The 144,179-nt window shown below is 47.6% G+C and overlaps 1 protein-coding gene across 3 annotated transcripts; it reads right to left on the bottom strand.

The window, feature by feature from the left end:
• Positions 1 to 58,414: 58,414 nt before the first annotated feature.
• On the bottom strand, positions 58,415 to 109,904 carry cops8 (COP9 signalosome subunit 8). 3 transcript variants are annotated; one of them, XM_038788340.1, is made up of 7 exons: positions 109,735 to 109,903; positions 103,920 to 103,990; positions 92,575 to 92,623; positions 90,060 to 90,192; positions 83,610 to 83,732; positions 59,367 to 59,429; positions 58,415 to 58,698 (listed from the first exon to the last, which is right to left on the bottom strand). In XM_038788340.1, exons 1-7 carry the CDS (start codon positions 109,810 to 109,812, stop codon positions 58,619 to 58,621), a joined length of 597 nt encoding a protein of 198 aa, XP_038644268.1. In that variant the 5' UTR covers positions 109,813 to 109,903; the 3' UTR covers positions 58,415 to 58,618. The 3 variants fall into 3 exon arrangements, with proteins under 3 accessions (XP_038644268.1, XP_038644271.1, XP_038644276.1); XM_038788343.1 differs by having other exon boundaries at positions 83,625 to 83,732; positions 109,735 to 109,902; XM_038788348.1 differs by lacking the exon at positions 83,610 to 83,732 and having other exon boundaries at positions 109,735 to 109,904.
• Between the last annotated feature and the right edge of the window lie 34,275 nt (positions 109,905 to 144,179).

Genomic DNA, 144,179 nt, shown 5'->3' with positions numbered 1-144,179 from the left:
GGTCCATTGTACCCTGAAGGTGGCAACGCAGGTCGATAGAGTGGTCAAGAAGGCATACAGCATGCTTGCCTTCATCGGGCGGGGTATTGAATATAAGAGTCGGCAGGTCATGTTACAGTTGTATAGGACTTTGGTTAGGCCACATTTGGAATACTGCGTGCAGTTCTGGTCGCCACATTACCAGAAGGATGTGGATGCTTTAGAGAGGGTGCAGAGGAGGTTCACCAGGATGTTGCCTGGTATGGAGGGTGCTAGCTATGAAGAAAGGTTGAGTAGATTTGGTTTGTTTTTGTTGGAAAGACGGAGGTTGAGGGGGACCTGATTGAGGTCTACAAAATTATGAGAGGTATGGACAGGGTGGATAGCAACAAGCTTTTTCCAAGAGTGGGGGTGTCAATACAAGTGGTCACAATTTCAAGGTGAGAGGGGGAAAGTTTAAGGGAGATGTGCGTGGAAAGTTTTTTACGCAGAGAGTGGTGGGTGCCTGGAACGCTTTGACAGCAGAGCTGGTAGAGGCGGGCATGATAGCATCATTTAATATGCCTCTATACAGATATATGAACGGGCGGGGAACAGAGGGAAGTAGATCCTTGGAAAATAGACGACAGGTTTAGATAAAGGATCTGGATCGGCGCAGGCTGAGAGGGCCAAAGGGCCTGTTCCTGTGCTGCAATTTTCTTTGTTCTTTGTTCTATCAAAGCCACACTGAGATTCAAAATCGTCACGACTGACAAGGCTTCCCTGCTTGGTGCCCATGCATGCAAGCTACTCAATCTCATCCAGCGCGTCCATGCCATGTCCTCTGCTAATATGAATCTTCAAGCTGACATTGACAAAATCCTGTCACAATACCTGGATGTGTTCAGTGGGATGGGCACGCTGCCATACCGTTACAAAATTTTACTCAGGCCTGATGCCACGCCTGTGATCCATGCACCATGCCAGGTACTGGCTCCTCTGAAGGACCGTTTAAAGGCGCAGCTGCAGGAGCTCCAAGATCAGGATATAATCTCTAAAGTGATGGACCTGACTGACTGGGTCAGCTCGATGGTCTGTGTGAAGAAGCCCTCTGGAGAACTACGCATATGTATAGATCCCAAGGATCTTAACCGAAACATAATGCGGGAGCACTACCTGATCCCGAAGCGGCAGGAGCTGACCAGTGAAATGGCACATGCCAAATTCTTCATGAAGCTAGATGCATCATGTGGTTTCTGGCAGATACAACTGGACGAATCCAGCAGGAAGCTCTGCACGTTTAATACACCTTTCGGAATGTACTGTTACAACCACATGTCGTTTGGTATTGTTTCAGCCACTGAAATCTTTTACAGGACCATGGAACAGATGCTGTAGGGCATTGAGGGTGTGCGGGTTTATGTTGGTGACATCATTATATGGTCCACGACCCCAGAGGAACATGTATCTCGTCTCCAACAAGTCTTTAGATGCATACATGCCAACGGCCTCAAGGTGAACAAGGCCAAATGCTCCTTTGGCATGTCATCAATCAAGTTTTTGGGTGATCAAATAGCCCAGCAGGGCGTGCAACCGGACTCGGACAAAGTCAAAGCCATCAACACCATGAAGACCCCGGAAGCCAAAAAGCCGGTACTACACTTCCTCGGTATGGTTAACTTCTCGGGAAAGTTCATTCCCAACCTTGCATCACACACCAAGGCTCTCAGGCATCTGGTGAAGAAATCCACTGCCTTTCAGTGGCTACCCACACATCAAGCAGAGCGGCTCGAGTTAAAGGCAAGGCTCACCACTGTTCCGGTACTGGTGTTTTTTGACCGGGAGAGGGCGAAGAAAATCTCCACGGATGCTAGCCAGGTCGGCATTGGTGCGGTGCTCCTCCAGAAGGATGACTCCTCATCTTGGGCTCCAGTGGCCTATGCATCAAGGGCCATGGCTCCCATTGAGCAGAGGTATGCTCAGATAGAGAAAGAGTGCCTGGGCCTCCTCACCGGTATTGAAAGTTCCATGATTATGTCTATGATCTACCAACGTTCACATTAGAGACTGACTGTGGTGAATGTAACGTAGTAATTCACACTGTATTTACCAATACCATTGTAAGCGCAGTAGCGTTATCCGACCACTGGGGGGAGTAGCTCTGGGAATGCTCAGGAGTTTGTACAGGGCTCCACCCTTGGCTCCGCCCACAACTCCTCCCCCTTGACTGCTGTATAAATAACCGTGTCCAGAGCCAGCCTGCAGTTCATCGAGAGTTCAACGGGTAACAGGCTGGCTCTGTAGTAAGTAGATTAAAACCACTGTTCATATCTTAAAGCACGTGTCTCGTGAATTGATGGTTCCATCACTGACCACAGACCCCTACTCCATATCATTCACAAGGACTTGAATGACATGACGCCCAGGCTTCAGCGCATTCTCCTTCGGCGCCGCAGGTATGATTTCAAATTGGTTTACACACCAGGCAAGGAGTTAATCATTGCGGATGCCCTGCCACGCGCCATCACCTCGCCCTGTGAACAGGTCAACTTCATCCGCCAAATTGAGGCACAGGTGCAACTATGTGCCAGCAACCTCCCTAACCCTAACCCTCTTCTGCAGTGGGTCATACATCACCTTGCAAATGGTTGGCAGAAAGGGCATTGCCTCCATCGGGTGCGTAGCGTCGGAGGAGGGCCTCAGGTGACGTCTTGAGGCCGTCCATACGGCATGCTCCCCGAGTATGCCGTTTTTGAAGGGGAGGAGCATCGCAAAAGGGGCGCCGCACCCAATTTCAGCACAAACGGGGATTCTCTGGCCAATCAGCGAACACGATTTCGGCGTCGGCGACCGGAGACTCCCATCCGTTATCTTTGGAGAAAAGGAGATTGAGGCAATATTAGGTAGAGGTGAATAAGATTATAACAGATCTGAATAAAATAAAACAACTGTTTCTATTGTTTATGGTACAAGGACGAGGGGACACAGATTTAGTGTTTTGGGAAAGAGGGTGATGCAGGGAAGAACACATTTGCACTGAGTAGTAATGCCTGGAACCTCACTGCCCATGAGGGTGGTGGAAGCAGAGATAATCAATTATGTGTCAAAAGAAAATCCGATGGGCATTTGAAAGAAATAAATGTGCAGGCCACGGTGATAGAGCTGAGAATGGGAGTGACTGAATTCCCTCACAGAGAGCTGGCCTGCACTCAATGAGCCAAATGGCCTCCTTGTTTGCCATAATGTATCTAAAACCTCCTGACTCTTAAAACATGTACATTAATTTTATTATTTTGCAGTCGTCCTTATTATCATGTCTTGCAACTGCTACTTGCTTCTGAATTTCCAGATGGAGCCCATCTAGCATTGGAAATGGCCCCACCCCAGGAATAGGGTTTGAGGTTGTGATAGTTTACAGTGTTTCTGAAAACCGCAAGACACCAACTTAAGTCCAAGTTTAAGAAGAAAGAAACCACAAACCAAAATCACTAAACCAGCGGCCATTACCTCATTGCTGTTTTGTGGGACATTACTTGGTGAACATCGACAGAGCATTTCCTGCATTAAAACAGTGGCTGCATTTCGAAAGCACTAAGATGGCTCCAAAAGCACTTCAGAACATTTTATTCTGGGGCTGTGAAGAAGAAAGGCACTTAATTAGAGGGCCCCCAACATTTACATTCTGAATGTTAAAGAGAATGCGGACGACCGGAAAATTCCAGCCCATGTATTCAAACCACCAGGAATATGGCAGATGGTAGAGGGGACAAGCGGTGATGAGGGGTAGGGTGACAGTGTCCAGAAACAAGAACACTCTGCAAGTAAAACATACAAAGGACTTTAAAAGGAGGTGGAGCTCTGGGGAATTGCTCAGGATTTAACACTGAGAATTTCACCAAATCAAGCAGGAAATTCATTTCAACTGGTCTGTGCTGGTGTTCTTTTATTCTTTTATTCCTTTCTTCCTTCTGTACTTCTCTAGCTTTTCCTTCTGTCCATCCATGCTGTTAACCTCAGCACTCTGTATGCCTGAAAGTTCCCCAGGGATGCCCTGCATGTGTGAGGTGAGGTGTCAGGGGGCCAGAGGAACTCCTTATAGGTGAGTTAGTGCTCTGAGGGGATTCGGGGGTTGTGTTGGGGGTCAAAAGATCGGGACGCGATTTAAAAATAGTGTCTCAATCGTTTCCTACTCTGAGGGGAGTTCTCCGCGGGGGCCCTGAATTGCAACAGAATCCCGATAGATAACATGGTGTTTCACGGCACTGTGGAATTCGCCCGCCGTTGGATTCTCTGTTCCTGCTAGCAGCTCACTCCTACCCATGGGTTTCCTGACGGTGTGGGGTGGCTTAAATGGGAAATCCCAATGACAATTGACGGGAGCAGAGAATCCCATCACCAACGAACAGTGTGCTGCCAGGAAACACAGGGCTGGGAGAGGCAGCACGGTAGCATTGTGGATAGCACAATCGCTTCACAGCTCCAGGGTCCCAGGTTCGATTCCTACTTGGGTCACTGTCTATGCGGAGTCTGCACATCCTCCCCGTGTGTGCGTGGGTTTCCTCCGGGTGCTCCAATTTCCTCCCACAGTCCAAAGATGTGCAGGTTAGGTGGATTGGCCATGATAAATTGCCATAAGTGTACAAAATTGCCCTTAGTGTTGGGTGGGGTTACTGGGTTATGGGATAGGGTGGAGATGTTGACCTTGGGTAGGGTGCTCTTTCCAAGAGCCGGTGCAGACTCGATGGGCCGAATGGCCTCCTTCTGCACTGTAAATTCTATGATAAAGAGCGGAGAGTCCAGTTCCTTGTTTTTACACTATTTCACCCTAATCTTAGATTTTCCCGCAAGAGGAGACATTCTCTCCACATCCACCCTATCAACACCCCTCAGGATTTTAAAGGATTAGGTCGCCTCTTACTCTTCTACAGTGGGTACAAACCTAACCTCTCCAACCTTTCCTCATAAAACAATCTGCCCATTCCAGGTATCAGTCTGGTAAACCTACTCTGAGCTGCTTCCAATGCATTTACATCTTTCCTCCGGGGCACCTCAAAGAGGCCAGAAACTTTTGAGTGTGCCAGGATAAAATTGTTGTGCACACAGCCCAGGTATCAGGCACAGACGTGCATGATGCCCATCTCATTGTCACACACCAGCTGCATATTCATCGAGTGGAACCTCTTTCAGTTTGTGAAGACCGGTCTGTCATCTGCAGGTGCTTGTAGGGTGACATCCATTCCGGCGATCACCCCCCTGGACCCAGGGCATCTCGGCGAACCCCACTGATTGGGCATCCTGGTGGGCTTGGTCCACATTGAAATTAATGTACTGTGGTGACCGGGCATATATTAGAAAGCAAAGTTGACATATCTCTATTGAAATGACTTTGATGATTGAATTGCAATTAACTGCTTTTAGAATTTTGTTACTTAGAATTCAATGGGATTTTTTCTCTATTTTTTCATGAGATGTAGGCATCGCATTAATTTGTTGTCCATCCCTACTGACCTTAAACTGAGTGACTTGCCAGGCCATCGCAGAGGGTAATTAAGAGTCTATCACATTGCTGTAGTTCTGGAGTCACATGTCGGCCCGACCAGGTGAGGCTGGCAGATTTCCTTCATTAAAGGACATTCTGTGAAGTGATATTTGAAACTAGGAATGTTAGCAAGGTATCATGGGCAGAATTTTCCAATTATGAGACTAAATGCAGTGGCAGGTGTTTTGGGCAGCAGCTAGCCCTTTGGCCGGAATGGTGGGAATGCACACCCAATTCCGTGCTTGGACGTTCATTCATTATACACTAGCAAGTGAGGGGCCAAATATTCTGGTGGGTCAAGAGCTGGTTCATCTGCATGCCATTAGCTGGTGGGGTCAAAAGTCTAGGTGCTATATTTAAATACCAGTCCAACACATAAATCTCACTCTCTCAAGCCCACCTGATTTCAGGACACTTGCAGAGATGTCTTCCATGAAACTGAATGCTTCAAGAAGAATGCGGCACCCTGCTCTTGAGGCCTTGACCAGAGGAGTGCAGGCTGGCAGGCATGCACTTTATCCCAGGGATGGCTGCAGGAAATACGTGTAACCCTCATCTCTGCCCTGGGAGGCCATTGCAGAGCAGGTCAGCGTGACTGGCAACTGGGCCCGAAGCTTTATCCAGTGGAGGAAGAAGATAAATTATGTAATCTGCTCCACCAAGGTAAATTGCCTCCAATCTATTTTCAAGCTGTCAGAATGGCATCATGTATTCTAACAGCTACTCTCTTCATGGATCTCTCACATCCATTAGCGGGGGGAACATACCAATACTTAACATCTCATGGAGAATTCCACATCACCATCATCCCATCTGTCGTGTTGCTCAAACTCCATCCATTGGCCTTTCCCGGGAGGGCTCATCACACACAGGGGACATACTTTTAACCCACCCTCTGCTCCATCCCTCTGATCACATGCCTGTCTTTCGTCTTCATACATGCCCAGCTGGCACACAACAAACGTGAAAGATCACTTACCGGGGAAGAGAGGCCAACATTGGCCCTCACTGTGTTTGAGTTGGTTGCAACTGAGATGGGGAGGATAAGGATCTCGCCTATGAGGGAGGGGAGGTTGGCCTCACCGAGCAACATTGTATGGATCACAGTGAGTCATCTGCAGTCTTATATCCCTCATGCTCATCACCTGAATCTCTATTCTCTATTTCCTAGGCACCAGCATATTGAAGCCAAGCACCGGTGCGAGTCCCCAGACCATGTCCAAAGAAGAAGCTCTGGGTGAAAACAGATACAGCACTTACCCACATCTTCATCAATGCAAAGACACACACTTTGTTAGGGCGTAGCTCTGGATTAGGCTCGTGCTGACTTTCTGACACGTCCTCGCAGCAGTCGGCGGCAGGGACAACCCAGGTCTCTGGCACTCGCAGTGCTGCTGGAGTCCAGTGACCTGTTTAGTTCCAGTCAGATGCTGAGCCTCTGGAAACGGCTGCCAGCTCACTGATAGATATGGAAACACAGGCGGTGGAACATCAGGCAGACATTTGGCATGTCATTCAGCAGACTAGAGCGCACGATGCAGCAGTCCGCCCGCATTCTGCCTGATGTCACTGGTCCGACAAGTGAGCGCCTCGAGGTCATCATGCGAAGGTTGACGACCACCTAGGAGTCTTAGCCAAAAGGCCTGGCTGGATTTGCACTCTGCCCTGCACACCATGGCCACACATTCTGGCAAGCAACGTGGGGATGAGGCACCTTGATCTCCCTTCAGGTGCCACATATAATGCAGGAGTCAGAACCTGAGGACTCGATCACCCACAGGGAGGATGAGTGTCAGTCGGACATCCCCGGGGACCTCCACACAGGACACTTGAAGGATGTTTTTGTGAGCGCCACGAAGAATCCAGCATAAATTGAAGGATAGAAAGAAATAATATTTATTTACAATAACATATATGTACACAACAGCAGCAGCAACTTCCCTTGCTACTCACTCTCCTCTAGCCGGTTCCAAACTGGCCAGCTTTATTTATGCAGGGAATCTGCGAATGATTTCTCCACCCCCCCGCGCTCCTTGGGGAAGCTCATACTCCCAAAGGATTGTGGGATTGCCATTAGTCCCCAGCCAGTGGTAAGCAGGCAGGTTATAATATCCCTCCCCCACAAAGTCCAAGGAATCCACCGAAGACCCTGGCGAAGGAGGGCGTTGGATTCGTTTTGCCACAGGCCGGTCACCATTTGCACAAGGCACTGGATGGGGCGGCGTGTTATGAGACGGAGAACAGCGCTTCCGTGATGAACGGCGCATGGGCCCGTGGGCCCGAGGATTCCCCCTCTGAGGCGTCCTGTGTCTCCATCTTGGAGTCAGAGTCTGCTGCCTCTGTCATCTCGGCCTCTCTATCTCCACACGGTTCTGCAGCGACCTGCGCAGGCTTTGATTACGGCACCAGAGGAAGATTGTGAGGAATACTTTCCACTGTGTCTCATCTCTGTGGCTGTAGAAATGAGCTCCGGGGACGGGGAATCTTTGGAAGGGATGGTCTTCTGGACCGAACGTGGTCTTCATGCTTGCGCTGGAGACGACCCTGGGCTTGCACCTGGTAAGAGATAGGGCCCGTTTGGCGAAAGATTACGCCAGGGAACCACTGGGCACCACCAACAAAATTCCGAATGAACACTGGGTCACTGGGCGCAAACTGCCGAATCGGACGATGCCGAGAAAAACCATGTCCCTGCCGTTCTTGTGTGCAATGTACTTTTGCGGCAATGTCCAGGAAAACCATGCTAAGGCGGGTGTGAAGTCTCCGGCCCATTAGGAGTTCTGCGGGAGCTACCCCAGTCACCGCATGTGGGGTGGTCCTATACGAAAACAAAAAAATGAGCCAGTCTCATGTCCATCGACCCAGAAGCCTGCTTCTTTAGGCCTCATTTGAATGTCTGCACTGTGGGCACTCTGCAGACTGCATGTCTGCACTCTGCCAACCCATTTGAAGCCGGGTGGTATGGGGCAGTGCGGATATGGCGTATGCCGTTCATCTTCATGAACCTCGCAAACTCCTCACTTATGAACGGAGTGCCGTTGTCAGTGACCAGCACCTCGGGGACGCCATGCGTACTGAAAGACAAACGCATCTTCTCGATTTTTGCGCAGGACGTTGTGCCTACCATCTTATGCACCTCTAGCCATTTAGAGTGGGCATCGATTAATAGAAGGAACATGGAACCTTGAAAAGGCAGGCGAAATCCACATGCAAGCGTGGCCATTCCCAGTGATGTAGGGGCGCGGCCGGCGGAAGCTCCTGATGCTCCTGGAAAATGGAGCAGTTTTGGGCCTCCTTCTCAATGTCGGTGTCGAGGCCTGGCTACCAGACATAACTCCGGGCCAACATGGATGCCCATTGTGCAAGTCTCTTAGTATCAGCCCCTGTCCTTTTTCCGGGACAATCACACGCGTCCCCCACAAGAGGATGCCGTCTTCTGTGCTAAATTCTGACAGCTTGGAGGAAAATGCCCGCAACTCCCCTGGGAGCTGTCTATGCTGCCCACCATACAGGACTATGTGCCGAACCTTTGACAGGACTGGCTCCGTCTGGGTCCACTCACGGATCTGTGATGCCATGACAGGCAAGGGGTCCATAAGATTTAGGGTTGCAACCACCTCACCAGTCATGGGGGCCGACATGGGGCCGGTCGTAAAGGCAATCGGCTCAGTGCCTCGGCATTTGCTATATGGGTTCCTGGCTTGTAGAACACTCGTAGGCTGTGAGTAACAAAGCCCAGCATTGGATCCGTGCAGAAGCAATGGGCGGTATTGGTTTATCCTCTTAGAAAAGTCCCAGCAGAGGCTTATGATCAGTCACGATAGTGAAGTGCAGGCCATACACGTACTGGTGGAAGTATTTCACCGCAAAGACCACCGCCAGGCCCTCCTTCTCGATCTGTGCGTACTATTTTTCCGCTGCAGTCAACGTGCGGGAGGTGAACGCTATCGGCCGCTCAGCCCGTTCTCCATCTTGTGGGACAGGACAGCCCCAATACCATACGCGGATGCATCACATGTGATGAGCAAAGGCTTTCCAGGATCATAGTGGGTTGGTAACCCAGACAACGATAATTGTTGTTTTACCCGCCGGAAAGCGGTTTCTTGTAGCTGACCCCAAATCCAGGTGTGATTCTTCTTTCGCAGAAGGTGCAACAGGGCCAGCGTTGTTGCCAATTTGGGGAGGAACTTCCCGTAATAGTTTACGAGGCCGAGAAAAGAACGAAGATGCGAAGTGTCAGTTGGGGCGGGGGCCTGTTGAATTGCGCACACCTTCTCTGCGACGGGGTGCAAACCTTCGCGGTCCAACCCATAACCCAGGTAGACTACCTCCTTCACCTGAAAGATGCATTTTGTGCGACGTAAACGGACTCCAGCCTCCGAAAAGCATTTTAGAACAGCCTCCAAATTTTCCAAATGTTCCTGCTCCGATGTCCCTGTAATCAAAACGTCATCTAAGTAGACAGCGAAACACGGTAAACCTCTCAAAATGCCCTCCATGACACGTTGAAAAATAGCGCAGGCAGATGATTCTCCAAAGGGCAACCGTGTATATTCATAGAGGCCCAGGTGTGTATTAATCGTTACATATGGTCGGGAGGCAGGGTCCAGCTCCAACTGTAGGTCGGTGTGACTCATATCTAATTTTGTGAACAAGAGTCCGTCTGCACGCTTCGCGTAGAGATCCTCTATGTGAGGCATTTGATATTGGTCGAGTTGTGAAGCCGTATTCACTGTAAGTTTATAGTCGCCGCACAAGCGAACTGTGGCATCTGGCTTCATTACAGGTACAATTGGTGCTGCTCAGTCAGGGAAACGGACGGGCCTGATAATACCCAAAGTCTCCAAATGAGTGAGCTCCCTTTCTACCTTCTCGAGCAAGGCGTAAGGCACTGGGCGTGCCCGGAAATAGCACGGCGTGGCTCCTGGTTCGACTTGGATACGGGTCATGGCCCCTTTTATTTTCCCCAAACCAGGCTGGAATACATCTGGGTATTGTCCTAGCACCTCAGTCAACCCTCCAGAAACTGTTTGAAGGATGTGCTGCCACTGCAGCCGCAAATGGCGCAACCAATCCCGACCCAACTGGCTGGGCCCATGGCCGCGTACCACGATAAGTTGAAAACGCCCCTCCTGGCATCCATAAACAACAGGGGTCATCGTAGTTTCTGCAATGTCCAATAGTTCCCACGTGTAGGTGGCCAACCTGGCCTGTGTGTCGGTTAATGTAAGGGTCTGTATACCCTGCTTGATGCGGTGGTATGTCCCCTGGGCGATCACAGAGACCGCTGCGCCAGTGTCCAACTGCTATTGACCCGTGCAGTCACGTTAATGGGGGCCACATGGGGAGCTGCCACACAATGCAGCTGCAGGCAGTCGTCCTCCGTCTCCACGACCTTGGGAGTAGTCGCCGCAGGTTCATCCAAATGAAACGTACAGCCCCTGGGCTGGCCCCAGTTTCTGTTGGAACGACGATGCCTCTGGCGGCCCCAGGACCAGCATCCATGACGGGGTTGGCGCCCACAAGTCTGACACGGACATGGCTCCTCATCCATTGGTTCTGGAGAATGCTCGCTTTGGGGAGGAATGTCCGATGGCCATTGGCGTCAATCTGGACTTCGCTCGTCCAAGGTACCGCAGGGGTGCTGGGGGGACGCTTTCGGACGGAAGGAGTTGTGCCCCAAGGCATGCACCTCCATTCCCTGTAGCTCCTGCACTCTCCGTTCTGCTCTCTCTCAGGACAATACTATTTGAATGGCCTGTTGAAAAGTCAATGTTGGCTCAGCTAACAACTTTCTCTGGTTGGCCGCATTGTTAATACCGCAAACCAAACGGTCGCGTATCATTTCTGACAAGGTCTCACCATAGTCACAGTACTCCGCAATTCTGTGTAGCCTGGATAGAAAGTCGGCAAGGGATTCTCCTGAGGTTCTCTCAGCGGTATTAAAGCGGTAACGTTGGACTATCATGGACAGGGTTGGATTAAAATGTTGCCCCACTAAGTTCACAAGTTCATCAAACGTTTTGGTGTGCAGCGCAGCTGGGTACGTAAGGCTCCTAATCACCCCAAACGTATGCGGGCCGCAGGCGGTGAGCAATATGACCACTGCCGCTCGTTTTCGGTGATGTTGTTTGCCCGGAAATAGTAACGCATCCGTTGTGCGTACTGGTTCCAGCTTTCCAGCGCAGCATCAAAAACATCCAAACGTCCATACAGAGGCATGGTGTGTAATAGAAAACAACTTCCAACCCGTATCCAACAAAAATCCAGGGAGGTGGCTTCAGCAGTGTAGACAGCTATTCACTTTGACCCTCGTCACCAGTTTTGTGAGGGCCACAAAGAATCCAGCACGAGTTGAAGGATAGAAAGAAATAATATTTATTTACAATAACATATATATACACAACAGTAGCAGCAACTTCCCTTGCTACTCACTCTCCTCTAGCTGGTTCCAAACTGGCCAGCTTTATTTATGCAGGGAATCTGCTAATGATTTCTCCAAAACCCCCCCCCCCCCCCCCTTCTTACTCCCCGGCCAGTGGTAAGCAGGCAGGTTACAACAGATGTGCACTAGCTCACAGATTCCTCTGCCTGTGATTGCATCTATTCCAGCAGCTCAACCATTGAGGACTCCAATTGCCTCAGAGCTGCCCACTTACCCGCATACATTGAAAAAGACTCCAGGGTTAAGAAGAACTTCATCATCCTAGGAATCCTCACAGATAGCTGCAAAGAAGACTGGTGCAATAGCCCAGTCTCCTGTTTATGGCACAAGCTGGTAAGTGCTTAAAGATTCCAAGTTTCTCAGTGTGTTAGTAAGTGGGTATTGAGCGAACGAGTATGTAAGTGAATGCATGGTTGAGTGGGTGAGTGTGTATGGATAGGTGGGTAAGGCAAGTGGAACGTAGCAGCTTGGTTGGGTAGTAGGTGGGTAAGGGAGTGCTTGGGAGGGTGGCAGCCGAGTAGGGTGGTAAATTAGGTCAAGGAGGAAGTCAGGTGTTAGAGGTCAGTTGCACATTCAGGAGTTAGGATAAGATTTTTCTCGCTAACATTTTCTGGGTAACTATCCAGTTAGTATAATAATAATCTTTATTATTGTCACAAGTAGGCTTACATTAACACTGCAATTAAGTTAATGTGCAAATCCACTAGTCACCACAATCTGGCACCTGCTCGAGTACACTGTGGGAGAATTCAGAATGTCCAATTCACCTAACAGCACGTCTTTCGGGATTTGTGGGATGAAACCGGAGCACCCGGAGGAAACTCAGTCAGAAATGTCTGACGTCACTGCATCTAACTCAGTCTTTCCTGGAGGGTCCGAGAGAAATTGCCCATCGGAGTTTTAAGCTTCCTGGGAAATTCCCATGAAGTTAGTGGTCGGAACTTCTGTGGGATTCTGAAGCCCAACTTTGAGTGTGCGCCCAGTCTCTGACGATCCGGAGACTGGACAATCTGGGCCAGTTACTAAATTCTTAAGGGGCTTGGCAGGGTAGATGTGAGAAAATGTTCCCCCTGCCTGTGCTGTCTAGAATGTGGGGGGTCACACTTTCAGAATCAGGGGTCAGCTATTTAGGACTGAGATGAAGAAAATTTTCTTCATTCAAATGATTGAGAACTTTTGGAATTCTCCTGTCGCTGGTTGAAAACCATCCATGATAGAATGAGGCCCTGAAGAGGTAGCTGGGAGATCGGCAGGATCCCCATCCCACATCCTCCTATCCGATCACACAGCATTCAATTCCATCAATTCAGTCAGTTCAGTCACACAAGTGGTGCAATTGTGTTCTCTCCTCCACCACAGGTAAGGGTGCCTCGTGAAGTGCTGCTCATATCAGGAAGGCCTTTGTAACGAGTGACACTACATGACTGAAATTCACACCTATTGCAGGGTATAAATATGTGTGCTCCCCGTACAGCAGCCATTTCGCCAACTGCTGGAGGAGGCCACAAATCTCAGTGTAATAAAGCCTCGATTACATCCTACTCTCGTCTTCTCGTAACTGATAGTGCATCAATTTATTACACTGAGATTTTTCAGAGATGGATCTCCGCATCAAGCCGGATCGCCTGCAGCTGCATCCTCAAGCAGACAATGCCAAAAAGGACTTTGAACATTGGCTAGCTTGTTTTGAAGTGTACATCGGGTCTGCACTAGATGCAATCCCAGAAACACAGAAGCTCCAGATTCTGTACACGCGGCTGAGCTCCAACGTCTTCCCACTGGTCCCGGATGCACCGACCTTTGCAGAGGCCATGGCGCTACTGAAGGAAAACTACGCTCAGTGGATTAACAAAATCTACGCCAGGCATTTCCTCTCCATACGGCGCCAACTTCCCGGTGAGACGGTGGATGATTTCTGGCTTGCCCTGCTTGCCCTAGTTACAGACTGTGTTACCAGGCCGTTTCGGCCACGGAACACTCGAATTTGCTGATGAAAGACAGATTCGTTATGGGCACAGGGTCTGACTACATCCGCCAGCGCCTTTTAGAAAGGGCCATGCTCGACCTCGCGGCGACCAAACAACTGGGGCTCTCACTTACGGTTGCTCACACAACGTTCAGATCTATGCCCCCAACTGCGCGGCCCACCCCCCCTGTGCATTGTGGTCCCCGCCGACGGTCACCCCAGCATGGACCCCATCAGCGACCGCCCCCAGCCAACCCCACCCTGTGCCGCGCGGCAGCCAACCAACCCCGGGGGACCCAAATACTACTTCGGTGGGCAGTCAAAACACCCCCGACAGCGCTGCCCAGCGCGGAGTGCCCTCTGCAAGGCCTGTGGCAGGAAGGGACATTTTGCTGCAAGGTGCCAGGCCCGCTCAATCGTCGTTATTGTCCCAGCACCCCCCACGTGCGGCCAGTGGACGCCGCCATCTTCCCCTCCTCGGACCACGTGTGGCCCGTGGGCGCCGCCATCTTGTCTCTCTCAGAACCAATGGGCGGCGCCATCTTACCTGCCTCAGGACCCCTGCCCGTTGGGCTCCACATCAGGCCGCTCATCGCCTGCAACCGCCGACGACCAGCCACGTCTCGCCTTGGTCACGATTGACCAGTCTTGACCACACAACCTCGCGACCGCTTCAACAAAGGTGAAGGTCAATAGGCATGAGATCTCCTGCCTGCTGGACTCCGGGAGCACTGGGAGCTTCATTCACCCCGGTACGGTAAGGTGCTGCTCCCTCGCGGTACACCCCGCTAACCAGAGAATCTCCCTGGCCTCCGGATCCCACTCGGTGGTGATCCGGGGGTACTGCATCGCCACCCTCACCGTCCAGGGCATGGAGTTCAGGGGCTTCCGCCTCTACGTCCTCCCCAACCTCTGCACTGCCTTGCTACTCGGCCTGGACTTCCAGTGCAACATCCAGAGCCTGACCCTGAAATTTGGCTGACCGCTACCACCTCTTACCGTTTGCAGCCTCGCGACTCCTAACATTGACCCACCTTCCCTTTTTCCAAACCTAACCCGGATTGCAAACCCGTCGCCACCAGGAGCAGACAGCACAGCGCCCAGGATAGGTCCTTCATCAGGTCTGAAGACCAGTGGCTGCTTCGGGAAGGTATCATCGAGGCCAGCAACAGCCCCTGGAGAGCCCAAGTGGTAGTGGTCAAAACTGGGGAGCAAAACAGGATGATCGTTGACTACAGTCATACTATCAATCAGTACACGCAGCTCGCCACGTACCCTATCCCACGCATATCTGATATGGTCAATCAGATTGCACTGTACCGGGTCTTCTCGACAGTGGACCTGAAATCTGCCTACCACCAACTCCCTCTCCTCCACCGACCAAAACAAGTACTTCCTCAATGTGGTCGATGAATATCCCCGATTCCCCTTTGCCGTCCCACGCCCCGACATGACGTCTGCCACCGTCATCAAAGCCCTCAACGCCATCTTCGCTCTGTTAGGCTTCCCCGCCTATGCCCACAGTAATGAGCTGCGCCAGTTCCTGCTCGACAGGGGCATTGCCTCGAGCAGGATGACCAGCTACAACCCCAGGGGAAACGGGCAGGTGGAGCGGGAGATTGGGTCAGTCTGGAGCGCCGTCCAGCTGGTCCTACAGTCCAGAAATCTCCGGCCTCCCGCTGGCAGGAGGTCCTCCCCGATGCACTCCACTCCATTCGGTTGCTCCTGTGCACCACGACTAATGAAACCCCCCCCCCCATGAACGTCTCTTTGCCTTCCCTGGAAAGTCCACCTCCGGGGTTTCGCTCCCAACATGGCTGGCAGCTCCAGGACCCGTTCTCCTCTGTAGACACGTGTGACTCCACAAGTCGGACCCGTTGGTTTAGAGGGTACAGCTACTCCACGCCAACCCGCAGTACACTTACGTAGCGTACCCCGACGGCCGCCAAGACACAGTCTCACTCAATGACCTGGCATCAGCTGGTTCTACACACGCACACCCCCACTCTGCCCCGGCGCCAACCTCCCTTCCCCCGGTGCACCCCACCGCAGCCCCCGCTCCAGGACAATCCGTCCTCCCCTTGCCCCCACCCGGGGATGAAGAGGATGTCGACACACTCCCGGAGTCACCGAAGACCAAGCCGGTGCCTGAGTCGCCACCAGCACTGCGCCGCTCTCGACAGCAGATCAAGGCACTGGGCCGCCTGAATTTGTAACATTATTTGTGATTTTAAACACAACTTTCTGTATATAGTTCTCCACCACCCCCGCTGGACTCATTTTTTAACAGGAGGTGAATGTGGTAGTCACCACTGATGTATATATTGTATATATATGTGTTTTACGGTAAGGCCCCTGTACTACAGGTACGGGGGTAGATCCCTTCCTGCTGGCTCCGCCCAGTAGATGGAGTATAAATATGTGTGCTCCCCGTACAGCAGCCATTTCATCAGCTGCTGTAGGAGGCCACACATCTCAGTGTAATAAAGCCTCGATTAAATTCTACTCTCGTCTTCTCGTAATTGATAGTGCATCAGGGGCTAGATCGGCACCAGAGTGGTCACTGCAGCTGTGGCCAGGATTTTCCAATCCCACGGCCAAGTTCTGATGCCGGCGTGAAAAGCGGCACCAACCACTCCGGTGTCAACAGTCCCCGATATTGAGGGATGCACCCCTTTCTTGGGGGCGGGGGTTGAGCCGGAGTGGTCCCCGCAGCTCCAGCCGGTGCGGAACGGCCGGCGTGATTCCGCGCATGCGCGTGGGTTCCCGTCTCTGCCTGCCCCTGGGCAATATGGTGGAACGCTACAGGGGCCCAGCATGGAGGACCATGGAACCAGCCTGCCCAGCGATCGGTGGGCCCCGATTGCAGGCCAGGCCACCGCGGAGGCCTCCCCCGTGGGTCGGATTCCCCCACCCACCCCCTCTACAACAACCCCCGCAGATACACCTTCCAGTTCCCGCTGTAGGGGACCTGAGTAATCCACGCCGGCGGTAACTGGCCAAACTCGGCGGCCACTCGGCCTATCAGGGCCCGGAGAATCACCAGGGGCGCTTTCAACGCCCCCGACCGGTGCAGCGGTGATCCCACGGGCGCACAAGAATTCTCCGGGGATTCTCCGACCCGGCGCAGGGTCGGACAATCCCAGCCCGTATGTCTTACTATCTGCAAATCCTACCCCAACTCATTTGCTTTTCTGGATCTTCATGCCACATACTGGGTTTAAACCATAGAATTTTATTTTTAAATCTCAGAATTGGTTATAATCAGATTGAACTGCAGCCAGAGATATTTGTAAGTAGGACATACAATTTATTTTGGGTTCTCAAAGATTTCTGTGTGAGGCTGTCTTTGAGCTATGAAACACAGATTAATTGTAACGTTGCCAGAAACTGGCTAACAGCTGGTCTTCTGGAATTCAGATGAAAACAACACAGGTATGAAAACAGTTTGCAATTCCCAGAAAGAGCAGGTGCTCATATCACAAAACTACCAATCTTACTCGACTCAGAGAGACCACAGGTTGGAAAGAGAGGGAAACTAACCTACTGATCTTGGGATGCATGCCCATAGGTCCTTGAAAACAGCAGGACAGGTAGATAATGTGATTAAGAAGGTAGATGGGATACTTGTCTTTATTAGCCGAGGCATTGAATATCAAAGCAGGGAGGTAATGATGGAGCTGCATAAAATGCTGGTTAGGCCATAGCTGGAGTAAGGTGTGCAGTTCTGGTCACAAAACTATAGGAAGGATGTGATTGCACTGGAGAGGATACAGAGGAGATTCACCAGGATGTTGCCTGGGCTGGAGTGTTTCAGCTATGAAGAGAGGCTGATTAGGCTGGGGTTGTTTTCCCTGGAGCACAGAAGGGTGAGGGGAGATGATTGAAAGGTACAAAATCATGAGGGAGAGAGATAGGGTAGTGTTCTGACCTGCCTGAATACTATTGGCTGGCGACTATTGGCATATTATAGGGCCAATCAACGAACTAGAAGAACTGAAACTAATTAAGAGATAAATTAAAGGGACAAAGAACAAATGGAGCACAGACCAAAAAGAACAAAGAAGAACGGAAACTTAAAAACATCAAATCAAAATGTGAAAATCATGGTCGATAAAGCAGCCCAACCCCTGTGGTGCCCACCGAGAATGGAAGGCCTCGAGTGTGCCCGTCGACACTGCATGTTCCCTCTCCAGGGACACCCAGCCGTGAATAAAGCCACAGAAGAGGGGCAGACAGGCTTGTCGGATGACCTCCACAGCCGCCCATTGCCTAGACCTGTTTATGGCATGTTTGCTGGGGACTATTGGGTACCCTGAGTATAAGCTCCCCATATGAGGAAGGCAGAGAAATCACCTGCATAAATAGAGCTGGCCAGTGTGGTACCAGCGAGAAGAGTGAAGCAGTGGTGAAGGACTACTACTACTATTACTACTGAATATATGCCATAATGTGGAGATGCCGGCGTTGGACTGGGGTGAGCACAGTAAGAAGTCTTACAACACCAGGTTAAAGTCCAACAGGTTTGTTTCAAACACGAGCTTTCGGAGCACGGCTCCTTCTTCAGGTGAATGAGGTCACCTGAAGAAGGAGCCGTGCTCCGAAAGCTCGTGTTTGAAACAAACCTGTTGGACTTTAACCTGGTGTTGTAAGACTTCTTACTGTACTGAATATATGTCATTGTAAATAAAGTTATTTCTTTTGACTCTACAAACTCGGGCTGGATTCTTCACGGCCCTAACAAACGGTAGCTAGTAAGAGACTTTTCCCTTAGTACAAGGTTCAGTAAACAGGGGGCATAGATTAAGGTAAGGGGCAGAAGGTTTAGGGAGGATTTGAGGAAAAACTTTTTCTATCACTTTCCATTCATACGGACTCGAAACATTAACTGTTTCTCTATCCACAGATACCGCCAGACCTGTTGAGTTTTCCCAGCATTTTCTGTTTTTATTTCAGATTAGTGTTTAGAAATTTAAAATCAGCACCAATTTGTTAAAGACAAATGATCCTTGACTTACGTGATTGAGGTTTTTTTAATACAGCACTTGAGTGTTGATGAGCGTAGTGTGGTTAAATACACGTTCAAAGGGGGTTTGACAAAATGCCACAAAATATCCTTGTTAGCAAATTTATACCCAAGGGATTAAAGGGACAGTGCCTGTGTGAATATAAAAAGAATGAGAAGAGGTAATATAAATTTGCATGGTCCAATTATAAAGGGGTTGTTGGAACAAAGTGGGCTGGGGTGATGCACACACCTCTTTGAAAGTGTCAGGACAAGTCAATAAGGCTATTTTTAAAAATGGGTCCTGTAACTTTCTAAATAGCCATGATGTGGAGATGTCGGCGTTGGACTGGGGTGAGCACAGTAAGAAGTCTGACAACACCTGGTTAAAATCCAACAGGTTTGTTTCAAACACTAGCTTTTGGAGCACTGCTCCTTCCTCAGGTGAATCAGCAGCAGAGAGTACAACAGCAAGAAAAGTATGCTCAACATTCATAACTGGTTTGGCTTCAGCTGGAGTGTTGTGTTTAATTCGAGGCACTGTACTTTAGGAAGAGAAAAATTATGAGAGACATCAATAGGGTACACTAAGACCCTTTTCCCCATGGCAGAGGTGCATAAAGCCAGAGGGCACAGATTTAAAGTGAATAGTATTTGGTTTAATAGGGGCCTGAGGAAACTGGTTTTCACCTAGAGGGTGGTAGAAATATAGAATGCAATGCCTGAGATGATGGAGGAGGCAGGTACCCTCATAACATTTAAGAAACATCTGGAGGGGCACTTAATTCACCAAGGGGTTGTAGGCAATGACCGAGTGCTGGTAAATGGGATTAGTATAGATTGGTGTTGATGGTCGGCATAGCGATTGTGGGCCGAAGGGCCTGTTTCGGTGCTGTATAACTCTCTGATATCAAGGATTTAGATGGGGTGCAGAATGAATTTATAAAAGAATACCAGGGTGGAGAGACTGGAGGAACTGTTTCTTACCTTAGAGCAGAGAAGGTCAAGAAGAGATTTGATAAGTATGTGCTAAGAATCATGAATGGTTTTGATAAGTGTTAATAATGAAAATTGTTTCCAAAGGCAGAAGAGTTAGTTGATGACATAAATTCAGCTATTTGGCAAACAAATTGGAGACAACATGAAGAAATATACTTTTGCCTCATGAGCTATGGTCTGGGGTGCTCTGCTTGAAAGAGTCGTTGGAGCGGATTGAGCAGTGAATTTCTAAAATTGAGTCAGGCCATTTAGAAGTTAAATGGGGAAACGTTTATTCACACTGCGGATATAATAAATCTGGAGGCCTCTCCCACAAAAGGCTATAAATGCTGGATAAATTGAGTTTGAGAAATGGATATTAAGTAAGGTTATCAAAGGATGTGAAACAAAGGTGATAAATGCTTATTTGAGTGGATAAATTAAGCTGAGGAGCAGATTAACCATGGTCCAAGTGAATAGCGGACAGGTCCAGGGTTAAATGGTGTTTTGTTTCTTTGTGTCGCTTCTCTTACCCTATTCGGATTGAATGTGGCCAACCAATCCCACAAACCTAATGCTTGCAGTCAAGATAATTGGATTTGTACCATTTGTGAGAATTAGTATCAAGTTCTTGCCCAATGTTTTATTTTCCACTGTCTCCCCCAGCCAACAATAATCACCTGAGGGGGGAAATATGGATGCTATTAAGATTTGTTGCCAAAAGCTATTCCAGCTATATTGTGTCCAGACTTCTGAATTCCTTGGATTGGTATTTTCCTCAGCCCTCTATCTAGTGGGCCTCCCAATAAAGAAAATTAACCTGGGAAGCACTTGAAACAAATCCAGGCACCACATCCACCATACCAACAGATTGCAGTATAGCTATTAAAATACCATTTGTAATTTACTTCACCAGAGGTAGATTGAAAAAGAAAACTCTCAAAGATTCTCACAAATGTTTCAAGGTTCAATTATACTTCACAAAGCATTTTTGCACAACACGACTTGAATTTAAGAGTTTCTGTGTGGTTATATCCAGCACTCCGAGAGTGCAAAAACACCATTTATGGAACCAATGCATAAATGATAGGCAACTGTAAGTAGTGTTCTGAATTACACCAATTTGCTAAAATTACAGTTTCACTTTAACCATTTCTATCCCACAGGCTGTGATGTATAGATTTTTCCTCATGGAACAGGGGCTGTTTAGTACACTGGGCTAAATCGCTGGCTTTGAAATCAGACCAAGGCAGGCCAGCAGCATGGTTCGATTCCCGTAACAGCCTCCCCGAACAGGTGCTGGAATGTGGCGACTAGGGGCTTTTCACAGTAACTTAATTGAAGCCTACTCGTGACAAAAGTGATTTTCATTTCATTTAGGAATATGAGGCAACACATTGGTTAGCACTGTTGCTTCACACGCCAGGGTCCCAGATTCGATTCCCAGCTTGGGTCACTGTCTGTGCGGAGTCTGCACATTCTCCCCTTGTCTGCATGGGTTTTCTCCGGTTGCTCCGGTTTCCTCCCACAAGTCCCAAAAGACGTGCTGTTCGGTAATTTGGACATTCTGGAATCTCCCTCCGTGTACCCAAACAGGCGTGGAATGTGGTGACTAGGGGCTTTCACAGTAACTTCATTGCATCAATTTTCACAAATAATGCTGATGACACCCAGCTCTACCTCACTACCCCCTGTATCTACCAACCCCATGCCTGTGACTGACTGCAGTCTCTTTACATTGGTGTCAGATTTGATCGCGAGATGAGCTTCTGATCGTATTTTCGTGTCATTGTGCTTATTTTCACCTTCATAACATCATCTGACTTCACCCGTCTCAGCTCACCTGCTGCTGAAGCCCTCATTTGTTTGTCATCTCTAGACTTAACGATTCCAACACACTCCCAGCTGGTATCCCATATTCTACCCTCCATAATTTTGAGGTCATAAAAACTGTGCTGTCTGCCTTAACCCACAGCAAGTACCATCTCACAATCATCCTTGTGCACAGTGACCTGCATGCTTCTGGTCACGCAACACGTTGATTTTGAAATATGACAACTAAATTGGCGCCTGTCCAAGGGCAATTCAGTATCCGTTAATGAGCTGGAACCGATGCCACATGGAACTTGAGCGAATCCGGTGTCCAATTCGCTGGGGTTGGAATTGCCACTTGAGATGCTGACAAGCTGCAGCCACATATTATCACCCTGGTGGACAGTGGAAAGTCCTACGATGGGCAGGAGGCAGACATCAAATTACACGGAGAACCGGAGCTCATCACAGAATGGTTCGTCATCATCCTCCATGGACCAGACCCGTTGTTACAGCCATCCTAGGGCTCACACCCTGTTGTGAGCAGGTAGGAATCACAGAGAGGTGTGTGTGTGTGTGCTTTGGGTGGTCGTTTCCTTTCATCAATTTAACTATTTCAATGAATGACTTGAAGCTGGGCACTCTTGGGGATGTGAAGATGCATATTAAATTGTAACTTTGGGTTCCACACGTACTCAGAAGGATTGCCTTTCTCTTCTCTTCCTCCTCTATTTCGTTAGCCAAAAAAGTAACCCAAACGTTCAATGTATTATGTCCAATCCTGCACAGAGGCAACAACAGGATCTATCTGTCCGAATAAGGGCATATCTGCAAACACTCTTCTATTTCTCATCTCAAACTGAACTTCAAAATTAATGATGTGGAGAAGCCGGCGTTGGACTGGGCTGAGCACAGTAAGAAGTCACTCCTTCACCTGAGGAAGGAGCAGTGCTCTGAAAGCTAGTGTTTGAAACAAACCTGTTGGACATTGACCTGGTGTTGTAAGACTTCTTACTGTTCAAAATTAATACACACGATCTTGGGACCCTTTTTTCGTCTTTTATCCTTGTTGATTAATTAAAGCAAGCAGGGATATGTTCATGTCGAAATATGTTTATTTAACTTGCTTGAGCTTTTTTGAGGAGGTGACAGAGATTGTTGATTAAATTAATGCTGTTAATGCGGTATTCATGGATTTTCATAATATATTTGATGAAGTGCCACATAATAGGTTTGTCAGCAACATTCGAGCATTATGGAATAAAAAAGGAAAGTGACAGAATGAACACGAAATTGACCGCATGACAAGAAACAGATTGTGGTGAATGTATTACTGCGACCATTCACCATTGTATTACATTACATTACATCGTATTATGTTGGTGCCCATGTGGGCTCCACCTATGACTCCGCCCCCTCGGGGGAGGTATATAGAGCTGCTGCCCTGTAGGTGGCTTTCAGTACAGAGCAGTCGCAGGCAGGCTCAGTTCTAGCTGATTAAAACCACTGTTCACTTCAACTCTCCGTCTCGGGTGAATTGATAGTTGCATCACAGATATTAGTGGTGAATAGAATTTTCAGACTGGAGGAAGCTTTATTGCCGGGTTTACATCAATTATTATAAGATTATTTATATTTTAGCACTGTAGCTTTAAAGTTAGGGGAAATGATGGGGTCATGTGACCTGATCAACAGTCTGCCTGAGGATAAACCTGGGTAGTTTGATTGTTAGAGATCAAAGGATGGCTCAGATTGTTTCACTGAGAAGAATGTGCTAGGTATTTAAGATTTGAAACACTGGCAGCAATCTCTGACTGAGATTTTCCACTCCCAATCGCATCAGATGGGTTTAACGATGAGATTTATCGCGAGAAGGCTTAAATCGTGTTTAGTCGCGACATAAAAGCAGGAAGTGTTTTTCCTCTCTCCAGTCAGTGGTGTGCCCCGTTTCCCGCCATTCATAAAAGGATACATTTCAGGAAGAGTGGAGAAGCACAGGGACCTGGGTTTAGATGTGCATAAATCATTGAATGTGTCGGATATGTTGAGAGCACAGTTAATGAAGAATACCAGATCCCGTGCTTTATAAATAGAGTACAAGAGCAAAGAGGTATGATAAACCTGCATAAAACACTGGTCCAGCTTCAACTGCAATACTGAGCTTAAATCTGTACATTGCACTTCAGGAACAAATGGCTGGATTCTCTGTCCTGCCGCGTCAGATTTCTGGTTCAGCACGCCGACGGGATGTTCCGTTTCGGTAGCTAGTCAATGGGGTTTCCTAGTGTGGGGCAGCCCCATGCCATCAGGAGTCCCTCAGGCTGGCAGCAAAAGGGCGCATCCCACCGGCGGAGAATCCAGCCAAATGTATTAGAGAGGGCACACAAACAATTCAGGAGAATGGTTCCAGGATGAGGAACTTACGTTATGTGGATAGATTGGAGAAGTTGTGGCTGTTCTCCCTGGAGAAGAGAGCATTCGGAGGAGATTTGATTGAAGGGTAAGGATATAAAATTAAATGTAGAAACAGTACCCATTAGCAGAAGAATCAAGAACCAGAAGACACCAGTTTAAGGTGAATGGTAAAAAAGAGCAACAGTGAGATGAGGAGAAATTTTCTTATGCAATAGGTGGTTAGGATTTGGAATACAGTACGTGAGAGTGTGGTGAGGCAGAGTCAATTTAAAAATTCAAAAGAAAATTTTAAAAGGACACGAGAATCCACACTAAGTGAAAATGAGAACAAAATTTTATTCACAACCGATATATATACACTTCCCAGTAGACCCCTACCGAGTTCTTTCCAGGTCGGTGCTTTAATGACAGATAACTCAGCTTGGCTAGTACAGGTTCGGTTGACGTCCAGTCACGAACCCACAAGACAGTGACGCGCAAGGAGTCCGTTAAATTCAGGACAGCAATCACTTCCTCCGCTATATGAGGGTTCGCGGATTCGAACAGAGCCCAGCACTGAATCTTTGCAGATGTTATTGGCGGGACCCCTTTGTCTTCACGAAGAGGCCTAGCAATGCTTTTTATTCGGTGATGATAAAACAATGGCGGCCATTGGCGTATTAGTGAAATCGCTTTGCACCGAATACGACCACCAGACTCTCTTTCTCGATCTGGGCATATTTTCTTTCATCCGCAGCCAGCGCCTGAGAGGTAAAAGTGATTGAATGGTCACGGCTGTCGTCCATTTGATGGGACAAAACTGCCCAATGCCAGATAGTGAAACATCGCACATTCTGCACAATTGTATTGAGGAGTCAAAATGTGTCAACATCACTGAAGAAAACAACTGCTGCTTCACATTGTTAAACGCCGTAGTCTGGTTATTTTTCAAAAAACAGTGGAGGGATGTGGAGGGGTGGGGGGGGGGGGGCAGTGCTGATGGTAGCCAAATTTGGAACAAAGCAGCCATAATAATTTACCAAGAAAAGAGCGAAGTTCCGTAGCATCTTGCGGAGTGGGGACCATTTTGATTGCCCGTACTCTCTTAGTGACAGAGTGCAGATCATCTCGGTCCACCTGATATCCCAAATATCAATTCTTTCGCGTGAAACATGCACTTCGTAAGGCGCAGACAGACCCGATATTCGGAAAACCGTTTCAATACCGCCTCAAGGTTCTGCAAATGTTTCTGTTCCGTGGTCCCTGTGACTAACACGTCATCTAAGTGAACCACAATGTGTGGCAATACACATAGCATGTTATCCGTGACACACTGAAAGATTGCACACTTCAAGGAAACTCCAAATGCAAGCTAGATGCACTCATAGAGTCCCTTGTGGGTATTAATTGTGACTTACTTCCATGAGAATTTATTGAGCTCCAACTGTAGATAAGCGTTGCTCATGTCCAATTTCATGAACGTACAGCCACTAGCCAATGCTGCATACAAATCCTCGATGCGCGTTAAAGAGTAGCAGTCTAACCTTGAAGCCATGTTCACTGTCAATTTATAATGTCTGCAGAGGCAACTTCATGATGGGAAACACCGGCACCGCCTAATCAGCGAAGCGCACAGGCTAAATAATGCCCAAACTTTCCAAACAGCTCAACCTTCTCCACTAGAGCGCAGGGAACCGGGCGGGCACGCAAATCTTGGGGCTGGGCTTGCGGCTCCACCTGGATTTTGGTCACGGCCCCTTTAATGGTACGCAAACCAGCTAGAAAACCTCCGGAAATTTGCTCAGTACCGTACACAAACCGCCAGATGCCACTTGGAGGATATGCTGCCAATTCAACTGCAGCTGGTGCAGCCAATCGCAGCCCAACAGGCGAGGGCCAAGTCGTTGCACAATAATGAGGGGAAGATGCACAGAAACCTTCGGAGGGTGGGTGGGTGGGTGGGCCCCATGATGTAGTTGTTCCCCTGTATAAGTGGCCAAACGAGCCGTCATGTCAGCCAAAGTCAAAGTATGCACTCCTTGTTTGATAGGATCAAAAGTGGCCTGTGTCGTCACAGAAACGACCGCCCCCATTTCCAGCTCCATTTGGAGCACATGCCCATTCACTTTGTTTTTCTAAATTCACCTATATGTTTTAGAATTCCCTTTATACCAAAGACCTTAAGGGCCAATATTCTAAAACGGCGAACAGGGAACTCCCTCCCTGACTCCAGTACAGGCCTCTGTGAGTGCTATTCGGGTCAAACTCTCCTTTCAAGTTATCCCCCGGTATAACTCATACCTTCACTGAAGAATTTTACTTACTTACCCCTTAATGGCATCGATGTCACGGGTCCTGCGTTCTTAAGGAAGTGAAGTAAGCTAATAACCACTTTTTCAGGTTAAATTATTTTATTATTAACATACTCTTTTCTATTTCATTAAATTAAAAACATTATTTACTTTTTGATGTTGTCTGGTTGGTTGTTGAGGCCTTCAGACTCTCTCTCTCTCTCTTTCTCTTTCAAATCTCCTGGTCATCTCTCCTGGTGCAGTTTTCTCTTTTTCTCCTCTTCTGTCTTCATTGGCGTTGGGCCGCTTCTCTCCTGGGCCTTCCCGCTCCTGGGCCGCTCCGCTCCTGCTGCTGCTCCTGCTGTCCTTCTTCCTTCTTCTGGTGCCGCTGGTGTTCTGCTGCTGGTGTTCTGCGCTGGTCCCTTTGTTCCTGCTTCTTGCCTCGTGGGGAGAAAGAGGAGGAGTCTGAAGCCCGCGCTGGTTTCTTTGTTCCTGTGTCCTGGAAGCCCGCGCTGGCTGATCTCTGGCGCGAGATCGGGACCTCCGATAAGGATCGGACTTCGGTCTTAAAGGGGCAGTCCATCGCAATTTTCCAACAACACAAAGAAATTTTTTAAAACTTTTTTCTTTTCCCTTTCTCTTGCTGCAGGTTGTAATAAGCATTCTGATAGACTGAAATTGCTGCCCACAGTTTCTGTGCCCTTCAGCTGCCACCAACCTCTTGTGGGATCTTTCCCTGCACTCTCCCCGATCAGATATTGGCAGACCTCTATGTTTCAAATGACACATTCTGTATTTTCCAGAACACCCCGTCTTGACATTTGAAACATTACTATAATTTGGTTTATTGTCCCCCCATCCAATTGTACTAACCTACATCCCTGATCATTGTCATTTGTATGCATATCACAGACCAGTGTCAATACGAGTCTTGTTTTCCGTTCCAGTCCAACTTGTTTTCCATTTCTGATTGGAATGTGGTAATTGTGATATCTTTTACCCCCCACTGATCCCCTAGTCTTATTAATTTAAAATGTTCAATTGATCCTGCTTGTATTCCTAACTTCCCCATTAATGTCTAACATTGTCGTGAATCATGTAAGTCTGCCAACCCCTGGTTTACATGAGAGAACATCTTTCTGACAACGTGTATATTTTTCATTTCAGCATTTACAAAACCGCATTGAACCGTCTCTTTTTTTTTCTTCCCAAACAAATTCTCCCTATTGTTCTATACATAGTAAAATTTTTATCTTATCTTAACACCTTATTCATTACCTAACCAATAGACTGTGTGTTACACTTTACATATTTTCAACTGTTAACAATTTAATATCAATATCGAAACATCGCTTCTTGGCTTTTGGAACAATAATTATTACATACTAAACTAACCCTCTATTAAAACATTCACAGTTTAGAAATGCGGATCAAGTTATTTAACGACACACATACCCCCCTTATCATATATATACAACAGTCCCTATCAATTTACATAAAAATAAAAAAATTTTCTTATCAACGATTATAGCTCTTCAATGCAATATTGTTTTGTTGCATTGGTAACAATTTTCCCGCCGTAGTATCAAGCTACTAAAATTCTTAACCTATTATCATTTATCATATTGGGGTTCCTCGTCAGACGCTGCTATCTGCTGCCGAGACCTTAATGATTCCACTGCGTAGTACATACCCCATGGAGACCACAGATCATCCATCAACTAATGTCCAGTTAGAGATGTCTGACCGGGGGTTTCACTGTCCAGTTATAATTTGATATTCTAATTTGTTTCTAACCCGTAAAGTTTTCCTCCGGGTTCTGTCATTTAATTCCCTCAAATTTGTAGCCAATTATATCATTAGTTTCCCCCCAATCCTGTCGAACAGATTCTTCTCTGGAGTGTAGTTCTCTTCCTTCTTGCGAACTGGTTTGTTATTGGAGTGTAGTTCTCTTCCTTCTCGCGAACTGGTTTGTTATTGGAGTGTAGTTCTCTTCCTTCTTGCGAACTGGTTTGTTATTAATTTTTTCCACCTGAAAAAGCAAATGAACAGATCAAGGGTGGAGAGGGCCCTATTCTTTAATTTGGATTATCCCAGAAGTGCCCTCTCCAGGACTTCCGGATTCCTTTTGCCATCATTTCTTTTTGAACTGGTTTATATTCCATATCCTTGATGTAGTCAAGCCTCCTTCTGTCATTGCACCCCTGAGTGAGATTCGAAGAATCTCAAACTCCTCTGATGCTCACTGGGTCGTGTGTTTCAAGCGTGACACAATTTCTTTTGCTCCAGACACCATGCTTCTCTAATTCAATTGTATGTGTACCCAGAATCTGAACAATCTTGTCTTTACATTTTACAGTCTCACGAATGATTTTCCCCGCAGTCTTAGTTGGTAACTTCACCCAAACTTCGTCTCCTACTTGATAATTCCCAGATTCACTTGGGTCTCCTTGTCCCTGGGGGACAGAGGTTCCAAGATTGCTATTAAGATCAAATACTATTCTTTCAATGTCTTTATCCCAGCCTTTATTATTCTGATTCTTTATGATCCAATCCTTTACTTTTCTTACAGACCTCTCAGCCATTCCATTACTCTCAGGTGCATATTTCACGGCCCAATTGATTGTTATTCCTCTGTCAGCACAAAAGTTAATAACAGTATTGTTTCTAAAGTGTGGCGCGTTGTCCATTCGGATCGATTCTGGTCTACCTCTGGAGGTCATCATTTCTGCCAATACCCTTTTGGTTGTGGCTCCATTTGCTTTGCTGGTTGCTCTAAGGTCAATTTCTCCCGTGCAGCTATCAGCTTTGACTAAAAAATACAAATTACCTTTGCTGCTTCTGGGAAAAAGTGGTCCTGCATAATCTAATGACCATTCCTGCATTGGTTTCTCAGTTTTTATGCTCCCATATGTTTTATTTCCTCTCTGTCCTCCACAGGCCATACATCTCTCACATTTTCTCCTTACTGCAGTTAAATGTTGTCTCCAATAGGCTATTTTAAGTCCCAACTTCTTCAACTCCCTTGCGACTACAACATGACCCCCATGTCCTGTGGCTTCATGTACTTGCTTAATTATCATTTGATGGTCGGCTGCTGAGTTCCCAAGAGTCCCCAAGATTATTGTCCTAAGTCTGGCTAATTCATCCACTTCCTGATTCCCCTTACACAGTTCCCCAATTCCTTTTGTGTGTGCTTTTTGATGAATTGTCTGGATCTCCATATCGGCTAAAATTTTATCTATCTCTTCCCACTGTTCTTTCTGTTCCAGTAGTTTATTTCTACCGTTCGTCCAACCGTTTAGTTTCCAAAACTCCAAATCTTTCTCCAATCCTTGCTGCACGAAAAAGCTATCGGTTACAACGGTAACTTCCTGCAGCTTTCGCTGGTGACACTCCTTTAACCCTTGCAATACTCCCTCTACCTCAGCTGTCTGAGCTGATCCAATGATTATTCCCTGTTCCTCCACTACTATGTTTCCTGAATTTTTTAAAATGAATGCCCATCTGGCTTGTTCTTCGTCCTTCTTGACTTTACTACCATCAGTATATAATACCCAAGCATTCACCAACTCCGTTTTACTAACTGGCTCATCAAGTTTCTGTCCCTTTTGAATGTTATGAACAAACATTAAGTCAGGGTTTAGAAGAATGGTTTCCCATCTTTCCCATCGAGCTGTATTCGCGCCTTGCTGGCAAATCTGTCTCTTGGTTAGCTCCTTTAACTCCAAAAACTCAGTTGTGACATAAATTTTCTTACCACCCGACAAGTTTTCTATCTCTGCTATTCTCTTTGTTATAGTTGCTAGACATTTCTCGATGTTTGAAAACTTTTGTTCAGCTCTCGACCAGTTTCCTGTCAGATGTTTGATAGGTGTCTGATTGCTAAGATTAGCAAGTACCATACCATATCCATTTTTATATATGTCTAATTTAATGCTTAAATCATCCTCTTCTTGTCTCCCAACTAATGACCCCGATATCGCAATTGCTGTCTTTAACTGATCTAACCCTCTCTGGGCCTCGCTGGTCCAAATAAAATCCCCTTTCAAGGTTTGATAAATGGCTTTAGCATAGAGACTGAAGTCCTTCACTACTGGCCTTAGATATCCCAACATTCCCATTATTTTTTGAACCCCTTTTTTCGAAACAGGCGCAGTAATTTCAGCTATCTTCTTCCTCATTTCAATACTGGCCTCTCTACCTTCCTTCGATACTGAATAACCCAAATAGTTGACTTCGCTTCTCCCAATTTGACATTTCTTTAGCCCTATTTTAAAGCCTGCTTCACTAAGTGTCTTAATGATCCTGGCCACTCTTTCCACATGTTTGTCCTGATCGTCATCTCCAATTAATATATCATCGATATATACTAAGGCCAAATCATCTTGAATCAGCTCCCTGATTATTGCCTGAAAGTGATTTGGAGAATTAACATATCCCTGTGGAAGTCTACAATATACATAATGCTTAGTTCCAAAGGTGAATGCTGTTTTCTCCCTGCTGTCTGGGTCTAATGGAACACTCCAGAATCCATTCGCCAAATCTATACTAGTTAAGTAAGTTTTTCCCGCGACTTGCTCTAAGGTAGCTTGTGGATTTATTAAATATCTCTTGTCCTTCTTTGTGACTTTATTTAAAGCTTTGTAATTTGTTACCATTCTAAATGTACCATCTGGTTTTCTTACTACCTGAAGTGGACTATTTGTTGAGGCATATGTGACCCCTTGAATAATCCCCTGCTGCTCCAATTCCTTGATTATTATCTCCAGCTCGCTCTTAGCTCCTCTAGGCAAAGGATACTGTTTTTGAGGTCTGTGTTGTCCCCCGTGAATTGTGTGTTGAAATTGCTGGCTAAGCAAACCTGTGTCATTCTTACCTATCGCTAGGTTTGCTCCCATCAGTACTTCTTCCATCTTCTTCCAAGCTTCGTCATTTAAAATACTTTTCTCTTTCTGTTTCCTTATTTCCTCCATGTTATCAATTGGTTTTAATATCCTTATTTTTCCAGTATCTATTTTTATTAAATCTTTCCCTGCCATCAGATTATCAGTTCCTGATATTGCCAGTAATTCTCCCAATCTAACTTCTGGTCTAATATCCTTATTCCCTAATGCTCCTTCTACTATGTATTTCTTTCCTGTCGGATTTCCAGCTTCTTCCCTTATCATTGATATCTCAGCCCCTGTGTCCACTATAAATCTTTCCCCCTTGTATACTACTACTAATTCTCCTTTGTCTGTTTCTGTTGTTAGATTTTGTATAGCCTGTTTAAGGGGAGAAGCCGAATCCTGTCAATATATACCGGGGCCTCCTCTGCCTCTTCCTCGGAATCCCCCTCGCGAGCGTCCCGGATACCCTTCTGGTGGTTGATATCTACCTTGCTCAATCCTCCCCTGACCAGCTGCTCTTCTTCTCCTATCCTCAATTAATCTGTCTCTTTCCTCCTGGCTGAGGGCTAGGAATTGTTCCCTTGGTAAATAATCTAGATTTTGTGGTGGAGGTGGCCCTTGTGACCGCAAATTATACCCATGTTGTGGCATTGCTGGTTGTGCTGGATTTTGTTCCGATTTGTCAGGTATCTGTCGGTTTGGTGGTCTAATCTGAGCATTTTGTGTTGAAACATTATTTTGGGCAGCTGCTCTTTTTTGTTCCCCTTTTGTGTGTTTATCCTTAAATGCTTTGCCTGCCAAATCAAATTTAACCAGTTCTCTTCCTATTTCTCTTCTAGAGGTCGTTAACAGTATTGTTGAGAGGCTTTTTCCTCCTGGAATCTTGGGTCCTAATTCCCTCAGGAATCTGACTACATCGACCCCCTCTTCCTTATTAACCTCATATATTCGGTCGATATATGGTGTGAGGTGTTCCCCTGCATATGCTGCCTCTGTCATCTCTTTCATTAAATTAGCTCTCTCATTTCCCAAATCTAACTCATTTATTAAATCTGAGACTTCGCCTGTAACTATTTCTCCCACTGTATGTAAATCAATCAATTTGGTGGATTCTCCTGATGCCCCCATTTTCTTCGCTAACTGTTTTAACCTCTGTGAATACTCAATTCTACTCTCCCCATGTTTCTTTGGGCCTGCTGTCTTCATTACGGCTGCTACTATTTTATACGGTACCATGCCTCCCTGTCCTTCCTCTGGACCTGGTGTAAATGACTGAACTATTTTCTCACTTCTGGGGCATGGTGTTCTCAAAGGGGCACCTCTATCTGGGTCCCTATATTCGGAGAAATGTATCCGTCGTCGTACCGGTTCTTCCTCAAAATAGGGGGTACTATGTTGTGCAAACTCTTCCACCGATTCTATATATTCTTCAAACCTTGCACTTCGTACCTGGCTATCTCGTGGAGCATAACTTGCCCTATCGATTGGAGTAGGAGCAGTTTTTTGGGGTCTTGGACGATTCTGTATCCTTTCCTGTGGTCTTAGTGCTGCTATTATCTGGCCTTGTGTTTCTGTGCTGTTCCTTACCCTACTCATGGCTCTTCCGAAACTGTCATACCCTTTGCTCATTTGCCAAATTTTAGCTTTGGGGGTAACGTTTGGTAATTCTAGTAATTTCGTAGAATCAATTTGTTGACTTCCGCCTAATATTTCTCCTATTTTAAGTCCCCTAGCTGTAACCTCTCTTTCCCATCCTTCCTGATCTCTATGGTGTACCCTTTCTGCTTCTGGATTATAAATATAATACGGTACATCCTTATTTACTGGTTGATAAGTGGAAGGTTGTTGGTGTTTCCAGTGATCGCTATAATCCCCTATTTCTAATGGTTTAGAATTTTTTCTATTCTCTATTCCTCTCTTTGGTTTGACTATTTCCTCATTCTCGGATGAGGATGATAATTCTTCCTGTCCCATCACAGGAGGCGCCATAATCCCAACTATGCCTTGTTCCTCTTCACTTTCTTGTGGTTCAACGAAATGATCGATAAACGCTTCTTTCTTATGTGTGGCAGATTGCTGAGGCCAATTTTCTTCCTGAAACAGACTTGGCTCTGGGTATGAAAAATTGTATCCCGTTGGGAAATTTTCACAGGGGTCCGAATTCTCTCGGCTATCTGATTCTAGGCCTGATTCCTCGTCACTTTCCATTTCCAATGGTTCATTTTTCTGCAGTTGTTTTATATATTTGCCTACCACTTCAGAGTTACTTTTGGGTTTACTAGGGATCTGTATTATTTCTGTCCTGTTTACTCCGTCAATGATTTTAATCAGTTTGGAACACACTTTGCCCACTTGAGCAGCTGCATGCTTCTGTCTGTGTCCAAATACGATTAGTGATTCAGCTCGCTTTTCAAATGCAAACTGACAAAGTGCTTTAAGGACCCTGACTGAATCTGTATATTGCAGGGCTTTTGGCACTCTAACAAAGAGGGAGATATCTCCGTCTGGATACATATCTCTTGTCCAGGATTTCTTTTGCTCTTTTAATTTCTTCCATTCCCTTTTCATTTCTACATTTCTCTTGACCGTATCCCAGGGCATGAGAATTACCCTAATTGCCATTTTCGGATTTTTAGTTCTGTTCCTGGTTGTCCCTTTCAGGTGCACTCTGAAATTAAGGATAAGTACCCTTTCTGGGCCCTATCCAAGGCTGACCAAGGCACTATCTTCCTGCTTTAGTTAAGGGTCGATTGATTATTGGTTTCTGAAGATAAGCGTCCCTATTTTCCAGAAAATGTCCGCACAATCTGCCTTACCCTGAGGATGATTTATTCTTTAGACCCTTTTACCAGTAATGGATGCAAGATTTTAGTGCTATCACCAAAATGTCTTGCAGACTTTTTCTCAGGGTCAGTATCTTCTAGTCTACTGATTTTCACACCCAACCTGAGCTTCTGTCCCCTCGATCCACAGAATATCCTTACAAAAGCCAATCACACCTGACTTTCCAAACTAAACTCGGCAGGTAAAGTTTGACTCACACATAGACTAGAAACTTCTAATATTCTAGCCTTTTCTTGGGAACTAGAAACTTCTAATATTCTAGCCCCTACTCTGCTTGACTAGAAACTTCTAATATTCTAGCCTCGCTTTACCTAGAAACTTCTAATATTCTAGGCCTCCACGCTGGGCGCCATGTTTTTCTAAATTCACCTATATGTTTTAGAATTCCCTTTATACCAAAGACCTTAAGGGCCAATATTCTAAAACGGCAAACAGGGAACTCCCTCCCTGACTCCAGTACATGCCTCTGTGAGTGCTATTCGGGTCAAACTCTCCTTTCAAGTTATCCCCCGGTATAACTCATACCTTCACTGAAGAATTTTACTTACTTACCCCTTAATGGCATCGATGTCACGGGTCCTGCGTTCTTAAGGAAGTGAAGTAAGCTAATAACCACTTTTTCAGGTTAAATTATTTTATTATTAACATACTCTTTTCTATTTCATTAAATTAAAAACATTATTTACTTTTTGATGTTGTCTGGTTGGTTGTTGAGGCCTTCAGACTCTCTCTCTCTCTCTTTCTCTTTCAAGTCTCCTGGTCATCTCTCCTGGTGCAGTTTTCTCTTTTTCTCCTCTTCTGTCTTCATTGGCGCTGGGCCGCTTCTCTCCTGGGCCTTCCCGCTCCTGGGCCGCTCCGCTCCTGCTGCTGCTCCTGCTGTCCTTCTTCCTTCTTCTGGTGCCACTGGTGTTCTGCTGCTGGTGTTCTGCGCTGGTCCCTTTGTTCCTGCTTCTTGCCTCGTGGGGAGAAAGAGGAGGAGTCTGAAGCCCGCGCTGGTTTCTTTGTTCCTGTGTCCTGGAAGCCCGCGCTGGCTGATCTCTGGCGCGAGATCGGGACCTCCGATAAGGATCGGACTTCGGGTCTTAAAGGGGCAGTCCATCGCAATTTTCCAACAACACAAAGAAATTTTTAAAAACTTTTTTCTTTTCCCTTTCTCTTGCTGCAGGTTGTAATAACCATTCTGATAGACTGAAATTGCTGCCCACAGTTTCTGTGCCCTTCAGCTGCCACCAACCTCTTGTGGGATCTTTCCCTGCACTCTCCCCGATCAGATATTGGCAGACCTCTATGTTTCAAATGACACATTCTGTATTTTCCAGAACAACTTGAAAGCGAATAGGTGCCGCACAGGGCACTGCGAAACAGTTCAGCTGCATCATAGACTCATCACCTGCCTCTTCAGGGTCATCCAGATGCATGCCCGGCACCAGGCCTGACGCCTACCTCGGCGGGATACCTGGTGTGCTGGCCCTCCTGCTGCCAGCGGGTACAGCTAGACTGGCGGCCACATGTCAGAATCTCCTTTATCCAAGTGCAGGGAGGTTGCACATCTTGGCGGCCGGCTCTTCGCCTAGAAGCCAGAGTCACAGCAGAGTTTGGCCTGGGTCGCAGGGATACCACATGAAAGGTGATGATCCAAGGCATTCACCTCCATCCCTTGCATCTCTTGGAAACCGTATTCAGTGCTCTCTTGGGATAGAGAGATCTGCAGCATCTGCTGAAAAGTTAGAGCGACTTCACCCAAAAGCTTTTTTTGTGTTTCCATTTGTCGATACCACAGACTAAGCGATCGCAGAGCAAAACCGGACAAAACAGTTCCATTCTCACAAAACCCGGCTATTTTCTGTAGCTAAGACACAACCTCAGTGATGGACTCTCTGGTGGACTTCTCCACTGTATCAAACCGATATCTTTAAATGCTTATCAATGGGGTTGGGTTAAAGTGTTGCGCCACAAATTCCACGAGCTGGTCGAATGTTTGCGTATCCGGCATTGCCTGGTACATGAGACTCCAGATCACTCCAAATGTGTGCAATCTACAGGCCACCAACAGTATGAGTGCCTGGTGCTCATTCTCCATGATATTGATGGCCCAGAAGAAATAATGCATTCATTCAGCGTATTGGTTCCAGTCTTCAACATAGGTACCAAATGCACCCAAACAGAGGCATGGCGAATCAAAGAATCATAGAAATCTCTACAGTGCAGAAGGAGGCCATTCATCCATGTCGCATCCTATGCCTGCAACCCCATAAGCTAACCTTCACATCCCTAGACACTAAGGGGAAATTTAGCAAGGCCAGTCCACCTTTGGCTGTGAAAGAGAACTGGAGCACCCGGAATAACCCACGCAGACACAGGGGGAATGCACAAACTCCACACTGACAGTGACCCAAGCATGGAATTGAACCTGGGCCCCTGGTCCTGCCAGGCTGCAGTGCTAACCACTGTGCTACTGTGCCACCCTCCAAATAAAATCCAAAGAAATCCAAACCTGGGTCCAGAAAATCAGAAGGGGCTCACCTGAGTAGGTCGCAGCATCGACGGCAAGGTTATTCCTCATCACAAGTTTAATAAGAACATGGTAGTCCAAAACGAGTAAAAATAATGTCATGGCAATGTCCCTTTAAGAACTGTTTGTCTTCTCAAATGGCTGCAGTGATGTCATTGTGTGGGTGGAGCTGGAATGTGTCTCTAGTTTTTATTCCATTTTGAGCTGGAAGCTGTTTATGGCTCTGAGTTTTGCTTTCTTTTTAGACAATTGGAAGCTGCATTCAGATGAAAGAAGGCTTCTCTGGTCTCTCTGCATGTTAAAAAGGTGTCTCCATGTCACTTGATAACTTCAAAGTTACAACTGTGTTCTGTAAGAAATTCAAACCTACTGTTTTGTTAAAAAAATGTATTTTGGTTTATGGATGGTGTTACTTGGGTAAAAACAGTAAAGGAAAGTTATTAAGGGTTAGATATAGAGTACTGTAGCTGTCTGGGGTATTTATGTTGTAGTTGATAAAATGCTTACTGTGTGCGTTTAGAAATTGTTAACTGCATTCGTAGAATAAACTTTGCTTTTGATTTAAAGTGCTTAAGGCCTTCTGTTGAATAACACCTTGAAAGTAGGCTCCTCTTAACCAAAATCTATAAATAGTTGTGGGTCAGGTGAACTCCATGATATACTTTGGTGTTTTCCTGGTGCATAACAATAAGAACAAAGTTTAATTCACAAACAACATATATATACTTCCTGGTAGAGCCCAACTGGCTACTGCCTTACTGGCTGACTTTATATACACTTGTTAATTGAGATGCCTGCCCCTCGCAGAGGAGCTAGTACTACGCAAGGAGCACGGGGATCCCGTAGATCCTGTGCGGGATATTACAGAGAATTTTATAATTATCTGAGGAGAAAAACAAGTTGCAGGGTTATGAGGAAAAGGCAGACGAATGGGACTAGATGAATTAATATTCCAGAGAGTCAGCAGAGACAAACTGCGCTTAAATGGCCCCCTTCTGTGGCTGTAACCATTTTGTAATTCTATGACCTGTGCAACATTCAGGCATGGGCAGCATTTGCATCACACAAGAGTCACATAATGACCATCTCCAACAAGAGTTAATCTAACCACCCAACCTTGACATTCAATGTAACAATATTTGCTGAATTCCTCACACCAATGTCCTGGACATTATCATTGTCCAGAAACCTAGCTGAACCAATTAGATAAATACTGGATAAAAGCAAATTACTGCAGATACTGGAATCTGAAACCAAAAGAGAAAATGCTGGAAAATCTCAGCAGGTCTGGCAGCATCTTTAGGGAGTGAAAAGAGCTAACGTTCCGAGTCCAGATGACCCTTTGTCAAAGATAGATACTGGAGCTGCAAGTGTAGGTCAGTGACGAGGAATTTTGGTGAATACCTCATTTTACAATGATGGAGAGAAATCCCAAATTACATGTTGACATTTTGGACGTTTAAAAAAGATATGTTCTTAAAAATAGACAAACAAGCCAAAGATGTTTGAGGATGCAAATTATGAGAATGTAAATTCAGTCACTATATTATCTGCTCCGGGGTTGATATAAAGAAAGAGAACATTGAAGTCAGACCCTGTTTCTAGACAATGACATCAAAGGTGTAAAAGGCATATAGAAACTAACTGCTATCTCCTGCGGGCGGTAATGGAAACTGATTATCCTCTCAGCAGGAATGATATCTTGTAAGTAATGTCCCACGCTGGTTTGTGGATTTTTGCCTTCCAGGAATATACAAGAGACTGGGATAAATAGCCAGCTGGAAAACCTAGTGTGTGGACTAGTGCTGGGTGTGCCAGAGTGTGTGACACAGAAGTAGGGAGAGACAACCACAGACACCGCTTCTCTACCAAGTAAAATAGAAGCCTCATTTTCTCAGATTACTGTAGTAAGCCAAGTCAATAAAGCTACAGCTGAGAGGGATGCAGGCCAACTTCTCAACTTAATTGCAGGACCCCGGAATCTTGAAACCAATTATTCAACTTTGGAAGTCAGCACTACTGGAATTGACACGAACGATCCACCATCTATCTTCATGGACAAGTGAAAGACTGACTAGTTTCTTTTATTAAAATTTATTTTGGACTCAACTCTCATTTCTTATCTGTGTGAATGTATGTGCATGAGTTTATTATTTTTCTCATGTTTAGTAGCTCATAATCTCACTCTTTCTTTAACTCAAGATTTTCACAGTAACTTCATTGCAGTGTCAATGTAAGCCTACTTGTGACAATAATGAAGATAATTATTATGAAAGCCTGGTTAAAATGGCTTCTTTTAAAACATAAATATGTTTGGACTTGAAAAACGTATCCGCAAGGAAAGGGATCCTTTTGAATTAATTTTGTTCCGACAAACCAAGGAGATTGAATAAAGAAAGAGAGACGGTTTTCCCTCCTCCTTCCCTGTTCAATTTGGGGTTATCCCATCTAGAATGTAGCAGCTTGAGGCTCGTGCCGAGATGGGTCTGATGCGCGATCAATAACCACAGAAACAAAGGAGTAGTTCGAATCGACAAGAAGTGTGCCCAGCAGCTTGAGTACAGAAAGAATGATGGCGGCTGGGAAACACGGGTTCTTATACTCTGCCTCGTGGGTGGAGCTACCTTCGTCTTGACCAATGAGAAAGCAACACTTGGGCAAATGGGCAGCGAGCCTTCTCCATCAATAGTAGCTCACACTCCCAGGTACCGTAGTACCTCTAGTCATACTACCACAGGTTCCCACAAAGGGAATGGAAGATAACAAATTTGGGTATCTCGCCCTGGGTCCGGTTGTAACAGATTGGGCAGCTCATGTCTGGAATTGTTCCCACACACGTAACAAATGGATTAGAATGAGGAAAGTAACTTGTTCGTTTGGAACCAATTTTAGGAAACTGCATAAAAGGCTTCCTTGAACCTGTAAAGTGTAAAAATGTCCATTTCTGATGTCAGTACTTTTCTGGATGGACCAGAGAAGGTAACTTTTGATGGTTTAAAAGTTCAGTTCTTTGAGTAGTTAAAAGATTTCTTGAGGCAATTTAGGATTACAATTTCACACCAGAGGGTGGCACAATGGCACAGTGGTTAGCATTGCTGCCTGGGTGGATGAGGACCCAGGTTTGATCCCAGTCCCGGGTCACTGTCTGTGTGGAGTTTGCACACTCTCGCCGTGCCTGCGTAGGTTTCACCCACATAACCCAAAGATATGCAGGGTAATGGATGTTAAATTATCCATTAATTGGAAAAACAATTGGGTGCTCTAAATTTAAAAAAAAATGACACAAGCTAGCAAACGAAGGTTGGCTAGTGAACAGAGAGTGTGGTGGGAGGAGGGGCCCTGGTCATTGGAGCTGGTTGAACAGGTTTTGTTGGACCTGGGAGGCGTGAATGGTGGAGGGAGGGGTTTGATACTGGGTGAGCGGTTTGCAAGAGGAACTGGATGGAGGGGCTCTGGGAGGGGGGAGAGGGGGTTGACGGTAACAAAAGATGGGGACAGGTCTGGCCGGATGGGCGGGGCAAGGGGTAATGGTGATGGCAGATAAGAGGGGTGGGGGGGGGGAGGGTGAGAGACACCCCTCAGTCAGAATGGTGACATGGAACGTGAGGAGATTAGGGGGAACAGTGAAGAGAGCAGGAGGTTGTGCATATTTGAAGAATTTAAAAGCCAATGTGGTGATGCTGCAAAAACCCACCAAGTGAGGCTTAGGAAGGTTGGGTGAGCCAGTTGTTGATTCGGGTTTGATATTAGATCTTGGGAGGGTGCCCGATTTGGTAGGTCAGTGGGTGAGGTTCCAGATAGAGAAGGTGGTGGCAGATCAGGTGGACAATTATGTAGTCATAACGGGTGCACTGGAGGGGAAGTTGGTGGCGTTGGCTAGAGTTGGAGCAGCACGGTAGCACTGTGGGTAGCACTGTTGCATCACAGCTCCAGGTCCCAGGTTCGATTCCTGCCATGGGTCACTGTGCGGAGATTGCACGTTCTCCCCGTGTCTGGATGGGTTTCATCCGGGTGCTCCGGTTTCCTCCCACAAGTCCAGAAAGACGTGCTGTTAGGTAATTTGGACATTCTGAATTCTCTCTGTGTACCTGATCAGGCGCCCGAATGTGGCGACTAGGGGTTTTTCACAGTAACTTCAATGCAGTGTTAATGTAAGCCTACTTGTGACAATAAAGATAAAGATTATTATCTAGTGTATGCCCCAATTAGGATGACGCGGGGTTTGTGAAGAGAAAATTGGCTGCCATTCCAAATCAGGATACCCATGAGTTGATATTGAGAGGGGGGAGATCGGAACACTGTGCTAGAGCAAGGGTGTATAGGTTCATACGTACTCACTGATCCCGTCGGGGAGTGGAGGGGAGGGTGGGGGGAGCGTGGAGGTGAAGGCATTGGCCGGGCTTATGAGGGAGATGGGACATTATGGTGGAGGACATCTGTGCGCGATGTGGGAGGGGACCTACGAACAATGTACATATGTTTTGGTCCTGCCTGAAGTTGGAAAGGTTTTGCGGGATAGTGTTCAGCACCATTTAAGGATTCTGCATGTTGATGTGGAGCCGGGTCCTCTAGAAGTCATATTTGGGGTGTCGGACCAGCTGGAGCTGCAGGCGGGTGAGGGGCAGGTGTTTTAGCTCGCAGGCAGATCTTTCTGGGTGGAGGTCAGCTTCTCCACCCTGTGCCTTGGCGTGGCAGCGGGCTCCGCTGGAGCTTTTGGCCCTGGAGAAAGGGAAATTGGCTCTAAGGAGGGGTGAGTGACAGGTTCTAGAATAGTTTGGGTTTGTTCATTTTGCATTTTGTAGTGTTGAAATCATCGCTGACTGCTGAGGGAGGGGTGGGGGAAGGGAGTGGGAAGGTATGGGTGGGTGGGGGGTTTAATGTGTTGGGTGGATTTTGTGGTCGTAAATTGTAAAAATGTTGAAAATTTGAAATAAAAATACTTTTGTAAAAAGGATTAGAGCTTCACGTGAATGCCAGAACCCCCCAAATTTTAAAAGGGGTGGCTAAAGGTTTACAATGGAAACTGAGGATAGCGTAACAGTAGAGATTAGGATTGAAGCAGTGGGAATTATAAATACAGGAAAGGGCATGAAGGGAAGAGAAAGAATGTCAGGATTGAGAGACGGAAAGGGAGTTTCAAGTAAAACAGCTCGAGCTGAGGGGCAGGAATCCTGTTGTGTCCCTCGAAGACAACATTTGCAGACTTAAGGATTGAAGCGACCCGGTTCTCTCATTAATTCCCTGAATTTGATGAAGCAGAAATGGATTTCTTCTTTGTCTCTTGCGAGCAGTTAGCACAGCAGTTAAAGTGGCCCATCCAACAGTGAACAGTAAACTTTCAGGGAACGCTCACAAGGTTCATTCGCTCTTGTTTGACGAGAATGCAGCTGATTATGAGGCAGTGAAAGGGGCTATTTTAAGTGCATAACAGTCCGTGCCGGCAGCATACCATGAGAAATTCCGTCCCCTCAGGAAACAGACTGGCCAGATGTACCTGCAATTTGAAACGCTTAACCAACTTGCTTTTGACCAGTGTGTGCCGGCACTTAAAACAGAAGCTACTTCTGAAATAATTCTCTCTGAAGAGTTTAGAAACTCCATACCCTTTCCAATATGAACACACCTTGAGGAACAGAAGGTCGCAGGGGCCCGGCAGGCAGCCACACTGGCTGACAATTATGCGCTGAGCCACACCTTCCCCCTAACCTCCCCCCTTCCCTCTCCCTTCATGTCCCCTTCCCCCCACCCCCCATTCCTCTCCCCCACCCCCACTCTGTTACACCCGCCCAGATTCTGTGTAACATCACTGCAGGGTGATGGGATAGTGTCGGTAATGTCAGCGGGTAACTGGCGAAGGTAGGGGATGTGATAACAACCCGCTAAAAGCTGTGCGGTGCTGCTCCTGAATCTATGCCATAGCCTGAGTCCTGCCTGTCTGCTGAGTGTTCACTCACACCCATCACCTGCACGTGATATGCCTGGGGAGTGGGCGGGGATGTGGAAGAGGTGTCTCGGGGAGCTGGGACAGGGAATTTGTGCTCAACCCCATTGAGGAAAAAAGTGCCAGAGGCATCATATTTCATTGCGTGCAACGTACTTTAATGCTATACAGGCTGTTTCCTGAGGGGACGGGATTTCTCATGGAATGCTGCCAGCCTCAACAGCCCTTACCGCCAATGGTGCAGCCCCACCTTTCCCACCCCTCCCTCCACTCCTTACCCACCACCTCCTTACCCCTCTTACACCCAACCTCTCCCTTCTCCCTACCCCCAGTTCCCTCTCAATGATCCTTGACCTGCTTAGCATTCCGTGCTCTAGCGCTGTGCCTAGATGTGTCCCCGGGACGCACATCAGAAGTAGAGGCAGCCTGCTGCCGATCGCGTCCCATGGCATTTGATGCCCCTGGCGGGCAACCTCTAGGAACCCTGGGATGGAGGGCCCTGGCCCACTTGCCAGCGTCACATCCCCACCATGCCATCCTGTTCTGAATGCTGACTCCGAGACGCGCCATTTTCAGTTTGGTGGGTCATGAGGGAACTGGTGGCCACTGTTGCCACTCCGTAGGTTGACTCTGGGTTGGCACCCAGCGTCCCCCTCCACCTGGCCAGTGCCCATCGGGCCTTGGGGTTAACCTCAGGACGGAAGGGCAGCTGTATCGCACCCCTGCTCTGCCTGGGTCATCTTGCTCTGCCAGTCCTTGTGGTTCCCCAGTGTCTGCAGCAAAGTGTCAACACTCTCAGCGATGCTCCACAGTGACTGGGACATGCTCTGGAGCACCCTGGCAATGCCCACCTGAGACTCGGGCGTGTTCTGCACCACCGCCGCAATGCCTATCTGAGACTGGACACCTCCCCCAGGGACTGGGATGTGCTCTAGAGAGCCTTGGAAATGCCCACCCAGACTGGGACACACTCCACAACGCAACATCAAGGTCCACCTGGGACTGGGACACGCTCCCCCCAGCGGCTGGACATGCTGTTGAGGTGCTCATCCATGGCCGTCATTGACTGAGCCACACCTTGGACACATCCACTCATGCTGCCGACATCATACACAAGGCTCTCCATTGCGGTCGCCACCTTAGCAGAGTTGGCCTCAGTGCCACGCATTGCCGGCGCCTTCTCCTGCGCCCGTAGTATTTGGGACTCCTCTAATCAGCTATGGATCTGCTGGAGTGTCACTGACATCCCTCTCTGAATATCACGGCAACAACCTATCGACTGCATCAGCTCCGGGTAAACCTGATTCCAGTACCAGGGCTCCGGTGCCAACCCACTCGTGCAGTCTGGCGCAGGTTAGTGACCTTCTGACTGGACTGGTTTCAGTCCTCCTGGTGACGATCCCCGAGCTGATGGCCACTGCCATTTCCTCCCAGGCGGCATTGGTTGCCCTGTGGCTGACCCTCCGAGACCCTTGGGGGAACAGGGCATCACGTCTGATTTTGACCGGCTTGGCCAGCACCCCCGAATCGTGTAGTTGGTCCCCTCAGCAGCATGGCTGCAAGCTGTGTGGGGTTGGCTGTGCAGGAGCGGTTTAAGTGCTACTCTCCCTTGTTAGCGGGGTGCTGGAGAGAGCAGACCCAGCGAATTAGCCGGCAGGTCAGTCATTTGCGGCGTGCAGCCCGTGGGAACTCGTTAAGTGGTCAGATTAACGTTTAATAGCAATGATGGCCTCGCAGGGCTGAGCATCAGGACACTTGCGACAGCTCCCACTCACTACCACACTTAGAATCTTTCCATTAAATCGCGTCCTTGGTGTATGTGCTTGGCTGAGGAGCCATGATGCGACAATCTATGGGATTGTGACTGAATGCCTCTTAGTCAGAATCCCCCCTCACTTACACTGAAAAGGTGCTGCTGTTAGCAGGCTGCAGACAATTGGGCCTCAGAGAAGCCCTTGGAGCAGTTTGGTGCAGTTAGGGTTCAGGAGGAAACCTCAGGGCTGTGATGGTGGAAAAAGGTCACTGGCTCCATACTGGAAGCAATTATGGCTCAAAGAGGTCATGGAAGTTATTCATAGCTTGGTGATGCAAGGAGACTGGAGTTCAGAGAAACCCAGGGATAGTGCAAGCATAGGGGCTGGTTTAGCTCACCAGGCTAAATCGCTGGCTTTTAAAGCAGATCAAGCAGGCCAGCAGCACAGTTTGATTCCCGTACCAGCCTCCCCGGACAGGCGCCGGAATGTGGCGACTAGGGGCTTTTCACAGTAACTTCATTGAAACCTACTCGTGACAATAAGTGATTTTCATTTCATTTTCATAGTGTAACCAGAGGTTTGTGAAAAAAATGGAATTATGCCGGTAATTAGAGGCAGGAGTGCAGCTTTCAGAATCCTGTGGAACACAGTCTGAAGAAAACGTATTGAACCAGACGTGGGCAGTCTTTGAGGCAGTCCAAGTCAGAGTGGCTTTTGTGAAATTCAGAGGTTACATCTTCAAAAGTGAACAGTTGAAATCCCTCGTGATTTTGTGACTCATGGTGGTCACTGGCAACAGGATGGGTTGCTGAGAAACCCATGGGATCCATCTCGGTTGCATCTACCATTTAAAACTCAGTGTGGGGAGTTTGAGCACAATTTGAACATATTCTGATGCTCAGAATGTTAGAATAATGATAGATATCGATACTTTTCTGACTTATTGGGCGTCGATATCTGCATTTAGTTAAAAGTCAACAAGGGTGTTCTGGATCTAGATTACATGTAGGCCAGGTAAAGATGGCAGATTTCCTTCCATTAGTGAACCAGATGGGTTTCTGTGACATTCAACAATTCTATTAAAATAAATTTATCATATCCAATTCTTTTATTTCCAATTGAGAGGCAATTTAACATTGCCGATTGATCTATCCTGCACATTGTTTTGGGTTGTGGGGTGAGACCCACGCAGACATGGGGAGAATGTGCAAACTCCACACAGACAGTGACACAGGGCTGGGATCGAACCCGGGTCCTCGTGCCGTGAGGCAGCAGTGCTAAACACTGTGCTATTTTGCTGCCCCTAGTGACAATCAACAATGTCATTTGACTTAAATTTCATGATTAGACTTTTAATTCCATATTTTTTAATATTAAAATTTCACCATCTGCCATAGTGGGATTCAAACCTGGATCCTAGTCATTGCCCTCGGTCTCAGATTATTACTAAGTAAAGTTGCCATATTCCCAGATGACTATCGGTTGCTTTTCCCTTTGAGGGGAGAGCTGTTAGTGGTTTAACCTGAGGATCACCACACCTCAGGTGAGAGGCAAGATTGAGAAGGGGGTCCTTCATGAATAACCTCAGCTGGTACGGGAATTGAACCCACACTGGTGGTCTCGCTCTGCATCACAAACCAGACGTGTAGCCAAATGAGCTAAACTGATCCCTAGATTACTACGTCAGTGACAATTCCACCACACCACTACCTCTCCCAGTTCATTTTGTTTAAAACTGTGAATTCCTTTGGGTTATTTTCCCAGTATGTAACTGTGATTTAAACTTTGTCCACTTTGTGCGAAAGTTACTGGTCCCGAACCAAATTGCAACAGTAGCTAAGCAGGCAATTTCATGTTAGTCTTGAGAAATGTAGCTCTGAGTGACAATAAGGCAGGTCTTGAGTCTTCTTTTGCCTTTCAGCTTTTCATAAAGGCTTTCTTGAATGTCTAGATGTGTCTTTCCATAAAATCATGTCCCCTTGGGTAATGTGTGGATGAGTAATTATGTTGAATCCATACCATTCAGCAAATTCCTTATCCTCCCTGGAGGTTCCGTTATTTTATCACTCAGTCAAGAATGCCATGCTCAGCAAACAGAACTCATACTGCTGAGAGAACTGTAGCTCTTAATTAAGTAAAGTCAGCTCAGTCCCAGATAACCATAGGCTGCTTTCCTCTTTGAGGGGGAGAGCTGACTGGTGGCCATTTAATCTGAAGATCACCACACCTCCAGTGAGGGGCAAGGTTGAGAAAGCGAGCCCTTCCTGAGTAACCTCAGCCGGTAAGGGAATTGAACCCACGCTGCTGGCCTCGCTCTGCATCACGAACCAACCGTCCATTCAGCTGAGCTAAACCAGCTACTTATGTAGCTCTCCAACCTCCCTGATAAAAGGGGGCATTAAATAATAGTCTGCTACAACGCAGTGTGATTGGCGTGCGTGAATAAATTAACTCTCACAGTATGTCATGTCTGGGTGGTACTTCAGTAGCTATCTTTCAGCTGTATATTTATGAATTCATGGCATACACATGTAGAAGACCATTTTCTGATGTCTTTGTAGATGCCTATCCAGTTCTCCTGATCTGGCCCTGAGCTTACACATTCCCAATCCTATGCTGCCTTCATGTGTTTCTCAAAACATTTTATCTGCCAAAAGTTTTCTTTTGCCATATCTGGTCACAGCTGATGCGAGAACTTTGCTTGTGAATTCTATTTAATTTATTCTCTTGTCCAGGGCTGTTTTCAATCTTTTTGAAGAAGCATCTACTTGCAGAATGATAAACATATCTCCTTGCATACCACTTTGAAGTTTGTTGAAACTCCCCTCATGTGACTCTGAGGCCTGGCACTCAACATCTCTCATCAACTCCCATAGGTTTGCTGTATGATCTGACATGTAAGGTATAAAAGAATCCATGTACTGGATCAAACAAAGGAAAACTGTCCACTGTTTTTTGTCTTTTGCAATCTCATGGATAGCTGTGACCTTTTCAGCACTTGATGTGACTGTCAGGTGACTCGTCTAGCTCTGCTTAAGCAAAAAGGCAACAAATGTGTTATTGGTGAACTCTGCTGCTTGGCGCTTCTAAGTAGGGCATTTTTCATCACTTACTCTCTTTTTAAAATTAACAACTTTCTTCATTTTCAAGCTTTCCTTTTAGTTCTATTGGTAATTTAAGTTGGGGGGGGGGGGGGGGCAAAGAGGTGAGGTGAATCATTGGTTTCTTCTCTGGATATACCATGATGCAATATTCAAAATCTTCCAGGAATCCAATTATTTCACCAACAGACTTTGAATGTAATGCTTGCTTCAATCCCAATGACACCTCCTTCATCTCATGGTTAAGGACAGCGGGACTTTCTGTTTCTGTGGCATAGAACATGCAGTTAACATATTTTCCTTTATGTGTCTCTCTGACTTGGGCTGTTCCTCGCTGTTGCATATCAGTTCCATGATATGCTGACAGCTCGGCATTGTTTAGTTTCAGCACAGCTTTCTTTGGATAACCATTTTCTTTCAAAATGTCAGTAACGTTCTGACATAGTCTGAGTGGGCTGGTGTTATTCTGTACTCTAATATCAAGCTTCAGATTTATGGTGGGAGGCTTATTTCTCACTTTCTTGCCGAACTGAATGATTGTGTTAATTTATTTTCTCCAGGAAATGTTACACCCAGATGTTTCACTCCATTGTATGGTTTCTATGTCTTTAGTATATTGAAACTCATCCCTGTCTTCCAGGATATAGATATATTGCTTTCTATTCTGTCTAGTCGCGTTAGAATTTTATAGATTTCTATGAGATCCCCTCATTCTTCTAAACTCCAGCGAATATTATTCTAACCGACTCAATCGTGCCTTATACATCAATCCCGCCATCTCAGCAATCAGTTTGATAAACGTTTGCTGCACTCCCTCAATTGCAAGAACATCCTTCATCAGATAAGGAAACCAAAACTAGGCACAATATTCCAGGTATGGCCCTGCATAACTCCAGCAAGACATCCCTGACCCTGTATTTGAATAATCTATGAATGCCAGCATACCATTTGCCTTCTTCACCACCTGCTGAACCTGCATGCATTCCAGAGACTGCTGTGCAAGGACACCCAGGTCTCAATGCACATTCACCTCTCTCAATCTATAGCCATTCACTAGACACCCAGGTCCTTCTGTTCCTGCACCCCTTTAAGAATTTTACCCCTTATTGTATATTGTCCATCCATGTTTTTCCTACCAAAATTACCTCACACTTCTCCACATTAAACTTCATCTGCCACCTAGCTGCCCACTACACCACTTTGTTTATGTCCTTCTGAAGTTCTACTGTCCTCCTTGCTGTTTACAATATCACCGAGGTTTGTGTCATCAACAGACTTTGAAATTGTCTCTCGCACACCAAGATCGAGATCATTAATATATGTTAGGAAAAGCAAGGTTCTCAATACGAGACCCTGGGGAACACTGCTACAAACCTTCCTCTAACCTTTTTTTAATACATTTTGAGTGACCAATTCATTTTTTCCAATTAAGGGGCAATTTAGCATGGCCAATCTATGTACTCTGCACATCTTTGTGTTGTGGGGGTGAAACCCACGCAAACATGGGGAGAATGTAAAACTCCACATGGACAGTGACCCTTGCCTGAATCGAAGCTGGGACCTTGGCGCCGCGAGGCTGCAAGCTAACCACTGCACCACCATGCTGCCCACCTTCCTCTAACCTGAAAAATGTCCATTGGCAGTTACTCTTTGCATCCTATTATTCAAATCAATTTTGTATCCATGTTGCTACTGTCCCTTTTATTTCATGAGCTATAACTTTTATCACAAGTCTGTTCCATGAAACTGTAATGAATATCTTCTGAAAGTCCATGCACACCACATCAACAGCATTACCCTCATCGACTCTTTCTGTACCTCTTCAAAAAACTCCAGCAAGTTAGTAAAATACAATTTCCCCATTAGAAATCCATGTTCGCTTCATGTGCTCTGGCATTGTGAACAGCCTGCAATATTGTGAGCTTGTCCATTCTAATCAAAGCTTTTAGTACATCAGGGCCTCAAATGAACTGATTACCAAGCTTTCATCCATTTCTCTGAATTTAAATTTGATGGCTACATCTCTCAATCTCATCAAGATTCCTGGTTCCAACTCAGGCTTTGAAATTCATATTGGTGGATTTGACAGTTCGCATTTGGCTGGAAATTTGTGCTGAATTTTTCTAAAGAAATTGTGTGGGTTTTCAACTGTTGTCTTCACTGATCTCAGAGCTATCGAATATAAATCTAATTTTTTCTCTGCTGCCCACAAACAGACTCTTTCCTCTTCACAACTAGAGTTCAGAACGCTGCTGAATGCAAATCTGCACTTTTGTTTAAACTTCCTAAATGCCTCGAAGACGCTTGAACTGAGTGTGAAACAGAGTTTGGTGAATGAAGGAGATCAGTGAAAGGGGAAAGGAGGTGTTCCTTTCTTTTTCTACTTTTTTTGATTCTTACATCAGTGCATTGGAAGACATTGATGGGTGAGTAACTGGTAAGTTGTTCTACTTATAATAAAGTTTGGAATGTTTAAGGAATGGCAGGGTAGCTTGGTCAAGTGTAATGTGCCCCCTATGTTATGTGGGAAGCTGTAGATGCACCATGTGTCCTAGACAAACATATCTTCAGTAAGTTCCATTGGCTGCAAATGCTTGAGTTCTGGGTTTCAGAGCTCAAGCGGTGGCAGGAGTCACAGTGGCACAATGCCCAGAGAGGGGACTATGTGGATAGCACATTTAGGGAGGTGGTCAGACCATAGGTTAGGAGCATACAAGCAAATGGGGAATGGGTAGTTTCAGAGAACAAGGCAGGTAATGCAGGATTCCAGTGAGTCAATCTCGCTTGCGAACCAGCTTTCCATTTTGGATGTTTCCTCAGAGGTCAGCAACAAGAACCAAATCCATGGCACTCATGGTCGACTCAGCAACACAGGAACGGAGAAAGAAGAGTGGAAAGGCATAGTGATAAGAGACTTGCTAGTTATGGGAGCAGACTGGCATTTCTACAGCTATAGATGTGACTCCAAGATGGTATGCTGTGCCCCTGATGCCAGGACAAGGATGTCCTTGGCTGCAGGACATTCTTCTGGTGGAAGGTAAACAGAGTTTGTGGTTCACATTTATACAAATTACATAGAGGGATATGGTCCTGAGAGCAGATTTTAGGGAGTTAGGAAATAAATTAAAAAGCAGTCACTTCAGGATTACTCCCAGTGCCATGTGCTAATGAGCATTGGAATAGGAGGGCTGAGTAATTGAATAACTGTGTGGAGGGTGGGTGTAGGAGAAGGCCATCAGATTTCTGAGGCATTGAGAGTGGTTCTGGTGAAAGATGGACGGTTTGCCCCCTAATAGGACTGTGTCTAATATTGTCATGACCCTGGGTATGTGCGCGGTCAATTCCAGCCCCACAGTCCCAACATAAGTGAATTAACCAATAATTTGCATAAAGGTGTTGAGATCTTTAGCCCTCGACTGCTCCAATGACTTACAGGCACCAGATTTGTAAGTAAAACACAAAAAACTGTTTGTTTATAACAAGAGATAAACATGTAATGGTGATATTGGAACAAAGGTCTGCTAATCTAAGTACTCCAGTACTCCCTTTCACCATCCCACCCTCTACCACCACCCACCCACACCCACACACACACACACTCAGATGACAGACACAGTGGGAATGGGAAGGATCAAAATAATAGGGTTTGAAAGGGCGTGCGATGAATATCTTTGCTGCTGAGGTTGTGGTCTTTATAAATCATTGATACATTTGATATTATTGCAAATTGTCCTGATGAGCGCAGGATAAAAAGCTTCAATGTGTGTTTCTCAGCTATACTTAACTACACTCCTGGTAGTTACACATCAGTCGGAGGAAAAATGTTCGAATATATCATGAGGAATATGATAACTGGATACTTGGAAAATAATGATCAGACTGGGCAGAGGCAACATGGATTTATGGAAGGGAAATCATTTTTGACAAACCTGGTGGGAGTTTTAAATGGATGTTACCTGTAGCATAAAGGAGAAACGGTTTATGTGGCATATTTGGATTTTCAGGCTTTCACGAAGGGCCCACACAGATGAGTAAACAGAATCAGAGCATATGAAACTGAGGGTTTAATATTGCTATGAATTCTCAGGATGGCAGGCTGTTACTAGAGGGGTACACTGCAAGGATCAGTGCTTGCGCCACAGCTATTCACAATCTATCTAAATGATTTGGATATCAGGGGCGGCACAGTGGTTAGCACTGCTGCTTCACAGTGACAGGGACCCGTCTTCCATTCTGACCTTGGGTGACTGTGTGGAGTTTGCTTGTTCTCTAATTGTCTGTGTGGTGTTCCGCCAGGTGCTCCGGTTTCCTCCCACAGTCCAAAGATGTGTAAGTTAGGTGGATTGCCCCTCGTGTCCAAAGGTTAGGTGGGGTTATAGAGTTACAAGAATAGGGCAGGGGAGTGGGCCTAGGAAACGTGCTCTTTCAGAGGGTCGATGTAGACTTGATGGGTCGATGGCCTCTGCCCCGTAAGGATTCTATGATATGGGGACTGGTGCAATATTTCCACATTTGCTGAGACACAGATGTAGGTGGGAATGTGAGCTGTGAGGAGGATGCAAGGGGGCTTCAAGTAGATCTGGACAGGCTAATTAAAAGGACAGTAACATGGCAGATGGAATAGAATGTGAATGTGTGTGAAGTTATCCACCTTGGTCAAAAGGCAGAATATTTCTTAAATGGTGAGGTTTGGACAGGTCGATGATCAGAGGTCAGAGAATTTACAGTGCAGGAGGCCATTCAGCCCATTGAGTCTGCACTGGCCCTTGGAAAGAGCACCCCACTTAAGCCCCACACCTCCACCCCATCCCCTTTATCCCCGTAACCCAGCAACCCCACCTAACCTTTTTGGACCAGCAATTTAGAATGGCCAATCCACCTAACCTGCACATCTTTGGACTGTGGGAGGAAATCGGAGCACCCGGAGGAAACCCACGCACACATGGGGAGAACGCACAGACTCCACAGTGACCCTAGGTGGGAATCGAACCTGGGACCCTGGAGCTAACCACTATGACACCGTGCTGCCCTTTATGCTGCCATGCTGCCCTTAATGATGTGCGCATCCTTGTTCACGAATCACTGAAATTAGGGTGCTGCAAGCAAATATGAAGGTAAATAGTGTGTTAGCCTTCATTTTTTAAATAATCTTTACCGTCACTAGTAGGCTTACATTAAGACTGCAATGAAGTTACTGTAAAAAGCCCCTAGTCGCCTCATTCAGGCACCTGTTCAGGTACACAGAGAGAGAATTCAGAATATGTCCAAATTACATAACAGCACTTCTTTCGGGACTTGTGGGAGGAAACCGGAGCCCCCGGACAAAACCCACGCTGACACAGGGAGAACGTGCAGACTCTGCACAGTGACCCAAGTCAGGAATGAAACCTGGGACCCTGGCACTGTGAAGCAACAGTGCTAGCCACTGTGCTGCCCAAAATTGCAAGGGGATTTAAGTAGAGGAATAAAGATGTCTTGCTGCAATTATACAGAGCCTTAGTGTGACCTGATCAAAATTGTATAATTTTGGGTTCCTTATCTGAGGAAGGATGTATTTACTATAGACAAAGAGCAATGGAGGTTCAGCAGTCTAATCTCTCAGATGGCAGGATTGTTTTATGAAAACAATCATACATTCAGGAAACTGGGCCTGTATTCTATTCTGTAGAATTCTAAAAGTGACAAAATACTTACTGGGAGTGACAGGGCAGATGTGGATATTTCTCCTGGCTGGTGAGTCTAGGACCAGGTGACAGTCTCAGAAGAAGGGGTAGACAATTAATGACTGAGAGAAGAAGAATTTTTGTCACTCAGAAGGTAGTGAATCTTTGCAATTCTCTACTCCAGAGGGCAGTGGAAGCTCAGTCACTGAGTATGGTCAAGACAGAAGGGATACGAGCAACATCAATGGATATGAAGATAGTGGGAAAAATGGACGAAGAGGTAAATGATCAGTCATGATCTGGTTAAATGGTAGAGCAGGGGCTGTTTAGCACAGGGCTAAATCGCTGGCTTTGAAAGCAGACCAAGCCGCACTGTTCGATTCCCGTAACAGCCTCCCCGAACAGGCGCCGGAATGTGGCGACTAGGGGCTTTTCACAGTAACTTCATTGAAGCCTACTCGTGACAATAAGCGATTTTCATTTCATTTCATGTTTAATAGCCCACTCTGGCTCCTATTTCCATGACATAATCAGTTTCCAAATTCAATCTAAACTGGAACTGTAGAATTATTGCTGAGGGAGTGGCCATTTCATTTTTGCATGATGCACCCCAGTTTTGTTTCTAATACAGCATTTATTTCATTTCTAATGTTCCATTAGAGATGAATACGGTTACTTTGTCTGGATGCAGAGTGGACATGGTTCTTATGTACACATTGGGCTGGATTGGGCCAAAAAAACTGGTGTGAAGGGGTCACATATTCCTAGCCCTGCAGGGGGTTAGCAGTGAACCAGCGTAAAACTGGCAGCTTTAGCTGCAGATACAGGCCCCCGCCCTTCCAGGTCGGAGGCCGCGCATGCGCACTGTGGCGGCCTCCAGCGGCCGCGCCGTGCTCCATGGTGGACTCAGACTACGGTGCTGGACCCTAAACATAGTGCCCCCGATCGGCCGTGCACCCGACCTTGACCGCCCGCCCAAAAATTGCCCGGCCGCGTATAAGGCCCCCCCCCACCCTCCAATCGGTCCGCCCCGTCAAGGGCAGCCATGGACTGAATACACAGCTGCCACATCGGTATCCCGACCGGCAGGACCATGTTAGATCTACGCCGTTTGGACTTTGGCCGGTCAGTGGGGAGGGGAATGGCGGGGTGGGCCTCCAGCAATGGCTGCATGTAGTACTCCAAGTACTCTACTTTCTGGAGCCTGGAGAATCGGGGAACCGGCGCCGATCCCAATTCCGTGCGGGGAAATGGATCTCTGCCCCAGCGCCAGCCGCGATTTCGGCGTCGGGGTGCAGAGAATCCAGCCCTTTTTGCCTGTGTCACTAAAGGAGACTAAAATAGAAAATGAAGTGTGAATTATTGCATGGGATAAACAGAGAGGAAGGGAATATTAAGGTGTTCAGTGCCCTTGAAAGTGGACAATTCACCAACCCCAGTCAAAATGTTTTCCAGGCAACTGAAAACATTGCAGAGGCTCTGACCCTCATTTTCCATCTGCTCCTGCTACAAGGCATGTTGTAGGAGTACTAATATCCTTTGTTTTTAAATATGTGAAAATTTACCACGATTTGTCAAGTGTCAGACTCTGACTGAAAACCAGCCTGTATCCCTCCAGATCACAGCCGAGTTTTCAGACCAGATTATGTCACTCAAGTGCCCAGAAAATCTGGGGCATGGTTTACACTGTCATTCTGGCAGGGCAGAGTCTGAGAGCCAGCAAGGCCAGCTCCACAGAGTTAAGAGTATCACCTTTGAAGAACTCCACGATCTACTCTGGAATTATACTTCCATGTTCCCCCTCCTCCTACCACAAGACGTATTGGGACCTCTGTTTCCCACTCTCCCACACCATACAAGTGTCACCCTCCCGTTTCTCAGGTATTGATTGCTCCACCACCCTTTCGCAGGCATCACTCTTTGTGGGTGGGAACCTCGTTATGTCACAGGAGAGGACTTATTCCTTGACTCTCATGGGATTTTGTGACCTCATCAATGTTTATGCTCGCGGTGAACACAGGTGCAAAATCCCCCCCCCCCCATAATACTTCAAAGGATGGGAGTGTTGCTGACAACGTAGCATATGTACTGTGTACGTTCCCTTGGCCGCAGAAAAATACTTTTCATTGTACTTCAGTACGTGTGACAATAAATCAATCAATCATTTGTTGCACATCCCTAAAAGTGCTCGAGAAAGTGTTGGTGTGCCGTTTTCCTAACTGCAGCATCTATCTGGTGTGGGCACCAAACAGTGATGTTTGGAAAGGAGTTCCAGATTTGTGGCATCAGAGAAAGAACGACAATAGAGCTTTAAAAGGGAGGTATAGCCCACATTCTGGTTAGCCTAGCTCCCCCCCCCCCAACTCTCCATAGCAGCCTGAGATGCAAGTTGCCCAGATCAAATGACTCACCCACTAAGCATAGCCACCCTCTCTAGTCATCCATCCCTGTTTCTATTGTCAGCATTCTTTTCCCAAGTGAACACCGATAAAAGTACTCATGAAGGGGCAGCAGGGTAGCATGGTGGTTAGCATAAATGCTTCACAGCTCCAGGGTCCCAGGTTCGATTCCCGGCTGAGTCACTGTCTGTGTGGAGTCTGCACGTCCTCCCCCTGTGTGCGTGGGTTTCCTCCGGGTGCTCCGGTTTCCTCCCACAGTCCAAAGATGTGCGGGTTAGGTGGATTGGCCAAGGTAAATTGCCCACAGTGTCCTAATAAAAGTAAGGTTAAGGGGGGGTTGTTGGGTTACGGGTATAGGGTGGATACGTGGGTTTGAGTAGGGTGATCATGGCTCGGCACAACATTGAGGGCCGAAGGGCCTGTTCTGTGCTGTACTGTTCTATAAGTATTCTAGTCTTGACCTGCACCTTCAAGCAAATATCATCTTCTTAGTTCCTAATGGGTCCCAGAGTACCTCTTACTACCTGTTTATTATTTATATTATTTTCAGGTTACCTTATGTATTAATTACCATTCTATTCCTGCATCAAGTAGTCTGGTGCTGGAATATGTAGTTAGCCTAGCATGCTTCTCTAGTTATTTCACCACTCAATGCGGTATTTAGTCTCCATTCAACAGCTTGAGGTTAGAAATTAATTGTGGGGAATGCTACCTTCATGGCCATAACTTCCTGGCTCCACAGTGTAGGATTTGGGATACCCCAAACTTATGCTGGTGAATTCCTCTCAGAAGTTCTCTCAAAAGGGTTTACCCGGCAATTGTCCAGAAGGGCTAACTTCCCCTGGATAATTGCACTGCACTGGGAACATTCAACAGGGCAATTTAAAACACTAACTTTAGATGGTTCTATTGGTTATACTCATAGTTACTCTGAAAGTTATTAGAAGTGAAAAAAGAACCAACTTCAGCGAGACTATTGGAAACACCCAGACCGTGCCCTGCACGGGCCACCCCCAACATCCTCACCCACCCACCCCTCTCCCACACACACAAACCAAGAACCTACCCTCATGGCATTGCATATCCCTACCTCCCGCCGGCACAGGACTTTCCTCCGCCCCGAACTAACCCCACACCAGTCCGCCCACACCCCACAATCCAAACTGACTCCTCTGCCGACCCAACCTGCCCACCCTCCTAACTCGCAAAAGGAGGGCTCCTCCTTCGTTCCACATCGTTTATACTTTGTCGCTGAAGTCTTGAACATTTTCCTTTGCTTCAATCTCACTCGGCCTGAATCAGGAAGGTCAGGCGAGGCAGGGACTTTACATTTTAAGCACAGACAAGTCACCAGAGTGACAATCTGCCGTTGATTGTTACTCCTAGAAAGTTAAGGGCCTTTGTTTTCTATGATCTTGTTGGTTGAAAGCTTATTGACCCGAAACGCTAATTGTATTTACCTTCATAGATGCTGCCTAACCTACGTACTTGGATTTTAAAAATTTTTATTTCAAATTTCCAGCATCTGCAGTATTTTGGCTTTGCTTCTATCTTTTCTTGGTTTACACAACATAGTGTATGACACTACTTCTTCCTTAAAAAAAATTTAAGGATGTGAGGGCATTAAAAAGGTTGCAGAAAAGATTAATGAGAATGGCTGCAGCGATGAGGAACTTTAGTTAAGATGATATATTGGAGAAGTTAGGACTGAAAAGAAGGTTCAAGGAAATTTGGGAGAGGTATTCAAAATCATAAGGGGTCTGGATTTAGAGAGGGAGAAATTATTCCACTCATAAAATGTTAGAGATCGAGAGGGCACGGATTTAAAGTATTTAATAAAAGTAAAGCAATTATGAGGAGAAACTTTATTACGCAGCGAGTGGTAAGGTTTGGAATGCAATACCTAAGAATGTGTTGGAGGCAGGTTCTATCGAGGCATTGAAAGGGAATTATCAATTATCGGAAAAGGAAGAATATGCAGCGTTACAGGGAGAAGGCAGGGGAATGGTATGAGGTGAGTTGCTCATTTGGAGAGCTGGTGCGGACACAATGGACCAAATGGCCTCCTTCTGCATTGTAACAATCCTTTCATTCACTTACGCATAACCAACCCATTGCTAAGTACAGTATTTTTACAGCAGTTAGTTAGCCAGCCATGTTTGCACCAGCTCTCTAGGAGCAATTTACCTCCTGCATTTTCTTCCTTCTCAGAAAACAATCCAATTCCCTTGTGAATGCCTTGGTTTGAACCTGCCTCCACCACGCGCTCAAGCAATACATTCCAGATCCTATCTACTGGTTATGCAAAAAAGTTTTCCTCATCTCGCCATTGTTTCTTTTGTCAATTACCTAGTCTTGGAACAGTTTCAAGAACAGTTTCTTCCTATCTACCCAGTCCGGACTTCTCAGGATTTTGAACATCTCTGTCAAATCTCCTTTCAACTTTCTCTTCTCCAAGAAAAACTGTCTCAGCCTCTCCTCTCCATATACATCACTGAAGTTTCTGATCCCTGGAACTATTCTCACGAATATTTTCTGCACTCTAATGCCTTCACAAAAAATAAACCAACGTGATATATAAATCAGAACCCAACTCTCAATGTTTTCAAACTAAAGGCCCCTTAAATGGTGATCAGGAAATTATATTACCCCTCACCAATATGAATAATTAGGGAAAAAAGACTAATTATTATTGTAGCTTGTTAAAAACACAAACTCTCGGAAAAAAACCCCAAGCTTACAGCAGACCTTGTGCACAGCTGCATTGTGCAGACTTGTGTTTGCTTATGAATAAACAGTCCAAATCACTGGATAAACTCAAAGCAAAGCAGGAAGTTTCAGAATCCATAATGTGGGTGGAATTCAGTTGGCTTTCCTGAAGGTCAGTCAGTCAGTTAGATTTAAATAAAAGTACTTTGTGGAAAATACTAGATATCCCCTGGAGGGGGCTTTTAATTTAGTGACATTGATATTTACAAGAACATTCAAGAGCAACTTTAAGAGTCTTCTTTTAGTCAAAGTCAGTATACACGGAAATTCTGCTGGTCTGTCATTCCCAAGACAAGAAACTGACGGCTGGATTTCATCTCTCTCTCTCTCTCTTTTATTTGATGGTTGGAGTTTGTCAATTCTCGAGGAAGGCCACGTAGTCAGTTAGTCTGGCCAACTGTTGTTCATTAGGAATCTGTGGTATTGGGGGAGGTTCTGTTAAAATGACAAAAAAAGAAGCAAATGAACCACTTTACACATTGATGCTAATAGTACCATTTATAATGTGGGGGTTCAAATTAATATATTGGCACTTTATTTTTAGGCGCACATCTTAAATAGCCTAAGTTCAGGGAGTAGCAGATGTTCAGGATAAACAGGAAAAGACAAATCAAGATCAAAAAGCTAGTTTCTTTTATTTCCACATGCAGTCATCATTTGTTTTTCTTTATCTTAGGAAAATAAAATCTCCTTGCAATGATTAAGTAAATTACATGTGCAAAACATCTGTTGAATTGCAATGACACGGATGCAGCAAGAAAATCTATCAATACATTTAAAACCAGCAAGACTGCTTTTCAAAGTCACATTGAAGTCACTCAGCAAACTTGAGAAGGTGGCTTCCTCATTGGATTTCTTTACAGCCAACCCATGAAATGCGACTCCAGGAAGCAAGGGAAACAAAAAAATAAGCGACTTGGAGATGCAGATGTAACTTAAAAGGTTTTTTTTAAGCTAAACCAGACGATTTCTGTCAGCTTGCTTCAGGGGAAATGATTTACATGCAAAATATAAAGAAATCTTTCCATTCGCTGGAAGGATAAGTGTTTTTACACTGCAGCCACATTTCTTTTTTTAAAAGGTAGAGCAACGGCACCACCTACCTGTCTTTTTGGGTACAACCATTCGTGTAGATGGATCCGCCTGCCACCCTTGTTCTAATACAGCTGTAATTAGAAGGGAAATTTGATTGAGCATTGGACAGATGTAAAACTGTAATTAAAAAAACAGATGTAAACAAGACCAAAAACATGTTTTTACAAGCAACTATGTAGTGTTTAAGACATCTCAATTATATGATTTAATTTCAGCTCTTTCCACATTTTACACAGGATGGTTACAGTACAGGAGAAGGCCATTCGGCCTGTTGAGTCCACGCTGGCTCTCTGCAAGGGCAATTCAGCTAGTCCACTTCCCCACCCTCTTCTGGTAATGTCACAAATTTATCTCCAGGTGATTATCCAAGCCTTTTTTTTTGGAAGTATATTCATTAGGATTTAACATTTTAGAAAGTGACACAAAGTTACAAAATAACACCATAAAATAAAAAGAAACGAAAAATGGCTCAACATACATGAGCACAGAATTGAACGCGAGAAGTGCAATCATTAGACAAAACTGAATGCTTTCATGACCCCACCAAGGACCGAGGGAAAAACAGGATAAGATCATAAAGAATGATAAAACAGTGCACACCCTCCCACAGAATGCAGGGCTACAATTCTTTTAGGTCAGGATAAATTCCTGCAAGATCGGGTGTATATCAACATACAATGCCCCCAGCCCTGGCAGTGCAATAGGCATCAATGACCCATCACAGCCATCTCCTTTGGATATCAGACCCAGAGCGGATTCATCAAACCCAGCTCCACAAGAAACAAAAGAAAATGCACAAAAACCTCAGTGCTGAGGGGAAATTACAAAGCAACGCAACTTAACCACAATCCAGGTCCACTTTGCGAGGCCTCACAGGCTTCTCACCGCAAATGAACGCTTGCCAACCCCTAACTAATGAAAAGAAAAAATGAAAATGAAAATCACTTATTGTCACGAGTAGGCTTCAATGAAGCTACTGTGAAAAGCCCCTAGTTGCCACATTCCGGCTCCTGTCCAGGGAGGCTGGTATGGGAACTAACAAGGTCGAGCAGCAATTAAGCTGCATTTGCTCAGCCAACACCAGCCAGCTTGTAACAATGGCGCCGAGGAGACCAGCCCCAAGATTCGGGGACGCTGACCTGGGGAGGCTGCTAAACGTGGTGGAGGACAGGAGGGATGTCCTGTTCCCCAAGGATCCCAGAGGGTCAGCGACAATGCAGCCTGACGAGGTGGCGGTGTCTGTGACCAGGAGGACTGGCCTCCAGTGCCGGAAATGTCAACGACCTACACCGGGCAACACCAACGGTTCCCCACCTTCCCCGAAGACTTGTCCAACCCCATGGGGCAGCTAACCCCCCAACCCTCCCTCCACCCTGTTTTGTTTGGTCCTTTGTATTTCACGAAGGAACTCACCAAACACTTTGACTTATCCAAACCAGAATCTTTTACTACGTCTTGTGTGGTAAGATAGCAATCTGATACAGAGCACGTTATCATGGAGTCTGCTAACTACTCCTCTAGAACTTGCACCTAGCACTGACCATTCGCATGTATGTCTGATTACCCTCTCAACATTTTTCTTTTTTTTTTAAATACTTTTTAATCGAAGAAATTTTTCAGAGTACAAACATTTTAACCCCCCCTACATTTGAATTATATCAAAACAAAGTCAAACCCCCCTACTTAACAAGAATCCCCCCCCACCCCCTACCCGCGCGCCCCCCCCCCCCCGCCGACGAACCGGCCGCCAGACCATCTTGTCGTTTCTGGCAGTGTCCTCGGGCAGGCCTTGCCCGTGACACCACCGATACCGTGTTTCCTTCGTTGTTATCCCCCCTCCCCCCCCCCCCCCCCCCTCCTCCCCTCCCCCCCCACCTCCCTCCCGCCCTCCCCTCCCCTCCCGGGTTGCTGCTGTCACGACCCCAGTATCTATCTCTGATCTAAGAGGTCCAGGAAGGGTTGCCATCGCCTGAAAAACCCCTGCACCGACCCTCTCAGGGCGAATTTGATTCTTTCCAATTGGATGAAGTTTGCCATGTCGTTTAACCAGGTGTTAACACTTGGAGGCCTTGCGTCCCTCCACTGAATCAAGATCCTCCTGCGAGCCACCAAGGACGCAAAGGCTAATATTCCAGCCTCCCTCGCCTCCTGTACCCCCGGCTCCACCCCAACCCCGAAGATCGCAAGTCCCCATCCTGGCTTGACCCTGGACCCCACCACTCTCGACACCGTCCCTGCCACCCCCTTCCAGAACTCCTCCAGTGCCGGACATGCCCAAAACATGTGTGCATGATTCGCAGGGCTTCCCGAACATCTGACACACCTGTCTTCACCCCTGAAAAACCGACTCATCCTTGTCCCCGTCATGTGGGCTCTATGCAGTACCTTAAATTGAATAAGACTCAGTCTCGCACATGACGACGACGAGTTGACCCTCTCTAGGGCGTCTGCCCATGTCCCATCCTCTATCTGTTCCCCCAGCTCTACCTCCCACTTGTCTTTCAACTCCACTACTGGTACCTCCTCCACCTCCTGCATAATCTTATAAATGTCCGAGATCTTCCCCTCCCCGACCCAGACCCCTGATAGCACCCTATCACTCGCCCCCCTGTCGGGAAGCACGGGAAACCCCTCTACCTGTCGTCTGGCAAATGCCTTCACTTGGAGGTACCTGAACGTGTTCCCCGGGGGGAGCCCGAATTTCTCCTCCAGCTCTCCCAAGCTCGCAAACCTCCCCTCAATAAACAAGTCCTTCAGTTGCCTAATGCCCACCCTCTGCCAGCTCAGAAATCCCCCTCCTGTATTTCCCGGTGCAAATCTGTGGTTCCCTCTTAGTGGTGCCCTTATCAAACCCCCCACTTCCCCCCTGTGTCGCCTCCACTGCCCCCAGATCTTGAGGGTGGCCGCCACCACCGGGCTCGTGGTATACCTCGCGGGAGGGAGCGGCCCTGGTGCCGTTACCAGTGCCCCTAAGCTTATGTTGCCACAGGACGCCCTCTCCATACGCTTCCAAGCTGCCCCCTCCCCTCCACTTTCGTACCATCGATGCATTTGCCGCCCAGTAATATCCTGAAAGATTGGGTAACGCCAACCCTCCACTATCCCTACCCCGCTCCAAAAAGACCCTTCTAACTCTAGGGGTGCCATGTGCCCATACGTACCCCATGATACTACTCGTTACCTTCTTGAAAAAGGCCCTAGGGAGGAAGATGGGCAGACACTGGAACAAAAACAAGAACCTCGGGAGGACCGTCATTTTAACTGACTGCACCCTCCCTGCCAGCGACAGCGGCACCATGTCCCACCTCTTAAACTCCTCCTCCATCTGTTCCACCAGCCTAGAAAAGTTCAGCTTGTGGAGGGTCCCCCAGTTCTTTGCCACCTGCACCCCCAAGTACCTGAAACTTTTTACTGCTCTTTTGAAGGGGAGCCTCCCAATTCCCTCCCCCTGGCCTCCCGAGTGTATTACAAAGACCTCACTTTTCCCCAGATTTAATTTATATCCCGAAAAGTCCCCGAACTCCGCTAGTATTTCCATAACCTCCGGCATTCCCCCCTCCGGGTCTGCCACATACAGCAACAGGTCATCCGCATAGAGCGAGACCCGATGCTCCTCCCCCCCCCTTGTCAGTCCCCTCCACCCCCCTGAACCCCTCAGTGCCATTGCTAACGGTTCAATCGCTAATGCAAAGAGTAAGGGGGATAGGGGACATCCCTGCCTAGTACCTCGATGGAGCCCAAAATATTCTGACCTCCTCCCGTTTGTTACCACACTCGCCATCGGGGCCGAATAGAGCAGCTTTACCCACTTGATAAATCCCTCCCCAAACCCAAACCTTTCCAACGTTTCCCACAAGTATTCCCACTCCACCCTATCGAATGCCTTCTCCGCATCTAGCGCTACCACTATCTCCGCCTCCCCCTCCACTGCCGGCATCATGATCACGTTTAACAATCTCCGGACATTTGTGTTAAGTTGGCGTCCCTTCACGAACCCCGTCTGGTCTTCATGGATTACCCCTGGCACACAATCCTCTATCCTGGTTGCCAGGACCTTTGCTAACAGCTTGGCATCTACATTTAAGAGGGAGATAGGCCTGTAGGACCCGCACTGGACCGGGTCCTTGTCCCGCTTCAAAATCAAGGAGATCAGGGCCTGCGACATTGTTGGGGGCAAAACCCCCCCATCGCGCGCCTCATTAAAGGCTCTCACCAGCACTGGGCCCACTAAGTCCACAAATTTCCTGTAAAACTCCACCGGGAACCCATCCGGCCCCGGCGCCTTCCCCGCCTGCATCTGGCCTATCCCTTTAATTAGCTCCTGCAGCTCTATCGGCGCCCCCAACCCTTCTACCAGCTCCTCCTGTACCTTTGGGAACCTCAATTTGTCGAGAAAGTTCTCCATTCCCCCTTTCCTCTTCGGCGGTTCAGACCTATACAATTCCCTGTAGAAGTCCCTGAAGACCCTATTCACCTCTTGCCCCTTCTGCACTACGTCCCCACCCCTCTCTCTCACTCCCCCAATCTCTCTGGCTGCATCTCGCTTACGAAGCTGGTGTGCCAGCATCCTGCTCGCCTTTTCCCCGTACTCATACGCCGCACCCTGCGCCCTTCTCCACTGCGTCTCCGCCTTCCTAGTGGTCAGTAGGTCGAACCTGGCCTGTAAACTGCGCCGCTCCCTCAATAGCCCCTCCTCTGGTGCCGCCGCATATTTCCTATCTACTTCTAGGAGCTCCCCCACCAGCCTCTCCCTTTCCTGCCTCTCCTTCCTCTCTCTGTGTGCCCTTATGGAGATCAGCTCTCCTCTAATCACTGCTTTCAGGGCCTCCCAGACCGTCCCCACCTGCACCTCACCCGTGTCGTTCGTACCCAGATAGTTCTCAATGCCCGTTCTAACCCTTCTGCACACATCTTCGTCCGCCAACAGCCCCACATCCAGGTGCCACAACGGGCGCTGATCCCGCGCCTCCCCCAATTCCACGTCCACCCAATGTGGTGCATGGTCCGATATCGCAATGGCCGAGTACTCCGTGTCCTGCACTCTCGGTATCAGCCCCCTGTTCAATACGAAAAAGTCTATTCTGGAGTACACTCTGTGGACGTGGGAGAAAAAAGAATACTCCCTCGCCCTAGGCCTACCAAATCTCCATGGGTCTACCCCTCCCATCTGCTCCATAAACCCCCTTAACACCTCTGCCGCTGCCGGCCTCCTATTCGTCCTGGAACTCGATCTATCCAGCCCAGGGTCCAACACCGTATTAAAGTCCCCTCCCATGATCAGGCCCCCTGCCTCCAGTCCCGGGATGAGGCCCAGCAGGCGCCTCATAAAGCCCGCGTCGTCCCAATTCGGGGCATACACATTCACCAGCACCACATTCTCTCCCTGCAACCTACCCCTCACCATCACATACCTGCCCTCCTTGTCTGCCACCACTTCTGCCGCCACGAACGATACCCTCTTTCCCACCAGAATCGCCACCCCCCGGTTCTTGACATCCAAGCCTGAGTGGAACACCTGTCCCACCCACCCCCTTCTCAGGCGGACCTGATCTGCTACCCTCAAGTGAGTCTCCTGCAACATCGCTACATCAGCCTTCAGTCCCTTCAGGTGCGAGAAGACCCTTGATCTTTTAACCGGCCCATTCAGCCCCCTTACATTCCACGTAATCAATCGGATCGCTGGGCGACCCGTCCCTGCTCCCTGTCGATTAGCCATGTTCTGTCCCTTGCTCGCCCCGGGTCATCCCTCCCTTTCTGACCCGTTTCCCATAGCGATGCCCCCCCCCCCCCCCCCCCCCCCCCCGGCTAGGACCCCTCCTAGCCGCGATGTGCCCAACATCGTACTCCCGAGAGTCAGCTGATCTCCGCTGACCCGGCTGCTCCTGCCACACTCCGACTCCTCCCGGTTCGAGGGGGGGGGAGGGGCCTCCCCCCCCCCCCCCCCCCACCATTCCACTCTGACCCCGCTCCAGCGCGGGAAAGGCCGCCATTACTGGCCACTCCCCACTCTTCTCCCCTCCTCTCTCCTCCATCCCGCGCGCGGGAAAAACAGAGGAAAGCCCGCGCTTTCGCCCGGCCACACCCCGCCCCGCCATCTTCCACTCCCCCCCATCCCCATCCACGCCCGTGAAGGATCCCCTTAAAACCCCAGAGATAAACCCGCATGATCAACCCACTCCCCCCCGTCCCGTCTTCCCAACTTAACAATATAAATACCCCATAGCAACTAAATACATAAATACTTAACTACATACTTAAATAACAAAATAATTAAATAGCTATCAACTAACAATGTGCTTAACCATCACCCTCCATCAAACAGTATAAATAACCACAGATAACCATAACCAGAGAAGGAAAAAAAAAAAACAAAAAAAAAAAAGGGGACCAAACACCCGAAGAAAAAGGGGTAAAAAGGGTAAATGACTAAGGGAAGTTGGAAACGGGAAGAAACACACCATAAGAAGAAAACGACCCGCAATAGAAATTTCAACAGTTCAAATATACAGAAACACCAAACAACACGAAACCCTCAAGATATTCAAAAAGTCAAACGTTCAAGAAAAGCCAAACAATCCAAGAAACTGTTACCCAGCTCCGACCTGGCCTGAAAAGATAAGGGCCACTTGCTCAATCAAGAGTACCCAGGCGGCTATGACTGCCGGTGCTCCCAGGTTTTAGTTCATGTCCAGCTTTTCTTCTTGTACAAAGGTCCAGGCCTCCTCTGGGGACTCAAAATAATGATGTTGGTCCTTGTAGGTGACCCACAAGCGCGCCGGCTGCAGCATTCCAAATTTGATCCTCTTCGCGTGTAGCACCGCCTTCGTCCGGTTGAACCGGGCCCGCCGCTTTGCCACCTCCGCACTCCAGTCCTGGTACACCCTTACCGTCGAGTTCTGCCACTTACTGCTTTTCTCCCTTTTTGCCCACCCCAGGACTTTCTCCCGATCACATAGCCGCTGGAACCGCACCAGCACCGCCCTCGGGGGCTCGTTTGCCTTAGGCCTCCTGGCCATGACCCGGTATGCCTCTTCCAGCTCCAGGGGCGCAGGACCGGCCCCTTCCCCCATCAGGGAGCTCAGCATCTCCGCAACATATCTCGGGAGATCCGACCCCTCCAGGCCTTCTTCTAGGCCCAGGATCCTCAAATTTTTCCTCCTCATCCGAGTGTCCAGCTCCTCGAAACGGCTCTGCCACTTCAGGTGGAGTGCCTCGTGCACCTCCACCTTCGCCCCGAGGACCGTGGCCTCCTCCTCCCTCGCGGTCAACTCCTGCTGCAGCTCTCTGATCGACGCCTCTTGGGTCGCCTGGGCTCCCACCAACCTGGTGGTCGTCGCGTTCATGGACCCTAAGAGCTCCACTTTTAGCTCCGTGAAAAAACGGAGGAGAGCGGCCTGCTGCTCCTCCGCCCATTTCCTCCATTCCTCCGGTGCGCCGCCGGCCGCCATTTTGATTTTCTTCCCCCGCTTTTTTTGGGGAGCTGCTGCCACTTTTCTTGCCGCTCCACTCCGAGTACCGACCATAAAATCGGTCTAGTTCTCCTCAGGGGACCTTCCCCCACCGGGATTCGTCTTTTCAGCACCGTTGGGGCCCTCCAAATGGCCCGAAAACACCTTTGTCGCAGGAGCTTCCAAATGTGCGGCTCAGCTAGTCATAGCCGCAACCGGAAGTCTCAACATTTTTCTGAAGATGGCCGGATGTGTCTCCTGTTATATCTGTGTCACACGTCACATGATCTTAGTCTAGAGACCACATGGTGTGTCTGTACCGCCACCTGCTGGTTGGAAGTTTCACACCTTCCAACTATGATATAGCCCCATGGCATATCATACTGTGCGCATCCCAGTCCAACGCTGGCATCTCCACATCATGGCACTCATACACCATGCACACCATAATGCCTTGCAGTGACTCACTGTGCTCAGGTGACCAGCTATCTTCTAGGATATATAGCCGCTCGACTAGATTCAAGGATTCACATGATTTTAACCCAAGTACCGAGTTCCCATCCATGTGTACAATGTGAATGAGAATGAACTCTGGCTGATCAGCAAAGTCCCGCTGCACGTTTAGCTTTTGCAAAGTCAACTCACGAGGTTGGCCATCGCTTTACGGTCAAAATCCCAATAAAGGCAACATTTGAGCGTACCTTCGATTTTAGTACGAATGTGATAGGTTTTCGGAGCATTCTTATTATCTTCATTCGTTGTTTCAATTTTGCTTTCATCTTTGTTTTTCAGAGTTTTCTGGTTTCTCGCCACACTGAGATTGATGAAAAGCTGTTCTTCCGTGTTCATTTACTGCATGAACCACTCGTGCATGGTCCAAGGTGGAACGTGCAAAACATTGTTTTGTGAAGTGCCCAATATGGCCGCACCTGGAACAAACTTTTCCAAAGGCCAGACATTGCCGTGGGGCATGACGAGTGGTACATTTTTGGCACAAGATGGCGGCTCCTGTCGGCTGCTTAGAATGGCCGCCCGCATCACGTTTCTTCATGACGTCCGTCAGAGCACTAATGATGCTGGCTTCTTCTTCCACGTTGGTGCCAAAATCATTTCAGCAGAGTGCGCCTATTCTTTGTTCAGCAATCTTGCTCACAAGGCAAATCTTCACTGCCTTTTCGATCATCAAATCTTCCTCCCGCAATAATATCGCCGGAAGCTTATCATCAAGAAAACCAAAGACAATTTGGTTGCGGATTAACAAAGATTTCAGGTCACTGAAGTTGCATGACTGGGCATTCAGCCTCAAGTCCGTGACTAAACTGTCAAATGATTCGCCAGGTCTCTGGGTACGCATACAGAACATATAGCGCTCAAACTTTTCATTCTTCTTAGGGAAACAATGCTTATCGAAGTGCTTCATCACTTCAGCAAATTTCTTGTCACCTATCCCATTATCAGACACAAAGGAGTTATACAGTTTGAGCGCTTGTGAACCTGTTACCGTTAGCAGCAACGCGATTCACCTGTCATCAGGCTGGGCCTGTAGGCACACAGCCACAACCTAAAGTTCAAACTGCTGTTTGAACAGCCACCAGTTCTCACCTACGTTACTGGATATCTGAAGCTGGTGGAGGGCCCTCAGTCCATCCATCTCTAGCTTCAACATTTTTTCACGCATTGGATCGCCTCAGGTTGCAGTTCACCAGACTGATCTTCAAACCGAATGCCTAACATTATCACTGCCATTGCTATTTTTAAATCCTCAACACTCTTGGTACCCTATTGTTTGGTCCTTTGTACTTCACGAAGGAACTCAGCAAACACTTCAACTAGTCCAAACCAGAATCTTTTATCGTGTCCCGTGTGGTAAGATAGCAATCTGATACAGAGCATATCATCATGGGAGTCTGCTAACTACTCCTCTGGAACTTGCACCGAGCACTGAACATTCACATGTATGTCTCATTACTCTGTCAATCCTCTTCTGAAGATGGCCAGATGTGTCTCCCTTTATATCGGAGTCACATGTCACATGACCGTAGTCTAGCGATGCATGGTGTGTTTGTACCGCCACCTGCTGGTTGGAGGTTTCACACCTTCCAACTATTATATAGTCCAGAGGCATATCACCACACATTCCCTCCCCCTTCAACCCCACCCAACCTTCCCTTCACACCACCCCGCCCCCCCCCCCTCACCACTGTGAACGACACGTGTGGCTAATGATGCCAACTCTGTGTGACCCCAGGAAAAGCTCTTCCATTATCACCGGGAGAGGGCCCAGACAAGCGATGGCATGCAAGACCCAAGATGACAGCCGTTGTCCCACCCTCCACCAGCACAGATATACACACCTTGAAGGGAAATGTTAGTGGTCAGGCTTCTGGGGCGCAATCTGGTGAGCATTACTCTGCTGATGTACATCAGATGGAGGCAGGAACCCCCAGGCGAGACAGCAGTCGGAGGGCTGCTGGATCCCAGGACCCAGCTGGGTCCCAGTCTGATGCTGAGCCTGTGGAACAGGGTTACTCAGAGCTGATGGAGACGATAGGGAGCAACCGGGACATTGAGAGGGAGGTGCAGCATCCCTCCAGCAGTTCCATAGCCTCTTGGAGGGGTCCTAGAGGCTACGGGCACAGGAGATGTTACTGGCAATTCGTGGCATTGAGGCCAACACTGCAAGGGTGGCAATCGCAGTGGAGAGCCTGGTGCACGACATCGGCACTATTAGTGAAGGTGTCCAAGGTCTTGCGCAGTCAGTAATGGCCATGGCTGAGGGTATTGGCAGAATGTCTAGCTCACTGGGGGTTACACGCAGTACCAGGCTGGCCTTGATGAGGTTTTGCCGGACATGTCCCGCTCTCAGATGGGAATGGCCAAGGTGCTGCAGAGCTTGTCAGACTCGCAGACGGGCATTGCCGAGGCGCTGCGGACATGTCAGTCACCGAGGAACATCGGCGAGGATGTTGACACGATGGTGCGGACGACGGTGGACCACCAGGGCTGGCAGAGCCAGATGATGCAGGGGCAGATGGGGCTCAAGATGAACCCTAGGGCCCTAATCAGGAGGAGGGAGTGCTGAGTGCCAATACAGACCCGCCTCGCGGAGTGGGGATAGTTGCCACAAGCTCCCTTGGGGTCCACCCCTCTGATGAGGCCACTTCTCACAGTCAGCACACGAGACAGGCCGCACGGCTGTGCATGTGCTGCTGACAAGTGCACCGAGGCCTTCTGGCCTCAGAGCCCCCAGAGGACGCCAGCCAGAGGGATGAGGTAAACAGCTTGCTGCCTCCAACTCTGATGTACATCCTGGGGAGACACCCTGACGTAGTGGTAGAGCTAGGAAGGCCAAGCACATAGATGCTCACTGAGGAACCGGGGGAAGCGGTGGGGTTTGGCATCATCGGGAGAGTGGGGAATTGAATGACACATTAAACACCCTTGTGCACAACCGTTATGACGCCTCTTATCACTTTCTTCCGCAATGCAGGCTGACCTCCGAATCCTTGGCCCATCTCTCCAGGCATTTCCCTCTCCCCGTGGCACTCACCCACCCTCCACCCGTGGACATGTTCTCAGAGCTGTGTCCCATCTCCTTGGTATTTGGATGTTGGCTGCTGCATGTGTGGTGTTGCATCCCGCAGTGTTCCAGCACAGCGTCCAGGCATACCGGTCTGATTAGGATGCAACGCAATAATTCCCACATGCTACATGGTCCGGCCACCCACGGGAATCCACTTGGGTTATGTGAAGTGCTCACTTAACCATGACTGCCAATTCCCTCGAGGCTATAGCCTTAAGCCACATAACCAGAGGCCAGTCGATGGGGGTAATGGGTGGTCAGTGGGGCAGGGACAAGGGTTGCCCCCGGAACGGGTACACATGATCCAGGGGATGGCATGGTTGTGCCATGAATGGTTGCGCCCCCACCACTTACCCTCCATCTCCCCTCACGACCCACCCCTGCAGAGGCTCCCCCACGCCCCGCCGAGCACAGGTGCAGCAAGCCCAATGCCCCCGGGCCCTTTGTCTGTGAGGAAAGATGGCTACTCACCTCCTTGGCTCCCCATAGAAGCCCTTCCACCAGGTTCACGTTTTTCAAAAGGAGTACTAATCGGCACCAGCGTGAACACTTGCTGGGGAGGCCGTTGAATGACAGGAGGCCATTGGGTACTGGCTGGCTCCTGTTATTTGTATGGAAACAGAGCTTTAGTGGTGATAATTGGTTTCTCGCCACGCTATGGCAAGATGCTGATTTCGCATACGGGAGCAGGCCATATCACAAACTGTTTGCCATCTGGCAGTGTTCTCGTTTTTGGCCTCGCCCGCTATTTACCGGCCTCATTTCTTTTGAGCGAGAGCGTAACGAGGCTGGAGAATCGCACCCTTTGTCTCATCCGCAAAGTTACTGAACCTACCCCCTATATTGTCATATATGTCATTTATATAAATGACAAACAATAGGGGAGTCAGCACAGATCCCTGTGGTACACCACTGGACACTGGCTTCCAGTCGAGCCAGCACCTCCCCCAACCCTATCCAGAGAAGTACACCGCCCCACTCACACAAAAAGGGAAAAGATAATTATACAGCCCGAGCCAGGAGGGGAACCTAGCCCAGGAGAAGAACCATCTAGACACCAATCAAGTGGATGTGCTGGGAAGAAGGGCCAGCTCCTGTCTCCCCGACACCGGAGGCTTTACTGGGCCAGACCAGGATAAGGACCAGCACAATCTTCAGCCAGATAAAGGGAGAAGAAAGAAACCTCCAGGAAGGGGGCACCCAAACCAACTCACGGCAACCACCATCAGACAAAGGAACCGCAGGGCCACCATCCTCCCTAACTATCAGCCACAAATACTGATCCAAATTCAGCCTGCTCTAATAAAAACAAGATGTTCTAATAGTTCCAATAATCCTGAAGAGAGCTAAAGAGAGAGGCCCAAATTAGGAGAAAAGATCAATTTAACCTGAAGGAAGAGTCAGAAGAAACCCAGTCCTCTCCAGGATAATAAAAAGTCGGCCTGGGCTGTTGAAGGATAAAGACATGGATTCTTAAATTCAATTCTAAAATTACAAATAGAAACCCAAAACGGATCAGTTGAAGCAGAGGCAAAGGTTGAAGCAGGATCAATGAGCATGCTTTAGGCTCTCGCAAGGATTCTCACAATCGAAGCACGAGACACCATTACTTCCACCATGCCGTCTCACCAATGCCCAGTCGATCCACAGCCTAGACCCCGACAGGTGGGGGGTGAAGGGTGGGGAATAACTCGACCACCTCCAGCCCCTCGCGACAAACATCAAGAACGGGACAACCCAGTGCCAGTGATCTGTGAGCCAAACTGACCCCTGGTCTCGAAGACAGTGTACTTCGTATTCTAGCGAATTTGATGCACCCAGCCTCCAGATCAAGGTTACCGAAACATAGCAACCAATTTTCAAACTCAATTAGAAACTTGGCTTGACCTCTTGCCAAGAACCGGGCCCAGGGATATACCCTGCAGGGCCCCCTTCTCCCGAATCCGTCAGGATGGATGACAAGCCATGCAGCAAGATCTCGACAATACAGAAGCAAGTCCTCACTAAGGAAAGTGCTCTCTCAAGCGCAAGAACCTCCCCATCCGCCTCCATAAATGTACCCCGCAACTCTTTGAAGTGAGCCCTGACAAATTGCAATGCAGGGCCGAGATTTTCAGCCAAGAAAACATCTATGTTGGCAGCCATCATCCGATGAAACTTACAGAATACTGAGAGGCCTAGATAGAGTGAATGTGGAGAGGATATTTCCACTAGTTGGAGAAACCAGAAGCCGAGGGCACAGACTGAAGGACGATAAAGCCGAGATGAGGAGGAATTTCTTCAGCTAGAGGGTGGTGAATCTGTGAAATTAATTGCCGCAGATGGTTGTGGAGGACAAGCCACCGACTGTCTATAAGACAGAGATAGATAGGTTCTTGATTATAAGGGGGATCAGGCTATGGTGAGAAGGCAAGAGAATGTGGATGAGAAACATATCAGCCATGATTGAATGGTGGAGCAGACTCGATGGGCTGAGTGGCCCTATTCTACTCCTATGTCTTATGGTCTTATGTACACAGCAACGCCAAGGCGAGGACCCACTCAACAGCAACTATGCCACTGCAGGGCAGCACGGTGGGTAGTGGTTAGCACTGCTGCCCCATGGTGCCAAGGTCCCAGGTTTGATCCCGGCTCTGGGTCACTGTTCGTGTGGAGTTTGCACCTTCTCCCCGTGTTTGCATGGGTTTCTCCCCCACAACCCAAAGATGTGCAGGGTAGCTGGATTGGCCAAGCTAAATTGCCCCTTAATTGGATAAAATGAATTGGCTATTCTAAAAAAAAACTACGCCGCTGCAAACTGGGTTCCACCCCAGCCCCCACAAGTATTTTAGCATTTAATCTTGGCTCTTTCTTGCAAAGGCAACGACCCACAAACAGTGCCGGAATGTGCACCAGTATGAAAAGCTGGATTAAAAGACGAGCAGAGCTGGAGCTCGCGAAAACACAGCCGTCACCGCTCTCCCCTCCCCCACCGCAATCATGTCACGTGACCCCATCCAATTCCCTTTCGAAAACCATAATTGAACCAGCCTCCATCACCATCTCACGCAGGACATTCCAGATACTGACCACTTGTTGCATAAAAAGGCTCTCTCATGTGACCTTTGATTGTTTTGCCAACCTTAAATCTGTGTCCTCTGGCTCGTGACACCTCCTGTTTTTCCTCTTCTACCCTTTACAACAGGCAGACAGAAACACAGTAAATCTTGAAGCTGTCACTCATTGGCCCTGCTGAGCCGTATGATGGAGTTACACTTTGCCAGATTTTAGCTGCACCAAGTGAGTGCACACAAATCCTGGGCATACTCGAACTCAACACTACCAATTTTTTCTGAAGTTAAAGAGCACTTGGGGTTCAGCATCTGCTTCGAGCTATTCGGCGGAATTGATCCAGTGAGTCCAGGGCTGACCCATCAGTGCTTCAAACTGAGTTCTCTCCTCCCAACAGTTGAAGGAAGGGGAGCTTGGAACCCCAAATATGACATCTATGCCCCAATTGGGGGTTGTGACTCCCAGTTTGGGAACCCCTGGCCTAGATCCTTCAGGATTTCGAACACCTCTATCAAATCTCCTCTCAACATTCTCTTCTTGGAGATCAACCCAGCTTCCCCAATGTATGCTCATAACTGAAGTCTCTCATCCATGGAAGCATTCTTCCAAATCTTTTCTGTCCCCTCTCTAAAGCCGTCATATCCTTCCAAAAGTGCAGTGTCTAGAATTGGGCACAATACTCTAGTTGAGGCCGAACCAATGCTTTATTTTTTAAAAAATAAATTCAGAATACCCAATTTGTTTTTTTCCCAATTAAGGGGCAATTTAATGTGGCCAATCTGCTCTCAGTGTGGGAAAGGATTCAGTGATTTATCCACCTTGCAGAAACATCAGCGAATTCACACTGGGAGGCCATTCACCTGCTCCCTCTGTGAGATGGATTTACACAGTTAACCAGTCTGCAGACACACCAGTGAGTTCACACTGGGGAGAGGCCATTCACAGTATTACGGTGGCAGAAAGGACCTTTGATGAGGACTCACCTACTGATGTAGTATGGGCTGAGGTTAGAAACAGGAAAGGAGAGGTCACCCTGTTGGGAGTTTTCTATAGACCTCCGAAAAGGGGCAGCACGGTAGCATTGTGGATAGCACAATCGCTTCACAGCTCCAGGGTCCCAGGTTCGATTCCGGCTTAGGTCACTGTCTGTGTGGAGTCTGCACATCCTCCCCGTCTGTGCGTGTGTTTCCTCCGGGTGCTCCGGTTTCCTCCCACGGTCCAAAGATGTGCACGTTAGGTGGATTGGCCATGATAAATTGCCCTTAGTGTCCAAAATTGCCCTTAGTGTTGGGTGGGGTTACTGGGTTATGGGGATAGGGTGGAGGTGTTAACCTTGGGTAGGGTGCTCTTTCCAGGAGCTGGTGCAGACTCGATGGGGCGAATGGCCTCCTTCTGCACTGTAAATTCTATGTTCTATGTTCTAAGTTCCAGAGATGTAGAGGAAAGGATTGCAAAATGGATGCTGGATAGGAGCAAAAGTAACAGGGTAGTTGTTATGGGGGAACTTTAACTTTCCAAATATTGACTGGAAACGCTATAGATCGAGTAATTTAGATGGGTCCGTTTTTGTCCAATGTGTGCAGGAGGGTTTCCTGACACAGTATGTAGATAGGCCAACAAGAGGCAAGGCCACATTGGATTTGGTACTGGGTAATGAACCAGGACAGGTGCTAGATTTGGAGGTAGGTGAGCACTTTGGTAATTGTGACCACAATTCAGTTACGTTTACTTTAGCGATGGAAAGGGATAGGTATATACCGCAGGGCAAGAGTTTTTAGCTGGGGTAAAGGCAGTTATGATGCGATGAAGCAAGACTTAGAATGCATAGGATGGGGAAGGAAACTGCAGGGGATGGGCACAATTGAAATGTGGAGCTCGTTCATGGAACAGCTACTGAGTGTCCTTGATGAAATGAAAAAATGAAATGAAAATCACTTGTCACAAGTAGGCTTCAATGAAGTTACTGTGAAACGCCCCTAGTCAACACATTCCGTGCCTGCCCGGGGAGGCTGGTACGGGAATCGAACCGTGCTGCTGGCCTGCTTTAAAAGCCAGTGATTTAGCCCAGTGAGCTAAACCAGCCCCTGATAAGTATGTACCTGTCAGGCAGGGAGGAAGTGGTCGAGCGAGGGAACCGTGGTTTACTAAAGTAGTTGAATCACTTTTCAAGAGGAAGAAGGAGGCTTATGTAGATGTGAAGGTTCAGTTAGGGCGCTCGAGAGTTACAAGTTAGCTAGGAAGGACCTAAAGAGAGAGCTAAGAAGAGCCAGGAGGGGACATAAGAAGTCTTTGGCAGGTAGGATCAAAGATAACCCTAAAGCTTTCTATAGGTATGTCAGGAATAAAAGAATGACTAGGGTAAGAGTAGGGCCAGTCAAAGACAGTAGTGGGAAGTTGTGTGTGGAGTCCGAGGAGATAGGAGAGGCGCTAAATGAATATTTTTTGTCAGTATTCACGCAGGAAAAAGACAATGTTGTCGAGGAGAATACTGAGATACAGGCTACTAGACTAGAAGGGCTTGAGGTTCATAAGGAGGAGGTGTTAGCAATTCTGGAAAGTGTGAAAATAGATAAGTCCCCTGGGCCGGATGGGATTTATCCTAGGATTCTCTGGGAAGCTAGTGAGGAGATTGCTGAGCCTTTGGCTTTGATCTTTATGTCATCATTGTCTACAGGAATAGCGCCAGAAGACTGGAGGATAGAAAATGTTGTCCCCTTGTTCAAGAAGGGGAGTAGAGACAACCCCAGTAACTATAGACCAGTGAGCCTTACTTCTGTTGTGGGCAAAGTATTGGAAAGGTTTATAAGAGTTAGGATTTATAATCACCTAGAAGGGAATAATTTGATTACGGATAATCAACACGGTTTTGTGAAGGGTAGGTCGTACCTCACAAACCTTATCGAGTTCTTTGAGAAGGTGACCAAACAGGTGGATGAAGGTAAAGCAGTTGATGTGGTGTATATGGATTTCAGTAAAGCATTTGATAAGGTTCCCCACGGTAGGCTATTGCAGAAAATACAGCGGCATGGGATTCAGGGTGATTCAGGAGTTTGGATCAGAAATTGGCTCGCTGTAAGAAGACAGAGGGTGGTGGTTGATGGGAAATGTTCAGCCTGGAATTCAGTTACTAGTGGTGTTCCACAAAGATCTGTTTTGGGGCCACTGCTGTTTGTCATTTTTATAAATATCCTGGAGGAGGGGTTAGAAGGATGGGTGAGTAAATTTGCAGATGACACTAAAGTCGGTGGAGTAGTGGACAGTGCGGAAGGATGTTGCAGGTTACAGAGGGACATAGATAAGCTGCAGAGCTGGGCTGAGACGTGGCAAATGGAGTTTAATGCAGAAAAGTGTGAGGTGATTCATTTTGGGAGGAGTAACAGGAAGACAGAGTACTGGGCTAATGGTAAGATTCTTGGTAGTGTGGATGAGCACAGAAATCTGTGGACGCGATTCTCCGCCCCCCACGACGGGTCGGAGAATAGCGGGAGGGCCTTCCCGACATTTTTCCCGCCCTCCCGCTATTCTCCCCCCCCCCCCCCCGCCCAACTCCCGACACGAATCGCTGCCGCCGTTTTTTTACGGCCGGCAGCGATTCACAGCTGATAGATGGGCCGAAGTCCAAGCCCTTTACGCTGTTTTTACGAACGGCAAACACACCTGGTCTGGCCGTTCGTAAAAACGGCGGGAACAACTCGCTTTTTATAACCATGGCACCGATTGGCACGGCAGTACCACGGCCGTGCCAAGGGTGCCATGGGCCCGCGATCGGTGGGCACCGATCGCGGGCAGCGGGCCCGATGCCCGCGCACTATTTCTCCTTCCGCCGCCCCGCAGTATCCATTCGCGGGGCGGCTGAGGGGCATCCCGGCCCGCGCATGCGCGGGGTTCGCGCAAATACGCGATGATGTCATCCGCGCATGCGCGGGTTGGAGTCTTCCAATCCGCGCATGCGCGGCTGACGTCATATGACGCGTCAGCCGGCGCTAACTCCGGCAAGCGGGCTTAACGAAATTCGTTAAGCCCGTGATGCCGGAGCTTACGGCGTCGGGCTGCTAGCCCCGAACGGGGACCAGAATCGGTTCCCGGTCGGGAAGGGGCGCGCTGGCGTCAAACCCGCCCGGGTTTGACGCCAGCCTTACGATTTCTCCCGTTTTGGGAGAATCGCGCCCACAGTGTCCATGTACATAGATCCCTGAAAGTTGCCACCCAGGTTGATAGGATTGTGAAGAAGGCGTACGGTGTGTTAGCTTTTATTGGTAGAGGGATTGAGTTTCGGAGCCATGAGGTCATGTTGCAGCTGTTACAAAAAACTCTGGTGCGGCAGCATTTGGAGTATTGCGTGCAGTTCTGGTCGCCACATTATAGGAAAGATGTGGAAGCATTGGAAAGGGTACAGAGGAGATTTACAAGGATGTTGCCTGGTATGGAGGGAAGATCTTATGAGGAAAGGCTGAAGGACATAGAACATAGAACAGTACAGCACAGAACAGGCCCTTCGGCCCTCAATGTTGTGCCGAGCCATGATCACCCTACTCAAACCCACGTATCCACCCTATACCCGTAACCCAACAACCCCCCCCTTAACCTTAGGACACTACGGCAATTTAGCATGGCCAATCCACCTAACCCGCACATCTTTGGACTGTGGGAGGAAACCGGAGCACCCGGAGGAAACCCACGCACACAGGGGGAGGACGTGCAGACTCCACACAGACAGTGACCCAGCCGGGAATCGAACCTGGGACCCTGGTGCTGTGAAGCATTTATGCTAACCACCATGCTACCCTGCTGCCCCTAATGAGGCTGCTTTCGTTAGAGAGAAGAAGGTTAAGAGGTGACTTAATTGAGGCATACAAGATGATCAGAGGATTAGATAGGGTGGACAGTGAGAGCCGTTTTCCTCAGATGGTGATGGCTAGCATGAGGGGACATAGCTTTAAATTGAGGGGAGATAGATATATGACAGATGTCAGAGGTAGGTTCTTTACTCAGAGAGTAGTAAGGGTGTGGAATGCCCTGTCTGTAACAGTAGTGGACTCGCCAACATTAAGTGCATTTAACTGGACATTGGATAAACATATGGATGATAAGGGAATAGTATAGATGGGCTTTCGTGGTTTCACAGGTCGGCGCAACATCAAGGGCCGAAGGGCCTGTACTGCGCTGTAATGTTCTATTCACCTACCCTGCACATCTTTTTGAGTTGTGGAGGCGAGACCCACGCAGACATGGGGAGAACAAGCCAGAATTTTATAAAGGTTAATCAGAACATCCTTATTTTTATAGTCTTATGCCTCCATTTACAATGTTTGGGATCCCTCATGCTATTTTAACTACCTTTTCAACTGATTTGAGCACCTGTACCTGCAAGTCTCTCTGTTCCTGTACCTGCTTTAGAAATTTACTAAATTACTTATATTGTCTCTCCTCATTCATCCTACCTCAACATACCACGTTACATTTCTCTGCATTAAATTTTATCTGCCACAAGTCCACCATTCCTGTTGTTTATATCACCTCGAAGTCGATCATTATCCACCACAGAGCTCACAATAATTCCAAATTTCATCTCATCAGCAAATTTTGAAATTGTGCTCTGTACATCCAGATCATGGACGAATACTCGGGAATACCACTGTATAACTTACTCCAGTCCAAAAACCATCCGTTTACCATTTGCTGTCACTATACAACTTTTTAAAATAAATTTAGAATACCCAATTCATTTTTTCCAATTAAGGGGCAATTTAGCATGGCCAATCCACCTAGCTTGCACATTTTTGGGTTGAGGGGGCGAAACCCATGCAAACACGGGAGAATGTGCCAACTCGGACAGTGACCCAGAGCCGGGATCGAACCTGGGACCTCGGTGCCATGAGGCCACAGTGCTAACCCACTGCACCACCGTGCTGCCACACACTATAACTTTTTATCCACTGTCCCTTTTATCTCTGACTTTGAGGACAAACCTGTTATGTGGTATTTTATCAAATGTCTTCTGGAAGTCCATGTACACTACATCAACTGCATTACCATTATCAACCCTCTGTTACCTCAAGTTAATTAAACACAATTAATATTTAATCGTATGGTATCCAGCACAAAGCTATGAGTTAAATGCTGAATTTCATAGCTAGTAGGCAAGATAACTTTGAAAATACAGCTAACTAAATATCAAAGCTTCTTAAATATTTTCTCTATTCTAGAAATGTAGTATGTATCTGTGAAATGTAAGATCCAAACTCTGATTCACAGTGCAATGGTATTTTGTTCAGGTTAATTACATGTGGTTAAGGGATGGTATCCGCACTGCATCTGGGCACTAACTTATTCAACTGACACCTGTCATCTATACATTTTAGATAATTGTTCAGATGTGAAATCTTTCAAGTCATTGGGGCTTTTTACAGTAACTTCATTTGAAGCCTACTTGTGATAATAAGCGATTTTCATTGAGTGAACTAAAGAATAAAAATTAAAGAATTACCTCCTGAGGCAGTGCATTCCATGTAACTCATGTTACATTGAGCCGACTGCACTGAAACACTGACCAGTCTACGCTTGTATTTACTCAACATGATAACCATGTAAAAAATTGCTGATCTCACTTTGGGCTCTTTTGCCAATTACCTTAAATCTGATTAGAAACCCTGCCGCGGTGGCAGGGAGAGCTGAGGCCGCGGGAACAGGGCGAGGTGAGGCTGCGGGGGGCAGGGGCAGTGGAGACAGCTCAAATGCGAAGAGTGAGCTGGCCATTTGATTGAGATGTTAAGATTTTGAAAAGCAAATGCAGAATAAAATCTAAACATCTAATTAGATATTTTGATAATAAGGGCAAGTGAAGCTGCTGAGGGAATTTTTTTTATTATAAATGTAGAGAACCCAATTATTTTTTCCAATTAAGGGGCAATTTAGCATTGTAGCCACCTGGGGTGGCCACGTCCCGATTACAAAATGGACACTTTGCAAAGAATGGAGGGAAAATGGACAATTCTGAGAAAGCAAGCAGGTGCAAGGTTTGTCTGTTGATTGGAGCTGTAGCTCCCAGACAAGACTGATACTGCAAAGTCATTACCATACTAATGAGCCATCTCCGGGGACAAAAGAGTAACATTTAGGTAAACGATACTAAAGCAGACACCCCGGTGCCAGAGGAGACTAGAACAAAGCAGGCCAACGGCCACCTAGGACCTGCCCAGCAATCAGGTCACCCACCCCTTTATTGGAGGAAATCAATACCGATGATCAATATACGGTCCAATTAATTGGGACCAAGTTCAAGGCCCGCTCAAAGCCCTCTTTGGGTATAAGAAGAAGCCCCCATGAGAGAATCGCTCTCTTGGCCTTGGCTCTCAGCGAGGAGAGACCTGCCTAGCAGCTGCACCAGAACAAGTAAGTCCAAAGTCAATGCACGCTACGAGACTGACGATCTTAGCTGCTATTCCGTACCAGCTCAACCCCAGCAGCCTCAGAACCGGACAACGGCCATTGTTCCTCTGACTGACTGGGCGCCCGAAGCTAAGTGTTGGCTTTAGTAGTAGTGATAGTTTAGTTGGTAGAGTTTTGTGCATGAGTATATTTGACTGTGCGTGTAAATAAATGAGCATCGATTTCGAACTTACTAACTGGTGTATCGAGTCTTTGATCAGTATTCGGTTTTGAACCTTGTGGCGGTATCGAAAGATACCTGCCGACTCTTGAGCAAACGTAATTAGAATTAAGGAAGGCGACCATATTAACCGCCATAAACAGAGCCAATTAAAGAGAGAATACAATGAGCAACAGCATGATCAATCCACCTACTCTGCACATCTTTATTGGTTGCAGATACAGGGAGAATGTGCAATCTCCACACCGATGGTGACCTGGGGCCGGGATTGAACCCAGGTCCTCGGCACCATAAAGCAGCAGTGCTAACCACTGCGCCACCCAGCTGCTTTGGGAATACATGGTGTCAAAGACTTAAGGACTTCAATGAATTGCAGCAAGAAAGAAAATGGAAATAAATACCTAAGCCTGGAATTATTGCATGAATAATTAACACGTGTCTGAAATTACTCCCCATCATTGGAAAAAAAGCTAGAATCCATTATTAAGAAGGTAGTAATAAGCCATTTAGAAAAGCATAATACATTTAGGCAGTCAGTGTGGTTTTGTGAAAGTGAAATCATGTTTGACAAATTTGCATTCTTTAAGGATGTAACAAGCAGGGTGGATAAAGATTTAGTGTACTTGGATTTCCAAAAGGCATTTATCAGGTGCCACATAAAAGGTTACTCCAGAAGATGTCATGGTATTGGAGATGATATATTAGCATGGACAGAGGATCAGTTAGCTAACAGGAAGCAGGGCAGCAGGGTAGCATGGTGATTAGCATAAATGCTTCACAGCTCCAGGGGCCCAGGTTCGATTCCCGGCTGGGTCACTGTCTGTGTGGAGTCTGCACGTCCTCCCCCTGTGTGCGTGGGTTTCCTCCGGGTGCTCCGGTTTCCTCCCACAATCCAAAGATGTGCGGGTTAGGTGGATTGGCCATGCTAAATTGCCCGTAGTGTCCTAATAAAAGTAAGGTTAGGGGGGGGGGGTGTGTTACGGGTATAGGGTGGATACGTGGGTCTGAGTAGGGTGATCATGGCTCGGCACAACATTGAGGGCCGAAGGGCCTGTTCTGTACTGTTCTATGTTCTATGAAACAGAGTGGTGATGCCTTAACTAACTCCAATCTACATTAATAACTTGGAAGAAAGGACTGACTGTATTGTAGCCAAATCTGCTGACAATACAAACCATGTTGTGAGGAGAATGCAAAAAGTCTCCAAAGGGACATAAATAGCTTAAGTGAGTGAGAAAAAATTCAGCAGATGGAATACAATGTGGGAAAATGTGACATTATCCACTTTGGAAAGAATAGAAAAGCAGAATATTATTTAAATTGAGACTGGAGAATGCTGTAGTACAGAGGAATAAGGGTGTCCCTGTACATCATGCTCATGCAGGTACAGCAAGAAAATAAAGCAGTTGGGATATTGGCCTTTTTTCCCGGGGTGAGGTGAAGTGATGCAAGTAGAGTCTAAAAACAAGGAAGTTTTGCTACCTATATACCTATACCTATATAGGACATTGGTGAAACCACACCTGGAGTCCTGTGGAGAATTTTATTCTTCTTCCCTGAGGAAGCATATACTTGCTTTGGAAGCAGTTCAGAGATGGCGCACAAGGTTGCTTTCTGAGGTGAAAGAGTTGTCTGATGAGGAAAGGTTGAGCAGGTTGGGCTTATAATCACTGACATGTAGAGGAATTGGAAGTGACCTTATGAAACATATAAGATTCTGAGGGGACTTGCAGTTTCCTCTTGCAGTGGAATCTGGAACTAGGAGACACAATTTAAACACAAGGAATCTCCCGTTTAAGAGAGAGACAAAGAGCAATTTCTTCTCTCAGCGGGCTTTTAGTCTTTGGAACTCTCTTCCACAGGGAGCAGTGGAGGCTGGGGAACACTGCTACAAACCTTCCTCTAACCTTTTTTTGATACATTTTGAGTGCCCAATTCATTTTTTCCAATTAAGGGGCAATTTAGCATGGCCAATCCACCTACCCTGCACATCTTTGGGTTGTGGGCGTGAAACCCACGCAAACACGGGGAGAATGTGCAAACTCCACATGGACAGTGACCCGGGCCAGAATCGAACCTGGGACCTTGGCGCCGCGAGACTGCAAGCAATTGAGGCTAGGGTCACTGAACATATTCAAGGTGGAGTTAGAAACATTTTTAACTGGCAAGGGCGTCAGGGTTTCAGGTACAGGCAGGAAAGTGAAAGGAACGCCATAGTCAGATCAACCATGATCCTCGTGAATGGCAGAGCGGACTCAATAGACCAAATAGATGCTCCTCCTCCTATTTCTTATGATTATAATGTTATCCAGCATGTAACATTTGACAAACAATTTTGATTTTAAAAAATCTACTCCCAAATATCTGGAACTAACTAAATTTTCACACTTACAAATACTTGAAAATGTTGAACAAATCATGCAATATTCAGGATCAGAACTCAAATGCATGAAGCAGTTCTTGAGGAACTGAAGTTTACAATGAGCAGCAATGGCAAATTAACCATTTTGAAATATTTGGTTTTGGGCACAAATATATTTGGGTATTTGTTTTAGATTACCAGTAAAAACGCTACCTTTAACAGCATCTTCTACTGGAAGTCCCACAAAGGCTGCGAGATCATCGGCACTAATTGAGGTGTATGCTTGAGAAACAAGACCAAAGGCACGTCGTCTTGAAGCATCTTAAAAATAAAATTAATAGAACAGCTATGAGATTTGGAAATTGGCTACAAACCTACCTTTCAGCAACAGCCATTTTTTAAAATCTTAGAAATGTGATACACCAAATTAATGTTAGGTAAATGTCATAACACAACCTAGCCACTCATGCGGAAAATGCTCGGGAAAGCTATGGTAGGAGCGACACACTCTTTTGTGCCTATTCCAATGTAGGAGGAGCATATCATTTAACAATAGCTTCATGATGAGTATATTTGTCACACAAGAATGTGAGCAAACGTCCAACATATCTCCTTTAAAAAAGTGACTTTTACAATACTACTTCCATAAAGTGCAAGTACACAAGTGGTTTTCAGGTATCAAACTAAAACTTTGGTACCTTTGTTACTTACTCAATAAAACATTATTATGTGGCTCTTCAGATAGGACATGTTGATTAAATCTTGATGTGGAATAAGAGTTTGCTGAACATGGCTGATTGTTCGAAAAGTTATGGAGTTGAGTTTTTCTGTGAACAAAGCCTTTATGTAGGAATCAACTGGAATAAAACTACCACCAGTTACAATTCTTCAGCACTACAAATTGAATCATTCCTTCAAATGGACTAGGGTTTTAAAGGAGGAAACACGGTTAACGTAGATAAGCTACGCAAATGGTTAAAATCAAATCTGTTTTTGTTTAGGGGGCACCATACCAGCTGAGGCAGCTGAATGGTAAACCTCACATACAGAAAACCAAGACAAATCAAGTGACATTATTATTTACACCAAATTGGGTCAGAGCTAGGGGTGGAGAAAGAAATAAGTGTGGCATTAAAAGTCTGACTTTTAATTGTTCTCACATGTGCAAAAGTATTTTGATTTTAAAAAGTGATACGCTAATGTTGCTCAGATTATTCGATGAATTGACTTACTTATTGTATAATGCCTTTCACATCTCAGAATCTAAGCAATTTACAAAGCCAATTAAGTATTTTTTTTATTGTGCAGTCATTCTTCTTTTCATAGAATCCCCACAATGTAGAAAGGCCATTCGGCCCATTGAGTCTGCACTGACCCTCTAAAAGAGCACTCCACCAAGCTCACTCCCCCAACCTATCCCAATAACCCCTTAACGTAGTCTCCACATCTATATTTTTTTGGATACTAAAGAGGCAATTTAGCATAGTCAATCCACCTAACCTGCACATCTTTGGATTGCAGGAGGAAACCAGAGCACCTGGAGGAAACCCACGCACACACGGGGAGAATTACAGACAGTCACCCAAGGCCGGAATTGAATCTGGGTCTCTGGTGCTGTGAGACAGCAGTACAAACCACTGTGCCACCGTGCCGCTATTTGTAGGAAACATGACAGCCCATTTAAACACAGCCTTCTACCACAGGCAGCACTATGACAATGATCAGATAAACGTTTTTCAGTGATATTGATTGGGAGATAAATAGCAGTCAGGGTACCAGGGGTTAACGTCTTTGCTCTTCCTTAAAATAATACTATGGGATCTTTTATGTTCTTGTCAGAAAGTAGGCAGGGCAGACTTTAAATGTGGCATTTCCCACAGTGCAGCACTCCTTCAGTACTGAGGGATGATTCTCTTAGTGCTGGATTTAAAGTTCACCTTGCATTAAAATACTCTAAAGGGGTTGGGGAAGAGTTATGCAATTATAATATAGAGGTGCAGCAGACTTCCAGGAAGAGGGACACATAGAGGGTGCTCTGTTTGTGGGGCTGGCAAAATAATGACAAAGCTCAAGTGCCTGATCCAAAGGCAAAGAAACTGGAATTAGAAAAGCTACTCCACTCAGTGCCACTGATATGAAAAGTGGGGAAGGAAGGTTCCATTCAACAAAAATGAAGTTGATGGATTTGAAAGTCATCCCAACCCAAGTGCTCAGCATTTACAAACAGGAATAGACAGCTTACTCACAGTGAACCAAGCACAATCAACTGATAAAGTGCCAAATTCTGGAGATTGGCCTAGACAGATGACCATCGAATACTAATCAAAACAACTTCTAAATATTCAAAGGCAGGTTGTCTGATTCAAGATATTGCGAAGTATATTGATTTCTAGCACTGTTGAGACTTTTCAGGTTCCAAAGATGTCAGTTATAGCCGGTTTTACAGAAAATCCATATACACGGTAGAGTCTTTTAGGTGAATCATGTAACGGTATCATTTTAAAAGCCGCACATATTTGTTTGCTTGGCGTGGGTGGCACAAGCAAGGCCAAATTTATTATCCTTCTCTACTTCTTACTCATGACCTGAGATAGTGTGAGACTGTGATACACTGGGTTTGAATTGGGCTTCGACTTGTTGCACTATCCTGTTTAAAGTAAAAACTATATATTCTTTGGCTGATTGATGCATGCTTGTGCAATTCATTCCTCAGAATTTGTCACTCCTTGACATTTAAATACTAGATGGACTCTAGATTAAACACACACTAGTACAGATTCACTTAATCAGGTTGCAACCTGAAATTCAAACTTTCTGGCTTGCAACCACAGCTGCCAAAATGACTTGACAGCCAGATCCCTCTGTCCATCAGAGTTCTGCAATCTCTCACCATTTAGATAATAAGCTTCTTTTTATTCTTTCTGCCAAAATGGACAATTTCACATTTTCCCTCATTATACTCCATTTGTCAAATTTTTGCCCACTCACTTAACCTATCTCTGCTCCTTTCTAACCTACTCAGTCCTCTTCATAATTCACTTTCCTACCCATTTTGTGTTGTCAGCAAATTTAACAACCATACCTTCAGTCCATTCATCCAAGTCATTTATATACATTGTAAAATGTTGGGGTCCCCACACTGATCCCTGTGGTACACCACTTGTCACATCCAGAAAAAGACCCATTTTTGCTGTTAGCTAGCCAATCTTCAATCCATGCCAATATGATACCCTTGCACCATGACCTTTTATTTTACACAATAGCCTTGATTTAGCACCTTATCAAATGCCTTCTGGAAATCTAAGTACAGTACATCCACCGTTCTTCTTTATCTATAGCACTTGTGGCTCATTCAAATAACTCCGATAAATAGGTTAAACATGATTTCCCTTTCACAAAGCTTGTTGACTCTGCTTGAATTTTTCCAAGTGCCTGCTGTAATATCTTTAATAATGGCTTCTAACATTTTCACTTTTGACTGGCTTCACCGGTCACAGGCATTGATAGGAGCTGGCGGAGAATCCTACATTCAACAGTTGGCTGCTGCCTTGTCTATCACATCGACATAACAGGTTCCGCCACAGAACCTAGAGGGGATGTCTTGGCCTGGTCCATCAGGATAGGGGTGTTCAAGCTCTGGTGTGACAGGCTAGCTGGCCTGTAGATTCGGGCTTTCTGTTTCCCTCCCTATTTTCAAATCTAATGGAACGTTCCACGAATCGAGGTATTTTTTGAAAATTAAAGCCAATGCATCAACTATCTCATTAGTCACTTCTTTCAAGGCGTCAGGGTGAAGTCCATCCGGGCCAGTGGATTTGTCAGCCCGCAGACACAACAATTCGCTCAATACCACTTCGCTGGTGATTGTAATTTTTCTGAGTTTCTCCCTCTCTTTTATTTCCTGATTTACATCTATTTCTTGAATGCTACTTGTGTCCTCAACACTGTTGCAAAATACTTGGTTAATTAATCCATTATAGTCCTGCTTTCCACTATCAATTCTCCAGATGGGTGGTGGAGAGGACAGAGAACAGATAATGCAACCAAAACAGAAGGGAAATATACTTGACAGTGATGGTACAGAATAGATAAAAATTTAGATTAATTATCCCTGGGGATTAAGAATAAGTTTAGCTGCCATTTCCGTTGGAAGGTATCATAGAATTTACAGTGCAGGAGGCCATTCGGCCCATCGAGTCTGCACCGGCTCTTGGAAAGAGCACCTTACCCAAGCTCACTCCTCCACCCGATCCCCGTAACCCCACCTAACCATTGGACACCAAGGGGCAATTTAGCATGACCAATCCACCTTGCCTGCACATATTTGGACTGTGGGAGGAAACCTGAGCACCCGGAGTAAACCCAGGGAGACACCGGGAGAAAGTGTAAACTCCACACAGACAGTCACTCGAGGTCGGAATTGAATCCAGGACACTGAAGCCGTGAGGCAGCAGTGCTAACCACTATATTAAGTGCTATACAATATATGAAATGGTAGATTGATGGGCCAAATTTATGATTCATAAAGAAGCCATCCTGAGCATACAGATCCACTCTACAGCACACCATTCCCAGCACAGGATCTACTTTACAGCACAATGTATTCAATCTAAGCACCATGGGATCTACTCCATAGCACAATGAATCCACTTCAAGCAATGTGGGATCTACTTCACTGCATAAAGAGGAGCAACCTTGAACAGCGCCAGATGCAGTCCAAATCTTGTACAGAAAGCAGTACCAGATCCACTCTGTAGCCCAGAATGAAATAATTCTACAAAGTACCCATTCTATTCCAACTTGTGAAGTTGTTCAGAGTAGCTCTAGGTCTATTCTACAAAGGCTTTAAAAAACTATTCAGAGTTTGTTTGGGAATTGCACAAATCCAGATTGTTAGGATATTGTTGTAAAACCATTTGTCTATCCCATGTCCCCTTTTGTACCCCCGTCCTGCTGCCCGCTTTGATCTACAGTTTTCTGGTTAGCTGCTACAACATTACTGCACCCTTTGAGATTTCTGTTAAACTACAGATTTTCGGCAGAGCTTGAACACCCCTGTCCCGATGAATCAGGTCAAGACATCCCCTCGAGGTTCTGTGGCAGAACCTGTGATGTTGATGTGATAGCCTTGGCAGCAGCCAATCGGTGAATGTAGGATTTTCCGCCAGCTCCTAACGATACCTGTGACTGGTGAAGCCAGCCAAAAGCTTCCAGGAAAGAAGGCGGGTCTTGGGCAGAGCTCCATTTTGTCTTCAGTTCTGCGAAGGTTTTCAGCCAGGTCGCAACTGGAAGGTTCTCTCCTTCTCTTTCTCTCTCTCAATCTGGCGATATATAAAACCTCCAACCCAGTTCTGTGTAGGTTCTCCCATGGAGGAGGCAGACAGCACGCAAGTTTATGGAAAGCTTCTGGAGTAAGAAAACAAGCAATCACTCATCATGCCTATAACTTTTAATCCTCTATCTGGAAGACTGGGAAGAGCTCAAAATTGAAGATTAAGGTGAGAGCATTTGTGTTAAAACAGCCAGAGCTTTGCACAGAAATCAGGCAACGGAAAGACTGCTAATCCCGGAGTTAAAGCTGTAGTAACCTCAAAACAGGGCAGCACAGTAGCATTGCGGATAGCACAATCGCTTCACAGCTCCAGCTCCAGGGTCCCAGGTTCGATTGCGGCTTGGGTCACTGTCTGTGCGGAGTCTGCACATCCTCCCCGTGTGTGCGTGGGTTTCCTCCAGGTGTTCCGGTTTCCTCCCACAGTCCAAAGATGTGCAGGTTAGGTGGATTGGACATGATAAACTGCCCTTAGTGTCCAAAATTGCCCTTAGTGTTGGGTGGGGTTACTGGGTTATGGTGATAGGGTGGAAGTGTTAACCTTGGGTGGAATGCTCTTTCCAGGAGCCGGTGCAGACTCGATGGGCCGAATGGCCTCCTTCTGCACTGTAAATTCTATGAAAAAAAACGAGGCAAAAGCTCCATCTGGTGGTAGAAGAGAAGTGCACTGATCTGAACATCCTGTGTTCAGCACCATCTGGTGGCTAGCGATTGGCATCACGTGGACCTGAAAATCACTGTACCTAGCTCCATTTGGTGGCAGAAAGACGGAACTGTGCTGATCTTAAAATCCTATTCCCAGAGGCCACAACCACAGCAGTGAAGACTCATCTTAAACATACCATTTAATCCCTGTTTTTTTTTTTATCCCCATCAACCCTTGTCTTGTGTCTGTTTAGTGTATGTCTGGGTTGAGGGTGGGACGGGGTTTTGGAATTAGGTAGAATGATAGACCATTGTGCTGTTATTTCTTTACATACTTTCATCTTTTCCCCCTTTTTATTAATAAACAGTTTGCTAATGTTTTATTTGTAAATCTGGTGTCTGTGACGCATTGGAGCAGTCAAGGCTTAAAGATCTTCGGAAAACACAAATTATTGGTTAATTCACTTACGTTGGGTCTCCGGGGCTGGAGTTGACTGTGCACTCGCCCAGTGTGTCATAACAAGACTTAGAATCAGAAAAGCAATTAAAGCAGTTTACACACTACTTGTATTCTCTATCATCCCTCATTGGAATGCACATATTGTGCTTCCTGAAACGTCACACAACAGTCTCCCTAACATATTTCAATTCTGAAGCACTGATGAAGATCATACCTCTGAGTTCCTCCATTATAGGCTGGATGGTGTCAGACCATTGATGAGAGCTAATCACTGTGTAAATTCCAGGAAAGTCCCTTTGCCAGATACGCTGTCCCACAGACCAAATTGCTCCCAGCTCAGGATTGGCCTGCAACATAGAAGAGAAGAAACATCAGAGAGAACAAACTATTGAGAGTTAGTCCCAAGTGTGGAAAAATATTAGTTTGCCTGGAAATACCCTGTCAGGTTGCAGCGGTTTTTTGAGATTGAGTTCAGCAGGAAATCACTCCACAAGCCTACAAAGAATCTATTTTATAAAATGGTAGCCACTGCTGCTTACCAATACTTGAGCAGGACTTAATTGACCACTTTATAAACTTGGCATCCTTGCCACCTTTTCAGGACAGGTACACGGAACTTTTAAGCAAAAATTTCATTAGAAGTGATGAGCGGCAATGGAAGATATTCTGAACTGTTAACTATAGGGTAACTGCAAAAACTAATTTTCCTCGGAATTACATTGTGGCTCACAGACCCCTGGCTGTACTCAAGTGCCTCGAGTTTTATTCCTGCGAATGGCAGCATGTGCCAGCAAATCTCCTGGCTCACTCATACCTGTCTCGGGAGAAACTCCCCGAATAGCAGAAGTAGAGGTGAGTGGAGCGGTGGAGGTAGGGGTAAGTGGAGAGGTAGAGTTAGGTCCATCAACCCCGGGCGCAGATTAGAGGCAGCCACAAGTGCTGTGTGCCAATGCAGTCTGTTTAAAATCCCTGATACTCTGTCCCAGATGGCTACTTGAGGGGTGTTGCCCTATCAACGTTACTCCACCGCCATACCCTTCATCTCCCCACCTATTCCCCAATGCAAACTCAAGTTTCCCCAACCATCTTCAATGGCCCTCACGCCTCCCATGCCATCTTAATATCAACTCGTCCAAATCCATCCAAGTTATAGCCTCAATGCCAACTAATCCACCCCTTCGTCCTTATACCTTCCATGCCAACTCACAAAGCATCTGCCTTGGAAAGATCTCAGGAGCCATGTTGAGATGAAATAAAATAAAGGTCAAAATATTTATTACAGCCTTCAATCACTACCAATTATGAAAGCCCAATCAAAACTTTTAGAGTTAAGTTCTTTAATAATTGTTTTGAGCTATGAATCAAACTGAGAACTTTGAAGCCCCTGATGAGATAATTATAAATTGCAGAAAGCAGCCAACCATTCATAAAGAGCATTTAGGTCAACAAACAGCTATTGTAATGCTGGATTCAGATTACTTTCTTGCCTCTCCTTGGCCTGTTTTCTTCTCAATTTTAAAGGTCTGGTCATCCAAAAACATCAGAGATAGACTCTACAACAGAACTTATCCGGCCTTCATGACTATTTGTCTGCTCCAAAAACTTGTAAACCCCATACTGCGTGTTAAGAGAAAATGGGGTCTGTTTGATCTCATCACCAAGTACAAACGATCCCGAATTTGGGTTTCCGTCATGTGCGTCACGTCTTGTCCCGTTTCACCGACCGGCAAAAATAGGAGGGCAAGAGTGAGTGACTCCACCTAGAAAGAAAATCAAGTTTGCCATAAGAGGGGCAGAGATAGGGCTCTCCTCAAGGTGGAGGTTGTTCATTGGTTTCTTTCAGGGACATTAACACGTCGGTTCTTTGGGTTTGGTTTGGGCTTTTGGGGGTGGGAGCTGAGTACAAAAGGAGGGGGTGGAGGGAGCGGCATGGAGAATAGTAAATGGTTTACTGTTGCTGTTTGCTTGTTTCTGTATACATTTGAAAATACCTCCACTAAAATATTTTTTAAAAACTAAAAAAAAGATTTCCAAAAGAATGTCACAGGTCCTGCGTGGTAATTATTTTCTGGATTTGGTTCATAGTGTTAAAACCTATGGAATGTTGTTTTCGGGGAGGTGTGTTCTATGAGTTTAGGAAAGTAGATTTGGATTGGGAGGATTATTTAAGTATACTGCCTGGGTAATTGCAAATGTTGTCTGTACAGTTGCTTTTCTTGTGTGTTTTAAAGTTTAAATAAACGTTTTGTTATTTGAATAATTTAAAACAATTTCCTCACCGGATTTCATCTCCGCACATTTTTCCAAATCCTAAAAAAAAAGGTCAAGAACCAGCTTTCCAAGTTTCCCCGTCTAGAATTTGGGATGCCCTTGCATTGAACAGCAGCGAGGTTCATGCACTGGAATAAAAATCTGGTATCAGTAATAGAGTCCAATTTGGGGAGAAAACGTGTTGTGTTTTATCTCCCCATCTGGCAGATTTGTGACTCCATACCTACAACTACATTGGGCACGGTGGCTCATCATAATTTTGTCAAAGCAATTAGATGTGGGTAACAAAAGCTCTTGCCAGCGACACCCACATCCCAAGAATTAAAACTATAATTTGCCATAGTTGTCTTCAACAGATGCAACACCCTATTCTATCAATGGTATATCATGCTTCTGAAGCAAACAGCAGCATAGAAAGCTATGTTCTTAAAACCATGTTCTTAAAACCATATACTCACAGTTTTGATGGCTTGAGGTATTCTCTTCCAGAGATACCGCGCAGTATTCCTACAATAATAAATGGAAACACCATTCCAACGGATGTAACAATTTCAGTCATTATAGCATTAGGATTGTCAAAATATCAAACAAACAAGCAAATTCTAAGAGATTTCATTGTGTCTCTGAATCAGACACATAAAAACATAACCATTTTCATTTTGATTCAAAAGCCATTGCAGCTTCAGAGGCAAAGATTAGCAGAGGGAATAAAGGGAATGAAGACCACTTTGTGGTCCAAACAGCATGCAGTTCTGTTTTTTAAGCCATTAGGAAGTGAGTTGAGAGGAGCTTGAAGCTATTTTAGATGGAATTCTTTAAGGGAAAAGAGTAAAATTTCACCTGGACACACAAGAAATTGGACTGCAATCCAGGTCTAGGTGGTGAAATACAGAACTGGCAGCCTTCAAAGGTAATAAATTACTTCAAATTCACTAAAGACTATATACTCTAAAAATGGTGATGCACTTCAGTTACACGGATAAATGGGCAAAGCTCTGACTCTTCTCAGAGACGATTGAGAAGAGATTTAACAGAAACATACAAAATCATGAGGAGTCTAGACAGAGTAGATAGGATGGAGCTGTGCCAATGGCCGCAGGTGAGAGCCAGCGGATACAGAGTTAAGCGAATGGCAAAAGAACCAAAAGCAATACGAGGAAGGACTTTTGAAATATCAAATGATAAGGATCCAGAACACATGCCTGAGAATGTGGCTGAGACAGATTTAATAGGGACTTTCAAAGAAAATTAGGTTGTAAATTACGGGGTTTTGTGCAAAAGGCGAGTGGGACTGTTCTTGTAGAGTCGGCATGGTCACACATGGCGGCATGGCCTCCTTCTGTGTTGTAAGCATTCTAAGATTTTCCAGTAGCATTTTAATTCACTCTGCCAGTTTCAGGTGTAGCAGTCTAGACTGTGGCTGAAGTCAAAGGATATCATCTGCTTCCGTTCAATCCTATAGTACAAAGTGCCCTCTCCCTTGTTTTATTACTATCTAAATTGCTTGGTTACAAGGAGGGCATCTTTGATTTAGATGGTGGCATTAACAGGGCATAGATGCTTTACCTTGAGACTATTGAGGCAGAAAATAAATTGCACAAGAATATGAAAAGGAAGCCAACGTAAAAGGATTAGAGCAGAGCTCCAGTTAAAAACATGATGGTTGAATAGCTGTCTACCATGCAGCAACAACTACACAGTAATTATACAGCATCTTTAACGCGACAAAACATTCCAAGGTTTTTAGAGGCATTATAAAGCAAAACATGACAACAAGACATGCAAGGAGATATTGGGCAGAATTCTTTCAAACAGCCTCGGTGGGTCTGGTGGTGGGTGGGCAGAGGGCCGGGTCTGGTGGCGGGTGGGCACAGTGGGGCGGGTCTGGTGGGCACACTGGGGCAGAAGCCAGAAAGTTATGAACCCGCCAGGGTAAAATCCCAATTTAATTCTCCCAATGGTGGGTTAATGGCAGGGTCACACTTCCCACTGGAAGGTGTCACAAACAAAATTTGCATCTCATGAATATTCATTAAAACACCTGCTGGCATCAGATCAGGCCTTTCAATCGGTGTCACGCCAGTGGGAATTTATGCCTCCGTCAAACTCCACTGCTAATAAGTGGCGTGCACAAGACGGTCTTCAGTTCACCAGATACTTTGGGGTGAGTGTAGCAACTTTTTGCCATAGTGCTGCGCTGCTCCTGATATGCTGGCACTGAGCAGATCGATTCCTGCCTCCATTCCCATGCCAAGCTGGTCATCATGGACGGCACAGTGCTACTGCATCCATGGACCCTCCTGGGTCACCGACATGAATCAGAACTGTGCTAGGTAGTGGAGAGTACCTCTGTCTCTGGGTGTGTGTGTGTGTGTCTGTGTGTGGCGATGGTGGTGAAAATGAGGACAAGGCAATGTGGAAGAAGCATGAACTTTCGCAATGGCATGCAGTGGGGCAAGGAGGTGCATGAATAAGATGAACATGGAAGGCAGGGGGAAGAGAAGCTGGACCCCAACAAGGCTGCATAAAAATCTCACAAATAACGGGGCAAAGTGTTCAGACACTCTGGATAAATGCGAGATCAATTCTAGACCCACTTGTCCCGGAGTCACAACACAAGCAATAATTTTAGAAAAATATCTTGCAGGTGATGGGTTCGGGGAGGGGAAGGGTTGCTGAAACAAGGAATAGACTTCTTTAGACTGTTAGCCTTTTCATGCTGACAATCTGCAGGGTCTGGTGAAGACAGATGGGCTGAAGTGAGTGATACAAGTGTGCTGGACTGTTATTTAAATATGGCAGCAGGACCTTCAAACCTGTCAGCTGAGGGTGGGTGATCGAATCAGCTGGTAACCTGCTAGGAGAGGAACTCACTTGTAAATAATTAATGAGATTCCAAGCACTGAATCTGTCATGTGATCCTGCTATTCTATGAATAAAATTCCAGTTTAAACTTTGAGCCTAGGTAGCTGAAGACATGGCCACCATTGTTGTACGGATTATAATTGGAGATGCTCAAGAGGCTGGAATGAGAGGTTTTGAAGGGGGATTTGAAAACAAGGGTGAGTAATTTTAAGATTGAGGCTTTGTTTAACCTTGAACCTGGGTTGGTCAGCAAACACTGGTCGATGGGTGAAAGCATTTGGTGCAAGGTAGGACGTGGACAGCAAAGCTTTGGATGACTTCAAGTTTATGGGGAATAGAATGCAGTGAGCTAGAATTGTTTACAAATAATCAAATCTTGAGGTAGCAAAAGAATGGATGAGGATCTCAGCGGAAGTGATGAGGCAGGAGCAGACACAGGCAATATAGAAACAGGCGCTTTTAATGAAGGCAAGGATGCAACAAATCTGGTTCAGTCAGAGACAGCTTCCAAGTAGAGGGATGGAATCGCCAGAGTGGGAGCGGAGTTTGGGGTGAGGACCGACGGCAAGGGGCTTCAATCTTCCCAACGTTTAACTGGAGGAAATTTCTGCTCAACCACAATGTCAGAATTGGGAAATCTGACAATTTGGAGACAGGGAAGGGGTTGAGAAATGCGGTGGAGGTGGAATTAGGTGTCATCAACGTAGAAAGCAATGTTCTTTCAGATCATGACTTGTGGATGAGAAATAGGTGGGCTCCAAGGTTAGATCTTTGGAGTGGCACCAGAGGTAACTGCAGGAATGGGAAGAGAAGTTATTGACGGTGATTCACTGGCTACAAATGGAATCAGGTGAATACAGCGGGGAGGTGTTGGAGGTGGATAGTGGCATTAACTATATCAAAGGCTGTGAATAAATTAAGAAGGACAAGGAGATATATTCTGCCTTTATGACAGTTACAAAAGAATGGTTTCAATACTTTGGCAGGGTAAGAACCTGAATATAGGGATTGAAAAATGGGAGTTATGAGAAAGGCAGACAGGAATTTGAAAGGCACCAATACAAAGAGAAACTTTGAGAAAGGGAGGTGACAATGGGATGGCAGTAGTAAGGATGGAGAAGTCAAGCACGATTTTTTGAGGGGGGGAGCTGTAATGGTGGAGAGACAAGACAGAACCCGAGGAGAGAGAACAGTCAACAATGTCAAATAACATGAGAATCAAGAAGGGTTAGTTGATCAACAGTTTAGAGGGGACAAGGATGGGAGAGTAGGGGGCACATCTCATGATCAAGATGAGCCCTGAGAGGGCATGAGAGGAAATGGATGAAAATCTAAGGAAGGAAATAAGCTCAGAGAGGGGGCAGAGGGATGGGGTAAGAGGGAAAAGCCTTAAAGTAAGTTGGCATGGGATAATGGAAGGGTGGTAAGTGATCAAATGGGTCTAAATCTAGGTGATAAAGTAATCTACTTGTTCGTGCAGAGGGTGGTGTGAGATAGAGGAATGGGGTTTAAGAATGTGGTCTAGAATACAGAAAAGCAGTTGCTTCACCAGGCTGATCCTAGAAGAGTAAGGAATTTCGCAGACAAGAGTACGACCCAATGGTACTTTGTCTGGTCTTGCCAGATTTGACACAAAATGACCAGAGCATGTATCCCCCATGTTTGGTCAACTCTGTGTCCACTGAATTAAACAGCTTAGGCGCAAGGGCCACATCAGGGGACACGACCAGGCTGAGAGAGACTAATGGTTTAAATGAGGACCAGGGTATCAAAGCTGTGAATGCAGTCGAGCAGATCAGTTGGCGCAGAAATATCACAGTGAATAACAGGCTAAAGGGTTGACAACTGGGAATTTCAAAGTGCAGTTCTAAGTGAATAGGGAGAAACGTTCCCAGGGGCAGATGCAGCAACAAGTAGGGCTATGAGGCAAATGCAGGTTATGGTTGAAGAGCGATTCAAGGAAGTGATCAAAGATATCTGATCCTATGAATGATACTCTGGGAGTAGTAAGGCCAGGCGAGATAACATGTTCAAGCTGGTGGTTGTGAATATGGGTTGTGGGGTTTGCAAAGGATCCTCCTGTTAATCCTGGGTTGTCCCTTGTTTTCCTTTTCAATATCTGTTGTTTTGTGTTATTACAATTTGGTCCATAGCTGATTAATAGTTTTAAGGGCAAGCAGCTTGCCTTTAATTTTAAAACAGAAATGTCCAGCAGGAAGTTCTGTTTTGTCCGACGTCAGTGATGATACATTTTGATGGACTACTTGGCTGGTGGCCAATGAGGCATAATGTCCCATAAGCGGGGTTCTTCTCGAGCACAGGCAGTGATTGGTCGAGCTTTTCTCTGGAATGTTCCTTCATCTGTTGGCCTTTAGTTTAGTTTTGCTCTGAAACGCGAGGGTCTCAGTCTGGATCTCTCTCGCTCAACTGATGGATTCCGTCCAAAGATCCAAAGTAAATACTTTTCTCTCTGCAAGAAAATCCAGTCTAGCAGCAGCTGACGGCAAGACCAGTTGTGTAAAAACTCTTTTGAAAATCTTGTGTGGTGGAAACTGTGTTCTTATCCCAGAAAGGCTGTTGGTCGTTTTGGTGGACTTGGAAACAAGAAAGAATTAAAACAAGCCTGAGGCAGATCTTTTGAGTGAAGGCCCATGGTAATGCAAGTTAACATGACTCCCCAGAGGGAATCCTGCAACCAGAGAGTACTGACTGAATACACCCGCCAGGGATCATCTCTAACCATACACTGGTGGTTTTGATCCATAAGCATCCTGGGAAGAGTGCCTGCAAAAACAACCTCAACATCCAAAACAACTTCGCTCATCTCTCTCTTTCCACCTTAACTCTTATTTTCTACCCCTCCCTCTGTGTGTGTCTGTCCTGTGTGCGTTTGGGTAGAGGGTGGGATGGTAATGCGGGGGAAGAGAGAGAGAGCGGGGGGGAAGCTGGGGGGGGGGGGGGGGGGGAGGAGAAGGAGTAGATTAGCTGGCCATTATTCTGTTATAATTATTGCATATCTCAACTTTGTTCCTGTTATAAATAAACTGTTTTTGTGTTCAACTTTAAAACCTGGTGGCTACAGCGTATTGAGCAGTCAAGGTTCAAAGATTCTGCAAACCGTGTACAAATTATTGGTTAATTCACTTTTGTTGGGACTCGGGGGCTTGGGGGGCCGGAATTAACCAGGCACCCATTCAGGGTGTTGGAACATAAATTGGGGGCTCGTCCGGGATCTTGGAACGTTAGACGGTGAATGTGGGTTACAGTGTAAATGAAAAAGAGACACCAGGTTTATAGTGATATAACAGAATGGCTCTGGAAGCTGCCAAGTTTTTTCTTCAGGTGGAAGACTTAACTCTGGTTTATTTAGAGGGGCTTTGCAAAGATCCACTAATCGAATTGGCAGAGAAATTAAAACTGGCTATACCAATTAAAGCGAAGAAGGCAGAGGTAATTGAAGCGATTGCTAAACATTTAAATTTGATGGAGCATACGGGAGCCGACGAGATCATGTAGCATCAGGAACGTCTTCTGGTGGGGAAATTGAGATGGAGAGTTTAGCTGCAGTTAGAACATGAAAGGGGATTAAAACAAATAGAAATGCAGCAAAAATAAAAGGAAATAGAGATGGAAATTAGGAGAGGAACAAGAAAATGAGAGAAAAGAAAGAGAAAGAGGGAGAGAGAACAAAAAGGGTGAAGAAAAGGAGAGAGCCTTCTAGCTTAAGGTACTGGAAATAGGTTGGAAGCTGCCAGAATTTGGAGGGAAGCTTAGTTCAAGAACGGAACTTAGTGGTGATATGTTTAAATTTATACAGGCTCTTCCAAAATTTGAAGAGGAGGAAGTAGTAACATTCTTTAGGGCTTTCAAGCAAATAGAATCCAAATGGAGTGGACAAAAGCAAAGGGGACTGGGCAGGCACAGGAAATTTTTCCCACCTGTTAAAACAGGAGCCTAAAGATTATGAGACAGTTAAAAAAAAGGCTATTTTAGATGCATACGAATTTGTTGCCGAAGCATATAGACAAAAATGTTAGAATTTAGCTGGGACAGACATATTCAGAATTCGAAAGGATTAAGCAGAACAATTTTAATAGTTGGGTACGAGCTTTAGAAGTTAAAAAAACCTTTGAGGCTCTGAAAGAAGTCATTCTCTTAAAAGGAGTTTAAGAATTCCTTATCTTCTATAGTAAGAACCCATGTTGAGGACCAGAGGGTACAAACTGCCAGGTAAGCAGCAATTATGGCTCACAATTATGAGCTAATTCATAATCTAAGCCTTTGTTCCATCATCCCCAGAATTTTGAAAAGGAAAGGAAGTGGGAGAGTGAGAGAAAGGCAGGTAGTTAAGGTAGAGAATGGATGGCCGAGAAGGCTCGGAGATCTCCATCAGACCAGAAATCAAGGTACTGCGGGTGGAAGTGAGACTTGCAAACCCAGACATCACCACTGTAACAAGGTGTGACATGGTCGTTCAGCATGTTGGGTTCATAGGGAGGATTCTGAAAACAAAGACTTCAGTGTTAACTGGATTTAAGAGAACAGAGGTGAACACTGCTGTGGAGCAGGTGTGAAGACTGAGATGGGCAGCACGGTAACACAGTGGGTAGCACTATTGCTTCACAGCGCCAGGGTCACAGGTTCGATTCCCGTATTGGGTCATTGTCTGGGTGGAGTCTGCACATTCTCCCTGTGTCTGTGTGAGTTTCCTACAGGTGCTCCGGGTTCGTCCCACAAGTCCCGAAAGACGTGCTGTTAGGTGAATTGCACATTCTGAATTATTCCTGTGTACCCGAATAGGCACCAGGTTATCCCTGGTGCTGTGCAGCAACAGTGTGAACCACTGTGCTACCGTACCACCCCAAATGACAGTGATAGTGAACTAGATTGTGAGCATTCTCAGGCCGAAGGCAACCATAAGAATGAAGAATAAGACGAGAGTCTTGACTTCGATTTCAGTTCTGATTATGAGGTAATGGTAAACAGTTGCTACCAAATAAACTCAACACTAACCAACCTGGAAGGGTCAGGAAAGGGGTTCAAAAATGGAACCCTGTACAGCTTGTTCACGATTGACAACGTAATGTTGGGGGAAACCTATACACACCTTCAGAAAAGTATAATCTTACATAAGTGCAAAAGTAATAATTCACCACTATAAATTTGCATCTAATTGGGTTGGCACTGCATGGAGGTTGTGAAAAGAACATGTTGCATAAACACTGAAAGACTACCGAAAAAAGTTGACAAAACCTGCATCCTGCAATCAGGACAAACAAGAACACAAAATTTTACACAATCATACCAATTTACACTATAGGAGGAAACGGTACTGATTGTTGGCAAGCTGACTCTCGTTTGGCCAAGGCATTGCCATAGAGAAAACAATAAGGATGCCCAAGTTCCCAGGTAATTCAAACAAGGAGCAAGGCTTGAACATATTCCTTTTATTTGCAGAGAGTGGTTCTCTGGATGAATGTACGTTACTTCTAGCAAGCATAAATGAACAACATTAAGAGCTTGACTGCTTATCTTAATTGGTTGTGCGGTTGTATTTTTAAATAAATTTAGATTATCTAATTATTTTTCTATCCCAAGTAAGGGGCAATTTAGCATGGCCAATTCACCTATCCTACACATATTTGGGTTGTGGGCTTGGGACCAACGCAAACACGGGGAGAATGTGCAAAGTCCACACGGATAGTGACTGGGGGTCAGGATCGAACCCGGGTCCTCGGTGCCGTGAGGCAGCAGTGTTAACCACGGTGCCACTATGCCACCCTATCTTAATTGGTTGTTAGTGTGGCTTTGAGCACACTCAGGATTGTTCAGCAAGTGCTGCCCAAGTGCAGAAACACATTTAACAGCACAGGATTTGTTTTGGGTTTCGCAACTGCGGGCTGGCTGAATATGGTGTAGCCACCTAAGATGGACACTGGGCTAACAAAATGGAGAACTGCTAAGACTGTAGGGAGAAAACAGTTTTAGCCAGGACAAGCAGTCTGCAAAGGCTAATTAGCATTCTGCACGTAGCAAAACTGGTTTATGGCCAGGTGGAAGATCTCAACCAAAGGTGTAAATAGCAAAACGCTTTGCATAGTAATGAGGCAATCCAGATCTGGGCACACACAATAGCAACATTTGGGTTTGAATGGATACTTTGATTGGACGCCCAGACGAAACGGCACCAGAAGTATCTATCACAAAAGACCCTAGAGACCGCCCCACCCATCGAGAAGAGACCCTCAGATTGGGGGATTTGTAAGACATTGATTGGGAAATGATCCAATCGATACATAGCAGGTAAAGGCCCGCCCAGAAAAGGCACGGACATTGGGGGCCCTATAAAGATAGACCCCGCACATGGTTCTGTCTGTTTTGCTCCGGCTCCGCTGTTTTTGTGCTCCGGCTTGGACTGCTGTTTTGACTCCGGCCCAGATCTGCTGTTGTATCCTGACTCCGACTCCAGCCGTTGATCCTGTCTTCCATCACCAGCCGTTGAGCACCAGCCATCGTTCAGTAAGTGCCAAAACGACGCTCGCTACGTGAACCCGTACGCCTTCTTAACAACCCTTTCAACCTGGGTGGCAACTTTCAGGGATCTATGGACATGAACACCCAGATTATTCCTTTCCAGATGATTATACATCATATCTCTTATAAACCTTTCCAATACTTTGCCCACAACAGAAGTACGGCTCACTGGTCTATAGTTACTGGGATTGTCTCTACTCCCCTTCTTGAACAAGGGGACAACATTTGCTATCCTCAAGTCTTCTGGCACTATTCTTTAAGACAAAGATGACTTAAAGATCAAAGCCAAAGGCTCAGCAATCTCCTCCCTAGCTTCCCAGAGAATCCTAGGATAAATCCCATCCGGCCCATGGGACTTATCTGTTTTCACACTTTCCAGAATCGCTAACACCTCCTCCTTATGAACCTCAAGCCCGTCTAGTGTAGTAGCCTGTATCTCAGTATTCTAAACGACAACTTTGTCTTTTTCCTGTGTGAATACAGACGAAAAATACTCATTTAGCACCTCTCCTATCTCCTCGGACTCCACGCACAACTTCCCACTACTGTCCTTGACTGGCCCTACTCTTACCTTAGTCATTCTTTTATTCCTGACATATCTATAGAAAGCTTTAGGGTTATCCTTGATCCTACCTACCAAAGACTTCTCATGTCCTCGCCTGGCTCTTCTTAGCTCTCTCTTTAGAGCCTTCCTAACTAACTTGTAGCTCTCAAGCACCCTAACTGAACCATCACGTCTCAACTTTACATAAGCCTCCTTTTTCCTCTTGACAAGTGTTTCAACTGCTTTAGTAACCCATGGTTCCCTCGCTCGACCACTTCCTCCCTGCCTAACCGGTACATACTTATCAAGGACACGCAGTAGCTGTTCCTTGAACATGCTCCACACTTCCATTGTGCCCATCCCCTGCAGTTTTCCTCTCCAGCCAATGCATCCTAAGTCTTGCCTCATCGCATCATAATTGCCTTTCCTCCAGCTATAACTCTTGCCCTGCGGTGTATACCTATCCCTTTCCATCGTTAAAGTAAACGTAATCGAATTGTGGTCACTATCACCAAAATGGTCAAGGTTGGGAATGCAGGTTGTGGACTCACTACCTGCACTCTTCTCCTCCTCATTACTCTGTGAAATGCGGCCCATTGTCTTTGTTAATCTAAGTGCTTTGGCAACTTAAGCCAAGAGAAGCTCTGGTTGTTTCTAGCCAAGATCTAACCAATTGCATAATGGAATCATGAGCAAATGCAACTGACCGATCTTTATCTTAAACAGTGCAACACAGTTATGTTTCAGCACCCATTGATTCTGCATAGACATGCTTGAGGATGTAACTAACCATAAACCAAAGCACTAGATTTTATATCCAGGTTCAAATAGGCAGCAAGCTCTTCAAGATCAGAAAATTCCAAACAAGGATCAAATTTAAGGAAAAACTTATCTGAACTCCCAACTTTCAGACAACTGCACATTTCTCACCTACAAACAACAAAATCTCCAGGACATAACAAACCTCTTGAGATTCGCTGTAAAATAACAGTGCAGTAATCAACTACATATACATGCAAATCGCATGTTTGACTTGCTTCACATCGGACACCAATGTCTGTTATAGTCATCAGCAATTGATAAGATTACAAGCTTCTGGAGAAAAATTGAATCATAGAAATACTGCAATATTGAAACACTAGAGGTGTAGTTACTTAGCCTACATCAAAATCAGCAGCTAACTGAGGTCAGAAATACCTGCAACATTCTCCAATTAGGTCAGTAAATGTTTACCAATATACTAGATGCACCTCAAATTATTGCCACCAATATGGCTCAATAATCTCAGCACACAAAACCCAAATTATACAGCCTAAATTTAGATAGACAAAGTTTGCAATACTATGCACAGTAGCATGGTGGTTAACATAAATGCTTCACAGCTCTAGGGTCCCAGGTTCGATTCCCGGCTGGGCCACTGTCTGTGCGGAGTCTGCACGTCCTCCCCGTGTGTGCGTGGGTTTCCTCCGGGTGCTCCGGTTTCCTCCCACAGTCCAAAGATGTGCGGGTTAGGTGGATTGGCCATGCTAAATTGCCCGTAGTGTCCTAAAAAAGTAAGGTTAGGGGGGGGGTTGTTGGGTTACGGGTATATGGTTGAATACGTGGGTTTGAGTAGGGTGATCATTGCTCGGCACAACATCGAGGGCCGAAGGGCCTGTTCTGTGCTGTACTGTTCTATGTTCTATGTACAATAAGAAATTATGCAAAGCATTTTCATTAGCCACCATGATATTTTACTGAAATCTTAATGATATTGAATTTTGATCATTTATTTAATTCTGATGGACATGCATAGAAATTATATATGCAGAGAAATTATACAGATTTTTGTGTGGCATTAGCTCTTCACTCATTACTCACATATCATTGTGTAGGAGATATAAAGCAAGCAGCTGGGCATAAACTTGTGGTGTTGCTATTCCACCAGGTGCCTGCAAATTAAACATAAAATGTGTGTTAACACCACTCAAAATAAAACAAAACCACATCTAGTAAGGAGTCCCTAATGTTGACATGAATCTCACCAAGGGTGAATCATCAGCTCCGGGATGCTGCAGTTTCTATAGCGTAAATTCCTCAAGCTTCGCAAATTCCTCGAAGTTGATTTCTTCAAGAATGAAAGTAGCCAGTACTTTACAAGTATTCAAAGCAAAAAGATTTTACTTATCAATTACAAATTCTACACAGTATTTTCACTTGCCTTATTGATTATTTGATGGCTAATGCTCAATTTAAGTTAGACGCTTTTTTAAAAAACGGATGTTGTCATCTGCTATAAGGATAATTGTTCCTTCACCTGTTCCATATGCGGTAAAATGGTCAATGCCCTGAATCTTAGGCCCGACACATAAGTGGACACTTTAAATTCAGAATTGGACATTACAATTAAACCACAGACAGGCCTGATGGGAACTCCCAACAGCCGAGTTTGAATATACTGGACAGAGACAGTCAAGCCAGGGCTTGTCCTGTAATGAGGAGATGGAGATAATCAGCCCTATTCAGACAGATAGATTTTTGTTGTTACCCAGATGCAGCCAGACTTTCCGACACCTAGATTTCCTGCCATTCTATGGGATACGGCTACGTGCAGACAATTAACCTGAGGATGGACCTTTGGGGGAGGGAGGGAGAGAGAGAGTTCCTGGTATCCTGCAGAATGTAATCAGCAACTCCATTGGGTGTTACAACCCCCACCCAGTGACCTGATTGGCTGAGGGCCATGGAAACCTCTGGAAGGATGCGAAGAGGGATTAAGAGACACGCAGAGATCCTCCTCAGCGAAGACTCGACACGTAGACAACAGAGATGAATCGATGGCAGACCAGAGAACGGATGGAAGAGGCATGCAAGATCGACCTTCACAGAATATGGCCGAGACTGAGGCTCAGATGGACGCGCAGCTCGATCAAGTTGATCGGCAGGGGTAGAATCTTGGGCAGATAATATTTGAGATAATTTGGGAGAATAACTGTTTTGTGTTTGTGAATAAATTTGGATTGAATTGTGAACCTGTGTTTGTTCCTTGTTCATCTCGCAAATGAGGGAACCTGGGTAAAACGTTTTCCTAATAAACTGGTCGAAGTGTTTGATAATTTACAGACAACAGACTAATATGCTGAGCCAGTATCAGAGGTTCCACATGTTGCACAGTATCAATTTTCACGTCTAGATTAGGGCCCATGGGGAGGAATAAAAGTGACTCCCTTGCTGACTGCAACCAGTTTCTTTGTGAATTTACTGAGGATCACTGTATTTTATCAATGTCTGTACTTCATTTGTGTGCTGATTGCAATGAAACTAGTCTGGCAGGCTTGAGTTTAAAACACAAAGGAGTTTGTTTTATTGCGTTAAAAACTCACATTGAGGTAAGGATATAAAAATATTTTTTTTAAATGCATCCAAGTCTCTACCTTTGCACAAACACCCACAAATACAATCATGCAGGGTTGGAAGTTACTTTCTTAACTTCAATGCATAGTTCAATGCAAAAATAAAAAATATAGCGAGTTCACTGTTTGAGATCTTTGCTGGCACCTGTGGTTGTGACAGAATTTTCTCCATGCTGGTCTTGAAGTTCTAGGAGTTGAAGTCAGGACACAGGGCGGAATTCTCCCATCGGGAGAAACAGCCGACGCCGGAGTGAAACCCGGAGTGTTTCACTCCGGCATCTGAGGCCGCTCCTCGCCCCCTATTTTCCCCCGGGGGGGGGGGCCTAGGAGCGGCGGTGCGTGAATTTTGCATGCGCGGCTGCCATCTTCTCCTCCGCTGCCCTGCAAGACATGGCGGCTTGATCTTGCGGGGCGGCGGAGGGAAAAGAGTGCGTCTTTTAGAGACGCCGGGCCGACGATCGGTGGGCACCGATCGCGGGCCAGACATCTGCTGAGCACGCCCATGGTGCTCGATCCTCCCTCCGCCCCCCCCCACAGGCCCCACACTCACCGGTCGCGTGCTGTTCACGCTGGCAGCGGCCAGGTGTGGTTGGCGTTGGCATGAACCGGTCAGGTTCGACAGGCCGCTCGGCACATCCGGGCCGGAGAATCGCCGGTCGCCGTGAGAAACGGCGAGCGGCGATTCTCCAAGCGGCCTGTCGCATTTGGGGTGGGAGAATCGTGGGGGGTGCCAGGGCGGCGTGGCGTGATGCGCCTGGCCTTCCCGCGATTCTCCCCCCTGGCGTGGGGTGCGGAGAATTGTGCCCAGTCTTTAAAAAAAACACAATCCATGCTAGTTGGCAGCGCTGAGCACCCCATCCATTGCCTGAAACATTCACTCCTTTCACACTGTCAACAGTGTGTACTGTATTAATGATGCACTGCAGCAACTCACCAATGGAGTGCTTCAAGACAACAACTCACCATCAACTTCTCAAAGGCAGTTTAGGATGAGCAACAAATGCTGGCCTTGCCAGTGATACTCATCCCATGATAGGGATTTTAAAATTTTGTATCTTTTTGCAGGCTGAGTCCATCTCACATTCGCACGTTGCAAATTTTCATCATCTGTTTCCTTATCTAAATCAGGGGTGCCTACTGACTCCAGATTACTTTGACATTTATCGGAACATGATTTACCAATCTTGCCATCCTCCCTTTCAAACATGTCGCACAATATAGGCCTTTAGCACTGGTCTATGAACAAAAAGAAGAAAAATGCACCAATGACATTTTGCACTCTACTATCCCCTAAAGGGTGTTAGTAAAGCACACTCCGCCATTTAATGAGATCATGGCTGATCTTCTACTTCAACACCATTTTCTCTCTCTCTCAACCTATGTCCACCTGAGAACTCAACAATGGTCAATTTCATATCTCTCACCACCACCCTGGCTGACACCCACTAAGTCAGCACAGCTCCTGATTATCTAATCCTTCTGTATTCATTTTTGTCTGATTACACTGGTGTAGAGCATTTTGCGATAATTTGCTACATTACAATGCTTTCTAAATGAAAGCTATTGAGTAATGTCTTTCTATTGAGCTTCTGTGCTGTACTGTTCTATGTTCTATGTTCATATATTGGACCTGGTTCTTAACCATTAGTTTTTAACCATTATTCCAGTTGTCCGGTTTAATAACCCTCTCAAATTCAAAAGTTCACACTGCACATGCGCTGCTTGGGTGCATATGCAGAAAGCACAAAATAAGCATGTGTCAGCTCCACGCATGTGCAATGTGCAAAAAGACGCAATGTGCATGTGTAGTAGATAGAAAGCACACACTATACATGTGCCAAGTGCACGATGAGCTAAAGGCGTGCGGTCAATTGGGAATGAGTTCCTGGTCGACCAGTCAACGATTGTCAATGTGGTCTAAATCATTAACTTAGATTGTAAACAGTTGAGGCCCCAGTGCTGATCCTCACAGCATTCCACTAGTCATGCCTTCCAACTTAAAAATGCCCCATTCATCCCTCCTGTCTATTTGTATTCATTAACCAATCCTCTATCCATATCAACATATTATTTGTAACTCCATACACACTTATCTTGCATATTAGCCTTTATGTGGCACCTTCTTCAATGCTCCAGGTTCCCCTTTATCTACTTACTAGATATACCCTCAAAATGTTGGAATACATTTGTCAAATAGATTCCCCTTTCATAAAACTATATTGATTTTGGTCACACTATGAATTTCTAGGAGTATTAAAGCTTAAGACTAGATTCCAGCATTTTGTCCATAATTAATGTCAGGCTATCAAGGCTGTGGTTCCTTGTTTTCTTTGTCCGTTCTTCAACACCAATATTACATTTGTTAACTTACAATACGCTGAGACCATTCTAGAAGGTAAGTCATTTTTAAAACCCTTAAAAATCATAGAATAGTTTGGCAGGTACCACAAGGCTGTGTACTTAGCCACCTACTGTACTCCCTGTGCGCACAAGACTGCGTGGCAAAATTTGGTTCTAACTCCATCTACCAGTTTGCTGATGACACGACCATAGTGGGTCGGATCTCGAATAACAATGAATCAGAATACAGGAGGGAGATAAAGAACTCAGTGGAGTGGTGCAACAACAACAATCTATCCCTCAATGCCAGGAACAACTAAAGAGCTGGTCATTGACTTCAGGAAGCAAAGTACAGCACACATTCCTGTCAGCATCAATGGGGCCGAGGTGATGATGGTTAACAGCTTCAAATTCCTAGGAGTGCACATCACCAAAACTTTGTCCTGATCCAGCCACATCGACGCTACCACCAAGAAATCACAACAGCACCTATACTTCCTCAGGAAACTAAGGAAATTCAACATGTCCCACTGACTCTTATCAACTTTTACAGATGCACCATTGAAAGCATCCTATCTGGCTGCATCACAGCCTGGTATGGCAACTGCTCGGCCCAAGACCGCAAGAGCCTTTAGAGAGTCATGAACACAGCCCGGTCCATCACACAAACCTGCCTGCCATCCATTGAGTCTATCTACACTTCCCGCTGCCTTAGGAATGCAGGCAACATAATCAAAGACCCCTCCCATCCAGTTGACTCACTCTTCCAACTTCTTCCATCGGGCAGGAGATTAAAAAAGTCTGAGAACATGCACGAACAGATTCAAAAACAGCATCATCCCTGCTGTTACCAGACTCCTAAACAACCCTCTTATGAACTGATCTGACTAATACTACACTCCTGTATGCTTCACCCGATGCCGGTGCCCATGTATTTGCATTGTGGACCTTTTATGTATTTTCTTTTTATATTATTTTATTTTCATGTACCAGCTGCTTGCAGAAAAATACATTTCATTGTACACCGGTACACGTGACAATAAATAAATCCAACTGCAGAACTCAAAATAAAATTTACCCTAATAAAGCTCTGGGAAATAGTCCTCTAACTTTTAACCAGATATGGAAAAGCACTGTTAGTTGGCAAATAAATTAACTTCAGCAATTCATATGCAACAGTGTAAGAAATTGGTAATGTCATACAAAAATAGTTACACCCCAATTTCTGTGTTCTCTCTCTCACATATCCCGCTGTCTTGGGAAAGTGGGCAGCATAATCAAAGACCCCTCCCACCCAGGTTATTCTCTCTTCCATCGGGCAGGAGATCAAAAGTCTGAGAATAAGCACCAACAGGTTCAAAAACAGCTTCTTCCCCACTGTTACCAGACTCCTGAACGACCCTCTTATGGACTGAACTGATCTCTTCACACATCTTCTCTATTGAGTAATACTACATCCTTATGCTTCACCTGATGCCTGTGTCTATGTATTTACATTGTATATTTATGTAGCCCTATGTTGTCCATGTATGATCTGTCTGATTGTACGCAGAACAATAATTTTCACTGTACCTTGGTACACATATGACCATAATTAAATCAAATCTCCCTTTACCCAATTCTGGGCAACTGAATTGGTTAATGCCTATTTCCTTCGTGAATCATACCGGAGACAACTTTCTGACACCTGTCTGTTTGCATAAGTTCCTCCACTCATCTATCATGGTTCATTTTTCCTCGCCCCCCCGTTCGCCTGTCAATGACTGATAAATATAACCGGATTTTCTATCTACCCATTCAGAAACTATCTGTGTATTATATACATGTGTGTGTAATACATGGACAGACGGCCAGCCGATCGGACTGTACACTCCGGTCTGTCAGTATCAGTCAACCCCCTCCCCCCCCATCAAATCTATCAGACCCGGCTCCCTCCGCCCTACCTCCAGCTCCTGGATCTCACATTGCTCCAGCAGTTTGCTGAATCCCACCGAGTTTTCCGCCATCACCGCAGTGGGCATCTTCCGAACCTCACTCCCTTCCCGCACTTCCGCTGCCGGGCTACAGGTCAGAGGTCACAAAGCCCGGGCCCGCAGCTCCAGCTCCTCAGCGCCGCCCTGGTGGCCGGGAGGAGTTTATGCACCGAAACATAGCAGCTGTTGGTTCAGTCTCTGCAAGTTGATCTGACGCAACCTTTGGAGTGCCAGTTCATATCGTTATAACCAATTTAAATATACCGCCAGTGACACAATGCTTATGTAGTACATTGTATATATTGTGTTCCCCTATTATGTATTCTCATGTATTTTCTTGAATTCTGTTTAATTCCCTTTTCTTCCCATGTACTGAATGATCTGTTGAGCTGCTTGCAGAAAAATACTTTTCACTGTACCTCGGTACACGTGACAATAAACAAATCCAATCCAACACTGTCATGCAATTAAAAATATTAGTCCATCTTCGAAACCGTTGCTGATTTAAGTATTGAAGTCAAAGTTTTCAGGTGGTGGATGTGATGTCAGTCCAGGTAGATGTTTATCTCCAGTGTGGCAGAGAGCATTGCAAAAAGCTTAGAACATACAGGGCGCAATTCTCCGCACTCACGACGGTGCAGAGAATAGCGGGGGTCGTAAATTTTTACGGCCACGCTAGTCTGACGCCCTCCCGCTATTCTCCCCCCCCCCCACGCCCGACTCCCGACACGAATCGCTGCCGCCGTTTTTTTACGGCGAGCAGCGATTCTCAGCTGGCCGATGGGCCGAAGTCCAAGCCCTTTACGGCCGTTTTTACGAACGGCAAACACACCTGGTCTGGCCGTTCGTAAAAACGGCCGTAAAGTTCGGATCTTGGCAACCATGGCACCTATTGGCACGGCAGTACCACGGCCGTGCCAAGGGTGCCATGGGCCCGCGATCGGTGCCCACCGATCGCGGGCAGCGGGTCCGATTCCCGCGCACTCTTTGTCCTTCCGCCGCCCCGCCGTATCAATTTGCGGGGCGGCTGAGGGGCATCCCGGCCCGCGCATGCGCGGGTTTCGCGCAAATGCGCGATGATGTCATCCGCGCATGCGTGGGTTGGAGTCTTCCAATCCGCGCATGCGCGGCTGACATCATGTGACGCGTCAGCCGTCGCAAACTCTGGCAAGCGGGCTTAACGAAATTCGTTAAGCCCGCGATGCCGGAGTTCACGGCCGCGGCATGCTAGCCCCGACCGGGGACCAGAATCGGTTCCCGGTCGGGAGGGGGGAGGCTGGCGTCAAACCCGCCCGTTTTTGACGCCAGCCTTACGATTTCTCCCTGTTTGGGAGAATCGCGCCCACAATTTTCACTGTGGAAATGGTGGTGAAATACATAAGAGCACCTTCAGCCTGATGCACTACCAATGACCACAGAAGTGAGGTTGTAGTCTGAACTGAAGGCTTTAATAGACAAGATGTTTTCCCCAGCAGCTCAGGGGGTGGTGGTGAACTATATACAACAATGAGTTAATATTTACAGTATTTGATCAAAAAAAATGTCTTTTGAAGTCTGGTGCCAGTTAGAGATTTAACCGGTCCGGTGCCTTGATGTTCCGCTGAGAGCGGCGTAGTGGTGTCGCCGATATCGGTGCTGGCCTGATGTTCGGTGACTCCGGGAGCGTGCCAAAATCCTCTTCATCCTTGGGCGTGGGCAGGGGAAGGACGGATGGTCCTGGTGGTGTTAATGCTGGGAGCGCCGGGGGAGGGGAGGGTGGCGCCGGGCCGGAGAGGTGGGTGTGTGTGGAACCTGCTGGTGCCAGTTCCTTGAGGGAGACAGTATCTTGGCGGCCGTTGGGGTAGGGGCATGGGATGGTGAAATGGAATCTGGAGTACTCATCGACCACACTGAGAATATGTGGTTCAGTCGGTGGAGGGGAGGGTCCCTTTGAAATCCATGCTGAGGCATTCAAAGGGGCGGGAGGCCTTCGCCAGGCGTGCACGGTCTGGCCGGTAGAAGTGCGGCTTGCACTCCGCACAGACCTGGAAGTCCCTGGTGATTGTCCGTACTTCCTCGACGCAGTAGGGCAGATTTTGTGCCTTAATGAAGTGGTACAACCGTGTGACTCCCGGGTGACAAAGGCTGTAATGCAGGATCCGGAGTCGGTCTACTTGTGCGCTGGCACATGTACCTTGGGATAGGGCGTCTGGGGGCTCGTTGAGTTTGCCGGGGCGATACAAAATCTCATAATTATAGGTGGCGAGCTCAATCCTCCACCGCAAGATTTTATCGTTTTTGATCTTGCCCCGCTGTGTGTTATTGAACATGAAGGCTACCGACCGTTGTTCAGTGAGGAGAGTGAATCTCCTGTCGGCCAGGTAATGCCTCCAATGCCGCACAGCTTCAACGATAGCTTGGGCCTCTTTTTCGACGGATGAGTGCCGAATTTCTGAGGCATGAAGGGTGCGGGAAAAGAATGCCACGGGTCTGCCTGCCTGATTGAGGGTGGCGTCTAGGGTGACGTCCGATGCATCGCACTCTACTTGAAAGGGCAGTGTCTCGTCTACTGCGTGCATCTCGGCCTTGGCTATATCGGCTCTGATATGGGCGAAGGCCTGTTGCGCCTCGGCCGTCAGGGGAAAGTGGGTGGACGGAATGAGTGGGCGCGCCTTGTCCGCATAGTTTGGGACCCACTGGGCATAGTACAAGTAGAACCCCAGGCAGCGTTTGAGGGCCTTGGGGCAGTAAGGGAGGGGAAGCTCCATGAGGGGGCGCATGCGGTCGGGATTGGACCCCAGAACTCCGTTCTGGACCACATAGTAAAAGAGGGGGGGGTGTGGCATTGTTAATCAAGGAAAGTATTACGGCGGTAGAAAGGACGCTTGAGGACTCGTCTACTGAGGTAGTATGGGCCGAGGTTAGGAACAGTAGAGGAGAGGTCACCCTGTTGGGAGTTGTCTATAGACCTCCGAATAGTTCCAGAGATGTAGAGGAAAGGATTGCAAAGATGATTCTCGACAGGAGCGAGAGTAACAGGGTAGTTGTTATGGGGGACTTTAACTTTCCAAATATTGACTGGAAATACTATAGTTCGAGTACTATAGATGGGTCAGTTTTTGTGCAGTGTGTGCAGGAGGGTTTTCTGACACAGTATGTAGACAGGCCAACAAGGGGCGAGGCCACATTGGATTTGGTACTGGGTAATGAACCCGGCCAGGTGTTAGATTTAGATGTAGGTGAGCACTTTGGTGAAAGTGATCACAACTCGGTTATGTTTACTTTAGCAATGGGCAGGGATAGGTATATACCGCAAGGCCAGAATTATAGCTGGGGGAAAGGCAATTATGATGCTATTCGGCAAGATTTAGGATGTATAGGATGGGGAAGGAAACTGCAGGGGATGGGTACAATCGAAATGTGGAGCTTTTCAAGGAACAGCTACTGCGTGTCCTTGATAAGTATGTACCTGTCAGGCAGGGAGGAAGTTGTCGAGCAAGGGAACCGTGGTTTACTAAGGAAGTTGAAGCACTTGTCAAGAGGAAGAAGAAGGCTTATGTTAGGATGAGACATGAAGGCTCAGTTAGGGCACTTGAGAGTTACAAGTTAGCCAGGAAGGACCTAAAGGGAGAGTTAAGAAGAGCGAGGAGAGGACACGAAAAGTCGTTGGCGGATAGGATCAAGGAAAACCCTAAGGCTTTCTATAGGTATATCAGGAACAAAAGAATGACTAGAGTAAGATTAGGGCCAATCAAGGATAGTAGTGGAAAGTTGTGTGTGGAATCAGAGGAGATAGGAGAAGCGTTAAATGGATATTTTTCATCAGTGTTTACACTGGAGAAAGACAATGTTGTCGAGGAGAACACTCAGGTTCAGTCGACCAGGCTAGATGGAATTGAGGTTCAAAAGGAGGAGGTGTTAGCAATTTTGGAAAATGTCAAAATAGATAAGTCACCTGGGCCAGATGGGATTTATCCTAGGATTCTCTGGGAAGCCAGGGAGGAGATTGCAGAGCCTTTGTCCTTGATCTTTATGTCGTCTTTGTTGACAGGAATAGTGCCGGACACTGGAGGATAGCAAATGTTGTCCCTTTGTTCAAGAAGGGGAGTAGAGACAACCCTGGTAATTATAGACCTGTGAGCCATACTTCGGTTGTGGGTAAAATGTTGGAAAAGGTTATAAGAGATAGGGTTTATAATCATCTTGAAAAGAACAAGTTGATTAGCGATAGTCAACACGGTTTTGTGAAGGGTAGGTCATGCCTCACAAACCTTATTGAGTTTTTTGAGAAGGTGACCAAACAGGTGGATCAGGGTAAAGCTGTTGATGTGGTGTATATGGATTTCAGTAAGGCGTTTGATAAGGTTCCCCACGGTAGGCTATTGCAGAAAATAAGGAAGTATGGAATTGAAGGTGATTTAGCGGTTTGGATCAGTAATTGGCTAGCTGAAAGAAGACAGAGGGTGGTGGTTGATGGCAAATGTTCATCCTGGAGTTCAGTTACTAGTGGTGTACCGCAAGGATCTGTTTTGGGGCCACTGCTGTTTGTCATTTTTATAAATGACCTGGAAGAGGGTGTAGAAGGATGGGTTAGTAAATTTGCAGATGACACGAAGGTCGGTGGAGTTGTGGATAGTGCTGAAGGATGTTATAGGATACAGAGGGACATAGATAAGCTGCAGAGCTGGGCTGAGAGGTGGCAGATGGAGTTTAATGCGGAAAAGTGTGAGGTAGTCCAGTTTGGAAGGAGTAACAGGAATGCAGAGTACTGGGCTAATGCCAAGATTCTTGGTAGTGTAGATGAACAGAGAGATCTCGGCATCCAGGTACATAAATCCCTGAAAGTTGCCACCCAGGTTAATAGGGCTGTTAAGAAGGCATATGGTGTGCTAGCCTTTATAAGCAGGGGGATTGAGTTTCGGAACCACAAGGTCATGCTGCAGCTGTACATAACTCTGGTGTGGCCGCACCTGGAGTACTGCGTGCAGTTCTGGTCACCACATTATAGGAAGGATGTGGAAGCTTTGGAAAGGGTTCAGAGGAGATTTACATGGATGTTGCCTGGTATGGAGGGAAGGTCTTACGAGGAAAGGCTCAGGGAATTGAGGTTGTTTTCGTTAGAGAGGAGAAGGCTGAGAGGTGACTTAATAGAGACATATAAGATAGTCAGAGGGTTAGATAGGGTGGACAGTGAGAGTCTTTTTCCTCGGATGGTGATGACCAACACGAGGGGACATAGCTTTAAATTGAGGGGTGATAGATACAGGACAGATGTCAGAGGCAGTTTCTTTACTCAGAGAGTAGTAGGGGTGTGGAACGCCCTGCCTGCAACAGTAGTAGACTCGCCAACTTTAAGGGCATTTAAGTGGTCACTGGATAGACATATGGGTGAAAATGGAATAGTGTAGGTCAGATACGCTTCAGATGGTTTCACAGGTCGGCGCAACATCGAGGGCCGAAGGGCCCGTACTGCGCTGTAGTGTTCTATGTTCTATGTTCTATGTATGGCTATGCGGGTCATGTTAAACACGCACTTCTCCTTGTTGTAGGTGAGGTTGAGGAGAGTGGCGGTGTGGAGGAATTTGGCAAGGTTGGCATCGTGGTCCTGCTGGTCATGGCCACAGATGTTGACGTTGTCTAGGTACGGGAAGGTGACTCGCAAACCGTACCGGTCGACCATTCTGTCCATCTCCCTTTGGAAGACTGAGACCCCGTTAGTGCCGCCGAAGGGAACTCTAAGGAAGTGAGAGAGACTGCCTCGAAATCGGTGTATGGATGGTCCGATTTACGAATGGGGAGCTGGTGGTAGGCGGATTTGAGGTCTACCGTTGAGAAGACTCGGTACAGTTGTTGCTCGTTTTACTGGAGTGTATTAACACGCCTCCGTTTAAAGGCCGTGTGCTTAACACTACTATGGCTCTGTGTATGAATTATGCTCAGGAGTCGCCAGGTGCCGTATTTAGACACCTCACAAGTATATCAAGGTCAGGTTCAAAGTAATAAATCTGTACACCGATTAGTAAGTCCAAACGATTGATATTTATTATGACAAATATAATAAATACACATGCATACGCTAAAGAGACTAACTTACTTCTAATACTAAACAACTAAAATACTTATCTAGACAGGAACAGGCAAGGTCAGGGAGCAAGGCCTTCGTCCCGTTCTTGGTCTGCAACTCTCAGGTACTTAAAGTTGTCAGGATCTAGCAAGGTCTGGATCACGTAGCGATCGTTGTATTGGCACTTACAGTTCGATGGCTGATGGCTCAACGGCTGGTGATGGAACTGGAGTCAGGATGCGATGTAGCAGCAAAGCAGAGCCGGAGCGACAAAACAGACCAAACCATGTGCGGGGTCTACTTTTATAGTCCCTAGAAGTCCATGCCCCTTCGGGGCAGGCCTTTTACCTGCCATGTATCGATTGGGCCTTTCCCAATCGATATCTTCTAAACCCCCCAATCTGAGGGTCGTTTCTCGATGGGTGGGCTGTCCCTATGGTTCTTTGTGTTGGATACAGTGGTGCCGTTCTGTCTGGGCGTCTACTCAAAAGTATCTATTGATACTTAAATGTTTCTATTGTGCGGGGTCTGGATCTGGATCACCTCATTACTATGTAGGTCTTGTTGCCATTTACACCTTTGGCTGAAACTCTGCACCTGGCCAAAAACTGGTTTCTGTACGTGCAGAATGCAAATTAGTCTTCTGCAAACTGCTTGTCCTTGCTAAGACTGTTTTTCCCTGCAGCCTTAGCAGTTCTCCATTTTGTAGCCCAGTGTCCATCTTAGGTGGCTACACTGTGCAATCTGATTGACCATATCAGATATGCATGGGAGGGGGTATGCGTCGAGCTGCGTGTACCGATTGATGATCTGGCTGTAGTCCACGACCATTCTGTGTTTCTCCCCAGTTTTAACCACTACCACTTGGGCTCTCCAGGGGCTGTTGCTGGCCTCGAAGATGACCTCCCGAAGCAGCCGCTGGACCTCAAGATCCTGTCCTGGGTGCTGTACCGTCTGTTTCTGGTGGCGACGAGTTTGCAATCCGGGGTTGGTTTAGCACACTGGGCTAAATCACTGGCTTTTAAAGCAGACCTAGGCAGGCCAGCAGCACGGTTCAATTCCCGGACCAGCGTCCCCGAACAGGCGCCGGAATGTGTCGACTAGGGGCTTTTCACAGTAACTTCATTGAAGCCTACTCGTGACAATAAGTGATTTTCATTTTAAGGGGCTGGTTTAGCACACTGGGCTAAATCTCTGGCTTTTAAAGCAGACCTAGGCAGGCCAGCAGCACGGTTCAATTCCCGGACAAGCCTCACCGAACAGGTGCCGGAATGTGGCAATGTGGCTTTTCACAGTAACTTAATTGAAGCCTACTTGTGACGATAAGCGACTTTTATTTCATTTCATTTTTTTTTAGATTGGCGAAGAGGGAAGGCGGATCGACCTTTAGGGTCACGAGGCTGCACACAGTGAGGGGTGGTAGGGGCCCGCCGAATTTGAGGGTTAGGCTCTGGAGATTGCACTGCAAGTCCAGGCCTAGGAGCAGGGCAGCGCAGAGGTTAGGGAGGACGTAGAGGCGGAAGCCACTGAAGTCTATGCCCTGGACCGTGAGTGTGACCATACAGTACCCCCGGATCGCGACGGAATGGGATCCGGAGGCCAGGGAAATTCTTTGATAGGCGGGGTGTACCGCGAGAGAGCAGCGCCTTACCGTATCCAGGTGCATGAAGCTTTCGCTGCTCCCGGAGTCCAGCAAGCAGGAGGTCACGTGGCTGTTGAATTTCACACTGGTCGATGCGGTGGCCAGGTTTGCGGACGAGAGTGGTCGATCGTTACTGAGGCGAGTCGTGGTCGGCCGTCGCTGAGGTCAGATGATGGGGGGCCCAGGTCCAGGAATGCTGCTGGTGTCAATGTCCCGTGGGGGAGACAAGATTGCAGCGCCTGAAGATCCTGCAAGGACAAAATGGCGGTGCCCATGCGCCGTACGTTGCGGGGGTTGGACAAGATGGTGGCACCCATGGGCTGCACGTGGACTGGGGGGGGGGGAGATGGCGGCTCCCCCTGGCTGCGTGTGGCTCTGGAGGTGGAGATGGCGGAGCCCACTGGCCGCGCGTGGTCCGGGGAGGTGAAGATGGCAGCGCCCACTGGCTGCGCGTGGTCCGGGGAGATGCAGATGGTGGCGGCAATTGTGTGTAGACTAGAGGGGTGGGGGCGATAGCGGCAACTGCGCGGGCCTGGCACACCGCGGCGAAGTGCCCCTTTTTGCCGCAAGCCTTGCAAAGGGCAGCGCGGGCCGGGCAGCATTGGCGAGGGTGCTTCTGCTGGCCACAGAAGTAACATCAGGGACCCTCGGGATGAGCAGGCTGTCGTGTGGCGCAGGCATACTGGCTGGGTAAGGCCCCCGCTGGGGCGAGCGTCGGGGGGTCGACGAGGGGTAGGAGGCGTGGGCCGCGCGGCTGGCGGAGTAGACTTTAATGTTACATGAGGCAACCGTCATGGAGAGTGCTGGCTTCTTTGTCTCAGCTAGGTCGAGCGTCGCCCCTTCTAACAGTCTCTGAGGTCCGACCCAATCCCTGTTACGAACACATCGCGCATAAGAAGGTTGGAATGTTTGCTGGTCGTAACGGACTGACAGTCACAGTCCCAGATGAGTGAGATTAGGGCCTGCCAGAAGTCTTCTATGGACTCACCAGGAATTTGAGAGCGAGTGGCAAGTACGTGCCTGGCGAAGAGCGTGTTCATTTTCTGTGGGTAGTTTTCTTTGAGGAGTGCCATGGCATCGGCGTAATTCGGGGCATCCTGGATCAGCGGAAACACGTTGGAGCTCAACCTTGAGTACAGGATCTGTATCTTCTGAGCTTCCAGAACAGGGGTGGTCGCTGAGTTGATGTCGGCCTCGAAGCAAGCTAGCCAGTGATTAAAGTCCTTTTTGGCGTTGCTTGATTGCGGATCCAGCTGCAGGCGATCCGGCTTGATTCGGAGGTCCATCTTTTAGAAAATCTTATTGCAATAAATTGAGACACGATCAATTGGACAAAGACGATAGTTGAATCCAACAGAGGCTTTATTGCTATAAGATGTTTGGCCTCCAACAGCAGCTGGCGAAATGGCTGCCAGCTGGAGGACACGCATATTTATACAGCAGGCAGAGACTACCGGCGAACCTGTAGTACAGGTCCTACCATACATCACCTAATACAGGTGCAACAGTGGTTTACCACACACGGTGTCCGGAGTTGACAGTGTGGCACAAGGCCTTTGCCGCATCAACCCACTCGTCTTTGATGAAAACATTGCATATAGTTGGGAAATGTTTGAGGAGGAGTTGCGTTATTTACTGCAGCGCTGCATTGTTTGACAGGGTTGAAAAAGGTACAGGCACATACCTTATTAAAGCTAGCGGGCCTCAAGACCATGAAAAAAATTGAGACGTTTGTTTTTCAGAATCTGTAAATTTCTAGAAAGCCACATCAACTAGATTTAAACCCCTCCAAACTTTGATCTGCAATGTTTTCATTCACATGTGAAATTGATTTTACCAGGTTGTTACTGTCAGCTTGCACACAGCCATCTGTCTGGATTGTTTAATCTCATTTCCTTTCACGCTTGGGTGGATTTCAAAGTAGCCTTGCTGTTAAAATAACGCAATGTTTATAAGCATCTAGCTATGATTGACAGTCCTTGGACCACATAAAAGAGTTACCCCATTGGACCATCGCGATGTTGACTGGGCTAGGGCCACCCTGGGAAATATCTGCCTAGAATACCTGAGATTCACGCAGTACTGGAGAATCTGGTGGCCAGTGTAGGGCACGAATCTCGATGCTGCCGCCAGCAGGGAACGAGGGCATCGGCCGATGCGGAATTCTCAGCCAGTGGAGGGAGGCAGAGAATCCATTGGGGCAGCACGGTAGCACAAGTGATTAGAACTGTGGCTTCACAGCACCAGGGTCCCAGGTTTGATTCCCTGCTGGGTCACTGTCTGTGCAGAGTTTGCACGTTCTCCCCGTGTCTGCGTGAGTTTACTCCAGGCGCTCCGGTTTTCTCCTACAGTCCAAAGATGTGCAGGTTAGGTGGATTGGCCATGCTAAATTGCCCTTTGTGACCAAAAAAGGTTAGAAGGGGTTATTAGGTTACAGGGATAGGGTGGAAGTGAGGGCTTAATGTGGGTCGGTGCAGACTCGATGGGCCGAATGGCCTCCTTCTGCACTGTATGTTCTATGTATGTTTTGATCCTTGACAGATATGCATTCATATCAACAACCCAAAGAACAGATGAATCAATATAATCTTACATGTGGCTTCACAGCACCAGGCTCCCAGGTTCGATTCGCCATTGGGTCATGTCTGTGCAGAGTATGCATGTTCTCCCCGTGTCTGGGTTTCCTCCGGGTGCTCCGGTTTCCTCCCACAGTCCAAAAATGTGCAGGTTAGGTGGATTGACCATGCCAAATTGCCCTTAGAGTCCAAAGGGGTTGGGAGGGGTCATTGGGTTACGGCGATAGGGTGGAAGTGAGGGCTTAAGTGGGTCGGGGCAGACTCGATGGGACGAATGGCCTCCTTCTGCACTGTATGTTCTACTACATAGCCACCCTGAAAATATTGGCAAAAGAATGTGTGCTTGGAACTCTCAAATTAATCAGGGATCGAATAGGTTGTGGAATTCACAGCGATTTAGTCCGTACGCAACTGCTGCGAGAGAAAGACCTAACATTACCAGCAGCCATTAGTACCCGTACATTAGAAGAATCAGAGATTTTAAAGGGGAAACAGAAGTATTTGCATCTTGCTCCAATTGCAGTAGCCAGCACCCTCAGAATAGGTGTCATTCCTACATACGAGGCCAGTGGCCGCTGGAAAGAAAGATGGCACAATCAGTATATGTATTGGCGCGTGGACTTGATCACCCTATTAAGACAGTGTAATAGGTGATAGCAGACATGGTTCAGCATTATCAATCAAAAATGTGTTGTTCTGGCAGATCCTGTTAGATGAGGAACCTTGAAATTAACCACATTCACATCTCCGGTAGGCAGGTATTGTTTTATTCCTATGCCCTATGGGGTCACCCTGTGGGATCTCCACTGGCAGCCAGGGCTTGGGTGCATGGGGAAACTTTTTCAGGATAACCTTGCGAGATCATTGTTGATGACATTCTGGTATTATGAATATTATGGACATCTGGTCAGCTCTCAACATTGATTAAGAGACTGGACCAGATGCCATAACTTGTTAAAGTTTGAATGCGGTGTGGAAAGAGCGAATCATTCCAGGAGTGATAATATAAGAAATAGGGCTTGGTTATTTTATAAACAAACTTTATTACAACAAAAGAAAATAAAAAACAATCTTAAACTTTTACTTCAGCTCCAACACCACATTAGTTCTTTCTCCAGGGTATGTTAATTTGATTTTCCTGTTGCGGATCCTTTCTTCTGTGGGTCTGTGTCCTTATGTCCATCCGAGGTGAAGAATCCCAGGTACCGTATCACGAAGGCACAATGCATTCTATAGAAAGAGATCAGAATAACATCTGTTATTATTTGTTAATATCTGATTGCTTCTCCCCATTATTCCTCCCAACAGATTTTGGCTCACATTCTTTGCTAACTACCCTTACTAACTCCCTTTTTATAATAGCTTTCACAGGACGGCACGGTGGCGCAGTGGTCAGCACTGCAGTCTCATGACGCTGATGTCCCAGGTTTGATCCCAGCTCTGCGTCACTGTCCATGTGGAGTTTGCACATTCTCCCCGTGTTTGCGTTGTTTTCACCCCCACAACCCAAAACATGGGCAGGGGAGGTGGATTGGCCACGTTAAATTGTCCCTTAATTGGAAAAAATGAATTGGGTACTCTAAATTTATAAATAAATAAATAAATAATAGCTTTATCCCAGAATCTAGGACGCCAGGTTTTTGTGTTTAATTTAATGCCTTCTAGAGTCGATGGATTTTGTGGCTAATACCACAATGCAGAGCTGCACAAACGGAAGCCACGTGTGCGAGAAGGGAAGACGAGGCTACTGCCAATTGGAGTGGTCTAGGAATCAGTGTTTATCAGGGTGCTTTCCTGAGGTGATGAGTCTTAGCTTTCATTACAAGGCTGAGTTGCACAGGTGGAAGTTGGGGATGTGAGAGGAGAAGACGAAAAAGGATGGCAGAGGTTTGCAGACTTCAGAAGAGTGCAGGATGATCATGGTCTTATGTTCTTGTATGATCAGCATGGATACTTGTCATGGGGTTGTGGATACAGATGACCAGATAAAAAAACTAACAGAGACCGCAGGCTCTGGGCTCGTAAAAAAACCCCAGAAGAGTTGAAGGATATCTGAGGATGTGTTGGCCTCAGTACCAGGGTAGGGCCAGTGTCTGAATCAGGCTCACTGTGTCCGTAAGTGTGCTGATGGCACTGCAGGTGGAAACTCATGGAGGTTTATACTGTCCTCCCAAAGTAAAAGTCAAGTGAGACCTGCTCCCAGGGGAATGTATTTATTCATTGAGCAGAACCAGTATCTGCTGCCTTCTCACGGCGATTTTCCTCAGTGAAATTAAAGGAGAGGGAAAGTGTGTATCAAGGGAAAGAAAACAAGGGGTCGGTCGCAGGGGGAAATAAACACCATGTATTCTATTTACAGTTAGGAACGATAGGGTCCCTGTACTCTTCCTGAGGTGATGATTTATTTAAGTGGGCGGCCTCCGACTACCTGAGACCTGCTCTTTCACCTCCTCCCTGTCTGAGCGCCATGCCAGGCACTTCAGGGTATCCCTGCACCAGGTGCCCTCGAGTGTACGTGGCTTGATCACGACTCGCTTCTTTCTCCTTCTGGACATTAGATGGAGTTTTGCGTCTGGGGCCTGTGGTGGTGGAACTTCCAACAAGGGGTTGGAGTCCAGATCACGGGGTCGGGGCCCCTACCGCAATTCCCTCTAGCAAAACAGGGTAATGGTGATAGTTGTTTTGGGAGCCAAATGCCTTTATTTGGTTGACATGGTACCATCCAGAATCACAGAATAATACAACACAAAGAGGCCCTTCGGTCCATTGATTCTGCACTGACGCATGAAAATCACCTGACCTGCCAACCTAATCCCATTTGCTCGTACTTGGCCAATAGCCTTGAATGTTAAGATGTGCCAAGAGCTGATCCAGGTACTTTTTAAAGGAAGTGAGGCAACCCACCTCTACCACCCCCCCCAGGCAGTGCATTCCAGACTGTCAACACCCTCCGGGTAAAAAGGTATTTCCTCAAATTTCCCCTAAACGTCCTGTCCCTCACCTTGAACTTGAGTCCCCTGTAACTGACCCTTAGAGTAACTAAGGGGAACAGCTGCTCCATACTCACCCTGTCCATGCCTCTCATAATCTTGTACATCTTTATCAGGTCACTCCTCAGTCTTCTGGGCGTGGGCGGCACGGTAGCACAATGGTTAGCACTGTGGCTTCACAGTTCCAGGGTCCCAGGTTCGATTCTCGGCTTGGGTTACTGGCTGTGCGGAGTCTGCACGTTCTCCCCGTGCCTGCATGGGATTCCTCAGGGTGCTCCGGTTTCCTCCCACAGTCCAAAGATGTGCAGGTTAGGTGGATTAGCCATGCTAAATTGCCCTTAGTGTCCAAAAGGGTGAGGAGGGGTTACTGGGTTAAGGGGATAGGGTGGAAGTATGGGCTTAAGTGGGATGGTCTTTCCAACAGTCGGTGCAGACCCGATGGGCCAAATGGCCTCCTTTTGCACGGTAAATTCTATGTTCTATGTTCTCTGCTCCAGAGAAAAACCCAAACCTATCCATTCTTAAATGTCTCATCCCAGGCAACATCCTGGTGAATCACCACTGCACCCCCTCCAGTGCAATCACATCCTTCCTATAATGTGGCGACCAGAATTATACACAGCAGTGGCCTCACCAAAGTTCTATATAACCTCCCTGCTTTTGTAATCTATGCTCGATTGGTAAAGGCAAGTGTCCCATATGCCCTTTTGACCACCCTATTAATCTGCCCATCTGCCTTCCGATTCAGCTTTCCCGGAATCCATGAGTACCCGATAAGCGGATGGGCTCACCATATCTACCGCTGAATTGGGTCCTACTGTAAGGATCCAGTTCAAATCCTCGTCTGATCCATGTTTCCCTTTTTAATTTCTGTCTTGCTAGCCACTTTAATATTACAGTATTTTGTTTTTAACTAAAATCGTTAGTTTTAACCTGAAACACCCCTGGTCTAAGCTGTTATTTGAACTGGCCCATAACTTCCCCTGGCTGCAGTGTGCTGTGTGGCTGGGTCCCGTTATGACATTTTGATGGACTTGGCTGGCAGTCAATCAACTCTTCTGGAATTCCTGGTCTTGTTTGATTCTCAATTGTGATTGGTGGAGCCCTTCAGAAACATCTGGAAGGTTTATGGAAAAGAGGGCAGGTTCCATTTTGGTTTTCAAACTCTGCTTAGATCGAGAAGGCAGCACACAGAAATTCTGGACTTTCTATCAAATTTCTGTCTGGCGATTTAAAATGCTTCCAGCCAGCCTGTATAAGTTCCACTGGAAGTTAAAGCAGATCTCTCTCAGCTGAGGACTTGTGATGAAATACCTTCCTCTTTCTGCATAACCTGGGAGCTGTTGGCATGTAGTAATTGCTGTTCTGAGTAGGAAACTGTGAAGCCAGAGCTCTGAATTCTCTCTCACCTGTTGGATTCTTCCTGAGGGTCCAGAATAAAACCCTCATATTGATAACGGTAGACTTAGCTCAGTGAGGCCTGATAATCCATCTGATGGACGCAAGTTAGAAATTAGAACATTACAGTGCAGTACAGGCCCTTCGGCCCTCGATGTTGCGCCGACCTGTGAAACCACTCTAAAGCCCATCTACACTATTCCTATAATGTGGCGACCAGAATTAGAACTGCACAGACCTGAGGGGAATCATCAATGTGAAAGCAATGGTCAATGGAAGTGAAGGTGACTCCAGAGGAAGTCATGCAGCCTGAGAGTTCTAACTGAAGGTAAATCCTAAAAGATCCAAACCAACCAATGGTTCTCAACACCTCGCGTTCTGAGAAGATAATCGCCTTCGCAGTGAAGATACCTATCTCCCATTCCCAGTTTAACCCCTGTTATTTTGATCCACCCCTACCACCGTGTGTCTGTCGTGTATAGAACATAGAACATAGAACGATACAGCGCAGTACAGGCCCTTCGGCCCTCGATGTTGCACCGACATGGAAAAAATCTAAAGGCCATCTAACCTACACTATGCCCTTATCATCCATATGCTTATCCAATAAATTTTTAAATGCCCTCAATGTTGGCGAGTTCACTACTGTTGCAGATAGGGCATTCCATGGCCTCACCACTCTTTGCGTAAAAAACCCACCTCTGACCTCTGTCCTATATCTATTACCCCTCAATTTAAGGCTATGTCCCCTCGTGCTAGCCACCTCCATCCGCGGGAGAAGGCTCTCGCTGTCCACCCTATCTAACCCTCTGATCATTTTGTATGCCACTATTAAGTCACCTCTTAACCTTCTTCTCTCTAACGAAAACAACCTCAAGTCCATCAGCCTTTCCTCATAAGATTTTCCCTCCATACCAGGCAACATCCTGGTAAATCTCCTCTGCACCCGTTCCAAAGCTTCCACGTCCTTCCTATAATGAGGCGACCAGAACTGTACGCAATACTCCAAATGCGGCCGTACTAGAGTTTTGTACAACTGCAACATGACCTCATGGCTCCGGAACTCAATCCCTCTACCAATAAAGGCCAACACACCATAGGCCTTCTTCACAACCCTATCAACCTGGGTGGCAACTTTCAGGGATCTATGTACATGGACACCGAGATCCCTCTGCTCATCCACACTACCAAGAATTTTACCATTAGCCAAATATTCTGCATTTCTGTTATTCTTTCCAAAGTGAATCACCTCACACTTCTCCACATTAAACTCCATTTGCCACCTCTCAGCCCAGCTCTGCAGCTTATCTATGTCCCTCTGTAACCTGCAACATCCTTCCGCACTGTCTACAACTCCACCGACTTTAGTGTCGTCTGCAAATTTACTCACCCATCCTTCTGCGCCCTCCTCTAGGTCATTTATAAAAATGACAAACAGCAACGGCCCCAGAACAGATCCTTGTGGTACGCCACTCGTAACTGAACTCCATTCTGAACATTTCCCATCAACTACCACTCTCTGTCTTCTTTCAACTAGCCAATTTCTGATCCACATCTCTAAATCACCCTCAATCCCCAGCCTCCGTATTTTCTGCAATAGACGACCGTGGGGAACCTTATCAAACGCTTTACTGAAATCCATATACACCACATCAACTGCTCTACCCTCGTCTACCTGTTCAGTCACCTTCTCAAAGAACTCGATAAGGTTTGTGAGGCATGACTTACCCTTCACAAAACCATGCTGACTGTCCCTAATCATATTATTCCTATCTAGATGATTATAAATTGTATCTTTTATAATCCTCTCCAAGACTTTACCCACCACATGATGATCTAAAAATCAAAGCCAAAGGCTCAGCAATCTCTTCCCTGGCTTCCCAGAGAATCCTAGGATAAATCCCATCTGGCCCCGGGGACTTATCTATTTTCACCTTGTCCAGAATTGCCAACACTTCTTCCCTACGCACCTCAATGCCATCTATTCTAATAGCCTGGGTCTCAGCATTCTCCTCCACAATATTATCTTTTTCTTGAGTGAATACTGACGAAAAGTATTCATTTAGTATCTCGCTTATCTCCTCAGCCTCCACACACAACTTCCCACCACTGTCCTTGACTGGCCCTACTCTTACCCTAGTCATTCTTTTATTCCTGACATACCTATAGAAAGCTTTTGGGTTTTCCTTGATCCTACCTGCCAAAGACTTCTCATGTCCCCTCCTTGCTCGTCTCAGCTCTCTCTTTAGATCCTTCCTCGCTTCCTTGTAACTATCAAGCGCCCCAACTGAAACTTCACGCCTCATCTTCACATAGGCCTCCTTCTTCCTCTTAACAAGAGATTCCACTTCTTTGGTAAACCACGGTTCCCTCGCTCGACCCCTTCCTCCCTGCCTGACTGGTACGTACTTATCAAGAACATGCAATAGCTGTTCCTTGAACAAGCTCCACATATCCAGTGTGCCCAACCCTTGCAGCCTACTTCTCCAACCAACACATCCTAAGTCATGTCTAATGGCATCATAATTGCCCTTCCCCCAGCTATAACTCTTGCCCTGCGGGGTATACTTATCCCTTTCCATCACTAATGTAAAGGTCACTGAATTGTGGTCACTGTTTCCAAAGTGCTCACCTACCTCCAGATCTAACACCTGGCCTGGTTCATTACCCAAAACCAAATCCAATGTGGCCTCGCCTCTTGTTGGCCTGTCAACATATTGTGTCAGGAAACCCTCCTGCACACATTGTACAAAGAATGACCCATCTAATGTACTCGAACTATATCTTTTCCAGTCAATATTTGGAAAGTTAAAGTCTCCCATAACAACTACCCTGTTACTTTCGCTCTTTTCCAGAATCATCTTCGCCATCCTTTCCTCTACATCCCTAGAACTATTAGGTGGCCTATAGAAAACTCCCAACAGGGTGACCTCTCCTTTCCTGTTTCTAACCTCAGCCCATACTACCTCAGAAGAAGAGTCCCCATCTAGCATCCTTTCCACCACCGTAATACTGTCCTTGACTAGCAGCGCCACACCTCCCCCTCTTTTTCCCCCTTCTCTGAGCTTACTAAAACACCTAAACCCCGGAACCTGCAACAACCATTCCTGTCCCTGCTCTATCCATGTCTCTGAAATGGCCACAACATCGAAGTCCCAGGTACCAACCCATGCTGCCAGTTCCCCTACCTTATTTCGTATACTCCTGGCATTGAAGTAGACACACTTCAAACCACCTACCTGAACACTGGCACCCTCCTGCGAAGTCAAATCTGTGCTCCTGACCTCTATACTCTCAATCTCCCCTACCCCAAAACTACAATCCAGGTTCCCATGCCCCTGCTGAATTAGTTTAAACCCCCCCAAAGAGCACTAACAAATCTCCCCCCCAGGATATTGGTGCCCCTCAGGTTCAGATGAAGACCATCCTGTCTATAGAGGTCCCACCTTCCCCAGAAAGAGCCCCAGTTATCCAGAAATCTGAATCCCTCCCGCCTGCACCATCATTGTAGCCACGTGTTTAATTGCTCTCTCTCCCTATTCCTCATCTCACTATCACGTGGCACGGGCAACAACCCAGAGATAACAACTCTGTTTGTTCTCGCTCTGAGCTTCCATCCTAGCTCCCTAAAGGCCTGCCTGACATCCTTGTCCCCTTTCCTACCTATGTCGTTAGTGCCAATGTTACTGCTAATAATTAGATTAGCAGATCATTAGATTAGCAGGGCAGCACGGTAGCATGGTGGTTAGCATAAATGCTTCACAGCTCCAGGGTCCCAGGTTCGGTTCCCGGCTGGGTCACTGTCTGTGTGGAGTCTGCACGTCCTCCCCGTGTGTGCGTGGGTTTCCTCCGGGTGCTCCGGTTTCCTCCCACAGTCCAAAGATGTGCGGGTTAGGTGGATTGGCCATGCTAAATTGCCCGTAGTGTCCTAAAAAGTAAGGTTAAGGGGGGGGGGGGGGGTTGTTGGGTTATGGGTATAGGGTGGATACGTGGGTTTGAGTAGGGTGATCATTGCTCGGCACAACATCGAGGGCCGAAGGGCCTGTTCTGTGCTGTACTGTTCTATGTTCTATGTTCTATTGTTCTATTATTACCATTACACGGTTATCTCTTCTCTTGAGATAAATAAACAGCTTTGGTAATGTTTTTCTTATAAATCTGGTGCATGTAAGTCATTGGAGCAGCCAAGGGTCAAAGATCTCAGGAAAATATACAAATTATTGTTTTGTGTTTTAAATTCATTTATGGGGTGTGGACGTCGCTGTTAGGCCAGCATTTATTGCTCGTCCCTAGTTGCCCTTTAGAAGGTGGTGGTGTGTTGCCTTCTTGAACAGCTGCAGTCCTTGCTGTGAAGGTACACCCACTGTGTTGTTTGGGAGGGTGATCCAGGATATTGAGCCAGCGACAGTGAAGGAACGGCGATATATTTCCAAATCAGGGTGGTGAGTGATTTGGAGGGGAACCTCCAGGTGATGGCGTTCCCAGGTATCTGCTGCTCTTGTCCTTCTAGATGGTAGCTTTGTCCTTGATGATGTTGATCGAGCTTCTTGAGTGTTGTTGGAGCTGCACTCATCCAGGCAAGTGGAGAGTATTCCATTACACTCCTGACTCGTGCCTTGTAGATGGTGGGCAGGGCTTGGGGGGAGGGGGGAGGTCAGGAAGGAGTTACCCCTAGCCTTTGGCCTGTCCTGGTAGCCACAGTAGTAATATGTCCAGTGCAGTTCAGTTCCTGATCAATGGTAACCCCCAGGATATTAATTGTGGAGGATTCAGCGATGGTTATGCCATTGAATGTCAAGGGACAGTGGTTAGATCCTCTCTGGTAGGAGATGATCATTGTCTGGCACTCGTGTGGCGCAAATGTAACTTGCCACTTGTCAGCCCAAGTCTGGATATTGTCCGGGTCTTGCTGCATTGTGACATGAACTGCTTCATTATCTGAGGAATCGCGAATGGTGCTGAACATTGTGCAGTCATCCGCAAACATCCCCACTTCTGACCTTATGATGCGAGGGAGTTCATGGATGAAGCAGCTGAAGATAGTCGGGCCTAGGATACTACCCTGAGGAACTCTGGCAGTGATGTCCTGGAGCTGAGCTGATTGACCTCTAAACAACACAACCATCTTCCTTTGTGCCAGGTTTGACTCCTACCAGCAGAGAGTTTTCTCCCTGATTCCCATTGAATCCAGTTTAGCTAGGGCTCCTTGATGCCACACTCGGTCAAATGCTGCCTTGATGTCAAGGTCAGTCACTCTCACCTCACCTCTGGCATTCAGCTCTTTTGTCCATGTTTAGACCAAGGCTGTAATGCGGTCAGGAGCTGAGTGACCCTGGCGGAACCCAAACTGAGTGTCAGTGAGCAGGTTATTGCTAAGGAAGTGCCTCTTGATAACACTGTTGATGACTCCTTCCATCACGTTGCTGATGATGGAGAGTAGACTGATAGGGCGGTAATTGGTTGAATTGGATTTGTCCTGTTTTTTGTATACAGGATACACCTGGGCAATTTTCCACATTGCCGCGTAGATGCTAGTGTTGTAGCTGTACTGCAACAGCTTGGCTAGCGGTAAGGCAAGTTCTGGAGCACAGGTCTTCAGTACTGTTACCGGGATACTGTCAGTGCCCATAGCCTTTGTAGTGTCCAGTACATTCAGCCTTTTCTTAATATTACGTGGAGTGTAATGTATTGGCTATATCTGTGGTGCTGGGGAACTCCAGTGGAGACTGTATGGATCATCCACTCGACACTCCTGGCTGAAGATTGTTGCAAATGCCTCAACCTTGTCTTTTGCATGCGGAGTCTGCACGTTCTCCCCATGTCTGCGTGGGTTTCCTCCGGGTTCTCCGGTTTCCTCCCACAAGTCTCGAAAGACATGCAGTTAGGTAATTTGGACATTCTGAATTCTCCCTCTGTGTACCCGAACAAGTGCCGGAATATGGTGACTAGGGGCTATTCACAGTAACCTCATTGCAGTGTTAATGTAAGCCTACTTGTGACAATAAAGATTATTATTATTATCCGTGCTGGGCTCCTCCATCATGGAGGGTGGGGATATTTGTGGAACCTCCTCCAGTGAGTTGATTAATTTTCCACCACGATTCACGGCGGGATATGGCAGGACTGCAGAGCTTAGATCTGATGCATTCGTTGTGATCTGATGCATCATTTAGCTCTGTCCATTAGTTGCTGCTTATGCTGTTTGGCACACTGTTGTAGCTTCACCAGGTGACACCTGATTTTTCAGTATGCCTGATATTGCTCCTGGCATGCTGTCCTGCACTCTTCATTGAACCAGGGTTGATCCCTTCGCTTGGTGGTAATGATAGAATGGGGGTGATATGCCGGGCCACGAGCTTGCAGATTGTGGTTGAATACAATTCTGCTGCTGTTGATGGTGCAAAGTGCCTCATGGATGCCCACTCTTGAGTTGCTTAATCTGTTTGAAGTATATCCCATTTAGCATGATGGTAGTGCCACACAACACGATGGAGGGTATCTCAATGTGAAGACGGGACTTTGTCTCCACAAGGACTGTGCGGTGGTCACTTCTATTGATACTGTCATGGGCAGATGCATCTGCATCAGGCAGATTGCTGAAGATGAGGTCAAGGATATTTTTCCCTCTTGTTGATTCCCTCACCACCTGCTGTAGTCCTAGTCTAGTAGCTATGTCCTTTAGGATCCAGCCAACTCAGTCTGTGTGGTACTACTGAATCACTCTTGGCGATGGACATTGAAGTCCCTCACCCAGAGCATATTCTGTGCCCTTGCCACCTTCAGTGCTCCTCCAAGTGGTGTTCAGCATGGAGGAGTACTGATTCATCAGCTGATGGTGGCCGGTACGTGGTAATCAACAGGAGATTTCCTCCCACAAGTCCCGAAAGGTGTGCTGTTAGGTGAATTGGACATTCTGAATTCTCCCTCTGATGGACCATCAATTCACTACAAGATGATGAGAACGAGTGAACATAGGCTTTATTATCCAAGAACTTTCCTGCCTGTGACTGCTGTAACAATGAGTGCCACCCACAGGCAGCAGGTCTATATACCGCCCCGGGGGGAGGGGGGGGGAGCCAGAGGCGGAGCCCACCAGGGTTCCAGTACAATACATGGAAGGAGATCATATTACCATTCCTTGGCCATAGGCTACAGTACTATACAGACAACTTATATTATGATGAATACATTCACCGCATTCACCCCCTGTTAAAAAATGAAGTCCAGCACGGGTGAAGTGGGGTCATCATATGTTCAATCTGTCTGTAGGCCGGATTGTTCTTTTGGACCTCCTCAGCTCTGGTGGTGCGATGGGTACGGGCTTGTAGTTGTTGACTCCGAGAGCATGTTGTCGGGAGCGTCGGTCCGGCGTGTCGGCGACGGTTGAGGGGTGCGGCTAGGCAGGGGGGGGGGGGGGTGGATGGTGGCAGTGTAGGTGCGGGACAGTAAAGAGCCCAGGGAGCATTAGGGATTCGGGGGTGGCGGTAGGCGGTGGGGAGAAGGGCGCATTGACATGGGAACCAGCAGGCACCAGGTCCCGGAGGGAGACCGTATCTTGCCGTCCATCTTGGTGAGCGACGTAGGCATATTGGGGATTGGCGTGCAGCAGCTGGACCCTCTCAACCAGGGGGTTGATCTTATGGCTCCTCATATGCTTCCAGAGAAGGACAGGTCCCGGAGTTGTCAGCCAGGATGGAAGCGAGACCCCAGAGATGGACTTCCTAGGGAAGACAAACAAACAGTCGTGAGGGGTCTCGTTCGTGGCTGTGCAGAGGAGCGACCTAATGGAGTGTGTGGTAGTCACTACTGTTGCATATATCACATACAAGATGCAATACGGTAAGGTTCCTGTACTACAGGTACGGGGGTAGATCACTGCCTGCTGGCTCCGCCCAGTAGGCGGAGTATAAATGTATGTGCTGTCCGAACAACAGCCATTTCGGCAGCAGTTGCAGGAGGCTACACATCTCTGCTTAATAAAGCCTCGATTACTCGCCTCGTCGTAATTGATAGTGCATCAATTTATTGAGCAGAGATTTCACAGAGATGGACCTCCGCATCAAGCCAGATCGCCTGCAGCTGCACCCTCAAGCAGACAACGCCAAGTCAGCCTTCGCCCACTGGCTAGCTTGCTTTGAAGCCAACATTGGATCTGCGACAGAACAACCCACAGAGGCACAGAAACTCCAGATCCTGTATACACGGCTGAGCTCAGATATCTTTCCTCTCATCCGGGATGCGCCCACCTACGCTGAGGCCATGACGCTTCTGAAATAGAACTACACCCAGCAGACCAACAAACTCTATGCCAGGCACCTCCTGTCCACGCGGCATCAACTCCCCGGTGAGTCTGTGGAAGATTTCTGGCATGCGATTGCCAGGCCATTTTGGCCGTTGAACATTGGGCATAGGGTCGGCGTACATCTGCCAACGCCTCTTAGAAATGGCTACCGTCGACCTCGCGGCGACCAAGAAACTCGCAATCTCATTAACGGTCGCCTCCTGTAATGTACAAGCGACGCACCCAACCACACGGCACCCCCCTCCTGGACATCGTGGACCCCACCAGCGAACACCCCATCGTGGGCCCCACCAGCGACCGCCCCATCGTTCACCCCACCAGCGACCGCCTCCAGCCAATCCCAACCCTGCACCACGCGGCAGCCAGCCAACCCCGGGGGACCCAAGTGCTACTTCTGCGGACAGACAAAGCACCCCTGGCAGAGCTGCCCGGTGCGGAGCACACTCTGCAAGGCCTGAGGGAAAAAATTTTGCTGCGGTGTGCCAGACCCTGTCGATCGGCGCTACAACCAGGCCCATTGTTCCTGCACCCCCAACGTGCGACCCGTGGACGCCGCCATTTTCACCCCCGCAACCTACGTGCGGCCCGTGGGCCCCGCAATCTTCCTCGCCTCAGAACACGTGCTGCGCGTGGGCGCTGCCATCTTGCTTGCCTCAGGACGCATGCGGCTCGTGGGCCCGCCATCTTTCCCCCATCAGGCCTCGTGCGGCCCGTGGGCGCTGCCATCTTTAATGCTGCCCGCCGTGGGCACCGCCATCTTCCACGCCTCAGGACCCCTGCTCATTGGGCACCTCATCAGGCCGCTCATCGCCTGCAACCGCCGCCGACCAGCTAGGGTCCTTCCAACACCAGATACAGCTGCCTCCATCACGATCGACCAGTCCCGGCCGCACAACCTCGCAACCGCGTCGACGACGGTAAAGGTCGATGGGTACAGGACATCATGCCTTCTTGACTCCTGGAGCACAGAGAGCTTCATCCACCCCGATACGGTAAGACGCTGCTCCCTCGCGGTACACCCCATAACACAACAAATCTCCCTGGCCTCTGGATCCCACTCTGTGGAGAGCTGGGGGTACTGCACCACCATCCTCACCACCCAGGGCGTAGAGTTCAGCGACTTCTGGCTCTACGTCCTCCCCAACCTCTACTCTGCCTTGCTACTTGGCCTGGACATCCAGTGCAACCTCCAAAGTCTCACTCTGAAATTCGGCGGGCTCCTACCACCCCTGACTGTATGTAGTCTCACGACCCTTAAGGCCGACCCGCCTTCTCTGTTTGAAAAACTCACCACGGATTGCAAACCCGTCGCCACCAGGAGCAGATGGTACAGTGCCCAGGACAGGGCCTTCATCAGGTCTGAGGTCCAGCGGCTGCTGCGGGAAGGCATCATCGAGGCCAGCAACAGCCCCTGGAATGCCCAAGTGGTAGTTGTGAAAACTGGGGACAAAAACAGGAAGGTCGTGGACTACAGTCAGACCATCAATCGGTACACACAGCTCAACGTGCACCCCCTCCCACGCATATCTGATATGGTCAATCAGATTGCACAGTACCGGGTCTTCTCGACAGTGGACCTTAAATCTGCCTACCACCAGCTCCTCATTCACAAGGCGGACCGCCTGTACACTGCGTTTGAAGTGGACGGCCGCCTTTACCACTTCCTTAGGGTTCCCTTCGGCGTCACTAATGGGGTCTCAGTCTTCCAACGGGAGATGGACCGAATGGTTGACCGGTAGGACTGCGGGCCACCTGCCCGTACCTGGATAACGTCACCATCTGCGGCCACGACCAGCAGGACCACGATGCTAAATTCCTCCACACCGCCAAACTCCTCAACCTTACGTACAACAAGGAGAAGTGCATGTTCAGCACCAACCGCTTAGTCATCCTCGACTATGTGGTGCAAAATGGAGTTCTAGGGCCCGACCCTTATTGCGCGCGCCACCTCATGGAACTCCCCCTCCCCCACTGCCCCAAGGCCCTCAAACGATGCCTGGGGCTCTTCTGATTCTACGCCCAGTGGGTCCCTAACTATGCGGACAAGGCCCGCCCACTCATTCACTCCACCGCTTTCCCCTGACGGCTGAGGCTTACCAGGCCTTCAACCATATCAAGGCCGACATTGCCAAGGATGCGATGCACATGGTCGACGAGACACTCCCCTTCCAAGTCGAGAGCGATGCATCAGACGTCGCTCTGGCCACCACCCTCAACCAGGCAGGCAGGCCCGTGGCATTCTTTTTACGCACTCTCCATGCTTCAGAAATTCGGCACTCCTCCGTCGAGTAGGCCCAAGCCTTTGAAGAAGCTGTGCGGCATTGGAGGCATTACCTGGCCAGCAGGAGATTCACTCTCCTCACTGACCAACGGTCGGTTACCTTCATGTTCAATTACACACAGCGGGACAAGATCAAAAATGATAAAATCTTGAGGTGGAGTATCGAGCTCTCCACCTACAATTACGAGATTTTGTATCGCCCTGGTAAGCTCAATGAGCCCCCCGACGCCCTGTCCCGAGGTACATGTGCCAGCGCACAAGTGGACCGACTCCGGACCCTACACGACGCTCTCTGTCACTCAGGGGTCACTCGGTTCTTTCACTTCATCATGGCCTGCAACCTGCCCTACTCCATTGAGGAGGTCAGGGCTATCACCAGAGACTGCCAGATCTGCGCAGAGTGCAAACCACACTTCTACTGGCCGGACCGCGCGCATCTAGAGAAGGCCTCCCGCCCCTTTGAACGCCTCAGCATGGATTTCAAAGGGCCCCTCCCCTCCACCGACCGAAACACGTACTTCCTTAAGGTGGTCGTCGAATCCTCCAGATTCCCCATCGCCGTCCCATGACCCGATATAACGTCTGCCACAGTCATCAAAGCACTCAACACCATCTCGCCCTGTTTGGTTTCCCCACCTACATCCACAGCGACCGGGGATCCTCATTTATGAGCGATGAGCTGCGCCAGTACCTGCTCAGCAAGGGCATTTCCTCGAGCAGGACGACCAGCTACAACCCCCGGGGAATCGGGCAGGTGGAGCGGGAGAATGGGACGGTCTGGAAGACCGTTCTGCTGGCCCTACGGTCTAAAAACCTCCCGGTCTCCCACCGGCAGGATGTCCTCCCCGATGCCCTTCATCCGGTCGCTACTTTGCACCGCGACTAATGCAACCCCCCATGAACGTCTCCTTGCCTTCCCCAGAAGTCCACCTCCGGGGTTTTGTTCCCAACGTGGCTGGCAGCTCCAGGACCCGACCTCCTCCGCAAGCACGTGCGGCTCCACATGGCGGACCCGTTGGTCGAGAGGGTACAGATACTCCATGCAAACCCGCAGTACGCCTACCATACCCCGATGACGGCCAAGACACAGTCTCCCTCAGGGACCTGGCACCAGCTGGTTCCCCCCCCCCCCCCCACCCCGCCCCGTCGTCACCCTTCCTCCCCCCAGTGGACCACACCACAGCCCACGCTCCAGGACGATCCGTCCTCCCCTTGGCCCCACTCGGGGATGAAGATGAGGTCTACACGCTCCCGGAGTCACCGGCAACCAAGCCGATGCCTGCATCGCCACCGGGACTGAGGCACTCACAACGGAGGATCAAGGCACCCGATCGGCTGAATTTGTGAACTTTCCCCAAAATGCAAACCTTAAAATGCATGTAAATAGTTTTTCCACCACCCCCGCTGGACTCTTTTTTAACAGGGGGTGAATGTGGTAGTCACCACATTTGTATATATCACAGACGAGATGTAATAAGGTAAGGCTCCTGTTCTACAGGTACGGGGGTAGATCCCTGCCTGCTGGCTCCGCCCAGTAGGCGGAGTATAAATGTGTGGACTCTCCGTGCTGCAGCCATTTCGGCAGCAGTTGCAGGAGGCTGCACATCTCTGCTTAATAAAGTCTCGATTGCACTCTACTCTCGTCTCGTCGTAATTGATAGTGCATCAGAGTGGAACGCGTCGGGGAGGATCTCCTGCCAGCGGGGAATCTGGAGACGTCTAGACCGAAGGGCAAGAAGAATGGCCTTCCACACCGTTGTGTTCTCCCTCTCCACCTGCCCATTTCCCTGCGGGTTGTAGCTCGTAGTCCTGCTCAAGGCGATGCCCTTACTGAGCAGGTACTGACGCAGCTCATCGCTCATGAAAGAGGTGCCCCGGTCACTGTGAACGTATGCAGGGAAACCGAACAGGGTGAAAATGCTGTGCAGTGCCTTTATCACGGTGGCCCAGGTCATGTCAGGACATGGGATAGCGAAGGGGAAGCGGGAGTACTCGTCAATGACAGTCAGGAAGTATATATTGCAGTTGGTGAAAGGGAGGGGCCCTTTGAAGTCAATACTGAGGCGCTCAAAGGGCCGGGAGGCCTTTACCAAGTGGGCCTTGTCTGGCCGGTAGAAGGGCGGTCTGCACTCTGCGCAGACTTGGCATTCCCTGGTAATGGCCCTGACCTCCTCAGTGGAGTAGGGCACATTGTGGGCCTTAATAAAGTGGATTAGCCAAGTGACCCCCGGGTGACAGAGGTCATTGTGGATAGCCCGAAGACGGTCATCTTGCACGCTGGTGCATGAGCCACGGGGCAGCGCATCTGAGGGCTCGTTGAAGGTGGAGAGTTCGATCCTCCACCTCAAGATTTTGTCATTTTTAATTTTGCTCCGTTGTGCGTTGTTGGAAAAAAAAGGCTACCGACCGTTGGTCACTGACGAGGGTGAACCTCCTACCGGCTAGGCAGTGCCTCCAATGCCGCACAGCTTCCACAATGGTTTGCGCTTCCTTCTCGACAAAGGAGTGTCGAATCTCGGAGGCATGGAGGGTTCTAGAAAAGAAAGCTACTGGCTTGCCCTTCTGGTTGAGGGTGGCGGCCAAGGCGATGTCTGACGCATCGCTCTCTACTTGGAAAGGGAAGGACTCATCCACCGCATGCATCGCGGCCTTAGTGATATCGGCCTTGATGTGGCTGAAGGCTGAGTGGGCCTCAGCCGTCAGGGGGAATATAGTGGCTTTGATAAATGGGCAGACTTTGTCCGCATAGTTGGGAACCCACTGGGCGTAATACGAGAATAGCCCCAGGCAGAATTTGAAGACCGTGAGGCTGTGGGGAAGGGGAAGTTCCGTGAGGGGGCGCATGTGGTCGGGGTCGGGCCCGAGGACCCCGTTTTCCATGACATAGCCGAGGATGACTCATTTTTCATTCTCACTCCACAGTATAAATACTTCCCACTTTCTCTATGTTAGCTTTGACAAAGGGTCATTGGACTCGAAACGTTAGCTCTATTCTCTCCCTACAGATGCTGCCAGACTTGCTGAGATTTTCCAGCATTTTCCCTTTCATTTCAGATTCCAGCATCCGCAGTAATTTGCTTTTCTCACATAGCCGAGGATGGCTAGCCGGGTTGTGTGGAAAACAAACTTCTCCTTGTTATATGTGAGGTTGAGGGATTGGGCGGTCTGGAGGAACCTCTGAAGGTTGGCGTCGTGGTCCAGCTTATCATGGCCGCAGATGGTAACAGTGTCCAAGTACGGGTATGTAGCCCACAGCCCATACTGGTCCACCATTCGGTCCATCGTTTTCTGGAAGAACGAGACCCCATTAGTGACGCCGAAAGGGATCCTGAGGAAGTGGAAGAGTCGGCCGGCTGCTTCAAAAGCAGTGTAGTGGCGATCTTCCGGGCGGATCGGGAGCTGGTGGTAGACAGACTTCAGATCTACTGTGGAGAACACCCGGTATTGTGCGATCTGGTTAACCATCTATGCTATGCGGCGGAGGGGGTACGCATCATGTTGCGTGAACCGGTTTATGGTCTGGCTGTAGTCCACAACTATCCGATTCTTTTCCCTGGTCCTGACAACCACCACTTGTGCTCTCCAGGGGCTGTTGCTGAGCTCGATGACCCCCTCCCTCAAGAGTCGCTGGACCTCTGGCTTGATAAAAATCATGTCTTGTGCACTGTACCGCCTGCTCCTGGTGGCGACAGGCTTACAGTCGGGGATGAGGTTCCCAAAGAGCGAAGGGGGGGGCGACCTTAAGGGTCGTGAGGCTACACACAGTGAGAGGGGGTAGTGGTCCGCCGAACTTTAGGGTTAGGCTTCGGCGACTGCATTGGAAGTCGAGTCCAAGCAGTGGGGGGGGGGGGGGGGGGGGGGGGGGCGGGTAGAGGTGAGGAAGGACTTACAATTTAAAATGGGCATACCCAGCGCCCTGTATCGCGAGGTTCGCGACACAGTACCCCCTCTGTACCGAATGGGATCCGGAGGCAAGGCAGATTGTCTGGGACGTGGGGTAGATGTGGAGGGAGCACATCCGTGTCGGGATGGACGAAGCTCTCCGTGCTCCCGGAGTTGAAAAGACAGGGGTTCTCGCGCCCATTGACCCGGACGGCCATCATCGAATTCTCAGCCTCAGCCGTCAGGGGAAAAACTGTGGACTTGATGAGTGGGCGGGCCTTGTACACATAATTAGGGACCCACTGGGCGTAATACGAGAAAAACCCCAGACATCGTTTCAGGGCCATGGGGCAGTGGAGGAGAGGGAGCATGCGGTCGGGGTCGGGCCCTAGGACTCCATTTTGCACTACGTAGCCAAGGTTGGCTAAGCGGTTGGTGCAGAACACGCATTTCCCCTAATTGTATGTGAGGTTAAGAAGTTTGGCAGCATGGAGGAATTTTTGGAGGTTTGCGTCATGGTCCTGCTGATCGTGGCCGCAGATGGTGACTGTGGTGAATGAGATTCACACGGTATTATAAGTTACCAATGTCACTCTGTTCTCATTGTATATGTACCGATATTGTAAGTGCAGTTGCACTACCTGACCACCAGGGGGAGTAGCTCTGGGAGTACTCGAGAGTTTGTACTGGGCTCCCCCATTGGCTCCACCCAGAACTCCTCCCCCAGGAGCTGCTGTATAAACATCCGTGCCACAGAGCCAACCGGCCAGTTCATCGAAAGTTCAACGGCAAACAGGCTGGCTCTGTTGTAAGTATATTAAAACCGCTATTCTAATCCTACAAGCACGTGTCCGTAGAATTGATGGTTCCATCAATTTAATATACTTACAAAACAGTCGAAGTCAGGGCAGCACGGTGGCCTAGTGGTTAGCACAACCGCCTCACGGCGCTGAGGTCCCAGGTTCGATCCCGGCTCTGGGTTACTGTCCGTGTGGAGTTTGCACATTCTTCCCGTGTCTGCGTGGGTTTCGCCCCCACAACCCAAAAACATGCAAGCTAGGTGGATTGGCCATGCTAAATTGCCCCTTAATTGGAAAAATGATTGGGTACACTAAATTTATAAAAAAAAACAGTCGAAGTAAATCATGGAAGCAGCCCTCAAGCCCGGACGCCTAGAACTCGACCCGCAGGATGCAGAGGCTAAAGAAATTTTCTCCCACTGGCTGAGATGTTTTAAGGCCTACCTGGCAGAAGCCAGCACCGCTGAAACAACGGAGGAACAAAACCTCAGCCTACTGCACATGAGGGTAAGCCACAGAATCTCCACACAGCTAAATCCGGCCGGTTCTTACACCGCAGCGCTGGTGATATTGGACAAAATGTACGTTAGGCCCATTAACAAGGTTTATGCACGCCACGTGTTTACGACTCGCCGTCAGCGGCCTACAGAAACGCTAGCCGAGTTTGTACGTGAACTGAACAATCTCTCTAATGACTGTAATTATCAGGCCGTTACCGCGGCTGAACATCGGGAGCTTGCTGTGCGGGACGTTTTTGTAGCGGGCCTTAGATCGAACTATGTGCGCTAAAGACTGCTAGAAAAGGGGGTCCAGGACTTAGATACTACTGTGGAGGCTGCTACCACTATGGAAATTTCCTTCCGCAGCCTCACCTCGTTTCCCGCGGACCCCACGACCTCATTGTGGGCCCCCGACCAACAACTCCCCCAGGCCTGTGCCGCACGGCCCCCCAGCTACAGCGCTGCCAAAGCCAGTTACTCTGCGGCCCCAGCCAACTACTCAGCTGCTCCAGCCAGCTACTCAGCTGCCCCAGCCTGCCATTTCTGTGGCCAAAGCCAGCACCCGCGGCAGCACTGCCCAGCCCGATCTACGACCTGCAGCAGCTGCGGGAAGAAAGGCCACTATGCCAGAGTGTGCCTCGCGAAAAGGGCCCCAGTTTCTAACTCCCCAGTAGAGAGAACAAATCGCTCCCAGCACCAGCGGGCCCGCGGGGCTCGAAACGCTGCGGCCTACGGCCCGACTCCACCCCCTCCCGCCACGTGCGATCCATGGGAGCCGCCATCTTGGCAAACCCCCACCACGCGTCCCGCCACGTGCGACTCATGGGGCCCGCCATCTTGGACGCCATCTTCCTCACCGCTCACCACGTGCGATCCACGGGCCCCATCTGCATCTCCATGCTCAGATAGCTCATCAGAAGACTACGACTTCCCCGGGCACTCATCACGCGGCCCGCAACTCAGTGCAGCGATCCTGCATCAAGCTAGCCAGAACGTACTGGCATTTACTCGACCGGATGCCCACTCGGAAGACTACGACTTCCCCGGGCATCCATCACGCGGCCCGCAACTCAACGCGGTCACCCTAGATCAATCCCGCCCCAAGCACCTACGAAGTTCGATGGCGGAGGTCCAGATCAACGGGTACAGCACGCCATGCCTCTTTGACTCTGGGAGCACCGAGAGCTTCATACACCCAGAGCTGGTAAGACGCTGTTCGCTTCCTATTTTTCCTGTGAGCCAAACTATCACCCTCACTTCGGGCTCCCACTCAGTCCAAATCCAAGGACGCACCGTCGCTACGCTCACAATTCGAGGCGCTAGTTATTCGAAATTTAAACTTTATGTCCTGCCCGACCTCTGCGCGCCACTCTTATTAGGCCTGGATTTCCAGTGCAACCTCAAGAGCCTCACCCTCAGCTTCGGCCCCTGCCCCCACTCACTATCTGCATCCTAGCCATGTTGCGCATCGCCCACCCCTCCTCTCTTCGCCAATCTCACTCCAGATTGCAAACCAGTAGCTACTCGCAGCAGGCGATACAGCCTACAGGATAGGGTCTTTATCCGATCGGAGGTCCGACGGCTGCTCAGTGAGGGGATCATAGAGGCCAGTAATAGTCCCTGGAGAGCTCAGGTGGTGGTCGTCAAGACCGGGGAAAAAGTTTGCATGGTCGTCGACAATAGCCAGACCATAAATCGCTTTACGCTCCTAGACGCGTATTCCCTCCCCAGAATTGCAGACATGGTTAACCAGATCGCCCAATATCGGCTATTTTCCACGGTGGACCTGAAGTCTGCATACCACCAGCTCCCAATCCGCCCGGAGGACCGCCACTACACGGCGTTCGAGGCCGATGGCCGCCTCTTCCATTTCCTCCGGGTTCCCTTCGGCGTCACTAACGGGGTTTCGGTGTTCCAACGAGCAATGGACCGAATGGTAGACCAGTACAGGCTGCGGGCCACATTTCCGTATCTGGACAATGTCACCATCTGCGGCTATGACCAGCAGGACCACGACGCCAACGTCCACCGTTTTCTCCAAACGGCACAGAAATTAAACCTCAATTATAACAAGGAGAAATGCGTTTTCCGCACAAACAGACTGGCCATCCTCGGCTACGTTGTGAAGAACGGAGTCCTGGGCCCAGACCCGGACCGTATGCACCCCCTCTTAGAACTCCCCCTCCCTCATTGCCCCAAGCCCCTCAAACGGTGCTTGGGGTTCTTTTCATACTACGCCCAGTGGGTCCCTCAATATGCGGACAAAGCCCGCCCACTCTTTAAGGCCACACAATTTCCCCTGTCAGCTGAGGCGCGCCAGGCCTTCAGCTGCATCAAGGAGGACATCGCTAAAGCAGCCATGCGAGCGGTGGATGAATCCACTCCCTTTCAGGTTGAGAGCGACGCCTCAGAGGTAGCTCTAGCAGCCACTTTAAATCAGGCAGGGAGGCCCGTTGCATTTTTCTCCCGTACCCTATCCGCTTCAGAACTCCGACACTCCTCAGTCGAGAAGGAAGCACAAGCCATCGTGGAGGCTGTTCGTCACTGGAGGCACTACCTCACAGGTTGGAGGTTCACCCTCATCACCGACCAACGATCGGTTGCCTCTATGTTTGACAACTCGCAAAGGGGCAAAATAAAAAAAGATAAAGTCCTTCGGTGGAGGATCAAACTCTCCACCTATAGTTACGATATTAAATATCGACTGGGGAAGCTCAACGAGCCCTCGGATGCCCTATCCCGCGGGACATGCGCCAGCGTGCAGATCAGCCGTCTGAAAGCCATCCACGATGACCTCTGCCATCCAGGGGTCACCCGACTCGCCCACTACATCAGAGTCCGAAACCTGCCTTTCTCCAACGAGGAGGTAAAAGCGGTCACCAGGGACTGCCCGATCTGTGCAGAGTGCAAACCGCACTTCTATAGACCAGACAGGGCCCACCTGGTCAAGGCTTCTAGGCCCTTTGAACGCCTTGCGATCGATTTCAAACAGCCACTCCCCTCCACTAACAAGAACACTTATTTCCTCAACATCATAGACGTGTTCTCCCGATTCCCTTTTGCCATCCCGTGCCCCGACATGACATCCCACACAGTCATTAGGGCCCTGCATAGTGTCTTCACCCTGTTTGGTTTCCCCAGCTATGTGCACAGCGACTGGGGTTCGCCCTTTATGAGCGACGAGCTGCGTCAGTACCTGCTCGACAAGGGCATCGCCTCGAGCAGGACTACCAGCTACAACCCCAGGGGGAACGGGCAGGTGGAGAGGGAGAACGCGACGGTCTGGAAGGCCGTCCTACTGACCCTCCCCTCTAGAAAACTCCAAGTCTCCCAATGGCAAGAAGTCCTCCCAGACGCGCTCCACGCAATTAGATCCCTCCTCTGTACAGCGACCAATCAAACCCCTCACGAGCGGCTCTTCATTTTTTCTAGGGGCACTACCACCGGGGTCTCACTTCCGGCGTGGCTGAGGACACCAGGCCCAGTTCTCCTGAGGAAGCAGGTCAGGGCGCACAAAACCGACCCCCTTGTTGAAAAGGTGCGCCTCCTCCATTCCAACCCCCAGTAGCATTCGTGGAGTTCCCGGACGGTCGCCAGGACACAGTATCCCTTCGGGACCTGGCACCCGCTGGATCCAGCCCCCCCCCCCCACCCCCACTGAGGAACCCATTACCCAGTTCCCTATGCTGCCGCCCCCTCGCGCCCCCGATCCCGCAAGCTCACCCCACCTGTTCCACGCGCCAGCACCAGCCCGCCCCCATTCTCCGGTCGAACCAGAGGTGTATGAAGTTTGGACGAGACCCGCCCCGGAGTCTGCCATTGTACCCCAGCTCTCAACACCCACCCAGCCACCGCAAGAGGCTGCAACCCCGGTGCTCCGCAGATCGCAACGAACAATTCATCCACCGGACATACTAACTCTGTGAGCAACCACCCCCGCCGGACTTGATGTTTTTCACAGGGAGTGAATATGGTAAATGAGATTCACACGGTGTTATAAG

Source organism: Scyliorhinus canicula, chromosome 2 (assembly GCF_902713615.1).
Source record: "Scyliorhinus canicula chromosome 2, sScyCan1.1, whole genome shotgun sequence".
In the NCBI taxonomy this organism is placed as follows: Eukaryota; Metazoa; Chordata; class Chondrichthyes; order Carcharhiniformes; family Scyliorhinidae; genus Scyliorhinus; species Scyliorhinus canicula.
The sequence above is the reverse complement of the archived record's forward strand: the minus strand, read 5'-3'. Positions and strand labels throughout refer to the sequence as shown.

Bases quoted from the DNA above. Each gene is read 5' to 3' on its own strand.
- cops8 (XM_038788340.1), bottom strand. From the start codon at position 109,812: ATGCCCACTGCGGTGATGGCGGAAAACTCGGTGGGATTCAGCAAACTG. The intron at 59,430-83,609 runs GTAATCTAAAAC...TTCTAATTACAG, and splicing joins TAAAGGTAGCGTTTTTACTG to CTGTATTAGAACAAGGGTGG. The intron at 58,699-59,366 runs GTAGGTGGTGCC...TCATTTTAACAG, and splicing joins GGTTGTACCCAAAAAGACAG to AACCTCCCCCAATACCACAG.